The sequence below is a fragment of the Haemorhous mexicanus genome, chromosome 4 (genome assembly GCF_027477595.1).
Source record: "Haemorhous mexicanus isolate bHaeMex1 chromosome 4, bHaeMex1.pri, whole genome shotgun sequence".
Lineage (NCBI taxonomy): Eukaryota > Metazoa > Chordata > Aves > Passeriformes > Fringillidae > Haemorhous > Haemorhous mexicanus.
In genome coordinates, this window is record NC_082344.1 from 74,970,892 (window position 1) to 75,111,473 (window position 140,582).

Genomic DNA, 140,582 nt, shown 5'->3' on the forward strand with positions numbered 1-140,582 from the left:
TTGTCCAAAAAATACTTGAAGGAACAGCATTAGAGGAAATTGCTCAGGCTGCAATCAGTTCCATTCCCCAGCTCCCAGGGAGAGCACAGGCTTGGGGCTGGCAATGAACCTGCTGGGGGCATCCTGGGGGAGCTCTGGGGAGGGATGCTGCTCTGTGGGGTGCTGCTTTAGGGAGGGATGCTGCTTTTTGGGATGCTGCTTTGACTGATGCTGCTCTGGGAGGGGAGACTGGAGGGGACTGATGGGCTTGGGGCTGGGAGGGAGCCCCGGGTGCACAAAAGCACCCCAGACCCCAGGGGCTGGGCTGCAGCACTGGGGTGCAGGGCAGGACTCTGTCCCCAGAGTGATCCATCAGTGCCACCCACGGCTCTCCTGCCTCTTCCCCCTCTTCTCCAAGAAAGCAGAAGGCAGGGAAAGCAGAGGGAGAGGGGAGACCAAAAGAAAAGGCACCTCTGGGGCTGGCACCAGCACCCTCATGTCACCCATGGGCTGTCAGAAACAGGGATTGCTGTGGGTCCAGGCAGAGGAAATTCCTGGCTCTGTGTCACCCACCACCCTGGGGTGCACAGAGGGTCCCTGCTGCCCACAGGGGTCTCAGTGCCCTGGGACCTGGGGGACTCACACCCAGCTGGGGCAGGTGATCCTTCCCTGAGCTCCAAGATGTGGGTGCAGCAGGAAACTCATCCCTGGATCCCCTGGAAGGGGGGACACAGCAGGTGAAATGTGCTGCCAGGGGTCCCAGAGGATTAAGGGGGAGAAACTGCAGGATGAAGGCTCTGAGAACCTGCAGTGGGGTGGAGATGAGCCCTGCTCTGAGCAGGGAGGGCGACCTGATGTCCCAACACCACCCCTTCCCTTCCCTTCCCACCCCTGCAGAACAAAGGGAACCTGGAGGAAATTTGTGATGGAGGCAATTTGGGATGGAGGAATTTGGGATGGAGGCAATTTGGGATGGAGGCAATTTGGGATGGAGGCAATTTGGGATGGAGGAATTTGGGATGGAGGAAATTTGGGATGGAGGAATTTGGGATGGAGAAATTTGGGATGGAGGCAATTTGGGATGGAGGAATTTGGGATGGAGGAAATTTGGGATGGAGGCAATTTGGGATGGAGGAATTTGGGATGGAGGCAATTTGGGATGGAGGCAATTTGGGATGGAGGAATTTGGGATGGAGGAATTTGGGATGGAGGAAATTTGGGATGGAGGCAATTTGGGATGGAGGCAATTTGGGATGGAGGAATTTGGGATGGAGGCAATTTGGGATGGCTCCCCCTGGATCCCAGCCCACCTCAGGACACCACAAGGAACTTTGGGCACTGCAGGAGCTTGTCAGAACCGGTGGCTCTGGAAGCATCCAGGCTTTGCTGGCTGTGGGTGATGGCTCTGGGGATCCAGAGGCAGCCACCCATCCTCCCCTTCCCTGGGGGAGGTGTGAGAGCTGAATCACCCTGGGATGGCTCACTGCAAACACGACACCAGCACTGCCATGGAGTGGATTTACTGCCTCTGAATCGTGGGGTTTTTAGGAATTTTGTGCCTATTTTCCCAGTTTACTATTTTAAGAAGTGTGATTTTCTATTTTTGCAGGGAATGGAGATGGGCTGCAAAGTCCTGCTGAGGCAGGCAGGGTCAGGATCAGTGTGGGGCAGGCACGAAGCTGTGCTCCAGGGCAGGAGCAGCTCCTTCCCCACACCACAACTTTGCTCAGGGCCTCTTGAGAACAACTAAAGGTGTGACCCAGGTGAGCTGAGCCAGCTGGAGGTTCGTTATGGCCCAGAACATCAACTAAGTGGCACCAGCAGGGGGTTGTGGAGGTGACAAACCCTTTGATGTCACCGTATCCCAGCACATCCAGGACAGAACATATCCAAGCTGTTTTTTGCCTGCCTTTTTTCTGAGCAGCTCTTGAAGCCCCCATGGGTCTCTCATCCCTGTGATGCACGAGGCTGCTGCCACAACCCCTCTGAAACCCCCTGGCCTGCAGCTCCTCCGTGCTGGTTTGGCTTTTTCCAGCCTATTTCCTCCTCTGCCAAGAGATTTCACTCCATGACACCATTAAGCCACAGGATGACACCAATTAGGAGCCAGAGAGAGAGACAGAACCTGACTTTAAACATTTTATTAAGGCTTAAATGTCTATCAGCCAGCCAGGAGCTGGGCTGCTCACACGACATAAACCGAGGGTGGGATGGGATGGCTTTTCTACAAGAGTCTGGATGAGCAGGGTGAGATCACTGCCAGCTCCTCCCACCTCAGCCACGGCCTCTCGCTGCCGATTCCAGGATGAGAGACACTCCCAGCAGGGAGGGGAGGGCCAGGTGGGGAAGGGGAGGAGGTCAGAGGGGGGGCTTTGCGTGTGCTGTCACTCACAAGGACTTTTACCTGCTCCACAACCGGCTGGCTGCTGGTCAAACGTGGCGTGAACTCGCAGGGGGGGAAGCTGAGCTGGTCCAAAAGGCACCTGTGCTAAACCTCTGAGCCCCGGGGCAGTGCTGCAGACCAGTCCTGCACAAATACATATTCCTTGATAAAGAAGCTATGGCTTTTGTCATCCTCGGGCTCTAACCCCCCACCCCCCTCTACTCTGTAAGCACAAGACCGAGTCCTCTCTCCACTCTGCGGCTCCCGGGCGGCTCCTGGGCGGCTCCCTGTGGACACGGGGCACAGCAGCAGCTCCTTCTCGTCCTCCCGGGGCTCAGAAGTGAACCCTCCTGACATCGTGAGTGGCTGCTGCCCTCTTGCAGCTCCCGCAGTGGATGGGGGAAGCCGGAGCCCTCTGGCGCTCGGCCAGGCAGGGCCGGCACAGCAGGTGCCCGCAGGGGAGCTGGTACACGGGCTCTGCCTTGAAGTAGCAGGAGAAGGATTTGCCACAGGAAGCACATCCCTGGCTCTGGCTGCTCCTGCCGTGCTCTGCAAATCCAGAATCACAGAATCAGAATCACAGCAGGTTGGAAAATCACAGAATCAGAGCAGGCTGGAAAATCACAGAATCAGAATCAGAGCAGGTTGGAAAAAGCTTCAGAGATTACTGAGTGAACCAAGAGCACTGTGGTCCAGGCTTTCCTGGTGGTTCCAGCCCCTTCCAATGTCTGATCCTGAACCTCCCCTGGAACAGCTTGGACCAAAGGGACAGGAAAAGTGGATGAGGCAGGGAGTGTGAGAAGTCCAGGCTGTGCCCCAGGTGCTGCAGACTCAGGGCACAGCTGTGACTCAGGACTGTGCCACTTCCCTGTCATCACCACAGGGAAAGGGAAAGGTCCAGCTTCCAGGGCAGGGTGTGCTCAGAAAGGGCTGGATCACATCAGCACTGGCATCATCAGGCTTTTAATTGAGGACAGATGACTGTAAAAAAGGGCTTTTCACTTTTACTGAGACTAAATCACTCTCCCTGCAGCTCTTCCACAGCCATTCCCAGGTGGAACAGCTGAGGGGTCACTTTGCATTCCTGTCACACACCAGCCAGCCAGGGCTGCTCAAACAGCAGCATTTCAGAGGGGACAGGAAAAAGCTGAAGAGCTGAATGTCACTGTGAAACAGCAGAAGCTGTTTGGGGAGGGGGAGAGAGGGAAAAGCAGACACAGGCAGGTGGATGGATGGACAGACAGACAGACAGACAGAGCCCTTCCCAGGGTCCCTCTGAAGCCCCTCCTCAGCCATGGGCAGGCAGAGCCTCACCCAGAGGAAGAGAAGCCAGGACATGCGGAGGGACATCTGAAGGCTCAGCGCTTCCCTGCACCCCAAAGGAATCATTTTGGGAATGCAGGCACAGCTGGATGGGTGGCTGGCAGTGGCAGCCTGGATGATGGACACTCAATCCTGATGGGATTCTGGGCACACACAGCTGGCTGGCCTGGGATGCTGCTGCTGCTGTCACCTGCCCCTGCTAAGGGCTGCATGTCACATGGTGTTTCAAAGAATCATGGAATGGTTTGGGTTGGAAGGGATCATAAAGCCCCCATCCCATTCCACCCCCTGCCATGGGCAGGGACACCTCCCACTGTCCCAGGCTGCTCCAAGCCCTGTCCAACCTGGCCTTGGGCACTGCCAGGGATCCAGGGGCAGCCACAGCTGCTCTGGGCACCCTGTGCTGGGCCTGCCCACCCTCACAGGGAACAATTCCTTCCCAATATCCAATTTCACCCTACTCTTTTAGTTTACAAACATTCCCCCTTGTCCAGTCTGTATAAAAAGTGACTCTCCCTCTTTTTTCCAAGGCCCTTTGAAGCACTGGAAGGCTGCAGCATTTGCTGCATTTACAGCTCTCCTGCAGCATCCCCACCCCAGACTCATTCTCCACCCACGTGGCAGCTCCCCAGCTTGCTCCACACAGCTCACAGGCACCACTGAACCTCTCAGCCCAAACTGCAGAGCTCTGAGAACTGAGTCTGAACTGAGCTGGAGCAGGCTGGGCACTGTGTCCATCCCACATCATCCTGGGGCAGCCAAGAACACAGGAAAATCACAGCACTGCTGCCACAGCCTGCTCTGAGCCTGGGCATGGACAACATCCCACACCTTGAGGGGGTCAGCAAGGCCTGACCTGCCTCAGTGGGAGAATAAAGCAGCAAAACTGCTGAGACAGAGGCAAGGATTGTGCAGGGAAGCTTGCTGGGAGACAATGTAATATTTTTATATGGAATATATCATAGTCTGGGGTCTGAGCAACGCTCCCTGTTAACCCAGCCCCAGCTCCCAAAGGTGCTCCAGAGGTGCCTGTTGCTCACCAAGGGCTGTGCCCAGGCTCCAGGAAGTGCTGCAGCCCCCCTCTCCTGGAGCCTGCTGCTGGCTCTTCATCAGCTTGGCTGTGAAGGAGGGCATGGAGCTGAGGGCAGAGGTCAGGGCAGTGTCCAAGCTCTCCGACAGCTTCTGCTCGTGGGAGACCAGGTCTGCAAGGGAAACAGAGAAACCAGGTGTGCAAAGGAACAGAGAAACCAGGTGTGCAAAGGGAAACACAAACACCAGGTGTGCAAGGGAAACAGAGAAACCAGGTGTGCAAGGGAACAGAGAAACCAGGTGTGCAAAGGGAAACACAAACACCAGGTGTGCAAAGGGAACAGAGAAACCAAGTGTGCAAAGGGAAACAGAGAAACCAGGTGTGCAAAGGGAAACAGAGAAACCAAGTGTGCAAAGGGAACACAAACACCAGGTCTGCAAGGGAAACAGAGAAACCAAGTGTGCAAAGGGAACAGAGAAACCAAGTGTGCAAGGGAACAGAGAAACCAGGTGTGCAAAGGGAAACACAAACACCAGGTGTGCAAAGGGAAACAGAGAAACCAGGTGTGCAAAGGGAACAGAGAAACCAGGTGTGCAAAGGGAACAGAGAAACCAGGTCTGCAAGGGAAACAGAGAAACCAAGTGTGCAAGGGAACAGAGAAACCAGGTGTGCAAAGGGAAACAGAGACCAAATCTGCAAAGGGAAACACAAACACCAGGTGTGCAAAGGGAAACAGAGACCAGGTGTGCAAAAAACATCAGGTGTACAAAGGGAACACAGAGACTAAATCTGCAAAGGGAAATGGAGACCAGGTCTGCTAAGGGAAACATAAACACCAGGTGTGCAAAGGGAAATAGAGAAACCAGGTGTGCAAAGGGAAATGGAGACCAGGTGTGCAAAGGGAAACTCAAACATCAGGTGTGTAAAGGGAACACAGAGACCAAATTTGCAGAGGGAAACACACAGACCAGGTCTGCAAAGGGAACACAGAGACCAAATCTGCAAAGGGAAATGGAGACCAGGTCTGCAAAGGGAAACAGAGAGCAAATTTGCAAAGGGAGACAGGGACCAGGTATGCAAAGGGAACACAGAGACCAGGTGTGCAAAGGGAAACAAACACCAGGTCTGGAAAGGGAACAGAGGGACCAAATCTGCAGAGGGAAACACAAGGACCAGGTGTGCAAAGGGAAACACCAGCTCTGCAAAGACAAGGAAAAGATGGAGAAGCAGATGCTGGGAAAAAGAATCTGTGATGCAAACACTGCCTTGCTCTGAACCTTGGAGGATTTTAGGAGCCCTGCCACTTGTTTTGTTGAGAGGTGTCTTTTTCCCACCAAGGGGCTGGGATTTGGGGTGAAGTGCCTTGTCTGCTCTGGGTCCTAGAGGTGGGATGCCCTAAGGATCACTACCATTCATGTGGTGTCCCAGTGCCAACTTATACAGGATTAGAATAATTTAGGTTGGAAAAATCGAGTCCAGCACTGCCAAGGCCACCACTAAATCATGTCCCCAAGTGCCACACCCACGTGGCTTTTAAAAATCTTCAGGGCTGGAGAACCCTTTGCATGAAGGAATTTTCCCTAATGCCACCCTAAACCTCTCCTGGCACACCCTGAAGCCATTTCCTCTTGTTCCCTGGGAACAGAGCCTGACCCCCAGCTGGCTGCACCCTCCTTCCATGGAGCTGCAGAAGCTGCAGGACTGAAAAAGGGCCAAACTCCAAATAACCCAGGGAGTTGTTTTTCCCTGAAATCCCAGGCACTCCCTCAGCTGGCTCCCGAGGATCCCAGCCCAGTGCTCCAGCCTTGCTCCATGCAGCTCACAGAGAACATTGAAGCCATTAATGAAATCTGTGGGACATGTTTTTCCCTCTCTGTCCCAGTTGTGAGCCTCAGGGCCAGGGCTGGACCCTCCCTGCAGGGCTGCCCTGTGCAGCACCGACGGCAGCGCTGATGAAGACGAAGCATTAAGAGAATGTTGTCTGCATCACTAATTCTGTTAAACCCAGCTCCCAGAGGAAGAGCTCACAATTGGTGCTGCACATTTCCTCCACCAATCAAGGCTGATGATCCAGTGAAGCATGGGCTCCATGGGCTGAGCACTGTGCTTTTATTTATGTATGGACACGGCTGCCCCGGGAGCTCCAGGACCCACAGGGCAGCTCCTGTTCCTGTGGGGCTGGGGCACATCCAGCCCACACCTCCACAGCCAAAGTAACCAAAGATTCCTCCTAAAGCAGGGAATGAGCTCTAGGCTGAGGGATCAGAGCAGACATGTGCAGTCTGACTTCTCCCTACTCTTCCTGGTACCACCTGATGTCAATTATTTCCAAGTGAAGAATTTATTTAAAATCAAACAGCCACCTAAGCTTTGTCCTCAAAATGTTTTTGGGCAGATTGAGAGAAGGGTGAAGGCAGTGACAGGTCCCAGCAGCTCTGGGTCACCTTTTGACATGTCACAGACCACACTGGGTTAGAGCAGACCAGGAGACTGGGCTTACCTGCCCAGAGAGCCAGCCATGAAATCCCCCCACACCTGGATTTACCCTTTGTCCCCAGGTGCCACATCCATGGCTTTTAAATCCCTCCAGGGATGGGAACTCCACTGCTGCCCTGGGCAGCTGTGCCAGGGCTGGGCAACCCTTTCTGTGAAAGAATTGTTCCCAATATCCAACCTAACCTTCCCCTGGTGCAATCCTTGTTCCCTCCTGTCCCTGATCCCTGGGAGCAGAGCCCGACCCCCACCTGGCCCCACCCTCCTGTCAGGGAGTTGTTGACAACAACAAGGTCCCACCTGAGCCTCCTTGTCTCCAGATTTGCAGGACATTTGGCATTCCCAGCATCACTGAGAAAAGGATGGATGAAGGGAAAGCAGCCCCTTTTCCCTTCCCCTGCAGCTACAAGTCACATTTCTTGTCCCATTTAGCCTCTACCAGGTTTTCTGCTTTAACCACCCACAAATTCTGTGCAAGTCTCTCCCAGGCTGAGCTGTCCCTCCTCCCTGCAATTCCCTTGCTGTGGTTTGTTCTGTGTCCCATCCCTGCTCTCCTTCCCACCTCCCTCCTCATGATGAGCCAGGACTCCCTGTGCCATCACCCCTGACATTTCTTTTCCTGTTTTTGCAGGACACGATAAATCCGCCTGGATAAAGAAACTTCAAACCAGGACGGTGAGAAAAATATTGTCTCCACATGGAAGGAAGATAAAGGGAATCCAAACTAAAAGGGGAACAGGGTGACCTGAGCAAACAAGGTGAAACACTGAAAAAGGAACATGGGAGGTGGATGAAATGACCCAGCTCCACCAGCCAAACCCAGCCTGGAAACTTTCTAGAGGTGTGATGGGAACTTGCACTGGATTTGTCCTGGTTTGAAACCCCAGCCTGGGGCTGTCCCAACACTCAGGGAACAGAGGTGACCTGGGGAGCCACGATACCTGTGGAACAGTCCATCTGGATCAAGTGGGAGTCACTGTCAGTTTTCATTTTTTTAGCACTGTTCTCTGAGGTAGAAGTGACAAGTAAGTTTGTAGCAGAAAAATAGGGCGGCTGCAGGGAGCCCTGATCCATGCAGTCCATTTTCCTTTTCAGAGAGGACATGGTGATGGAGGAGGGCACCAGGCTCTCCGAGGAGTGAGCCCTCCCCAGCAGGTTGGTGCCAGGGATGCTGTGCTGCAGCAGGAAGTGGTCTATTCTGGCCTTGAGGGTGGGGTGAGGTAGGGGCTGTGAGTGCTGGCTGAAGGCCACGCCTGTGAAGGGATCGCTGGGAACGCGGCCCCAGGACGCCTCGCTCCGGTTGCACTTCTCCAGGGTGCTCTGGTCAATCACCTTCCCAGAGGGCAGGAGCATGGGTAAAGTCATGATCTCCAGAGTGATGGGGTCCAGGAATTCTTCAGGGATGTCTTGGACCACGTCCACCAGCTTGTGCAGGGTCTGCTGCTCGTTGGCACTGAAGGGGACGCAGTCGCTCTCCATCGGCGTCCAGAGCTCTGGCTTGAGGCTGCTGACGTCCTGGGCCAGGAACTGGGAGGCCACCTGGAAGACACCCTCGATGACCTCCTGTGGGCAGGACTTGGCAGGCTGTCCCCACACCTCCAGCCTCTTGATGCTGGGCAGGCCCCCCCCGGCCACGTGGGTGATGCAGATCTTTAGGTGGGACACATTGCTGAGCGAGGCCGGCCCTTTGTTCCAGAGGTCTTGGGACACCGAGCCGGGGTAGGAGAAGACATTTTCCATCTGATGGAAGGGAGGCCTCGGCTTGAAGCCTCTGTGGCCAAAAGTCACTTTGCTCTGATTTTTTAAGACAGCTTTGCCCACCAGGGTGAAGGTGTCCTTGTCCGACACAGGCTGCCCGGCCAGACCTGAGCACTGCCCCTCAGGGCTCTGCCAAGAGGTTTTGTTGCATGAGGTAGAGGTGTAAACTTCCAGGCCAGAGAAGGTCTGGTAGCCCCCAGAGGAGATGTCAATGTTGATCCTGCAGATCTCCACGTTGAAGGGGAAGGAGATGGTGACGTGCACCGGGGGTTTGATGAAGTACTCGCTGCGGAAGCCGCGGTTCCTCCTGGCCAGGTCCTCGGAGATCAGGTTCTCCACCTCGTAGCCATCGGCAGAGATCTGCGTGCCAGACCAAAACTGGGGTCAGGGTGGAGCAAGGAAACACAAGGAAGGCAATTTCACAAGCACTCCCAGAGATTCTCAGGATGACATCAACCAGGAGCCAAGGCTGAGGTTTATGTGCAGCTCAGAGCAGGCAGGACCTTACAGCATCCTTGCTGTAAGGCAGAGCAGAGCCACCACTCCTTCCACTCCCACCCTCCTCCATCCCCTCTTCCTGCACCCTCTGTCACCATGGGCAGGCCTGACTTAACTGCTGGAAGAGTGGAAAATTAGGGATAATCTGTGGTTTTGGCTGGGTCAGTGAGATAAATCAAGGAGGAGAGGCTGGCTGGGAGCAGAGGATGAGCGTGTCTCCTCTTCCAGTCTCCCTTTTCAGGTGGGAGTCTCCTGATTTTCTTTGTGCCTACTTATCCACGTGGAAATGCACTTGGAATCACAGTTACAGGGTCACAGAGGAGCTCTGGATGGTAATCAGCCTCTGGGAGCCACCCCACCCACCCCTGAGGGAGATCCATCAATCCAGGCTGGGTCTGGTTTGGAAGATCCAATCCCACCCTTGCACTGCTCCTGGGCAGCCTGGTTCAATCCATTCCCTTTCCTGGAAGCCCCAGGCCCTGAGAAATCTGCAGCTCTTGCTGAATGGACAAATAAAAATGAAGAAAATCTATTTGTTCCACCTGTTTAATATGGTCTTGATCATGACAATCACACCCAAACTCTGTGGCATGGCTGGGTCTCCCCACAAAAAATTCCAGCAGCACAGTATTTACAAAGCCAAGGCTGTCTTGGATTTTGGGGTGAGTTGGTGTGCAAACTTACAACTAAAAACCAGATTTGAATGAAAACTGAGCTTCTTAAAGAGATTCTGATGTGGTGAGTGAAACCAGAAATACCTGGAAAGTAACTTCACTGAGTTATCATTTCACAATTTCACATTCATTGATAAATTCACATTATCAAGGGCTGTGAGTTCCAATGGGCAGAGGGAAAGCTGGAATATTGCAGGGAAAAAGGGATCTCAAGTCAAAGAACTTACACCTGGAAGCACATCATGCTGCCTGGTTATGAGATCCTGCAAAATTAGGGCTTTTCCCTCCAGTATTCAGTGTGTGCCACATCAGAGCAGTGATGCTGATTATCCCAGAGGAGCAGTGAACCAGCTCCCCCCCAGGATAATTCCACTGAATCCCTCCATCCCTCCCACTCCCCCAAACCCCCTCCTCACTGTTTTACCTTGTTGCAGTGAATTCTTGGCTTGAACTGTGGGAGACAGACGTTTATTACCATCTTGGCAGCTGGACAGAGGTCACTTGCTGAGCATCAGAGTCAGCTTGGGAAAAAAAAAAATGAAAATAAAGGAAGTGAATATCCATGAGCAATGAAAGGATCTCGTATTTTGGGTGAGTTACAGGCTTGGGATTTCCTAAAATGCAGCTCAGATCTGAGTCCAGGGGGTGAAACCAATATAAACCCAAATGAATGTAGTGGAGAGATGAGATTGAGAGAAAAAAAATCCCATTAATATTAATTAGTGAACCTGGGGAGAAAAAGCAAAAAGAAAATGGCTATTTTAACTAAAAGCACCTATGAACAGACCAGCAATTAGATCTGAAGGTTTATCAAAGATGCAGGAGTTCTGTAGGTGTAGAAAAGCACCAGCACAGCACAGAGGCTGTCACAGTGAGTCAAGATTAACCACAAATATTAATAATTGGTGTTAAATAACTCCAAGGCAGCAGAGGGCACGGAATAGCTCTGAGGGAGATGTCAACACCAAATCCTTCTGCCAGCATTCATTAAAGAAACTCAACTGAACACACCTTCTTTCCCATTGAAAAAAAGAGTGACTGGAATTGGCTGTTTCAGATCTCTTTTAAGAATGAAATTATCTGTGAGGTGAGAGCTTTAACCTCATGTTAACCCCAGCTTTAAAATGTCACTGCCCTGGGCAACCTTGCAAATCAGGGACTCGCTGCCTCCTTCAAGAACAAGCAGCTCTTTAATGGTTTTCCACTGATCTGTTGGTTCAGCCCAAATGAAATTGGCCTTCTGGGGGCATGTTGGAAAGGCAGAGTTAATGAGCTCCCTGTGCTGCATCTGCAAGGAGAAAGGTGGAATTCAAAGCAAAAATCCCCAAAAAACCCAACCCAACATGGAACTGACACCTGCAGAGGGCAGAGCTTGGTTACAGTGCCTTGAAAATGAAGCAGGTGTGAACCTTACAAGAGGAACAGGCAGGTGGGCAGCACTTCTATCCCAAAATTTGGTCTGGCAGCCATCAGGAGCAATTCCTGCTCTTCAAGGAGCAGGACAAGCACACACCAACTCTCCTCCAACATTACCTTCCTGGCTTTCTGAGAGGCTGAACTGGGCTGCCAGTGGGGAACTGTTTAAACTGGTCTGACTTTTGGAACTCACATCATGTAGGAGACTGATAGTTCAACTACAGGCTGTGCCTCAAAACTGCTCTTTTTGCCTCATTTTGAACCAAAACTGGAAAATTCACTTGGCCCTCAGCACTGGTGTTATGAAGAGTGGCAAAAAAAACTCTCCCTGCTCCCTTCTTTGGGAAAACTCAGGATTCTCCCCCTGTTCTATCTCTCCTCTCTCTGCTGGGCTGAAGACTTCTCCTGCAACATGAGGAGCTCTGTACAGGTATTTTATAGGATTTGTTCCTGTTTGTGACCCTGAGAGACTTAACTCAGGTTAATTTTTCCAGTCTCAATACTTCAGTAAGAAAATGGATTATTCTGCATTTCCAAGTCACTGCACTCCCTTCTTTTCTGCTGAAAGACTCTGCTACAAATCTCATGGCTAAAGTTGAGTCAATGGGTTGCTTTCACCCATGGCTGGGGTTTTTTTCTCTCTCTCTTCAGTGTGTGCCTTCCTTAAAGTGAACAAAGATCTTTCAAAGCAGTGAAACACAGACCTGAAAAAAATCCTCAGTGGTTTTGAACAAGGAATTTTAAACCAGACTGTCTGGAGTTTGTCACCACAACTCTTCCTGGTGTCCTGTGTGGGACTATGGAGCTGCTGCATGGTGGACACCAAATAAAGTCCTTGGAGCATGAAATGAATGTCCTGAGGTCACAGCATCCCAAGCCTCAGTCCCACTCAGTATCCAATTCCATCCTAAAGGAGAAACCCGGGCTGTGCCCTCAGCCCCAGCTCCATGGGGATGGAAGCATGAGGAAACAGCTCTGTGTGTGCTCCTGGCACCCAGCTCAGCCTCATGACTAAATACCCTGGGTTCCTGTCTCACAGAGGCACCAAACCCAACCTCTCTCGTTTAGGGCGGAGAAAGAAGCAACCACAGAGAAAAATGAATCATCAGGAGCTTTTATTTGTGGTGGAAGCATTTGAGGATCCAGGTACAAAAGGAGAGCACGGGAAGTACAGATGTCACCAGAGCAGAAACGACCACACAGAGCTCAACTGAGCCACCACCCAGAGACCATTTCATCCAGTACCCAGGCATGGAGATGCACTGGAGAGGCTCTTTTCCCCACTAGGCAGCCCTGGTGAGCAGTGCTGGGCAGAACACTTTGTAGTGGAGGTAGCTGAGCTTCTCGGAGCGCGTGCGCTTGAGCAGAGGGAACCACTCCCAGAAGGGAAGCTCCACCACCGCGTAGCCCAGCAGCCGCAGCTGCCGACGCTTCAGGCAGTGCAGCCCCAGCAGCCGCCTGGAGCCGTAGCAGAAGTGGTTCCTGTTGGACACCTGCAGTGCCAGCCTCACTTCCCCAGGCTGCCACAGCCCTGGTTTAGGCTCAGCCTGTGATGTGGCACCTGTAGAAAGAGCTCCACCCAAGCACGGTGTGCCTGTTGTGTCCCCTCTCTCCTGGCTGGGGATCCTGGCTTCATTCCCCACTTCCGTGGGACTCTGGTTATGAGCTCTCCCCTGTATGAGCTGAGACATTAAATCATCTGTCAGATTAACTCCCATGTCTCTCAGCTTCTTGGCTGCCACTGGATCCTTGAAGTTGAAAGGGATGGGGTGTCCATCCGTGGCCAAACGCACCTCCAGGTCGCTGGACCTGGTGTGGGGCAGGATCATGTGGTTCTTCACATACTCAGGGCCTCCCAACATGCTCTCCAAGAGGGATGTGGCTTCCACAATTTCAGGCCTGACGTAGATTTCCTTCTCTGCAAAGCTGGAGACCATCTCAGTGAACTCCTGACAAAGCTGAGGTGTGAGGTGGCTGCCTTGGTAGGTGGGGCACTCGATTTCAACGCTCTTACCAAGGGTGAACAGGTCCTTGTTGAGCTCATATTTGCTACCTCTGGTTTTCTGGACAAACTCCTCCCTCAAAGCAAAGTCTATCAGCTCCTCTGGGAAGCGTTTGACAAAAGCCAGGCCAAGCAGAGCAGTAAGGAGATGCTCTGGAAACTTGCTAAACTCGTGGAGTTTTGCATGCAATTGCTTTATCAGGCTGGAGTAAAACTCCTCCTCGTTGGGAGGTTCATAGTCCAGGCACCCAAACGACCACAGGAATTTGGCAGCATCCTTGCTCCGGCAGTAAGACACCTTGGAAGGCAACGAGGTGGCCACAGCAGCCAGAACATCCTCATCAAAGAAGTGCAGGGATGAGTAGGTGAGAGTGATGTGCATGATGCCCTGGATGTTTGTTGCAGGAATCCGAGCAGGAATCACCCTGCCGAGCTCCCTCATCAGGGGCAGGTGGTCCATGCGGGTGTAGCGCAGCATCTTGAGCACGTTCACCAAGGCGTAGGTGCTCATGTCCTCCATCTGCAGGGACACCCTGTCTGCAATCCTCCTCATGACGTGCTCAGAAATCCCACTGAGGGACTTGAAGAGCCCCAAGCAGATGGCACCCAGCTCCTCCAAGGTGAAGGCGTCCAAGTGCTTCAGGATGGTGCTCTCCACCTTCTGCGCCAAATCCACGGGCGACCTCCGGCCTTCGCCGACGATGTAAAGGAGCTGCACAAACTGGGGCAAGGTGAGGTCCTTCCAGTGCAGGTTGGCATAGCTGAACAGAATGCCCAGGTAGGAGGGCACGCTGCGGTCCAGGCAGCGCCAGCAATCCGCCACCAGCAGCAGCTGCTCCAGGCCCATGTCCCACGCCCGCCGGCAGAACTCGGCCTCGCACGCGTTGAGCAGGGGGTGGGAGGCTGGCACGGCCAAGGGGACACAAGCTTTTAAAATCTGGATGAGATCTGGGGTGCTGAACAGCCTGATGGCCGTGACAGCTCGGTGACACAGGGCACTGAACCTGGCATCAGACCCCAGCGCCGTGCGGCGCTCCGCTGGCAAACGGCTCAGCTGGAGGAAATAATCCCTGAGAACCCCTGGGCTGCCCTCACAGCCAGCCACACTCTGTAAAATCCAGTCCCCTTCCTCTGCAGAGAGGGGCTGTGCTGGCTCAGTGCTGTCACAGGCGAGAGCTCTGTACTCAGGCCTGCCCTTCTGGAACGTGCGGGGGTCCTCCTTGGAGTCGTGCAATTCCCGGTTCTCCTTCTCTGCTTCCTCCTTGTACAGGATGGTCTGCCTCAGGAGTGTGCCGGACTTGGGCTTGGGCAGGGCACTCCTGACAGGTGACAAAGCTTGGGAAGAGGCAGTGGGGAATGTCTGTGGAGCCTGTGCAGGGCCAGGGCTGGTGAACGTGTCACCGAGTGCCTGGCTGCTGTCCCTATCCCCGTGCTGCTGGGAGCCAGCCCTGCCTTTGGCATAGGCAGCTGGATTGTACAGCACTCTGTAGTCCTGTGGCTTCAGCAGCTGGATTGTAGCCCCTGCTTGAGTCCCAGTCTTGGCTGCTCCAGGTTTATCTCTCTTTTCCTTCTTGCTTTTGCTGCTCCCACGCTTGGCTGTGGTGGAAATCGCTGTCACCCTGCTCAGCCTGGGCAATCTTCGGCACATTAGCACTGTAGCCATGGATCTCAACTTAGTGGGGCTCAGAACTGCTTCCAGGTACTGAAAAAAGGGCAGACGGAGAGTCAGTGGCCTCCACTGAAATAGGAGGCTCCTTGAGCCAGGTCTCACAAGCTCTTGGAGATCTACTTCACACCCAAGATAGCTCAGCTACCTTAGAAGGCATAAAATCAGCAGGATGGCTTCTGTGGCATTGTTGGAAACAAAAAGGTTTTAATAAAAGGCAAAATAACAAAACTCTTTACTGAGAAAAACCAATCCAGGTGCAAGAGGCCCTCGTGCCCCTGGTAAACACCTCACAAAAGCCATTAGTTTCCTTGTTCTCTTCTTTTTCTAGTAAATTGCCCAGGCTAGACTTTTTGGCTTCTGTCCCATTGGCTATCCTAAAGTTTGAGGTGAAGTCCCCCAGGTCCTGTAAGATGCCTTTTCCACCTAATTGAGGAGAGACACTTCTGGGCTTTTTTCCTTTTCAAGGAGACAAAAGATAGTTTTGTCACTCCATCAACACAGGGCACAATCCTACACTCCACCTCACAGGCAGCACCGTTTAATCAATCCTTTAGCTACCCAAAGGGAGCTGGCACTGGTGCCTCCCCTGGTCAGGGCAGTTGGGTCCCTCAAAGCCACCATGCAATGTCCCCTCATGCAAAGGCAGCTCAGGGTGAGCACCCAGGTGAGCTGGGCTTGGAGTAGAAGGCAGCCAGGCATGACCTGTTACTCAGCAGACACAAGAAACCTGGCACAGACTAGGAGAGTTAAGAAAAAAAAAATAATTTTTTTTTTCATTTTTAAGAGAGCCAAGCTGCTTTTTCTTCATTCTGAACAGTGAAAATGTGTTTTTGCAGAAGAGCTGCAGCTTCAAGAGGCTTTGTGTGTTCAGACAGAGCATTCTGCTGCTTTGGTCATCATGGTCTGAATCACTGACCACCACCTAAGCTGACCAAACATCCAGGGTGCCACGCTGCCCTTTGCACCTGGAGACAGGATGTGGAGCAAAGCCTCCACAGAAGCAGAGCAGAGAGTGAAAACTGGCCCAGAACCTGCAGGTGGAGGTTGGAGGAATGAAGAAATGTGGGGGAAGAGCAGGGGAGAAATAACACAAATCATTACATGATGCTACATGCCAGGAGCAGAGCTTTAAGCTTCAGATTTGAGAGCATTTCCCAGAGTTTTAGGGTAGAGGAGACTTAAAAATGGCTGATGCCTTCCTAACTCCTGCCTGAAGCAGCTACAGCTCGGAGGGTGAGGATGAGAAATCCGTGGGAGTCCAGCTGGGTGCTGCCAGCCTGCACTGAGCCCTGTTTACCACCCTTCAGATGCTGATAAAAATAAAATAAAATAAAGCACCAAGTGTCAGATTTTTCCCTCAAATCCTTATCCCAGCCAAATATCCATCACACAGGTGTTATCCAGTTCCTAAAAACCCCTCAGACCCACATGGAGCTGGGCAATCAGGAAAGGCAAAGCCTGGCAGAGATGTTGCCACTGCAAAACATTTTGTGCTCCCCACACACAAATGGAGATGAATCCTCAGGGACTGCCCTGGGAGCTCTGCTTGTATCCACAGCTTCCTGACCAGGGATGGAGCAAGATGTGGCATCAGTGCAGGCAAACTCAGTTTTGCAGCAGTAAAAAGGGCACTTTGGGGCACAAGAGGTGGGTTTGGGCTGTATGAGCAGCACAGTGCAGTTCTGGCTGAGCAGAAATTGGATTTTTTTTTTTGGTGTGTAAGGATCCCCACATCCCCCACGATCCAGGGACACCTTCCACCACCCCAGGTTGCTCCAAGCCCTGTTCAACCAGGGATGGAACATCCACTGCTTCTCTGTGCCACTGAAGCAGAAGAGGACATCTTGCATCCTCTGCTCCATGGGCAGAGCTTGGAGGCAGCAAACACCTGCCAAGAGGGAGGAGAAGCTGCTGGAGCAGAAACCACCTCAGCAGAGAGGTGAAAAAACCAACTGGGCTGGAGACCAAGAGGCTCTGGGGGAAGGAAAGGCAAACTGAAATGTGGATTTGTGGGGAGAGCCATGCAAGGAGGAGGCTACAAGAGAGGCCAAGGTGGTTTTAGGATGATCTGTAAATATTGTGAGCTGCTCAACAACCCACTGGGCACCTTATCTGTATCTCCAAACACCCTGAGGCAGCCCCAGGAGCAGATCAGGCTCTGTCCCACAGACCCCAGGCTGTTCCAAGGCTGTGACTGTCCCATCCCAGCATGAGGAGTCAAATCCTGCCAGGCAGGAGAGACTCTGCCCCTTCCTGCCTGTCTGAGGGGCAGGGAATGGAAAAGCCTCCTCAGAAGCTGGACAGAAAAACACAAACCAAGAGCTGGATTTCAAAACTCTCCTGCTCAGCTCAAGGAATGTCTGATAAAATGATCCTTCCTGGCTCTCCTGGCTGTGGGGTCCAGTCTGAATTGGCCTCAGGTGACAGATGCTGGAGACAGGGGACAAAGCTCAGACTGCACCTGGGGGAAGGAGAAATCCCTTCCAACATCTCCTCCAGCACCTCACACAGCTTGGAGCTTTAGAAGGGCTGGATCAAGCTCCCAAAATCATCTTGAACAAGAGGAGGTTGATCCAGGCGAGCCTTTCCCAGAGATTTCCTTGTCTGACTCAACTTTTGAGTGTCTTTTTCCATTTTTCTGCTAACAAAACCCAGGTTATTGATATAAACCAATTCCTCCCTGCTGGGAAAGGTGATCTCCCCAGGAAATCCAGCCCTGCTGCTCCCAGAGCCCCTCCCAGCAACAAGAGCCCCAATTCAAAGTCAGGGAATCAAAGGCCTGGGGAAGGCTCTGAATGTGCTGCTAAGAATATCCTCCAGGGACTGACTGTGGAGCTGTGACACATTTGGGAATCCAGGCAGTGCAGAGGCTGCTTCTCCCCTCCTTTGCTCCAAATCCAGCCAAAAAGAAAAGACCACACACAGCTGAGCAAGGCTGGCATGGGACAAGACAGTTCCAAGCACCCTCAAGGGCAACAGGGCTGCTCCAAGTGGTTTTTCCATGATTTTTCCTACCCCTGGGAAAATCTTTGTGACCTTTCCAGTTTCCAGCCCATTTCTCCTCCAGCTCCCCCACCTTCCCTGATTTTGCCTCTTTTCACCTTGAGCAATCCTTCCCTTCCCTTCCCTTCCCTTCCCTTCCCTTCCCTTCCCTTCCCTTCCCTTCCCTTCCCTTCCCTTCCCTTCCCTTCCCTTCCCTTCCCTTCCCTTCCCTTCCCTTCCCTTCCCGAAACCTTCCCGAAACCTTCCCTTCCCGAAACCTTCCCTTCCCGAAACCTTCCCTTCCCTCCCCCTCCCCCTCCTTCTTTCCTTTCCTCTCCTTCCTTCCTTCCTTCCCTCCCCTTCCTATTTTTTATAGGTTGTTAATTTTTTTTTTTGTGAGAGTGTAGTTGGTTTTGGATTTTTTGTAGCTTTGACTTTAAAATTTTAGTGGTTGGTTTTGAGTCTCCCTAGGTCTTTGTTGTTATAGGCTTTAGGATCAACTATGGTTTTTGGTTGTTTTTTATATTTGGTTTTGTTTTGGGTTCAGGGTCATTGCATGAGTGATTTTTTGTTTGATTTGGGTAAAGGTTTGTTGTTGTTCAGGGTTTTAGTGGAAAGTGTTTTTTATGGGTGATTAGGTTTACAGTTTGGTTGTATTTAGGAATGTGTATTCCTTCCTTTCCTTCCTCCTCCCACCTCCCATCCCAACACATCCCAACAACTCCTCCCCAGCTCTGGGCAGGTCTCTGCAGAATTTTCCCTTCCAGCAGCCCCAAGGAGCCCAGGGAATTTTGGAGCTGGGCCCAGCAGGCTGGGAATGCCCCTGGAGGAGCTGCTCAGGCATGGAAATGGCCCTGTTGAAGTGTCACAGCTGGAAAAAAACATTCCCAGGCGAATGCCACCCAGCCCAGGGGCTCAGCCCTGTGGAAGAGGAGGTTGGTGCATCCCAAAAATGCTGTCAGGGCTTCTGGAACACTCTGAGGGGTTTTTGGGAATCCCTCACCCTGTGCTGCCAGCAAAGGGCAGAGGGAGCTCCTTGGGATGTTTGAGGAGTGAACAGGGGATGAATGCTGGGGATAACACAGCTCCTTTTGGCCAAGAGCCTGAGTGAACTCCTGGGCTGGGCTGGAGAGGGCAGCAACACAAAAGGGATTTGATTTCCCCAACAGGTTGTGATGTCAAGGCACAAAATTGTCATTTTTTGGGTTGTTTGTGCTTTTTTCTTCTCTTTTGAAATCACAGAATGGTTTGGGTGGGAAGGGATTTAAAGATGATTTCATTCTACCCCCTGCCATGGGCAGGGACACCTCCCACTGTCCCATCCAATCTGGCCTTGGACACTTCCAGGGATCCAGGGGCAGCCACAGCTGCTCTGGGCACCCTGTGCCAGGGCTCCCCACCCTCACAGGGAACAATTCCTGCCCAATATCCTAATCAAATCTCCCCTTTTTCAATCTGAAGCCATTCCCTGTGTCCTGTCCCTCCATCCCTTGTCCCCAGTCCCTCTCCAGCTCTCCTGGAGCCCCTTTAGGCCCTGGAAGTGGCTCTGATGTCCCCCTGGAGCCCTTTCCTCCCCAGGTGAGCACCCCCAGCTCTCCCAGCCTGGCCCCAGAGCAGAGGGGCTCCAGCCCTGGAGCATTTCCATGCAATCCCCTTCTCCCAGGGCAGGGCTGGGAGCTCCAATGCTGCTGCTCACCCCTATGGCTGCAGCTACAGACACATTACACACAAACACAAACACACACACACACACAGATATATGCACATATCACAGAATTATGAGGTTGGAAGAGACCTCTAAGGCCATGGAGTCCAACCTGTGCCCTCACACCCCAACCAGACCATAGCACCAAGAGCCATGGCCAGTCTTTTTTAAACACATCCAGAGATGGTGATTCCACCACCTCCCTGGGAAGAGCATTCCAGTACTGTATGATTCTTTTGGTGAAAAATTTCTTCCTGATATCCAACCTGTCCCTTCCCTGCTGTAGCTGGAGACTGTGTCCTCTGGTTCTGTCAGTGCTGCCCGGTGGGAGAGACCGACCCCACCTGTCTGCAGCCTCCCTCAGGAAGGTGTAGAGAGCAATAAGGGCACCTCTGAGCCTCCTCTTCTCCAGGCTTAACAGCCCCAGCTCCTTCAAACGTTCCTCTAAAACAAATGCCTACAGCACCCGGTATTCCCAGGCGGTCTCCCATCCAAGTACTGACCGGGCCCGACCCTGCTCAGCTTCCGAGATCAGACGAGATCGGGCGTTCTCAGGGCGGTATGGCCATAGGCAATACACCTATTTAAATATACACCTACAGGTATATGGGGCGATGCAGCCCAGGGCAGGGCGCGGGCGGCCCCGCCGGCTGAGGGGGTGGCTCGGGGAGAAGGGAAGGGGCCGAGGAACCGGGATGGGAAAGGACCAGGCACGGGCAGGGGCCGGGACTCACCGGGGCCGCTCCGGCGCCGCCGCCACCTCCTCCTGCTGCCCCTTTCGCCTCCTCCCGCCGCTTCCGGTCGCGCGGAGGTGACGCCACTTCCGGCTCCCGGCGCGCGACCGGCGGGTGGCGCCAGCGGCGCGCGGTGCGGCCCCTTCGTGACCACGCGACGCAAAAATATCACGTGATATCTCCGAGTCACGTGGAGCACTGTGGGCGCCGCCATGACAGGCCCGGGGTCCCGGAGGTGCCCCTGAGGCGCCGTGGCCGCCCCGAGCCCCCGAGCCCTGGGACCGGCCCGAGAAGCTGTGGCTGCCCCTGGAGCCCTGGCAGTGCCCAAGGCCAGGCTGGACCGGGCTTGGAGCAGCCTGGGACAGGGGAAGGTGTCCCTGCCATGGCCGCGGGTGGGACTCGATTGTCTTTGAGGGCCCTTCCCACCCAGAGCGTTCCGTGGCTTGTGGCAGTCACATTTTCTGGAAAAGTCCCTTCGCCCAGGATTTTTCTCCTGGGCAGCTGAGAAGCCTCAGAGAAAAGGAAAACAATTCTTATCTCATTTGCTTCTCCTGTGCTGTGCTCATGTGGAATGTGTTTGGAGATTGTTCACCCACAGGTGATTGTTCCATTGCATTCTGCTGGGAGTTGTTTTCACTCTTTGGCCAGTCAGGGCCAAGCTGTGTCAGGACTCTGGAGAGAGTCAGGAGTTTTCATTATTATCTTTTTAGCATTCTGTCAGTATCCTTTCTGTATTCTTTAGTATAGTTTAGTATAGCATTCTTTAATATAATATAGTATCATGAAATAATAAATTAGCCTTCTGAGAACATGGAGTCAGATTCATCATTCCTGCCTTCGTCTGGGGGCAACACAAATGCAATAGTGGCTCTGTGAGGCTGTGGTTACAAAACACAGAAACCTGCTGGGTACCTGCACCCCCAGGGATGTCCTTTCTGTGTCCCCAGTGTGAAAAATGTGTATTTTATGATTGGCTTTTAGCAAATACGAAAATGAATATTATATGTGTTAGAAAGTTATGCTGTGTTAATTCTCTTAAGTAGTGTGTTAAATATAGTTTTAGGTTACAACATAATGTTAAAAAAGAAACTATGCTATGTGAGATTACTTTTTTAAAGAGAGTAATGAGGTACTTGCACTGAGATAGCAGCCACAGGACACCGAAATCTTTCAGAGAAAGGGAATTAATTGCTCCATTTTCAGGAGAAACGAACTTCTTCCTGCCTCACTCAGCCCTGAAGAGCTGTCAGGATTCAGAGGAAGAAGCTGACACTACCCAGACAGAATCCTGTGTTTGAATGGAATTTATGCACCATGTATGAGGTGTATGAACATGCAACAGGCTGTTGCTTTTAAGGGTTAATCCTCTGTTAATGTGGGTCCTTTTTCAGGCTTATTTTGCCCACAAAGAGGTACCTGGACTGTCTGTAACCCTTTGGTTTTATTGTCTCATATTGTCCTAATCCAGATTGTCCAAATTTTTATTACTCTACTTGTATTGCTATTTTTATAACCATTTTTTATAACCATTTTATTACTATTAAACTTTTACAATTTTAAAAACGAGTGGTTGGTGTTTTTCCCACCAGGGAGGCACCAGCCCCGTGCTGGTGTGGGCTGGGGCTGTGAGTTGGGTGTGTGGGAGGCTCTGTGTGAGCTGACACCCGTCACTGCTGCTGTCCCGAGAGAACAGGGCGATTCTGGAGCTGTGGAGCTCTGTCCTGAGCTGCTGCTCCAGCAGGGCCACCCTCAGCCCCTTGGCCAGGGCTGTGTCCTCGCAGATTTTGAGTATTTTCAGTGATCACAGCTCCACTGTTGCCAGAAATCTTTCTCCTGACCACTACAGGCTTTCAGCACTGGCAAGTTATTTAAATATTGCCTTGAGCCTTGCTTAGCACTTGTGTCCTTTCCTGATATTTCCACCAGCTTTGCTTCCTGTCCACCTCTTCCTTCAGATGAGCCTTTGTCCCCTGGCAAGGGAGGAAATGCCATTTTCAGGAGGAAATGCCATTTTCAGGAGGAAATGCCGTTTTCAGGAGCCCCAGGGCTCTGGAGGAGAGCCACGCTGGCTGGTGGCACCTCCGGCTCTAAACCTGAGGCACCTCCTGGAATCCCTGCCTCACCTCTGTCACCAGAGGGCAGGAGACCTCTCTGATAAAGCTGCTGCCTTCGGGAAAAGTGCTGGGATTGCTGGGGTTTTAAAGAAAAACGTTATTCTCTTTTAGTGATGCTGACAGGGTTGGGTGGGATTGATGTGAGTAAAAACCTGCAGGTGGTTTTTGGATGTGATGTTTCCTCCCTGCTTGAGGGAAGGGGGATGGACCTTGGCCTGGGGGCTGCATCCAAATTCTCACCCCCAAAATCTGGGATCCAACGCAGATTTGATGCATTCTGAGTGTGTTCCACTCCTTCAGCCACGTCCTGGGGAAATCAGGGAACCCCCAGAAATGCTCCAGTGGGGGATGTGGCTTTTCCAGGGGAGGGAAGGGAAATTGCCATCCCACCACTGCAGCTGGATTGGAATGTGCTGGCTCACCCAGGGTGAAGCTTTCCCCTCCACAACTCCCCATCCCAGCTCTGGATCCATCCCCAAAATCCCCCTTCTTCTCCCAGCTGTGGATCCATCCCAAAACTTCCCTGGTTCTCCCTCCTTCTCCCAGCTGTGGATCCATCCCAAATCCCCCTGGTTCTCCCTCCTTCTCCCAGCTGTGGATCCATCCCCAAATCCCCCTGGTTCTCCCCAGTTCTCCCAGCTGTGGATCCATCCCCACATCTCCCTGCTTCTCTCCCCTCCTCCCAGCTGTGGATCCATCCCAAAACCTCCCTGGTTCTCCCTCCTTCTCCCAGCTGTGGATCCATCCCAAATTCTCCCTGGTTCTCCCCATTGTGGATCCATCCCAGATTCTCCCTGGTTCTCCGCGTTGTGGATCCATCCCAAATTCTCCCTGGTTCTCCCAGCTGTGAATCCATCCCAGATTCTCCCTGGTTCTTCCTTCTTCTCCCAGCTGTGGATCCATCCCCAGAATCTCCCTGTTTTTTCTCCCCAGTTCTCCCAGCTGTGACACAAACAAACCACACAGTCCCGTTTTTAAAACGGGGCCTTTCTCCATTTTATTTTGCCCAATAAAAATCCTTCACAGTCAGGTGGAGAGAGGAGAGCAGGAGATACGTATACATATAGATCTGCATGTCTATTTATATATATACATACCTCTGTACAGATATATTTATATATTTATTCACTGTAGAAAATGGCAAAGGCAGGAGCTCTTCACATCTGGATAACCCAATGGGAACAGACAACAGGCCAGCAGGGAATTGGGAATTGTGGTGGAGTTTTGACAAGAACCTCTGAAACAGATACACCTTTGCTGTACAAAAATACCAGAATGGTGAGTGTTACCTCTGTTTTCTATTTTTTTAATTTAATTTTTTTTTTTTTTTGTTCAACCTCTTTAAACACACTTAACCAGAGGCAAAGTCAAGACAACAGTGTTTGGAAGTGACCAAGTGGACAGGAGAGACACCTGACTTTATGGAGTTCTTTTTTTAAATATTTTTATTTTTTTCCCAAGTATATATATATATATATTTATATATATATAATTTTTAAATATTTTTTTTTAGATTTTTTAAAGAATTTTTTTAGATTTTTAAATTTTTTTTAGATTTTTTTCAGACTTTTTTAAAAGAACTTTTTAAAGATTTTTTTCAGTTTTTTTTTTTTTTTTAGATTTTTTTAAAGATTTTTTCAGGTTTTTTTAAGATTTTTTTTTTAAATTTTTTTTTTTTACTCTTTCAGATTTTTTTTGTTTTAGATTTTTTTTTTAGTTTTTTTTTTTTTTTTTTTTTTTTTTTTTTTTTTTGCAAAGTCTCATTTAAACGCAGTTCAGAGAACCAGCAACAGTCGACGCAGAGACAAAACAGTAACAGAGTCGAGTTCAGAACACTTCTGGTTTGAATTCACAGTCAGAGAGAGAGGAAAAAAAGACAGAGAGAGCCACCGAGGCATCAGGAAACGAGAGGGAAGAAAAGCACGAGGCTGGGGCTGGAGTGACACTGGGGGAGTGCGGGATGTGTCCCGCAGGAGGTGCTGCGGTGGGACACGGCCAGCAGAGCTCCTGTTATTGCTGGTGAGGTCGGACACCCCCGGGGCAGCCGGGCTTTGGGGGGACAGCTCTGCATCTGCTGGGGAACTGCACTCAGCCAGGTGTAAAATGGGTTTGGGGTGAGGGAAACCTGCCCGGGGTGGTGCCCAGAGCAGCTCCTCTGGGCTCACAGCGATTTCCAGGTCCTGGAGAGTGCAAACGAAGACACCTTGGAGGAGCCCTGGGCTGGGCTCTGCCTGGGAAGGGACTGCATAGACACATCAGCCGGGGGTGCAGCATTGGGTGGTGCTGGGATGCTCCTGCCAGCTCTGCCAGCCCCTGTTCTGCTCCTTTCAGTCAAAGGCTGAAGGGGTCTTCTCCTCCCAGCCTGGCTCTCAGGAATGGCAGAGCCACAGTGACCCACTGGTTGTCACCGAGTGTGGCTCGGTGAGCTCAGACACCCCGGTGGCTCCCACGTGGAGAAGATCTGCTGCAGGGACCCAGTGACAGGATGGGTCACACCTGCTGGATGTGGGAAGCTTTGGCCTCTCCAGATAAAGAGGGCCACCAAGCTCAGGCCACTGAGCTTATTTAGAGCCAGACTGGACCTTGCATCCCTTTCCAGAGGAGTTGAGGCCAGAGCTGGAGGTCTGAAGGTATTCACAGGAATGTTGGCTCGCCTGCAGGTGTCACAGTTGGGAAGAGTCCCTTTGAAATCTCCCTGGAAAAACCTATTGCTTTGGGACAGAAAGCAGAGACTTCCTGCCAGAAAAAACAGATTTGTGAAAGAGCTGTGGGGACACAGCCTGGTCCAGGCTCCAGACCTGACACAATTCCCATCATTGGGAGAACCAGGGAGGAGGATTACCCTGAACATAGAGGAGCTTGCTGCTGCCAGCAAGGAACATCCCCTTGGGAAGCCAACATCTGCAAACAGCTGGATGTGATCCCAACCCCTTGGTACACTGCAGGGTCCTGCATGCCCCTAAGGACCTCAGAGACCCCTCAGACCCCTGTTTTTTCCAGAGGGTGGAAGGACCAGGGAGCTCCAGAGCTGGTGGTGATGGTGTGAATCCCCGTGCAATGATCCCACAGGATTGCAGGCCATGGGAATGTCCTTCAGCAGGAAGCCAGATTGTCCTTGGAGGTAAAGCAGGGCTGATGGAACTGCCATGGGGATGGCAGAGAGGAGAGGATCAGTGTTCTGGAAAGCTCCTGAGAGCAGGGTTGGGATAACCCATTCCCAATGGGAGCTGTAGCTCCAGCTTGTCCAGATGTACCTGGGAGAGCACTGGGAGGGGACCTGACTGCTCCAGTGGGAAGGGGATGACCTAAAAGGAGGCAGGAGAGCCTGGAGAGCTGGGGCAGAGGAGCAGCAGGCAGCACATGAACAGATCTCTAGCAAGGGGTCTTGGTGAAGAGTAAATATAAAGAAGTTTCAAGGCTTAAACTGAAGGTCTGGGTTAAATTAACAGCGAGTTGGGCTCTCTTCCATCCCAGGGATGGCGTGGAGAAGGCTGAGAATGGCTGGGGAGCAGAGGCACAGTTGAGAGGCATCTGCCCAAGGCCCAGGCCCACCTGAACACCCACCTGCAGGAGCACAGATCTCCCACTGGCCTCCTGCCAGGTCCAGGAGCCTTCCTGGAGCAAAGGTGGGTGCAGATGCCTTCAACACACCAAGCAGGAGAAGTGAAGAACACTCTGCCTTCACCTTGTAATTTGGTTCCTTGGTAAGGAAGGTGCTGAGGATGCCCTGGGGTGAGCTGTGGAGAGGACACCAAGGGGGCAGCCAGCAGGACCACCAGCTCTCAGGATGCTCATTTTCCTGGACAGTTCCCACTGAGCCAGAACAACTGACTGGACCCTGTAGTGCTGTCTGCTGCTAACCTATTGCTCTGAAGATGAGGCATGAAGTTGCCTGAAGACAAGAGGGTGCATAACTTGGTGTACATCCTCTCTTCTCCTCAAGAAAGGGAATGGCATCCATCCCAGCTCCTAGGGACAGCCCCTGGTCCATATTCTCCACGGGAAATGTGTGGAGCTAACTGGTATGGCCGTGGAGGATACTGGTGTCACCAGCTGGGGACGATCACCTCACCCAGGAACTCCTTTCTGTCCTGTCCTATCTCTCACAGGGAAGGCCCTCATGGACCTGCAGACATTCCCAGGTGGGAGCCAGGGAAATCATGTCCCCTGCCAACTCTCATTCCCCTTTTCCAGCCCCCACCAGCCTCACATCTCTGCAGGAAAGCCAGGACACAGCTCCAAGCATGGAGCCCAGTGCTCTCCGGAGATCTTTGGTCATGTTGCTCGTGAGCTCACTGCCTTGAGCGAGCTATAAAGTGCCTCTGCAAGGGGCAGGGGGGGAGCAGGATGGTCCTTGGCCATGGGCAGAGCTCAGGGGGACACTCTGGGAACCACAGTCTGCGTGGAGTCTGGGTGTGACACCAGATGGGCAGAGGGGACTTCACCCTTAACCAGGGGGCCGTTGCACACCTGGCTCAGGGTGACAGCAAGCATCAAAGCAGGACAGAGGGACACCAGGCTGAGCTAATCCCAAGTGGATAGCTTTCCTGGGAAGTGCTGGAGCCCAGATTGCCAGTGCAGCTAGGCCCAGGTCGGGGTGCTGAGCACCCTGTGTGCCGTGCTCAGCGCTCGGCCCCGCTCGCCAACAGAGAAGCCACAGAGCCTTCTTGTCTCCTTTTAATCATCAACATACAGAGCTGGGCTCTTATTTACATCCAAATACACTTCTCTCTGTACAACAGTGTAAAAGCAACAATTCCATTCCTCCCTGGAGCGTGGAAACCTGGAGGTGAGTGACCACCACCAGTGACAGCAGGACTGGGGCCACCAGCTGCCAGCAGACAGTGGCAGGAGGTGACTGGGGCTGTGTGAGGCACAACAACGTGCCCTGGTTGTGGTGTTCACCCTGGGGGTGAGAGGGGAGTGCTGGAATCAGCCCAGCTGGGTTGCTGGGACAGTGGCAGCAGCCAGCCTTGGAATGGTGGTGGAGCAAAGCAACCCTGCTCACAGCAGAGTGAGACCTTCCCTGGCACCAGGACAGCCTGCTTAGCCCACATCCTCATGGGTGGAAGCCTCTGGAGCTGATCAGTGTCCCCTTCTTGCTGTGTGGATGTGCCTGGAGCATGACAGGGCTCTGTACATGGGGGTTGTGCGACACCAGAGCTGCTCCAGGACTGCCACCACTGGCCTGGCTCTCCCAAAAATCTCGGATCATGCATGTGTTGGGTATCCCAGATACCATTGTGGACCCCATGTGTGGGCAACTGAGCTGAGACCCTCATGGCCACAGCTTGTGGTGGTGGCCAGTGGCAAGTTAGAGAGGATTTTGGGGGCTGGACTTGGAAAATGACACGAGAGCCAGGATGTCATGCTGAATTCCAGTACCTCCAAGGTGGAGGAGACAGCTGGGGGATGGTCAAGCCCAAACTCTGGGTGGAATTCCATGGGGCAGAAACAATTCATCAGCCCTGCCTGAGCCTCCAAGAGACACACTGCAAACCTCCTTGGCCATTCCCAGGATATGTCACCCAAACACCAGCCTGGCACCCCTTGGCTGTCCTAATCCAGGGCTAAGACCCCAGAGCCTCAATGAAGCTTTTGATGGGAGATTTCATCAACTTGTGAAAGTGTAAAAGATCTGGAAGGAGCCAGGTGAGCTCCACCTGGGCACAGACAAGAGGAATCCAGGTGTCTCACCATCATTTTGCTCCATCTCTGCTGAGCAAAGGGCTGGCACAGGGGAGAGGACTTGACGGGGAGCAGCACATCCAGTTGTGGGGAGGAATCCTGAAGCACAGGAATCCTTTGTGGCAGTTTGGCTCCCAAAACCATCTGTGTTTTCTGTCACCATAGCAGGGGTGGAGTGGTTTCTGCAGGACACTTGGGGGTGCTGCTTGGGAGATCCTGGGAGAATCCCAAGAGAGGGAAAACCAGCAGCAGAGTGTCTTAAGGTGTCTGCAAGGCTCTGTCATCCAGGGAATGTCCACAGTCGAGGTCTCAGATCTGGATTGAAGCTCTGGATCGATGTGTTGCAGTGAGGAGGGTGGAGGGAGGGGGCCTTTCCTCTCCTCCAAGGTGAGCAATCTTCACAAGAGCAGACACCAAACACCTGCTTTGGGAGGGAGGACAACGTGGCCTTGTCCGATGTGAACAGAAAGCTGAGATGGTGTAAGACACCAGATCTCCAGCCCTGACACTGTGGGATGTTTGACTCTGTCTGGAAGGCCTGGAGTATGACATGGAGGAAGCTCTAGGATGTGCCTGGCCAGGTGCACGTGGATGTCTCCCTGGGCATGGCAAAGTCTGCAGCTGTGTGGCACTGGCAGGCAGCTGCACTCCTTCCTTGCTGGGCTGATGTCCAAGAGTGCTGGAGCATCTTCAGGATTTGCAGTAGGACTCTTCCCCACACCCATCAGTGGTCAGACCTGACCTAACCTCCCTTTTATGGCTGGTCCAGGGAAAGGGGCTTAGTCTGAGCTGCCCTGGTGTTTTCCATGAGTTGTTTTCCTCCAGCTCCAAAGACATGGGCAGAACTGGTGGGAAAAGACAGGAGCTGTCAACTGGGGTCTTGAAATGCCCTGGTCTTGGCACTTTTCTATTTTCAGTGGCTCCAGGGGTCTCTGGCAGCCACCACCAGCTCCTGGCTGGTAGCGCTGTCCCATGACTTGGGCTGGTGGGACTAACTGCAGTCTCCACTCTGCTCAGTGTGGAGCTCCTCACAGCAGTGTTTGTTCTCAGATTGATGGTCACACCTGGTTGTGAACAGGAGAGCTTTAGGGAGACAGAACATAGAAAATGTGCAGCTTCAGGGCTTTTGTTTGAAAGGTCTTCAGCCCCTCAATGCCTCCAGGTTCTTCCTTGGTGCGCACATGAAATTTAATCTGGCCAAATTTGCCCTGGAGTCACCTCACAGACATTTCAAGACATTCCAGTGCTAATCCTAACTTTTCTCTTTTAGCTGCTCCCCAGGGCAAAGAGCCAAAATCCCCACTCCTACTGATCCTTTGGCCAGTGCAAACTCCACTTTGCAACATTTTTCTTCTCTTTATTGTGACTCGTGGTAAAAACCTGTCCATGACAGGAAGAACCGAGCTCACCTTGCCCACCTTTTCAAGCAGAATGCCAGGTTTTGCTGCCTTAGTGACTGGGCACGTAGGATTTGGTTTATTATTCTGCCAGGGCATAAGCACTTGTGTGATCTTAAGCATTTCCCCCTCTTATCACTTCTTTCATGCTCAGAGTTAGTAGCTGAGTGTTTTCTTGAGCCAGGCCTGCGAGTTGTTCTCTCCATCCCTGGGGTGTGGGGTGCCCCGTGGGATGGCTGTGGGTGCTGTTTGGAATGGCAGAACTGAAGGCTGACCACTGCAATCCAGCTGTGATGCTGCTGTGCCCCCCCTGCAACTCCTGAGTGAGGCTCGAGTGCTGTTTTTAAGCAGACCCTGGCCCAAGAGAGTGCACCAAGGTGTCACTCATTTGGGGACAGGGTGGCACAATTGCCCACTTCTGGGGCAGATTGCTAAAGCTTCAGTTTGCATAAACATCCCACAGGTTTGGAGGCTTCCCCAAACCTCGATTCCATTGACTTTGGGAAGTAAGGGGGCTGTTGGGAAGGGAAACTAGCTCAGATTTCCAAGCTTTTTTCTTGCTGTAGCCAGCTTGGGTATAGAGTCAGGGGGCCGAGGCAGAGGTGGGAGGGTATTTCTGCTCCCGGGTTGGTCACAACCTGGGAGAGGAGTGGAACTGCAGGAGGAAACCACAAGGAAGTGAAAACGCAGCATGTGTTAAGCTCTGCTGAGCCTCCAGAGAGGCTCCTGCTGGGACATCATTCCTTGTTTCAGCCTTCTGTTACCAGGACAGGCTCATCCTGCTCCTCAAGGATGTCCTAACCTCTTGCAGCCAGGGCAAGATGGAGTTGTCTGGTAGAGATATGTCTGGTTTCACTGAAATCAGTGGCCAAGCTCACACTGACTTCACTAAGACCACCGTCTAGACAGGATACTTGATGCAGAACACTTTTGTTTGCTCATGATCCCGAGAGCTTTGCTCCATTAGCCAATGTGGCTAAAAACGTCCTGGAAAAAAAAAATCCCAAAAAAACAACAAACCTGCCACTTTGAACTGTTTTGCTGCGCGTAAATGCTTGGAAAACCAAAGAAACCGAATACAACCCTCCAAAACAACCAACCAAAGAAGGGTGAATTGTAGGAGAGGGGGTGGCAGCCTCTAGTGAAGTAACAGTCAGGGCAGATTACAAAAGAGCCAATTGACCCTCACCAGCTGTACTAGGAAAAACCCCAGCCAAGATGTGGCATTATCGATAGAAAACCAACGCACATCCACAGTTATTGTACCTACAGAGCACAGAAGTGGAGAGTAAGGGTGATGGAGCCTGGTGGGAGCATGCTCACACCGCTCCGACGGGAGCGCGTTATCCTTCGGAAGATCTCTGGCTTGAGTAGGTAGTACATGCACAGCCATAAAAAATTCTGTTGTGTCACCTCAGTCCCCCCTCAGATCTCGGTGGACTCTATCCTCTCGAGCCTGGAGGGAGTCCATGTCTTCTTCTCCTCGGTGTGTGGGGGGCTGGTGGCCTTGGTGTTCATCTCGTTGACCTTGTGCTCCAGGAGCTGGTTCTTCTGGTACATCTCCACGTAGTTCAGCTGCAGCTGCTTCTGGTACTTGATGACTTTCTCCTTCTCCTCCTGCCACGTGCGCCGCTCCTCCTCGAAGTCCATCACCTGCTGCTCCCGCTGCTGCCGCTCCAGCTTCAGCTCCGTCTGCAGCCTCTCCACCTCCCTTCTCAGGCTGTTCACGCTGTCCTCGCTCTGCCGCTGCATCTTGGCCTCGTCGCTCTCGCAGGCCAGCGGGTCCCGCAGCTTCTCCCCGAGGTCCCCGCCAAAAGACCCCGCGGGTCCCATGCTGGCAAGTGTCCGCTTCAGGCCGGAGACCTCCAGCTCACAGTGGTTCAGTTTTTCCCTCAGCACCTGGACCTCGCTCATCTTCCTCTGCAGCTCGCCCTCGCAGATCTCCAGGTTGACGCTCTTGGAGCTGTAGGAGTCCTTCAGGGTGAGGATCTGCTCCTCTTTCTCCCGTAGGAAGTTCTTACCTTCCTTGAGCTGCGACCGCAGGCCCACGATCTCGTTGAGCTTCTGGGAGACGTCGGCTTGGGAGTCCTTCAGCTGCTGCTTGAGCAGGGAGATCTCACCTGCCTTCTGGCACACCTATGGGGAGAGCACTCGTGAGGCTGGTGGGTGGCAGTGAGGAGCTGCTTGTCCTCTGAGCTGCTCATGAAACGACCCTGCTCAAGGACCCAGCCTTCACCATGCCACAGACCTAGAGGTTGTCCCCACCTGTGTGTTTTCCCTCAGGGATCTGGTGCTGTTCCCACCTGGAGCTGCCCAAACAGCCAAGCCTAGTGCTGTGGTCCCACCAGCGATGCTTCGCTCCTGCCTTCATCTCACTCTCCCACCCACAAACCCGCGGGGCTCCATCCCAAACCTTCTGCTGAACATCTGCAAATGGCACATTTCAGAGCCTAATTAATCCCAGCTTCATTGACTTTCCATCAGGATTAGCAGAATAAGGTTGTCTGGATTCTAGAGCTGTGTTTTGCCTCCGCACTCTTAATAAATTCAAAGTTTCTAGTCTGTGCATGGAAGGATTAAAATTCTTCACATGATCAAGCTGAAAAAATGGTATGTTAGCACTGGCTATACAAACAGACCTTGATAAAATGTTCTAAAAATAGTAACAGTAGGAAAAAGTTATGTAGGACTCAACAGGAGAACTAGAAAGAGGAATGTGTGTTTCAGCCTTTTAAGAGAAATCAACTTATTAACAACCAAAAAAAGTGTGTTACAATGGAAAACATGAGGTAAACATGGCTATCAATGTCATTCTTAGCTCAGTTGCTTTTATATCTTCAATTTAAAAAAAAAATCAAATACCTGAAAACCGGTTTCAAGGTTTGCCCAAATGCAAATGGTAAAAGAATTTAATTAAAATAGACTTAAGCCCATTTTTGGCAGGCACAAGTACCTGTGTGGAAAGACCTGTATTCCGTGAAACTGGATTTGAATGTCACGACTTGGAGTGACCAGACTGTGAAGTCAAATTATTAACCAGCACAGGAGGGTGTGCACAAAAAGTTGTGCTTATTTTAACTTTATTGAAATCAGCAGGCCTGGGACTCAGACAAGTGAGGTGACAAGTGTCACCTGTTACCTGGAGGCCACCAGCCCATGGCTGTTATCTGTGGGCTCCACTTAGGGCATGTGGGAGGTACCTGGGGTCACCAGATCCCACAATGGAAACCTCATTTACAGCCTGTTACAACAACGCTCTTACCTCCCACTTGGTCTCTTCAATCTTCGGGAGAAACTCAGCCTGCTCCTTCTTGAAAGCCACAAATTTCTTCTCCAGCTCCTCTCGTTGCTGGAGGAGTTGTCCCATGTCATCCTGGAGTTTTTTTTTCTCCTGCTGGAGCTTGAAGATTTGGAGCTGCAGAGCCTGCTGAGCCCGCTGCGCCTTTTTGGAGACCTGCTGCAACTTATTGGCATAGTTCTGCCTCAGGTCCTCCATTTCCCTCTCCCAGATCTTCTGCTTCTCCTCGAACACCTGGAAGATGGCCGCCTCGCTCTTGTCCAGGTTCCTCCTCATCTGGAGCACCTCCTGCTCCTTCTCCCACAGCCGGTCCTCCAGGTCCTGGATGATGTCGTCGGTCGAGGGTGAGTGGAAAGGCATGGTTTCGTTGAGATGGTTCAGTCTGTTGAAGGACGAGGTGCTCTTGCTCGAGGACCGCCCGCTGTCTGAGGTAGATATCCCGTTGTACCCCACGATGTTCTTCTCCACGTAGGTGGTCCCGATGCGGTTGATGTGGCTGGTGGAGGCGCTCATGGGGCCCACGTGCTGGCTGTAGCCCGTCCCGTAGGTGGGCAGGCTGGTGAGGGAGTTACGGCCCGAATCCGAGAGCCCCCCGCCTTGGTTTGTAGTCCTGTTAAGGCTGCTCTTGTCCAGCCCGCCCTTGGGCGCGGACGGGCTGTTGCTGTTGGCGTGGTTCAAGCTCTTTCTGTTCTCTGCCATCCCGTTGCTCTGCGGCGGGCAGAGGTTCTGCATGGAATGGAAGTTTTTAGGAACTACTGGTTTAAAGGCTGAGGGTCTAACTAAGGGCTCATTGCTCTGCAAAAAGGAAAAAGGAGCAGGCATCAAACACGGCAGGAGGCTCGGTAGCAACACACAAAAGAGACACATTGGCACGGGGTGGGGCTTATCCAGCTTGGGCTGGCTCCTTATCCCACCTTGTTACACATTTGGGGTTGCACATGAGGGACCTGTGGTCACTCAAAGGGCAACATTGCCTTCCCTTCCCCCAGCTGAAAAGAAACCATCATAACTCATCCCAAACTTGCATGATTTTTCTCTAGAATACTCCTTGGGTTCTCTTAGTGCTTGTCACAAGGAGGGCTGCCCCTTGCTTACCAGACCTGACCAAAAATAACTCTAATTTTTGCTGTTTATATTTCTAGCCTTGAGGTTGCATTGCCCTTTTGCTGAAAGCTGAATTGAACCTTTGGATTAGCAGCCCTTTGGCCTCAGGAGTGTCACATCTCCCTCCTGCCAGCAGTGACCTGTGCCTGTGGGGACAAAATGTCCTGCTTGTCCTCAGACAGGAGCAGGTAGGGGCTGTGACAGCAGTGACACCAGGCAAGGAACATGCTGGAGCTGCTCTTCATTTGAAATTTGTGTTTTCTGTGCAATAAGCAATGCTAGGGGACAACAGATCACAGCTGTAAGGGATTTAGAAAGGATTTTAAAGCCTTGCACATTCCTTACCCCATCAATGCACTATTAGAAACAAAATTTTCCTCAAAATGGGATTGTGTCTCCCCTGTGGCAGATTGGATTTTAAGTGAAAATTAAACTGGAGGAAGCAAAGGTACTTTGAAAATGCCTTTCAGGAGAAACAGAAAACAGAACGGGTTGGAGCCTGGAGACCAAGTGTGAGACTGAGATGGACTGCAGGGGCTGTTGGATTAACAACCCAGGAGAAAAGGCCACCAAATGCTGCAGAAATAATACTGGACACAAATTATGGAAGTCACTGGAGCAGAGCAGCAGGCTAGATAAAACACTGCTGGCTCTGGGGCTCTGCTCCTCCAGGCCTGGGAGATTTTGCTCCCTGAAGCCAATATGAGCCAGGAGGATGGGCTGGGCTGGGAGATAATATTTACAGGGATGGTTCCCAAGCCTTTTTCCTCACAAGGGGCACTGGGTTTGGGAACAGATGCTCGTGGCAGCTTTCAAACGACAGCTGTAGGTGTCTGTGGGTGGTTGGAGACTGCCTATAAAAGGCACAATCCACACAAAACCAGAGTGGGACTCAGATGCTGGACCTACAAACAGGGGCCAACTCCAGCTCCCTCCCCATCCTTCAGGGAGGTAAGCACAACATCTCAGGGAAGCTGGAACAGCCAGTGACTTAAATGAGCTGTGTGTGGAAGACCTGTGGTCATGCTCTTGGGTTCCTCAAGTACTAACACCGCCCCTGAAAGTCATAAGAATTACATCATCTCTACATCAAAACCTACAAAACAGAAACAAGACCATCAAGATTGCCCCGTCGCCCAAGGCCTCCTGGCCTGTGCTCCCAGAGAAGTGCCACGGCCACCCAGCTGCTCCAGGAGGTCCTCACCTGGTCCAGTTTGCCGGAGATCGGCAAAATCTTTGGTGGGTTCCCGGGCTCTCGGTACTGGGGCGGCGGCGGCGGCAGGTTCTTCTCGTTGTTGGCGGTCACGTTCCCGCAGATGTCCACCTTCACCTTCTCGCTCTTGCGCGCCTCGCCGTTGATGTAGAGGGAGTTGGAGACTTTCTCCGACTTGTAGGTCTTCTCCTCGCCCGAGTAGCGGTGGGAGATGTCCCGCCCGGAGTAGCCGTTGCGGGGCCCCTCCGCGGGCCGGCCGCCGCTCTGCGTGCGCGTGCCCACGCTCTTCATGGCGAACTCCTGGTCGTTGGCCACCCCGCTGCCCACGCTCCCCATGGCGCTCCTGGGGATGGTCTGGGAGTAGCGTGGGGCGAAGCCGTGGAAGCTCTGCGGGCTGGGGTAGGCCGGGTCACTGAGGACGGGCAGCGTCTCTAGCGTGGCCATGGCAGCGTAGGGGTGAGGTGGAGGCGCAGCTCAGTGGCACTGGGACAAGGAGGGGGGAAAAAGGGGTGTTAAAGAGGTGACTTTTGTCTGCTGTGCCCTTTTGCAGATCGAAATCATGATCTGGTGATTGTCACTGTTTTCTGAAAAAAAAGTGCCGTGCCCTTTGCAGATCAAAATTATGTCCTGGTGATAGTCACTGTCATATTTTCTGAAAAATCCGTCTGCCCAGGATTTTCTCCTGGGAAGCTGAGAAGCCTCAGAGGAGAAGGAAAAACAATATTATCTCATTTTTTCCCTCCTGTGTTTTGCTGCTTTGGAATGTGGTCGGAGATGGTTTATCCAACAGGTGAATTGTTTTTACTTAATGACCAACCACAGCCAGCTGTGTCAGGACTCTGGAAGCAGTCATGACTTTTTAATTAGTATCTTGTTAAGCCTTCTGTAAGATCCTTTCTCTACTCTTTAGTATAGTTTTAGTATAATATAATAAATATAATATAATATAATAAATATAATATAATATAATATAATAAATATAATATAATATAATAAATATAATATAATATAATATAATATAATATAATATAATATAATATAATATAATATAATATAATATAATATAATATAATATAATATAATATTAGCCCTCTGAGAACATGGAGTCAGATTCTCAATTCCTCCTTCATCCTGGGGACCCAGCAAATACTACAGGTGATGGGGTTCTCTTCTTCTGTGGGAATCCCAGATCCCTTGGAGGAGCAGCATTCCCCAAACCCCACCCACTGTTATTTTACCCCAATCTTCTCAATCCAAGGATTGTGGTTCCCAGGGGAGTGAGTTGCATGGATTTTAGTAGGCACAGCTCTGTGGCACTGGTGAGACACAACCATTTGCTGTCCCCAAGCTTGAATAATTTCTGTCACTTTTCCCAGGTTTGAGTAAGTTTGTGTTCCCATGGGGATGGAAGGTCTCCATCCCTGGTCCTGGTTCATACAAGTGCTCCCTCCAGCACATCCCTTAGGATGACACCACAGGGTTTAAACAACACAGTTTCCATCTCTTTCTTGGGATTGTTGCTCGCCTGAAATTGAACTTTTAAAAAGATGCTTTTGTGCAGGTGTCATCCTAAATTTTCTTTTAAATCTTTCTTCCCTTTCTCCATTTGATTCTTACTTAGGCTGTGCCTTGGGTTGGCCAAAACTAGGCCATGGGACATGGATAACAGGCAAATAATGGTTTCAAAAGTTGTCTGTCACTAGGGTTGTCCTGGGACCAGTTATCCTTGGGACCAATTCTCAGCTGTCTAGATGTTCTTCATCAGCTTTAACACAAAGGTGTAAAATTTTATTTAAGGAAATAAAAGACCCACAACAACCTTTTTATTGTTGCCTCATTGAATAATGGAGAATTTGAACCTGTACCAGCCAAGGATCTCATTACCTGAAGGAAGGGAGAAGGTGCATTGCAAATTTTGAGTGATTGAACCAAACCTGGAGGAGAAAGGTCAGCGGCTCATGGACAGCTGTGGCCACTCAGCTGACCATTGTCCACCTGCCCTACTGAGTTCACTGACTCGGTCCCCATGGGCCAGAATTGATGCTTTTCTTTTGTCTCAGGCACCCTCAGTTCCAGGATTTCCAGGATAATCCATCCTGACAGCATGGAGACTAAAGCAAGACTTAAGGGCAGCAGAAGCTGCAGGTTTCCCTGTGGATGGGATAAAAATAGTGATGCCCTTTGGAGAAAGGCTCAGGGATGGCAGCAGTCAGGCAGGACCAGCAGGAAGGGGAGATGGAGAAAATCCCTATTTCAGTGGGGTTCTCCCTCTCCTTGGGGTAGGGATGTTCATTCAGCCCTCCCTGAGTGAAGCAGAACTGAGTTTATTTCCCTGGAGAGCAAGCTGAGGTCTGGAGCTCAGCTCCCACGTGGTGTCTCACAGGGCCTTGCTATTTGCACTAATAATGGAATGGAAAAAGAATTAAAAAGGTTAAAGCAAGGTCTGTGCTGCTCAACTTTGCTTTTATTAAACTGCATTTCTGGAGGCTTCTCCTCCCCCTTTACCAGCACCCTGCCCTGACCAAAGTACAGCCTGAGTGGCAGATGTGGCAACTGCTGTGCCAGAGGGAGAGGACACAGAGCTGTTGAGATGGGATTTAAGGTCCCTTCCAACCCAACCCAGCCCATTCTGGGATTTTATGATCATTTGTGATCCCATTTCTGGGATTTTATGATCAACAAGCATTAAGTGAGCACTTTGTGGTCCCTCTGAGGACACCCTGCAGTTTGCACCTCTGTCCCCAGCAGATGATCTCATGTCATTCCCTGATGAAAGTCTAAAGACCAGGCAGTAAAGGAAGATCACATGAGCACGTGGGGGGATCCCTCACAGCCAAAACACAAGTGTTTATTGGTCATAAGTGACAAAACCTCTGCCAGCAGCAAGGAGTGGCAGGGTCTGGTCACATATGAGGCGTGTGACATTTGGACACGTGCTCTGAGCAGCACTCAGAGGCTCCTGATCCTGTCACACCCCAAAGACACTTCCCAAAGAACATCAGCACTGACAGCTCATGAGTGCACCATGCCCAGGGGTCAATCCAGGGGCTTGCTGAGCACCTGGAGACTTGGCTGGGCTGTGGGGTGATGAGGAAGGATGGAGAACACCCACCTGAAGCCACGCTCAGCCAACGGTGCCTTTGGATTTTATGAGTCAAGGGAAGACTTTTTGTCCTCCTAATTTAGGAATAACCTGCTTTTCAGTGACTTTGGGAATCTTTATAGGCTGTGACTTGTTTTTATGGGACACCAGGCACCATGGGAGGGATGAGCTGGAAGGTCTCAGCTCCAGACAAGGATGTGGCATTGTCTCCTTGCAGTGCTCCCCAGCCAGCCAGGGAGAAATCCAGGTTACTTTTCCCTCACTGGGTAAATTTCATGGTGACATTTGCACATTTACATTGACTCTCTGAGGGCAGGGATGAGGTCACTGGAAAGTTTGATCCTTCCAAAAGGGAAAAAAAAAAAAAAAAAAAAAAAGGCCAACACAACAAGAAGCATTTTCTTTTAACTGGGGATCATCCAATAAAATATTCTGAAAAAAAACCCTGTTCTTTGCTTGTGTTTACTGCAAACCCAGGGTCTGATAAACAGAGCATACAGACAAGTGTTACAAATATGTTATTAAGGAGATTCCAGAAGTGCCAAGAGCTCCCTGACAGTACAGCTTTGTTTGCCAAAAAGGGCCATTTTTTCCCGAGAACAACAACAACCCTTGAGTTTGTACCTTCTGGCCAGCTCCAATTCCCAGTCAGGTTTTACATTGGTTGTTCCTCAGCTGAACTGTGAAATCAAATTTTGAGTACAGGAATAACTTTGCCATGCTCCAGCACAGAGCAGGAGAGTCTTTTTTTTTTTCTTTCTCCTTCCAGGTTTTGGGGGAATGTGTGACTAAAAACTTCCCCAGGACATTTCTTCTCCTTAAATCTCACCGTCTCTGGGGCAAGAGGACAAGAGGGAACCCTTCAGACTGACAGGGCAGGGTTATGTGGGATATTGGGAAGAAATTCTTGACTGAGGGTGGGGAGGCCCTGGCATGGGATGCCCAGAGAAGCTGTGGCTGCCCCTGGATCCCTGGATGTGTCCAAGGCCAGGATGGATGGGGCCTGGAGCAACGTGGGACACTGGAAGGTGTCCCTGCAATGGGAGGAGATTGGAACTGGATAATCTTTAAGGTCCCTTCCAACCCAAACTATTCCATGATTCCATGATAACTGCCTCCTTCCCATGGGAGCATGACCTGACAGTTCCTGTTTGAACTTCTCACAAACTTTGTTTGTGATTCCCGAGGGTGCTGAGCCTGTCCATGAGCACAGGGAGGCTGGGGGAAGCCAAGTGTTTGCCTTTACCAGCATTTCATTCCCAAGTCCATCCTTTAGGAGGAAAGCAGAGTCACCCTCGAGCACGGCTGGGTGACCTTCTCTGAGCAGGGACACTGGGAATCCTCACACTCTACATTCCACCTCCCCATCCCATCCAGTGGCCTCTTGGCCTTTCCTGCAGCAGCCTCGCCACAGAGACAGCAACATTCTGATGCCTGATGCAGAAGATCTGGGGTGAAATGTCTTTTTTCCCAGCTGTGCCAGGCAAACTCTGCCTGTCCAACTCATACCAAGGTTTCCAGCCCTGCCTGCAGCTCCGGGACATTCCTACATGTTATTGTAAGTACAGAAATTTGTAAAATAACAACTTCATCTTTGCGCTTGCTCTGCCCAAGGCATTCAGTGAATGCCTTCCAGTTAAGAAAGAAGAAAAATTGCTCTGAGATAAGCAGCTGAATGGTTAACTAAGACTAAATGATGGAGGCCTGGCTCTGTTGCTGCCTGGGGAGGTTAATTGTTAACACTGTCCTAACAAAAGCCCTGGGGAGACAGACACACAGACACACAGACACACAGACACACCTCGGCATCGTGCCAGGGGAGAGGGGAATCAGAGAGGGGAGTCAGAGAGGGGAGTCAGAGAGGGGAGTCAGTCATGGCTCTTGGGCACCAGCAAAGAGCCCCAGAGCAAGGCAGGGCTTGGCACCCGTGCCCATCCCAGGCATGTGGTGCTGGCAGCACGGGCAACAAAGGCACCTGAAAGTCAAAAATTCTCCCTCTTGCCAACTGTGGTAACAGGTGTGCCCCTGACCTTCATCACTCAGGGTTGTTTGCTTAACGAGCGAGCAATTAGTGACACCATAAACTCTGCTCTGCTGTTTTTGTAGGGGTAGGGCCCGCACCTGCCCTGTGTTTACAGCTCAGGTTGGCTCTGCCAGTTTGCTGGCAGTGCTGCCAAGGGGTTGGGTTGGTTGGAGGAGGAAAAAGTCAGCGTGTCCTGGGGTGGTGGAGCAGGTTGGAAAGGGTGGGAAAAAATGGTTGTGATAATTTCAGCTTCATCCAGGAAGAGATGTGGAGTGGGAAGGGAGGGACAGGGATGGGTTAGCAGTGAAGACAGACAGGGAGAAAAGCCACCTGTGTCCAGTGAGGTGTTAACAAGCCCTGGGGCAAAACCACCACTGAAACCCAAGACTTGCACTTGTAGAATCATAGAATCATGGAAGTATTCAGGTTAGAAAAACCCTCTAACGCTCTGGGGTTTAACTGTTCCCCCAGCACTGGCAAGGCCACCACTGACCATGTCCCCAAATGCCACATCCACATGGCTTTTAAATCCCTCCAGGGATGGGACTCCACCACTGCCCTGGGCAGCTGTGCCACAGCTGGACACCCTTTTCATGAAGAAATTTTCCATGGAGAAATTTTCCCTATTATCCAGTCTAAACCTCCCCTGTTTAGAGGCTGTTCCCTCTTGTCCCTCTTAGTTTCAGTCACATCCCTCTTCCCCTCCCTCACCTTTTCTTGTACATCACGTCCTCCAAAAAGCCCACTCAGCTACTGCTCTGCCTCCTGTGTGTCACAGGCCATCACTTGCCACCTCCTTATGGCCATGCTGGTCCCAAACCTGGCTGAGAGCTCCTCCACTGGGATTGATTCAGGAGGCAGGGCCACCACAGCTCCCCTCCCAGCTGGCTCCAGAGCCCCAGCACCTCCTGTTCTCCTACACCCTTCTCAAGCTGCTCAGGCTGAAGAGGAGAACAGAATGAGCTTTTCTTGCCTCTCACAGGCATTTTTTCCAGCCCTCAAGTAACTCTTGTGGTGCTTTTCTGCACCTCCTCCTACTCCTTTCCCCCCCATCCTTTCTTGGTGGCTTCCAGGTTTTCCTCTGCCACTGGAATACAGCAGGAGCACACTTGAACCTGTCTGCAAAAACATGCAGATCTCCAGCTTTTCAACCACAAGCTTTTTCCACTCCCAAAAGCCAAATGAACTCAGAAGAACAACTCCTGCTCCTTCCCCAGGTCACAGACCTCTCTTTTCCCATTTATCCCTGCACTGCAGATCCTTTTCTTCCCATTCAGAGCTAAAAATCAAACTCAGGAAGGCAGGTTGGAGGGTCAAGTAGTGGCAGATTCTTGCAGCCACCCTCAGACACCTCTTGGGCTGTGGGGCTGCTGTGTATCTGCACATTTTCCATCCTTCTGTGCAAAGGATTTATGATTGGATTTACTTTTGGACACAATCCTGAGTAACGTGCCCTAGGGCACCCTGCTGGAGCAGGGAGGTTGGACTTGGGCTGCCCAGCATGGCAGTCCTGCCTAGGAACATCCAGTTTGGGAATGTGGGGACCACCCTATCCCTCTGTGACCCCCCCCCCCCCCCCCCCCCCACTTCCAGCTCCCCCTGTCCCAGCACCTGAGAGCACTGAGGGGTCTGCACAGGGCCCTGCAGCATCCTCTGGATAACTGGAAAGTTCTGGGTTCAAAGCCCTCAGCCCTGCCAGTACAAACCCATCTCTGAGACAGGAGGATCACACTTTGCTTTTTTCTCCTGAAGAGAGGGGGTGGCAGGATTAGGGGCAGGCAGGTCCTGGTTTTAGGGGCTTTTGGGGGCTTTTGGGGGCTGAGCTTCCTCAGGCTGCATTGGGAAATAAAAGTGAGCCGGCTTAGAAACATTTCCTTTTCATTTCCTCCTGCTAATGAGATAATTACAGCCTTTTGTATTCTGGGAAACGACTTTCTCATTATGGGGGCCGCATCAGCTATTTACATAATAAGGCTGAAACAAAAGAGATGAGATGAAAAGACCCAGGCAGCTCCTTTGGGGAGCCCAGCAGGATGACAGATTCCTGCATCCCCAGAGCTCCTCTGGTCTGGAGTGGGTGGCAGCCCTTGATTCAGGATGTCCCCAGCATGGGCTGCTCCTCACTCTCAGCTGTGAGGGTCCCCAGGACCCTCAGAACCAGCTGGCTCTTAAACCACTCACTGCAATTCCTGATGCCAGAGGGTTGGGGAGGGTGGCCACGAACCCACACCCACATCAAGGAGAGTCCTGGCAGCATTTCTGGGGCTCACAGAGGCACCTGGTGACAAGTCCCACCACCAGAGGATGTCTGGTACAAACTGGCCTGTCCCTTGTCCCATCTGCCATGTCCCAGTTTCCTCCAGTTGTGGTCAAGGGACATTCTGGGTACCAACCTATCCCATATCCCATACCCCATACCCCATACCCCATATCCCACATCCCATAACCCTTTTACTTATTTCACTTGCTGACCAAAGGACATGATGGGTACCAGACTGTCCCATATCCCATTTCCCTGTCCCCCCAGTTGGCCAAGGGATGCATTGGATACAAATCTGTCCCATCCTATTTCCCATTTCAATTTCCCATTTCCTATTTCCATTTCCCATTATTTCCCATTTCCCCATCCCCCCAGCTGTACCAACCTGTCCCACCCCATGTCCCAGTTCCCTGCCCCCATAGCTGCCTTGGGGGACACTGGCCACCAAACTGCCCCATCCCACATGCCAGTGCCCTGTCCCCGAGCTGGCCAAGGAACTCTGAGTACCAAACTGTCCCTGCCAGCCTCACCACCTCTCTTCCCCAATAAAGGCCCCATTGTTCCCTACAAAGCCTGAACAGAGCAGCCTGCTCCACCTTCCCTGGCCAGTCCTCCCACTCTGCTATCAGTTTTCCTCCCTCAGTTGCTCGCTGTGTTTAAGGGACACAGTCCACTGCCACCCTGTCCCCATCCCCCAGGATGTGGCAGGAGGGGGAATCGTGGCAAAGCACAGCCACAATCTGCACTGTGGCCTTGGCTCTGTGCCCTCCTGCTTGTCCCTCCTTCCCTCTCAGCTCCCTGAGGCTGTTCCTGGAATGGACACCCTGCCACAGCTTCCTGGAAACCTCTTTCTGACAGTAAAACAATCAGTAAATCAATCTGGGCATGGCTATTGCTGCTCCCCTGTCCCAATCCCATCTCCTCATCTCTGGGGGTTTTATCCCAGTTTTAACTCACAGGATTTTCTGGATCTGAAAAAGCAGGCAGAGTGGAATTAAAAGCCAAGCACCTGGCAGGCCATGCCAGTCTTGAGCTGTTCCAGCAAGGGAAGAAATCAAAATTATTCTGGAGGCTGCAGCAAGGTGGGCAAAGCCCCAGAGAATCCTCAGCAGGTGATGTGGAGGTGTGACAAGGCACATTTGTATAGTCCCAGGGAGGCTTTTTTGTCTCATCCTTGGAGGTTTTCAAGGTGTGAATGGACCAGGCAGGGCCCACCTGCAGCAGGATGGCCTGGAGAGCTCCTGGGGTCCTTTCCACCAGGAATTATCCTGCCGTGGAGTTTTTCACGAGCCACACTGGATATCCAGCAGCATTCCCCTGGCCAAAGTCCTCATCCTCAGGGGGATTCTCCCCCTTTTCCCCATCTGCTCTCAGAGCCCTGGGTTTGGATCCAGGCTGGCATCCTCCAGGATGTACCTGAGGGCAGACAGGAAGGATTTTCCATGACCTGCCTTATCTGTGCCCATCATCCCAAGGGGCAGCAGGATGGGATGGTTTCAAGCTCATCCTAAAGTGCCTTCCCAAATCCTGTGTGTCCATCAGGAAGGGTTCATCCATGGCCTCATCTGTGACCCTTGTGACTGCCCCCAGAAGATCCTCAGGGCCAGCTGTGTCATTGTCCTCAGTGAGGTCCTGATGGCAACCTCTGCCCAGAAAAGCACCAGCTTTGGTGGCACAGGGAAAGCTCCCTGGATTCCCTCAGAACAGGACAAGGGGTTTGATGGAGCAGCCTCAGTGCTGGCAGCAGCCCTGAGGGTCTGGGATAACTCATACCATGGGCAGGACTGCTTGGGGTCATCCCAGCCCTGTGTGCCTCAGTTTCCCCTTGTTAAGGGGTTGCCAGTGGGATCCAGGGTGAGATTTCCCCACCCTGAACAATCCATCTCCGTGCACCCCATCTCTGCTCTGACCCCCTGGTGCAAACAGCAGGTACATCCCATCCCTAAAAAACAACTGGAAGGGGGGCCACCAGCTCAGCCCTGCACTAATCCACTGAAGATCCTTTGGAAAGGTGGCTGGAGATGGGATGATGCCAGCTGAGCCCGTGGGACTCCCCAGCACAGGGGATATGGGGTGACCACTGAAAGTGTCCCAGCACGGAGCTACATCCCTTGCCCAGCTCCCCAGCACCTTCCTGAGCATCCTCACACATCCCCGCAGCCCAAATCTCAGGGATCCCGGTGTGATCCCCAGCTCCGTGGCCCCAAATGCCAGGGGGACCCCTCTCTTTGTCACCAGCCCCTCCTGCAGACGAGATGCTGCCGGGGGGGGGGGACCCAATCCTGCCCTTTGGGATGAGCCATCACCCCCAGAGCGGTTCCACGGAGCACTGCCTGGCTCTGCCATCCCCAAACTTCACCCACAGGAAGGACAAAGTGGGGACCCGCCACCGGCTGCCACCCACGCCACCAGCCCGTGATTTATCATTAACTCGGCCCGAGGAATTTCTTGGGCGCGGAGCCAGCCCGGGAAGCGCTCGCTCCTCCCCGGACACCGCGCTTGGAGCGAACCCCCCCGGTGGGTGCCTTGTCCCCAGCGCTGAATTAGCGCTGCTAAACCGGAGCCGTGCCCTAAAATCCGCCGAGCTGCAAGGTCTCGGTGCTGGGGGGGTCCCAGCTGGATCCAAGGGGGTTTAGAGAAGGGAAAATCGCAGTTTTTCCCACCCAGCTCCGCGCACCCCATCCCTGATCCCCGCGGCGAGCGCAGCCCGGTTATCGGAATGTGGGTTTTGTGGACGGAGTAACAAAACTATTTTTTGTCTCTTTAAAAAGGAAAGAAGCTTGGAAGTTTTTCTCTTCGATTAGGTGGAAAAGGCGTCTCATAGGCCTGAGAAATTTCACCTCAAACTTAAGGATAACTACTTGGACAGGAGCTGGGCAACTTACTAGAAGAAGAAGTGAACAAAGAAACAAATCGCTTTTGCGAGGAGTTTTACCAAGAGCAAGAATTTTGTCTTTTATTAAACCTTTTTGTTCCTAACTCTGCCACAGAAGCTATCTTGCTGATTTTATGCCTCCAAAGCTAGCTGAACTATCTTAAGTGTGAAATATATCTCCAAGAGCTTATGAGACCTGGCTCAAAGAGGCTCCTATCTATATCACCCGCTGTGCCCCCCAAAAAAATCACCTGCAAAGCGTCCCGCCAGCTCAGCCCTGCGCTAATCCACCGCAAACCCTTCCCTCCCTGCCCGGCCCCAAACAAAGACACCCAGCCAGAGGGGGAAGGAGAGGAAAGGAAAGATCCCACAAAAATCCGGCACCCCCCGGGATTTACCTGGGCAGCCCAGGGGTGAATCCTGCAGCTCCCCATCCTCCTCCGACCGCGAAATTCATTGTTTCCCTGCGTGGTATCCGGGGAAAAAGTCCAAAATAATACCTGAGGAGAACAACCTGCTGCTGGGCTGGGGCCAAGGGCTGCCCTTGGCTCGGTGGGATTGGCCACGGCGCCCGCAGGAGCTTTAATTAACTCTTTGTGCCCTCCTGCGGCTGGGCTTTGGGGAAGGGATGGCTCCCTCCTCCTCCAAGGCCAATTTGGGGCTGGTGGTTTGTTTCAGCAGAAATGGGGACTTTGGATTTTCCAAAATAAAGATTTGGAGTTTGCCTTTTTCTGTTTTCAGATGAGATTTTGGGGTCTGATGGCTTGTTTCTGCACAAATAGGGATTTGTGGATTTGGGGAGGTTTTGGGGTTTGCTCAAATAAAGATTTGTGGATTTGGAGGTTTTGGGGTTTGCTCAAATACGGATTTGTGGATTTTGAAGGTTTTGGGGTTTCCTCAACCCCTGCCCACCTCTGGCAGGGCTTTGGGGAAGGGATGGCTCCCTCCTCCTCCAAGGCCAATTTGGGGCTGGTGGTTTGTTTCAGCAGAAATGGGGACTTTGGGTTTTGCAAAATAGGGATTTGGAGTTTGCCTTTTTCTGTTTTCTGATGGGGATTTTGGGGTCTGATGGCTTGTTTCTGCACAAATAGGGATTTGTGGGTTTGGGAGGTTTTGGGGTTTGCTCAAATAAAGATTTGTGGATTTGGAAAGTTTTGGGGTTTCCTCAACCCCTGCCCACCTCTGGCAGGGCTTTGGGGAAGGGATGGCTCCCTCCTCCTCCAAGGCCAATTTGGGGCTGGTGGTTTGTTTTAGCAGAAATGGGGACTTTGGGTTTTGCAAAAGAAGGATTTGGAGTTTGCCTTTTTCTGTTTTCAGATGGGGATTTTGGGGTCTGATGGCTTGGTTTTGATCAAATCAGGACTTTGGGATCAGGTAACTTATTTTGGCTAAAGAGGGATTTTGGGGTCTGGCAGCTGGGTTTTCCTCAAATAGGGATCTGGAGTTTGCCTTTTTCTGTTTTCAGATGGGGATTTTGGGGTCTGATGGCTTGTTTCTGCATAAATAGGAATTTATGGATTTGGGAGGTTTTGGGGTTTGCTCAAATAGGGATGTGTGGATTTGGGGTTTGCTCAAATAGAAATATGTGGATTTGGAAAGTTTTGGGGTTTTCCTCAACCCCTGCCCACCTCTGGAAGGGCTTTGGGGAAGGGATGGCTCCCTCCTCCTCCAAGGCCAATTTGGGGCTGGTGGTTTGTTTCAGCAGAAATGGGGACTTTGGGTTTTGCAAAATAGGGATTTGGAGTTTGCCTTTTTCTGTTTTCAGATGGGATTTTGGGGTCTGATGGCTTGTTTATGTACAAATAGGGGCTTGTGGATTTGGGAGGTTTTGGGGTTTGCTCAAATTGAGATTTGTTGATTTGGGGTTTTCTCAAATTGGGATTTGTGGATTTGGGAGGTTTTGGGATTTGCTCAAATTGGGATTTGTTGATTTGGTGTTTGCTCAAATTGGGATTTGTGGATTTTGGAGGTTTTGGGGTTTCCTCAAATAGGGGTTTATGGATTTGGGGTTTGCTCAGATAGGGATGTGTGGATTTGGGGTTAGCTCAAATAGGGATTTATTGATTTGGGAGGTTTTGGGGTTTGCTCAAATAGGGATGTGTGGATTTGAGGTTTCCAAAATAGGGATTTGTGGATTTGGAATGTTTTGGGATTTGCTCAAATAAAGAGATGTGGTTTTGGAAGGTTTTAAGCTTTGCTCAAATAGGGATGTGTGGATTTGGGAGGTTTTGGGGTTTCTTCAAACAGGGATTTGTTTATTTGGCAGGTTTTGGGGTTTGCTCAAATAGGGATTTGGGGTTCAGAGGCTTGTTTTGTCTCAATCAGGGAATTTGGGGTCAGACCATGGGGTTTTCTTCAAATGGGAATTTTGAGGTCTGACAGCTTGGTTTTGCACAGAGAGAGTTTTGAGGGTCTGACAGCTTGTTTTGCTTAACTGGAATTTTTGGATCTAACTGTTGGGTTTTTTGTTTTTATATTTTTTTCTCAAATAGGGAATTTCAGGCTCTCAGAACTTGTTTTTTCTCAAATGAGGAGTTTGAGATTCAGTTTGCTCAAACAGGGATTTTAGGATCAGACAGCTGGGTTTGGGTTATTTTACAAATATAGGGAATTTGGGGGTCTGATGGCTTTGATCAAATCAAGATTTTGGGATCAAGTAACTTATTTTGGCTAAAGGGGGATTTTGGGGTCTGGCAGCTGGGTTTTCCTCAAATAAGGATTTGGGGTCTGACTGCCTGGTTTGGTTGTTTTTTTTTGTTTTGTTTTTTTTTTTCAAAAGGGGGTTTTAGGGTCTGGGGGGCTTGTTTGGGTACAAATAGAGATTTGTGGCTCTAACAGCTGGGCTTTTTTCAAATGGAATTTTGGGGCCTGACAAATTGGTTTTTTTTTCAAGTGGGGATTGCTCAAAACAGCTAGTTTTCACTCAAATACTAATTATAGGATCTTTCTATCAGGGTACCCTCCTCAACTTTCCCATCCTTCTGGGGATGCTTCCCAGCTGTGTGGCTGAAATGAAAGGCTGTGAAGAGCTCTGAAAGAAGGGCAGAGAATTGGACAGATGGGATGAATGGGATGATGCATCCACAGAATGGTTTGGTTTGGAAGGGACCTTAAACCCCCTCTCATTCCAACCCCTGCCATGGGCAGGGACACCTCCCACTCTCCCAGGTTGCCCCAAGCTCCATCCAGCTGGCCAAAAGCTGGATGTGGATGCTGCCCTCTTTCCATTCCAGCATTCAGAGCAGAGCTCTGGTGGCACAGGATGGCCCAGAGCTCCTTTTCCCACTTTCCCAGTGGCAGGAGAGCAATCAGCCTTCCCATGGGGGGCCATCCAGCCTCAGCACTTACTCTGCATTATTTGCAGTCGTGGAGGGAGGGAAATAAAAGCCACACAAAGCAAACCACTTATTGAAACACATTTGCTGAGGTGAATTTTCTGTTGGCAGGATGTCTGGGGATCAAAGGAGTCGCCAGTCACGGGGCCAGTGTTGGTGGGCAAACAACAGTGAGAGCAGTAACACAGCAATAATGCCAAAATAATCACATTTGGGTTAGTGTGCATTTAAACCAGGGCAAAACACACTGCTGGGGTGCAGGGGGAAGGTGTAAATTATACCAAAATGCATTCCTGTGGAGATTCAAGCTCGCAATTTTGCCCTTAAGCTCCAGAAGCAGAGAGTTCTGACAAAGAGGTTGGTTTGGGGATGTGTGTGCAGCTTGGAAGCAGCCACACAGACAGAGAGCCCTTTCCATCCCTGCTCTGGCAATGACCAGAGGTGGCTGAGGGGCTCTGCTGGGACAGGGACCCTTCCCAGCAGTGGGATTTGGGGAAGCTGCCCCAGCACAGGAGCCTGTGGCTGCCCTGCAGGGAACTGCAGCAGTGCCAGGTCTCACAGGAGACAGGCAGTTTCCTGACACTGCAGCTGCAGGAGGCTGTGCTCATTCTCCCTTTGGAGCTGAGTTATGTCTTAGCACTCCCTACAGATGAATAAATCATGAGAGGAGAGGTTTTGGAGAAGGCTGGGAGATGCAGGATAACCTGAGCTCCTGGTGCTCTGAGGTGGGGTGTAAACTTTTGAACCCCCAACTCTCATTTCTAACCCAGGGTGGCTGAGCCTCTCTGCCCACCTCCAGAAGAGCCCCTCCATCACCTCTGGGAGCCAACAGAGACCCCCAGTTCTCACCCAGCACCCCTTTGTGTCAGGGCTCCTGCACAGCCAGCAGCACCCAGGTCACTGTGTTTCCCTGTCCCCATGGGACACAGCCACCAGGACTTGGTCTCAGCCCTTTGTGGGGTTATCCTTCTCTGCTCTGCCCTTTTTGGGTGGCCATGGTCAAACTGTGTCACCCAGACCCAACCACTTGAGGTGACCTCCAGCCTGGGACTCCAGGGTTGGGTTTACAACCTAAAAAACCTTCCCCACCCAGCCACCATGGCCTTGCTCTGTCTTGGGCTCAGGCTTTGAACATCCACCCAAAGCCTTCTTCCTCTCGAAGAAAGGAAAAATTTACTCTTCCAAAATCCAAACTCCTTGTTCCCATGTCCTTCTGTTTTCTTTTCCCTTTTCCTTGCAGCCCCTGGCTGGGTGATTTCCATTCCCTTGGAGCTGCTCCATTTCAAGATCCCCAAGCTCTCTGAGGTCCTTGGAGTGGTTCAGTGTTCTTTGCACTGATCAGAGAAGGAGGAAAACATCCGCTGCACTGAGGTCTGAAGGAGCATCCATGGGCTGGGACATTCCCCAGGGAAGAGGGGTGGAAAGCCTTGATGTGGGGGTGGAGATGGGAATGGGAGCAGAGACAGAGGCTCCCTGCACTGAGATTTCATCCTGGAAACCTCTGAGGATCTCCCTGCACTGGGATTTCATCCTGGAAACCTCTGGGGAGCTGCTTTTCCATACAAGACATCCCAATGTGAGCAAGAGCCTCCCTCCTCTCTTCACCCAGACCCCTTTATTTAGAGGGAAGATCATTTTCAAATTGAGGAGCAGAAAAAACCCCTAAATAAGGGTACCCTGGCTGTTGAACACACTTTGAGGCCATGAATGAAGTGGCATCTCCATCCCAGCGTGTCTGAGTGCCTTGGCTGGGCAGTGTCAAGGTCTGGTGATGAAGACAGTTCTGAATTTGTGCTGGAGGCCTCCAGAGCTTCCCAACCAGCACCACAACTTAAACCCAGCTCAGACCTCAGCTGTGAGCTGGCTGTGCCTGTGCTTGACACCCATCAGGCTGGGCACTGAAACCAGAATTCCTGCAGTACCTCCTCGCCAGGCTCTGCCTGAAGCTCTTCCCCCCTCTCTGTTGTTAAAGCAGAGATTTCCAGCCCTGTTTTCAGAGGAAATACCCAGTTTTCTCTGATAATCAATAGCTGTGGAACATCCAAGGGCTTCCCTGTGTTTGTGGAGAGATTCTGCCTGGCCTGGTTTGTTGTGAGTGATCTCAGGGACCACAGCCAAATGTGCAGGATGGGGCTGGTAGGGGAGCATGACTACACCATGCCAGGAAATCCAACCTTTCTGCTGGGAATGCTGATAAAATCCCCAGCAGCCTGCACAGCCTGAGCAGGCTCTGTGGCTGAGCTCCCAGAAGAAAGGGCAGGATGGCACCCAGAGTTTGTTTCTCAGTTTACCAGAATAAACTGGCTATGTGATCAAACAAACCTTCTGTGCACCTGGGGGGTCACCAGCACAGGGACATCCCTCTGCTCTGCAAGTTAAAAGGCTGGGAGAGGCTTTTCCTGCTCATTAAGTGGAATAATTTGAGTCTCTATGAGACCTCCTCATCCCCACACAGAGCTGGGCATGGGAGAGCACCTTCTCCAAGCTGCCACAGGGGGTCCTGAGGCTGGGTAGATCCCAAAAAAGCTGGGTTGATGCCAGCTGCTGCAGTGGGGGACACTTTCCATCTCCAATCCATGACATCTGCCTGCTCAGCTTGAGCCAGCATGAGCAAGCCAAAAGACTCTGGTTTATGTCATCCAGAGGGATGGTTTCCTATTCTGGAAAAAACATCCCTGCTGCTATAAGCTGTCTCCTCCTGTACCAGCACAGAGCAGACAAAGCCTCTCAGTGCTGGCAAGCCACAGCCTGGTGCATGGGCCAGCCCTTCCCATAAATCAGGAGAGGCTCCTGCATCTCCACCTGTGGGTGCTGAAAGCCCAGAGTGGGTGCTGGGTGTCCTGGCCATGGGATTTGGGTCAGGTCTGAGCTGCTGCAGGGAGGATGTGAATTCTCAGGTTTCCCAAATAATGTCTAGGCCAGAGAATTGTGGATTCTTGTGGAATGGTTTGGATTGAAAGAGACCTTAAAGATCATTCAGCTCCAACCCTCTGCCATGGGCAGGGACACCTTCCACCATCCCAGGTTGCTCCAAACCCCCTCCAGCCTGGCCTTGAACATTTCCAGGGATCCAGGGGCAGCCACAGCTTCTCTGGGCACCCTGTGCCAGGGCCTCCCCACCCTCACAGGGAAGAATTAATTCCTAATATTTAGGCTAAATCTCTCATCATTTTGTTAAAAACCATTCCTTATGCATCAGGTTGGATATTAGGAAGAAGTTTTTCACAGAAAGGGTGATAAAGTTCTGGAATGGCTGGCTGGGCAGGTGGTGGAGTCCCCATCCCTGGGTGTGTTTAACAAAGCCTGGATGTGGCACTGGGTGCCAGGTATTGGGGCTGGGTTGGACTGGATGATCTTGAAGGTCTCTTCCAACCTGGTCATTCATCCTGTGTGTCATTCATTCATTCATTCATTCATTCATTCATTCATTCATTCATTCATCCATTCATTCATTCATTCATCCATTCATTCATCCATTCATCCATCCATCCATCCATCCATCCATCCATCCATCCATCCATCCATCCATCCATCCATCCTTGGGTGATTATCCAGAAGGAAGGAAGCAAATTTCCCATTCACAGTCCCAAAGCATCAGGCCAGCCTTGCAGAAATAGATTGGAGCAAAGCAGCCTGCAGCCAGGAGGGCCAGATTAACACTGAAATCACCAAGATCCTGCTTGGAAGTGCCCTTCTGTCCATATCAGGAATTAGGGATTTGTCATAGCCCCCTTGGCTCAGCCTGGGAGGGGTTTTTTCAGGGAGGAACATCAGGCTCAGGACTAAGTTGTGTGTGCTCATGTTGTCCCATCCATCAGCTCCATCTCCATTTCCAATCTCCATCTCTATCTCCATCTCCATCTATCTCCATCTCCATCTCCACCTCCAATCTCCTATGTCCATTTCCATCTCCAATCTCCATCTCCATCTATCTCCATCTCCATCTCCAATCTCCATCTCCATCTCCAATCTACATCTCCATCTCCAATCTCTATCTCCATCTCCATCTATCTCCATCTCCAATCTCCATCTCTATCTCCAATCTCCATTTCCATCTCCAGTCTCCATTTCCATCTCCAATCTCCATTTCTATCTCCATCTATCTCCAATCTCCATCTCCAATCTCCATCTCCATCTCCAATCTCCATTTCTATCTCCAATTCCATCTCCATCTCTATCTCCATCTCCAATCTCCATTTCCATTTCCATCTCCAATTCCATCTCCATCTCCATCTCCATCTCCATCTCCATCTATCTCCATCTCCCATCTCCAGTCTCCAATCTCCATCATGGCCAGCCTCTGCTCTGGGGAGGAATCGGTGGATGAGTGGCCTCAGCAGAAGCAGAAGGATGAGAATCCTCAAGTTTTAGGGAAGGTCTCCTGGAGGGGCAATGGAACATGGAGCAGGAATCCTGGAGCACTCCTGTGGTGGCTCCCAGGCTTCTCTGGGAAGGACAAAGGTTGACACAGTCCCTTTCCAGCTGACACAGCCCATGGAGCACAGGGAGGGATTGGGCTGAAATGCCCCCTGAATCCATGACCACCTGATGGCCCTGGACTCCTGGGAATTTGGAATTTGCAGTTAATGAATGACCTGAGTGCCACAAACACATCCCCCAGGTCCTGCCTCCCAGGCTCTTTGTCCTCAGAGGAATGTGGCATTCCCAGCCCTGAGGACACATTCCTTGGCAGGCACTGGCACTGACCCATGACTGGAAACCAGTTTCCCCAGTGGGTGAACCATGATTTTGCCTCCAGTTCTTCTCCAGCCACCATCTCCCTGGCTTCCTTTCCTTTAGGCTGTGTGGCCAATTCCCCCATTTCCCAACTCTCCAAACTTCCCAGACACTGAGGGATTCAGCCTTGTTCATCTCCAGGCTCATCCTCCTCAATCCATGCCCTGCCTCGGATGCCATGCAGAGAAAAAAAGAAGGAAAAGTCTTCACAACCCAGATTTGCAACCTTGGTGGCATCAGGATGGCCCAGAACTCAGAATACCCCTCTGGATCACATATTAATCCTTAAAAACAGCAAGGAAGGATCCAGTTTGGCCAGGAAGAGGGATGGAAGAGGGTGGGAGCACAGAGCCAAAATATGTGATGCCTGTACAGGGTGATGCCTCCAGGCTGCTTACCAACCCTTTTTCCTGAGTATTTGTGGCCAAGGCAGGGTTTTACTGGTCATGCCAGGGGACTGTGTCCCCCCTGAGCAGCACTGGTGGTGGGGGACACCTCTGTCCTGGAGACACCCATGGCTTGGACCTTAGTGGGCTGTGGGACAGAGAGACTTGGAAGTGACAAAATGGAAAAGCTCAGAAAGGATTCACAGGCAGAATGGAAAATCTTGGTAAGGATCCACAGGCAGAATGGAAAACATCAGAAAGGTTCTACAGGCAAAATGGAAAATCTTGGTAAGGATCCATAGGCAAAAAGGGAAACCTCAGGAAGGATCCACAGGTAAAATGGAGAATCTTGGTAAGGATCCACAGGCAAAAATAGAAAACCTCAGAAAGGATCCACAGGTAAAATGGAAAATCTTGGTAAGGATCCACAGGCAAAAAGGGAAACCTCAGAAAGGATTCAGAGGCAAAAATCCCTTTTGTGTTGGAAGCATTTTTGGCTGTGATTTTGCCCTGTCAGGGATGACTTTGTGGATCACCTGGGAGATCCTCCTGCATTCTGGAGCAGCCTTTGGAGCACCTCAAGCGTTGGTGACCCACCAAGCCTTCACCCTACAGGGACAAACCAGCTTTCCTCTGCCGTTTTCTTGCATCCTCAGCACCCCCAGCCCATTTTTGGGAGGGTGCTCCTCCACAGCAGGAGAATGGAGCAGTTGGCTCCTGGTCCAAGCCACAGGAGATGCCAGGGATGGGGGAAACCTGGCTCCAAGGGTTCCTTCTCCCAGCCCTGCCAATGCACAGCCATCAACTCCTTCTGCTCCTTCACGGAGGGATGATGGATGGGGAAACCCAGGAATGGCATTTCTCTGGAGGTGGTGGAGTCACAGCTGCCCTGTGGCCCTCACCCCTCACCTTCTGAAGGAACCATAGAGAATTTAGGGTGAGGAACAAAAAGAAGGAGTTGAGGGGATGGGTCAGGGAGGGAAAATTTCCATAGCTGCATAATAAAGGTGATTACATAAGGGCATCCTGAGTCATCTGCGGCTGGCATCTCCGGAGAAGTAATTACATCTGCACCACACATCTAAAGAAAATATTATCACATTGGCTTCCAAATTCTATAATTAGCTCCTGCAAGATGTGTGCCAGGGGCTTGATCATTCCGTGTACGTTGGCTTCAGAGCCAGGCACAGACACACAGAGGGGTTTTTTTTTCATTTGCCAGCTAGGAAAATATTTGGAGTTTAGTGTGGCAGCTGACCTGAGTCCCCCTGGAAAGGGCAGCTCTGAGGGTTTGAAGTGGTGTGTTAAGAGTGAAATATTTTCCTGGTCTCCCTCGGTGCCTGCCAGGCCGTGGGGATCCAGCAGGAGGGCAGGAATGGCAAAGCCAGAGCTTGGCTTTCCCTCCTCCTTCAAATACTCTTTGATTTCTGCCCTGATGCTCTGAACCTTTTTTTCCCTCACTAAATAAATGACCTGATTTGCAGGGAGGTGTTGCCCTCACAGGTTCCTGGGCTCTCTGCTCTGTCATATAAAACAAACCCCAGCTTTGGACTTCAGAACCAACTTTGGGCTTTGAACACTTCTCCCTTCCCTCCAGATCCTCAGCAAAAGGAAAAAAAGAGGCTTTGAAATGGAAGCAGAGGCTGCAAAGCTCTTGGTTTGATGGAGGGCTTTTCATGTGGAGCTGGAGATGGCCACGGGACAAGCTGGCAGCACGAGGGACACAGCAAGGGCAGGGATTGATGGGAGGATGAATTTGGTTTCCTTCTGTTTCCCATTTGCTCATAACCAGCCTGGAAACCCTGGAAAGCACCAGCAGCTCTGCTGCAAACAAAACAGTCAGGAGATTTCTCCACATCTCCTCCAGCAACGACTTCAGCTGGGAAGTGGGGCTGTGCACGACCAGGAGAGTGGGAGGGAGTGCCAAAATCCCAAGGGCTGGGTGAGAAAACGGTTGTGTTGTGTGTGAGAGAGCCTGTGAGTGTGAGAGCGTGTGTGCAGCTTGGATAAACCATCCTCAAGTGGGGAAACATCCTCTCTGTGCTGGCCTCCTGGAGTGGGGTGCTGGCAACTCCTCCCTGTTTCTCAGTTTGGTGTTGTTTCCACTCAGAAGATGCAGAGAGCTGGAGGATGGGGAGAGAGGAGGGCTCCAGAGCTCAGCTGAGCCCTCGTTAGGACCAGACCTAATGGAGCCTGTGAGCTGCCCTGTGAGGAATGAACAGCCCAGGGGACACGAGGTGAGACCTGCCCAAAGGACCATTTTGCTCCTGTTCATGACCAATCTCAGGAGCTGCTGGATGTGTCAGGGATCAAAAATGGTCTTCCCAGGAGAGGAAAACCCAGAGTTAGAAAGCAAGCGTGGAAAAAATAAATCCATGATGTCTCTACTGAGATATCTGCAGCCCCTCTTGTGCTTCTCTCCCAACACCCTGTGATTGATATAAAACCTTTTTCCATTGCCCCAGTCAGCCTGAGGATCATCATCACAACTGAGTCACAGACTGGTTTGGGTTGGAAGGGACCTTAAAACTCATCCACTCCCACCCCTGACATGGGCAGGAACATCTTCCACCAGCCCAGACTGCTCCAAGCCCAGTCCAGCCTGGCCTTGGGCACTTCCAGAGTTGTGACAGCCACAGCTTCTCTGGGCACCCTGTGCCAGGGCCTCCCCAGCCTGACAGGGAAGAATTTATTCCCAGTGTCCTATCCATCCCTGCCCTCTGGCAGTTTGCACCCATTTCCCCACATCCAAAGCCCCTCTGCAGCTCTTTTTTAGCCCCTTTAGGTACAGGTTTTGTGACTTTCAGTGCTCACCTGAGCTTTGCACAGCTCCCATCATGGACTGATGGGGTGGGGGAGTGTGGCTGCACCTTTGGTGACATAAAACTGCTGGCCTTGCCCTTCTGCCCTCACCCTGCTCATGTCTGGTTTTCACTGCTTCCCTCCCAGTGAAAGCTCCTTAAAAAAACAAAAAAAAACACCCCACCAACCTCTTCTTTGGGAATGTTCCCTCTTCAGCAGCAGTGTCCTGGGGAGAAGGTGGGGATGATCCCCCAGGGACACAGCCCTGGGAAGGAGAGGGGTGGAGAAGGGTGGTGTGGGAGCAGGGAGAAAGGGAAAACAGCTTTGTCAGTGATTTGCAGGAGAGAAAACGAGCTCCTGTGTGGTTTGGGTGGTTTCATGGTGAACATGGGGGTGCTGGAGAGGGGCTGGGAACACAAACCCTGTGAGGAACCCCTGAGGGAGCTGGGGGTGCTCAGCCTGGAGAAGAGGAGACTCAGGGGTGCCCTCATCACTCTGCAGCTCCTGAAAGGTGCCTGTGCTCAGCTGGGGCTGGGCTCTTTCTCCAGCAGCACTGACACAACCAGAGCTCACAGCCTCAAGCTGCACCAAGGGAAATACAGGCTGGATATCAGGAAAAAGGTTTTTATGGAGAGAGTGATAAAGTTCTGGAATGTTCTGCCCTGGGAGGTGGGGGAGTCCCCATCTCTGGGTGTGTTTAACAAAGCCTGGATGTGGCACTGGGTGCCAGGGTTGAGTTGGGGTGTTGGGGTTGGGTTGGACTGGATGACCTTGAAGGTCTCTTCCACCCTGGTCATTCTGTGATTCTCTCATTCTGTGATTCTGTGAATCTGTGAATCCTGTGAATTCTGTGAATCCTGTGAATCCTGTGAATTCTGTGATTCTGTGAATCCTGTGAACTCTGTGCTGGGTTAATGCTTGGATGTGATGACCTTTAGAGGTTCTTTCCAAGCTCCACCACTCTGTGACTTGATGCTTCCAAAGGAATGCAGCAGCAATTCCTAGTTGGGGCTGTCCACCCATGCTGAGCCAGCCCAGAATCTGTGGCCCAAACCCAGGCAAAGATTCCTGGTGCTTTGATCAAGGATTTGCCAGGGGAGGAGGCTGCAGCACCACCTGCTCTCTCCACTCTCAGCTTTCCTCTCATCCCTACCTTGAGCAGGGGGAAGCAGAATTCCTCAGGCGTGCATGGAAAATGGGCAGCACTTGTGAAACAAGCTCCAGAGGAGCTTGGCACATGTTCCAAGCTTGCACTTCATCTGTTTGGGACAGAACTCAGCCTGGCACAGCATCCTCATTAATGTCTCTGAGCTGGGAGCAATCCCACACCGTTCATCTCACCTGTGCTGCTGACAGGGGCTGCCCTGGGATCTGCCTGGGCACACACCAGGAGGATTCCCAGCCTTTTTCCTCCATAGTTTTGGGGTTTTTTGAAATGAATCAGTGCTGACAAATTGCTCAGACATTCCCAGGGGGCTCTGCAGGAGCATCAGTGGCTTTGGGGCAGCGTTTCAGACAGGACCAAATGACACACAGATGTGGAGATGTGTCCTTTTTTCAGATTTTTAGCAAAAAAAAAAAAAAAAACATATCAGGAAGAAGATGAAGGTAAAAATAAGGGAGAAAAGGAAGAACCCCTTCCTCAGGCAGTACTTGGTGGCCTGGAGAGCTCCCTGCTGTGGGATGCTGTTGATGTTCAGTGTTTGAGGGGAAGCTTGGCAAGTTCATGGACCAGAAATCCATCAGGATCTGCTGGAAATTGCACAGGAGGCAGGTTTGGGAGTGTATTGAGGGAATATAAAGCAGGCTGGCAGAGTGACCCTTTTCCACCTATCCATGCCCAATGCTGATAGAATTGTTAAGATTGGGAAAGACCTCTGAGCTCAGCCAGCCCAAAAATTCACATTGATTCTCATCCCTAGAACATTAAGTGCCCTCAGTGTGTCCCAGGAATGCAACAGCCTGTGCAGAAAGAGCTGTGAAAATTCAAATTGTTGTGATCTGGAGGTGCTTGTGTTCATGATTCCACAAAAAAAACCCCAAAACCCAGCAAAAACCCACAAACCCTCAAAAACCCAAACAAACAAAAAAAAAAACCCAAACCAAACCAAACCAAACCAAACAACAACAACAAAAAAACCCCACAAAAAATCACAAAAAACACCCCTAAATAAACAACAAAAAACCAAAAAACCAAGCCCCCCAACAGAGCAAACCACACAAACCACCAAACACCTTCATATTCTGCTAAACTAAACAAAACCAGGGAGGTTTCCAGGCTGAGGATGGATTAGCTGTCATGAAAGCAGCAAAATCTGCACGGTAGGATGAGAAGTTCCTCTCCAGCAGGAAGGTGGGATGGTGGGGAAGGGGAGATGGGGATGATTTTTTGGGCAGGCCGTGGGAAGGAAGAGGCTGCTCATCCCATGAGGAGGTGCTGAAGGCCCCAATTCCCTGGGAAGGACAGGAGCAACAGCCTGGTGGATCCCAGGCCACCCTAAATGTGATTTCCCTGGACACAAGGAGAAGAAAGGCTGTCCCAGGCTCAGCTGGAAGCTGGAGAAGTGCCATGATGTCACTTTTGCAGCTGGAGAGGACATGGCCATCGTGCTGGGCCCTTAAGGCCAGGAGGAAAGAAAACTCTGGAAAAGCTCTCCATGACTTGGTGAGGAGCTTTAAAACTTGATCCATGTGCATTTAGAGAAGGGGGATCACCCTGGGGCACAGAGACCTCAGGGTGCTCAGAGAAGGAACAGGCAGAGTTTGGGGAAAAACATCTGGGGGGGCTGGAGAGAGCCCAGGGAAGGGAATGGAGCTGGGGAAGGGTCTGGAGCCCCAGGAGAGGCTGAAGGAGCTGGGAAGGGGCTCAGCCTGGAGCAAAGGAGGCTCAGGGGGGACCTTGTGGCTCTGCACAGCTCCTGCCAGGAGGGGACAGCCGGGGAACAAGGACAGGAGGAGAGGGAACAGCCTCAAGTGTGCCAGAGAAGGTTAAAATTGGATATTTTGGGAAAGTTTCCACCTCAAAAGGGTGTCCAGCATTGGCACAGCTGCCCAGGGCAGTGCTGGAGTCCCCATCCCTGGAGGGATTTAAAAGCCCTGTGGATGTGGCACTTGGGGACATGGTCAGTGCTGGCCTTGGCAGTGCTGGTTAATGGCTGGACTGGATTATTCTGGAAGGATTTTCCAAGCTAAACCCTTCTGGGATTCTCTCTGTGCATGGCTTCTTGCTCTGTCTCTGTGGCTCTTGGCAGCCTCGTGCTGGTCCCCGTGACCCTGCTTCCCTCATCTCCTCATCCCAGGAAGCACCACCCCGTGAGGCTGGCACCTGTCTGCCTTGGGAAAGGTCTTTTGTTCCTTCTTCAAGCAAGGCACTGCTGAGATGCCTCTGGGGGAGGAAGGAGAGGGGTTAAACCCCCCCAAATGTCCTAAAAATAGCCAGGTTCTCCCGCTCCCATTGACTCACCCATCACAGGCCACAAACCCCTGAGTCACAGCAGGGGCTGTGGGGGGAATCATCCTTCCCTGCTCTGCTCCAAACAGAGCCTGTTTGTGTCCTGAGTGACCCAGGGACAGCCCTGCCCTCCTGCAGGGCTGGGGGGTGGGAGGTGGCACTGGGGTGTGTCAGCCTGGCAGCAGGGAGGGACGGGCAGCTGAGCATCCTCAGCCTCTTCTGCTGCTCCTGGGATCTCCTGGGGTGGTCTGGGGGCTCAGCCCTGCCACTGGGGGGTTCTGTGCCTGCAGGGGCCTCCCCCTCTGGAATTGGGGTCCACAGGAAGTGGGACCTTGTGTGTGTCCATTCCCACCCCACAGGATTTGGGGTGGCTCTGGTTTGACTCCCACTCCCTCCTGCAGCTCTCAGTCCTGTCCCATCCCTTCCTGGGTGCCAGAGCTTTAACCCCACATGGGAACAACTCCAAACACCTCTCAAAAATCCTCACTCAGAGCTCCCAGCTAAAGAACAGGAATGAAGGGGAAAAACCCAAATTATTCTGGAGGTGTGGGGACTTGGGGTCTGTCCAGCTGCCTCTGGGACCACAGCCAGGAGCAACACAACCTCTGAAAGCCACCAGGAACCCTCACAGCCACCAGGGAAGTGGTGACCACAGGAAATGGGGCAGAGGAGAGGGTCCATGGTCCTTTGGTGCCAGCCAATCCCCTTTGCCCTGCAGGAGACTTCCCACCAAGAGCTGTCCCCTGTCCAGCACCCAGATCCTCGTGATCCTCCCCCAACATTCCCAAAACTCTGCACCTCTCCCACCAAGAGGGAGGTGCAGAAGGATCTGCTCACACCTGCCCTGCTCAGTCCCACCAGAGCACAGACCCCCATCCCACAGCTGGGCTCAAAGGAAAGGTTCTCACTGATATTTTGGGAGCTGTTTCCTTCCCCTGCCCTCCTCCAGAATAGCTTTTTGTCTTGGGGTTTATTTTCTTTGTTGCCTCATAAAGGTTTGACCCTGGTTTTGAATGGACCAGGAGGGAGCATTGAATTCCTCCTGGGATGTGGCTGCCTCGGGCAGGGGAGGGAGGAGGGAATTTCATTGTGTCCGACCTCGCAGACCTTCGGGGGAGGGGGGAAAGCAGCGAATTCTCCTTCTCCTTCTCCTTCTCCTTCTCCTTCTCCTTCTCCTTCTCCTTCTCCTTCTCCTTCTCCTTCTCCTTCTCCTTCTCCTTCTCCTTCTCCTTCTCCTTCTCCTTCTCCTTCTCCTTCTCCTTCTCCTTCTCCTTCTCCTTCTCCTTCTCCTTCTCCTTCTCCTTCTCCTTCTCCTTCTCCTTCTCCTTCTCCTTCTCCTTCTCCTTCTCCTTCTCCTTCTCCTTCTCCTTCTCTCCTTCTCCTTCTCCTTCTCTCCTTCTCCTTCTCCTTCTCCTTCTCCTTCTCCTTCTCCTTCTCCTTCTCCTTCTCCTTCTCCTTCTCCTTCTCCTTCTCCTTCTCCTTCTCCTTCTCCTTCTCCTTCTCCTTCTCCTTCTCCTTCTCCTTCTCCTTCTCCTTCTCTCCTTCTCCTTCTCCTTCTCTCCTTCTCCTTCTCCTTCTCCTTCTCCTTCTCCTTCTCCTTCTCCTTCTCCTTCTCCTTCTCCTTCTCCTTCTCCTTCTCCTGCTGAGGTTTCTGCCGTGTCCCCTGCCAGCTCGTCCCTTGGCTCAGCCCCTCCAGCCACCCCCACTCGTGTCACTTGTCCCTCGCAGAGCTGCTGGGTGACAGCTCCACCTGTGCAGTGGGGAATTGGGGTCTCCATGCCCTGGCCAGGTCTGACCCAGCCTCTTCACCCCTCTGCTGCAGCTGAGCAAAGTCACCCCAAAATCCCCGCGGACCCCGCAGATGGAGCCAGCTGCTTCTTGTGTGTTTGCAAGGTCTTAAAATAAAACATAAAATAAAATAAAAAATAAAATAAAAGCTCTGGTTGATCACAGAATTCACAGAATGACCAGGTTGGAAGAGACCTCCAAGATCATGGAGTCCAACCCAGCCCCAACACCTCAACTCAACCCTGGCACCCAGTGCCACATCCAGGCTTTGTTAAACACACCCAGGGATGGGGACTCCACCACCTCCACAGATAGAGCATTCCAGAACTTTATCACTGTTTCCATGAAAAACCTTTTCCTAATATCCAACCTGATGTGGCCTCCTGACCCACCAAAGGGTCTTGGAGAGCTCAGTTTTCATTTAGGCTCTCTCTTTTCCACCCAAAATATTTAAGCACCAACACTGGCAACCAAGACTAAACTTATTGGCATTCTGGCTCAACAAAGCTGTGGAATTTACTCCACAATTCAGTTTGCAGTTGGCCATATCAGGTCTCTCCTGGATGCAAGACAAAGTGACTTTTAATTTGATTTTACAAAATTAGGAGCAGCAAAATAACAGCAGCAGCAGCATTGCCTGTCCTCAAGCTGGGGATCAGAAAATCGCTGATAACAATGAAGGGGGAAAAAAAAGAATAATTTCTGTTCTGGCTTTGGAAAAAGCAGGCTGATGTTCTCATATTGCACAGGGACAAGGAAGTGCTTTCTAGTCCATTAGTAACCCAGGAAGACACTAAATGGCATGGCCTGAGGAGAAACATTTTTAAACAGCAGGTTCAGATTAATTTGCTCCCAAGAGCCCCATGGAAGCAGGACCAGGAGAGGTCTGGGCTGTGCTCATCCTCTCTAAGAAGTCCTGGGATTTCTCTCAGATCCCAAAAGAGTGGAAAGATGATAATTACAGGGCAATATTAAAAAAAAAAAAAAAAAAAAGGGTGGGGAAGGAAGAATTGGAGTGATGCAGCTTAGCCTGGGAGAAAGGGATGCAGGATTAGGGGGATGGAGCGTGGGAAGCTGTCAATATAAATAGATGGCTCATAAAAAATCAGCATTTCACAGACTCCTCCAGCCTCACCAGGGGCAGGTCTGGATCAGGGGACCCCAGCAGCAGCACAGATGGAAATGTGCCCATGTGAGGAGCTTTGGTTTGGGGTGTTGTGTAAAAAATGAGTTATTCCAGAAGCATGGAATGGTTTGGGTGGGAAGGGACCTTAAGGCTCATCCCATTCCACCCCCTGCCATGGGTAGGGACACCTCCCACTGTCCCAGGGTGCTCAGAGCCCCCATCTAGCCTGGCCTTGGGCACTCCCAGGGATCCAGGGGTAGCCACAGCTGCTCTGGGCACCCTGTGCCAGGGCCTCCCCACCCTCCCAGGGAACAATTCCTTCCCAATATTTAGGTAAATCTGCCCTCTGGCAATTTACAGCCATTCCCTTTGTCCTGTCACTCCCTACCTTGCCCTTGCTGTCCCTCTCCTTTTGTCCCTGAATTTCACAACGGGCAGTGTTGGATCCTGACTGGATCCCAGGGACTGGGACAGGGATGATCCTCCCTTCTCCCTCCTCCCTGTGCAGCTGCTGCTTGGAGGAAAAGGGGCTGTGAAAGTGAGAATCCCACTGATCCCATCCCAGAGTTTCTCAGGGGTGCCTCCCACCCAAAGTTGTCTTTGGATCCCCCCAGAGGTTTGCTGCCATCAGAGGACACTGTCCCTGATACTGCCTGCTCCCTCCTCACTCACTCAAATGCTGTTTCATCCTCCATGAATTTATGGCAGGGAATTTCCAGAAGGGAATTATGACCTCTGAGAAAAGCTGCTTCACTCGGTTTGTCTTTAACCCAGGGTTTGAGTCATCTCCAGTTGCATTTTGAGGCAGAGTGTCACATCCTCATCCCTTCACCCCAGGAACAGGGACTTTAACCCATTTTAGCCTCTGTAATAGCTACTCTGGACATTTTGGTGGCTCTGAGACACTCCAGGAGTTAAAAACCTCTGCACCAGGCTGTGGTTCCCCTCTGAAAATTCCTCTGCAGCTCCAGGAATCCCCCGGATCCCTGCAAAAGGTGCCCCTGGAGCAGGAATCACCTCCCTGCTGCCATTCCCACCTCCTACGTGGGACACGCTGGCCACTGGCCACCCCCAGGGAGGCAGAATCCCCCAAGGTAATTCATGCCAATTACTGCAATCAGCTAATTAGCAAACAAGATCGATTCAAATGAAGTTGCGGTGTCAACAGCTATTATGCGAGCTGGTGCTTGCCGGAGGAAAGGCATCCTGAGAGTCCCGACGGTCAAAAAGCCCTCGGGGGTGGGAGCCGAGGAGAGGTAAAAGGGATGTGGGGACAGCAGGGAAATTAAGGGGGAAAACCCCCAGCGCTGAGACAAATTAAGGAGGAAAAGTGTTGAGAATGGAAAGTGAGGCAGTAATTGCTTGTGAACACAAAAGGGTGATGGAGAGGGATGATTCCCGCCAGGCAGGCTGGGATGAGAGGGACAAGTCAGATCTTCACTGGGGAATGACCCCGGCTCCTCTGTAGGGATCCCCCAAAGGTGGGAAGCAGGGGAGCTTCTCCCTCCTGGAAAATTCCAGGGTGAAACACCCTGGGAAGAGCTCTGTGCCACAGGACACCCAGCAGAACCAGCCCTCCGGTGATTTTGGGAGCCAGTGGCCAGCCTGGCCTTGCCTGGGATGCAGCGATCTCCCGAGGGCAATTCCAGCCAGGCTGGCTCCATCATTTCTCCTCCGGGAAGCGCACGCCTGAAGCTGGATGGGGCCGAGGGTGGGACACCCTGGTGTAAAGCCTGCAGAGACATCTGCTAATCCTCCCCTAAGCCCCTGCGATGGATTTAAAAGGTGTTTTTGTCGCTCGCCCCCGGGATCAAGATCCTTAGAGGATAAGCGTCCGAAGGAAATGAAGGGATTCTTGTCCCCGCAGCGGGGCATGAAAGGGAATCGCTGCTCCGGCTGGGATGTCCCCGGGGAGGGGCGGGTGTCACCTCCCCCGTGCTGTCCCTCGGATGCTGCACCAAGGGAAATACAGGTTGGATATCAAGAAAAAGTTTTTTACAGAAAGAATGATAAAGTTCTGGAATTTTCTGCCGGGGAGATGGTGGAGTCCCCATCCCTGGGGGTGTTTAACAAAGCCTGGATGTGGCACTGGGTGCCAGGGTTGAGTTGGGGTGTTGGGGCTGGGCTGGACTGGATGATCTTGGAGGTCTCTTCCAACCTGGTCATTCCATGAATTCTGTGATCCTGTGGATTCTGTGATCCTGTGATTTTGATTTCTGTGATTCTGTGATCCTGTGATCCTGTGATTTCTGTGAATTCTGTGAATTCTGTGAATTCCATGGTTCTGTAATTCTGTGAATTCTGTGACTCCGATTCTGTGGATTCTGTGATCCTGTGATCCTGTGATTTCTGTGAATTCTGTGAATTCTGTGATTCTGTGCATTCTATGATCCTCTCATCCTGTAGATTATGTGATTCTGAGAATTCTGTGATTCTGTGGATTCTGTTATTCTGTGAATCCTGTGAATCCTGCAATCCTGTGAATTCTGTGATTCTGTGCATTCTATGATCCTGTAGATTATGTGATTCTGAGAATTCTGTGATTCTGTGATCCTGTTATTCTGTGATTTCTGTGAATCCTGTGAATCCTGTGCTCCTGTGATTCCAAGGCCCTGCTGGAATTCAGGCAGGAGCTGGGCTGCCCCCCTCGGGAGCTGCCAGATGCCCTGGTTTTATCCCAGCAGCTGGCCCAGAGAAACATTATCCAGCAGCCCAAATCTCTGCCTGCCTTCCAAACCCTGGAGGGGTGCAAAATTGCTTTGCACTCCAAAGGCAAGGGTGGAGAGCTGGAGGAAAGGGTTTTCCCTGCTTTTTATCCTGGTCAAAGCTGGGGCTGGGGCTGTAACACCATGTCCTCAACTTCTCTTCTGAGGATGAAAGGGAAAGACGACAACAGATCGATGGGAAACTTCATTAAAGAAGGGAAAATCAAGTTTTCCAGCTGTGAGGAATAACCTCTGAGTGGTGGATGCATCCACACAAAAGCTGGGATGGCTGTGCCAGGAACGTGGGCACCCAGGGATGGCTGGGGTGATTCGCAGGGCTTGTTTTTAAAACAAACAGGTCCCTTTTATCGCCTGAAATGCCTCACCTCCGCCAGGAGGAAACGTGTGGAACAAAGGAACGCCACCATTAATCAGCTGCGGAGCTCGGGCTTGGCTCAGGGAGCTCTTCCCAAAGCCACGTCCCCACCTCCCACGGTGCTGGGCACAGCCCAGCCCTGCCTGGAGCCGGGCAGGCTGCTCCTGCTCCCCCCAGCATGGCACAGAGAGGGAAAGAATGGAATAAAGGCTCCTTTCTTTTCCAGCTATCAGGAATGCACCACACCTGGTGCCCCTCGGGGAGTGTTTGCTGTCCCGGCGGGCGCCAAGGCCGGATTGTTTGCACGGGGATTTATTTATTTAAATTTTTTTTTTCCTAATGAAATATTATTATTAAAAGCTAATTTGGGCCCCTGAGAACGTGGAGGGGAAGGCAAAGCTCTTGGCTGGCACTGAGGAATGTCAGCAGGCCGGGTTTGGCTGGTCCCAAAGCCCTCCTGAGCTGCAGGAGATGAGCTGGTCTGGGCTCTGCTGGAAAACAGACAGGGGGATTGCCCACCCCAAACACCTGCAGGTGGCACATCCACCACCTAAGCCACAAAATCGGGTTTGGAAATACCTCATCCTAGTCCCCAGATTAGCTCTCAGTCCATACAATCCCTTGGGAGGCTGCAGAGGGAAACTGAGGTTGAGGAAATCACCAAGGACGGCACTGAGTGCCAGCAGCAGGGAAGAAAACAGATTAAAAACTTTCCACTTGGGCCTCAACAGCACTGAAACCACTCCTGCATGTTGGGGACACCCTGATCCCCAAAGAAATCAAACCCTGGGGTTTGGAAAAGCACTGGGAGGGAGGAAGAGTGGGGCAGGCAGGAGGAAGAGCAGATTGGAGGAAGGAGAGGAACAAAGTCCTGCTGTGCAGGGGCTGGCTGGGCACCAGCTGGGCAGCAGTGATTTATTATTTACATTGCTGGAGGAGCTGGGAGAGCACCAGGGTCTCCCTGAGCCTGGCACTGTGCTCAGCCTGCTCCTGGAGATGGGTGTTTGTGTCCTTGCTGAGCTGCACAGGGTGGAGATGTGGGTTTTCCCAGCAGAGACCTTTTGGGAATTGTGTTTGTTGGAGGAGGGAGAAATTTGAGCCAAGAACAGATCCTGGTCTTTCCAGAGCCCCCCTCCCCTGGGCAGGGACCACCAGGGACCCCTCCCCTGGGCAGGAGATCCTTGGGGTGCAGGGGCCTGTGGGGATGCAGCTCTGCCCATCTCATCCCAGCATCCCTGATGATTTTGGGGCATGTTTCCATCCTCTCCTTTCTGCCCTGGTGTCTCTGAGCTGCCTTGAAGAGCCAATCCCCATAACAGGGACAGTCTTTCCTGTCTTCCCATCCCACACTTTGGTGCACAGCCTGGCCCAAACAAACACCAGCATGTCCCCTGTCCCTGTCCCCTTGTCCTCTGTCCCCTTGCCACTCCTGGCAGTGCTGGAGGCAGGGACTGCACTGCAGGGGAACGTCTGAGGTGAGGCAGCCACTCCTGCCATGCCAACATCTCCTCTGGGATGGCTTGGCTGCTCCTCCAAGAGCTTGCCAAGGGCAGAGCCAGGGATGTAATGAAGGCAGCAGCCCATGGGGAGGGAAGGAGCCTGTGCTAGATCAGCTGATCTAATTAGAAAGCAGGGACAAGGAGATGAGCTCCTGTGCCCAAAAGATGGGCTAAGAAAAGCTCTGACCTCCCCCTGTGCCTGGGGACAATGCCATGGCTGGGGACACAGGGAGGGGCTCCCACATCCCAGCTTTTCCAGGGATGAGGCATCTACAGCTGCTCTGGGTGACACCCACCACCATCACCTCAGCCAGTCAGGGTCATCTCACCCCCTCAGCTGGGCCCACCAGGACTGGGCAGTGTCTGCCCCCCCAAAATCACTCTCCAGGTTGACTTTGCCAACCAGCTCCATGTCCAGGTTGTGTCTCCTCGTGTTCTGGTTCAGGCAAGATCCCCCAAATGGGCCCAAAATGATCCCAAATGGGCCCAGAATGACCCCAAATGGGCCCAAAATGACAACTTGCTTGCAAAACCCCCAGGCCAAGGCCTGTGGTGGTGGTGGATTTGTAAGGGAACATCTCCACCAAATGAGGTGACAGACTGGGAGAGCTGGGGCTGTTCAGCTTGGAGAAGAGAAAACTCTGGGGAGATCTTCCAGCACCTTCCTGTGCTTAAAGGGCCTCCAACAGAGCTGGAGAGGGACTCAGATGGGATATTAGGGGGAAATTCATCCCTGTGAGGGTGGGGGGGACCTGGCACAGGGTGCCCAGAGAAGCCCCTGGATCCCTGGAAGTGCCCAAGGCCAGGTGGGCAGGGCTTGGGGCACCCTGGGACAGTGGAAGGTGTCCCTGTCCATGGAAGGGGGATGGGATGAGCTTTAAGGTCCAGTCCATGAAATCCCAATGCCACAAGCCATGGAAGAGTTTCCCCATGGAAGAAGGAACTGGATGAGAGATCTCCATCCATCTGCAAACCCCCCTGGAGTCCTCTGGCAGCACTGACCCCCCCAAACCACCCCCAAAATCTCCAAACTGACCTCACAGCAAGGATTTAATAGGATTTAGCACCGGGGGAACCCAGCCTGGCTATTTGGGCAGTGCAGAGCCATGTCAGCCGGGTTTGGCTGGTCCCAAAGCCCTCCTGAGCTGCAGGAGATGAGTTGGGCTGGGCTCTGCTGGAAAACAGACAGGGGGATTGCCCACCCCAATATTCCTGTAGGATTTCTGGGACATACCCAGCTGGTTAGGAGAGGAAGGGATGGACTCTTCTCAGGGCTGGAGGGAACAGAGAGGGAGACAGGAGAACCAGAGAGAGCCACAGGCTCTGCAACAACGAGGCTGTAGGAACAACCTTGTACCACAAGAAATCCAGAGAAGATCAGTGCTCTGGGTGTTCAGGAGAGGCACAGGGTGCAGGAGGAGACCCAGCCTGGTACTCTGGGCTCATTCTCACCTCCCCTCCTAAATAAACCCCCCATCCCATCCTGCTCCCAACTTTTGGTATCACTCCCCAGACCTTCCCAGGAATTCCCTCCAGTGCTGGACAGACAGACAGCCAGTCACTGCTTATCCCAGGTTTTCATTCCTGCTTTGGATCATTATTATTACTGCTGGTGCTGGGCTTGCAGAGGAAAGCAGATCTTTGGGCCACACACCAAGGGATTTGGTTAATTCCTCACCCACAGAAGCACAGATATTTATTTAAAAGCTCCTCTTGTTATGTTACTTGGCAACTTGTGAGCCCGTGTGTTTCTCCAGCTGATAAATATTTGTGAGGTTGGTTGTGTGAAGAGCAGCATGTGTTAATGATCTGATTGCCTTTTTCCTGGGCTCCTGCAAAGGGAAGGGGCTCTGCTGCCCGTTGGTGGCACAGGAGCTGGAGGTGCCGGGCACCAGGGGCTGGACACGAGCCCAGGTGTGCTCAGGTGGGCAGGAGACCAATGGCACCTGGATTTTTTCAGGATTGGGGTGGCAGCAGGGTCAGGGCAGTGCCTGTCCCATGAGCTGGCACTGCTGGGACACCCCCAGTGCTGGGGACACTTCTGGGCCTCTCACAACGAGAAAGACCTGGAGGGGCTGGAGAGAGCCCAGGAAAGGAACAGAGCTGGGAAGGGTCTGGAGCCCCAGGAGGGGCTGAGGGAGCTGGGAAGGGGCTCAGCCTGGAGCAAAGGAGGCTCAGGGGGGACCTTGTGGCTCTGCACAGCTCCTGCCAGGAGGGGACAGCCGGGGGGGTCGGGCTCTGCTCCCAGGGAACAGGGACAGGAGCAGAAGGCACAGCCTCAGGCTGGGCCAGGGGAGGGTCAGGGTGGACATCAGGAAGAATTTCTTCATGGAAAGGGTTGCTGAGCATTGGAAAGAACTTTCCAGGAAGGTGGTGGAGTCCAAGTCCCTGGAATTACCCAAGGAATGAGTGGATGAGGCACTCAGAGCTCTGGTTTAGCTGGGGTGGTGGGTGGTGGTGTTTGGTCAGAGGTTGGTACTCAGTGATCCCAGAGGTGTTTTCCAGCCTGAGTGAGTCTGGGATTCTGGGATTACACCTGCCTAACCCTGGAGCAACCTGCTGGCTCTGGAGCTTCTCACCAGCCTGTGATGAGGATTTGGCTCTGCAGGAAAGAGAGGCTCATAATGAGCTCAGACAAAACTCATCCTTCTGCCTCAGGAAGCAGAAAAAGCCAACAGGACCCACATCTTCATGGCAAACCCCCCAGTTTTGTGAGATGGAAACTCAGCCACAATCCCTGAGAACCTGATCCCCAGCCATGCAGCCCTGCAGGAACTCCTGCAGCTCCTGCATGGCTCAAGGGGACTTTGAGCTACCTCTGCCAGGACAGCTCTTGGCTCCAGCCAAGATCACAAGGCACGAGCCATCCCAATCTCCTGAGAGCTGCCTTACAGCTTTCCTTGCTCTTCAGAGAGCTCCTTGGACCTTCCTCCCACCCATGGTGGGCTCAGCCTGGTCCTTTCCCCCATGGAGGAGCCTGAGAGCTGAGTGTTGGGTGCTTTGGGGGAGCCCCTGGATTATTGCAGGATCTCAAGGTGCTTGGTCCACCACCACCTCCAGGATGGAGCATCCCAGCCTACCTATGGCTCCTGGTGCCACCTTGTCCTGCTGGAACCGTGGAATCCTGGAGTGATTTGGGATGGGAGGGACCAGGGATGCCACTCCCTAGACCTCGGAAAGGGCTCCCACAACCAGAGGATGAATCCAGGGGCTTTACCCAGCATGGCTTTAGCCATGGAGCAGAGGTAGGGGAGAGCCAGAGGGGCTGGGGGGGTCCCTGCCTGCTCCCCAGTCCCAGGGACAGGGATGTCTGGGCTCCTGGCCTCGTGCCTCCATCTCACTTTCAGATCCCTCAAATAATAACCGTGTTTGCCAGCTCCTGTGACGGGAATGACTAATGGGAAAGATCCTCTGTGAAGGGAAACAAGAAATCTCCTGGTTTCACCCTTTGTTTGCTGGATTTCTCTGACAGCCGCGGGCATGGCTCAGTTCCTCTCCGGCAGAAAGCAGATTTTAAACCCTTCAACAGCTCCAGCAACACCCTCTTAACTCTTAACCTTCCCTGCCGGGATATAACTCCCTTCAGAAACTTTTTTGCAGCCAGTTTATCCACATTCCTGCTCCATCCACATGGAGCTCCGACAGCTGATGCAACGTGGTTTTCACAGTGCATGTGGAAAACACCCTCCCCATCTGCCTGGTTTTTTGCAAGTCAGAGGACCTGTCTTTCTGCCTCTTTTCCCGTTTTTCCCCGGGATGGGTGATCAAAGGTGCTTTTTTCATGGCGATGGAAGCAGCAGGGGATGCTCGGGGCTCATGCTGCAGCCCCCAGGGACGGGGGGCTCTCCCAGTCCCCCCTCTTGTAGGACAAGCTGCTGCTCTCTCCCAGATACCCACAGCCAGCTGTGGGACTTTCAGATGCTTCTCTCCCTGCTCCTTTTACATCTGAGGGGGCTGGGAGTTGATCCCTGGGGACGCCAGCAAGGAAGAGTTGGAGGAGGAGGAGGAGGAGGAGGAGGAGGAGGAGGAGAAGGAGGAGGAGGAGGGGATCCCTTCCCTGCATGGAGAACTGAAGCCACACAGGCACCGCGCCGCTTTTTAAATGCCCACCCGTGCCCCGGCGAGCCAGCAGGGCCAATTTCAGCCCTTCCACCATCCCTCCTCTGCCCTGTTGCCATCACAAAGGCGACACCGGGGACAAGGTGCCCGCTGCCCTTGCGTGAGCCCGGCCGCCGCAGCCAGGGCATCGCACGGCTCCGGCATTTCCACGCCTGTTCGCAGCCCGTTCGCCTCGCAGCCTTTGCAGAAAATAAATTCCCCAGCCAGGCTGAACTCGGATGACAGCATCGCTGCTATATTTAGCCACGCCAGATCGCCGCTCCAACCAGGGCCACACATAAACAAACCCCCGGCGCACCGAGCCCGCCCGGAGAGGGCACGGCCGGGGGATGGAGCGGCCTCCCGCTCCTGCCTGCCCCAAATTTGGGGTGCCCTGCGTTCCCCCTTCATGCCAGCACCTCCCTGCAGGGCTCAGCGCTGGCACAATCCGCTGCCCGAGCAGCTTGGAGGATGAAGGATGTGCCGGAGGGCGTTAGGAGCGGAGGGAGTTGCCAAAGGTTATCCCGCAGGGCAAGCGGCATCCCCCGGCTGCCACGGCACCCCTGGCTCCCGGCTGGAATTCAGGGAGCTGTCGGCATCCCCCCATCCCGTGGATTGTGCTGTGGGGCAGGAAATGCCAAAAAATGCCCCGCTGGAGCCGTGCCCGCCCTTCCTACCTCCACTGCACATCTCCCTGCCTGCTCCTCTCCCGTCCGAGGCTCTGCCGTGGCGCACGGAGCTGCCCGGGCATCCTCGGAGCTGCCCGGGGATCCACGGGGCGTGGAGCAGAGGGAAGAGGTTGTGGATGGGCAGCAGTGCCTGGCTCACTGGGAGGCCTTGTCCTCTCTCCACAGCTCCCCACGGGGGGGAAGAGGATGGGGATGCTCTGGGGGTGCTCAGGGAATGCCCAGGGGGTGCTCAGGGGGTGCTCGGGGGGGGATGTTCAGGGGGATGTTCAGGGGGTGCTCAGGGAGTGCTCAGGGAATGCCCAGGGGATGTTCAGGGGGTGCTCAGGGAATGCCCAGGGGGGTGCCCAGGGGGTGCTCAGGGGATGTCCAAGGGGATGCTTAGGGGGGAATGCTCAGGGGGTGTTCAGGGAATGCCCAGTGGATGCTCGGGGGGTACTCAGGGGATGCCCAGGGGAATGCCCAGGAGGCTGTGGAGCATCCAGCAGCCCAACACCCTCCTCTGGAGCGGAGGGATGGTCTGGCCTGGGGGGCCGCTAGCAGCTACAGGTCCCCAGGCTCTCGCCTCGGCTCCGAGGAGGGGACGGGGTGGCAAGGAGGGTCCCTGCTCCCCTCGGGCACACCCAGGGGCGCGGATGGGGCTCTGTGCTGCACTGCAGCAGCTCCAACCCCGCTCTTTGCCGGGGAGGTGGCAGAGGGGATGCCCACCTTCACCTCCGCCTGCTCCGAGCCCGTCTGCCGGGCCAGCGAGCGGGATGAGCCATCGGCAGCGGCCACAACGCGCTCCTCTGCTGCCGGGGATGGAGCCCGGGACCCCCAGGAGCAGCGGGGTGGGCGTGCACCCATGGCCTGGGGGCCGCTGCTCGATCCCTGCAAAGCCTCCTCGGCTGATGTCCCAAGCGGGGATGGGGAGGAACGCTGGGGACCCACGTCCCCGCCAAGCCGGCGAGGCATCGGCGCCTCCCGGGGTGAAGCCTCAGGCGGGGAGCCCCTGCCATGACGTCCCCCCACGTCCTCCCTCCCTCCCCACCGCCGCTGCTGGGCGAGGGCCACCCAGCACCGAGGCAATGACATAATTCCCAGCAACTGCACGTTAATCACTCGGCCGCCAGCAAGCTCCGTGCCGCCGATCCAGCCCCCAGCCCCAGGCACCGCTCCCCTCCCTGACATCACTGCCAAAGAAATAAAGAAATAAATAAGAGAAGGCGAGGGAAAGGTGGCGAGGGGGAATAACCCGGCCCTGGCAGTGGCACACGAGTCTGCCCCCCCGCCGCTCCTCCCAGCCTCGCACTCTATTTTTGGGTGCTGTCACATCCCGATGGCCCCGCGGGGCCAAATCCAGGCAGCTGCGACTTTAGGCACAAACACGGCTCCCTCCCCTCCATCACACCCGAAATCGGCGCTGGCAGCCCATCCTCCACCCCACCCCCTCCCCAAAATCCTCCCCTCCCCCCCCCCCCCCCCCCCCCCCCAAATTACATCTGGGTGGGTGGTTCGGGCGCGCCAAGCTCCAGCATCAGGTCCCCCACCTCTCTCGCCGTGCACCCCACCTCTCCCCACCCCCGGGAGACCCCCCCCCCTCCTCGTCACCCCCCCACGCCATGCCGCCTCCCCCCTCTCCCAGCACCGCTTCCCAGTTCCTCCCAGTCGCTTCCCAGCGCCGAGCCTTACTCTTGGCGGGGATGCCGGGCAGCGATGGCAGCGCTGGCAGCGATCGGGCCGGGCTCAGGGATGGCAGCCGGGCGGCCGCTCCCGTCCGAGGGGTCTCATCTCATTTTGTCCTGTGTCACCAACACACACACACACTCACACACATTCGCAGCCACGTTTCCCCCCCCTTCTTGCGGCAAACGGCGGCCAGCCCCGACCCCACCCCCTGTCACAGCAGCAGCCTAACAGCGAGGACGGGAGGATGGAGGAGGATCTGCTCGCCTTCCCTTTAACTCTTCCCTCGCCACCCCCCAGGACAGGGCTCTGTCCCCGCGGACCTGGCTGGGGATGCTGGGATGCTGCTCGCGCCTCCCTCGCCTTGTCGGGGTCCCCCACCGGGCTCCGGGATGTTTGCGGTCTGCCGGGGTCCTGCCTCTGTCCCCCGCAGCCTTGTCGTGCCGCGTGGCCCTCGTGCCCCCCAAAAAAGAGCCCCCGAACAGAGCTGAGCCCCGGCGGTGGGGCAGGGGGAGTCTGGGGGGCACGGCTGGGGTTTGAGGGGCACGGGCACCCCCTGGGTGACAGAGGAGGCTGAGGGGTGGGAGCCAAGTCTGCCTGCCTGGATCCACCATGAAAATCCCATTTTGGTCCCTGTTTCCCCCCATTTCCAGGAGCAGAGCCCTTTGGGGTGGGGGTGGGGGGCACAGCCTGAACCCCCGGGGTCTCTGGTGGGGATGGGATGGGGATGTAAGGTCAGTGTGGGAGAGGAAACAACTTCTCCCATCCCACGGAGAATCCAAGGACCTGAGCTCGTAGGGGGTGGGGACAAACTCCCAAATTCCCTCTTACAAGAAAGGGACATCCAAATGGCCAAAGGTTGAAGGCAAGGCTGCTCCTGACGGTGACACTGCACTCAGTTGTCTTCTCCAGGGAGAAATGAGAGGTGCCAGGAGGAAAAGGGAAAGGGAAAACTCATGGTGCTGCCCATGGAGAGGTTGGTGGCACAATGCTCCCAGTTCAGGTCCTGTAACACGCTCTGCTTCTCCCCTCAGCCTTCCCATGGATTTATGGAGGTTACACCCCTCCTGCTCATCTGTCAGGAGTCCCAGGAGGGAGGAAAGAGGCAGGAATTGCTGCCACTGAACTCTGCAGCTTTCCGGTGAAACGCCAGGGCAGGTAATTAATTATTCCTGCTAATAGTGCTGGCCAGGCCCTTGGCTGCTCCCCCAGAACCTCAGGCTGTACCTCCCTGCCCAGGTTGTTGCTGACAGAGCTCCATGGGCTGTGTGTGATCCTGCTTGGATGGAAAGGGCAGCTGAGGCTCCCTGATTTACTTACAGCCTTTGAGGACCCAGATTAGAGCAGCTGGGCAAAGCCACCTCTGCTGTGGGTGGGATTCTGCTGCTTCCCACCAGCACTGCCAACAATGGAGCAGTTTAAATCCTGCATGGAAAACTGGGGGGGGGGGGGGGGGGGTCTGTCCTGTCCTTCCTGGGCAGCCTGGTCTGCTCTGAGCCTGGCAGTGCAGCCTCTTTTGGGGATCATGCAAGGGTTGGAGGTGTCCTACAGGAAGCTCGTGGAGATTTTCGTGCTGCTCAGCTGATGGGAGATGAGCTCCAGCTGCCCTCTGGAAGGGACACTGGAGTGCTCCTGGTGTCCCCCTACCCAAAATGGGTCATGCCTTGTCTGGGGCAGGTCCAGTTTTGTAGCTGAGAATCAGAATCACAGAATCATTTAGGTTAGAAAAGACCCCTAAGATGACTGAGTTAACCCAGCCCTGCTAAGAGGAGATACTCTGATGGTGTTACAGTTCCACCAGGCCAGCTCAGCATCCTGTCCAAGGCTGCAGCTGTCCATGGACACCCAAGAAAGACCAAAACAGGTCACTATTTCCCTTTGGCATTCTCCAGCACCTCCAAGGGAGATGTTTTTGCCAGGTCCAGACACCCCAGGGAGCTGAGAACCCTCAGTGTGCTGTGAGCCCATCCCCACTGCAAGGTGCTGCCTCCTTGGGTGGGTTGAAGCCCAGAGCCTGTAGGACACCCCCATTCCCTCCCATTCCAATCACTGAGCCTTTTGATAAGGGTTATCCTGGGACCAGCACTGCCCTGCAGGATTTTCACTCTCCCCCTCTACACCAATCCCTCTCCAAGATGCAGATTCCCTGTGGCAGGCTGGGATGAGCTCTCTCCCCAGGGGACAGCACTCTGCCCCCCCTCCTCATCTTCATCCTCACCCTCACCCTCATCCTCATCCTCATCCTCATCCTCATCCTCATCCTCATCCTCATCCTCATCCTCATCCACATCCTAGCCCAGCTAAAACCCCGAGTGGACTTTGTTTTCCCTTATTTGCTGAGTGTTTTGTGTGCAGGATTTTTACTCTCCTCCTTTGCACCAATCCCTCCAAGTACTTGCAGATTCCCTGTGGCAAGCTGGGATAAGCTCTCTCCCCAGAGGACAGCACTCTGCCCCCTCTTCTCATCCTCATCCTCATCCTAGCCCAGCTAAAATCATGAGTGGATTTTGTTTTCCCTTATTTGCTGAGTGTTTTGTGTGCAGGATTTTCACTCTCCCCCTCTCCACCAATCCCTCCCCAAGTGCTTGCAGATGCAGATTCCCTTTGGCAGGCTGGGATGAGCTCTCTCCCCAGAGGACAGCACTCTGCCCTCACTCCTCATCCTCATCCTGGCCCTGCTAAAATCCCGAGTGGACTTTGTTTTCCCTTATTTGCTGAGTGTTTTGTGTGCCTTGCTGTGGTGATCATGCTCCAGCCGTCAGCTTGCAGCGAGTCCCCGGGAGAAGGTGCCAACTTTAACATATGCCTGAACAGTTCTTTTCAGACATATACAAACTGGAACAATGCCTCGCTGGGAATATGCTTGTTGGTGCAATTTGCCAACTGTGGCTTCAGATCTGCTCTTTTCAGCATGCACCAACTATTTGTAGACGGTGCAAAAGCCGGGATCGCCACGCACGGATGGATGGGGGCTCTGGAAGGCTCTCTCCAGGCATGCAGGAACCAGCAGGGAAGAGAATCAAGGGCTGGGAAAAGACCTCTGAGTATCACAAATAATAATCAGATCAAACATTTGGCTGCTGAGAGCCTCAGTCCTTTTTCCCCCTGCTTTAGCAAAGGCAGCACTGATTTCTCCACTCCCCGAACCGTGAGCACGTTCTCACCTTGTGCGAGCAGGACTTTGCTCAGAGCTCACCCCATTTCCTGGGTTCACACATCTCCCAGTGCTTCCTCCATCACTGGTGTTCACCTTCCAGGTAGGACATCATCAGGATGTGACTCTGGTGCCACTCAGGGTGTCACTACTCTGTCACACCCTTGGAGAAAAGGGCTGCCCAACCTCGGCTGGGCATTCCCTAAGTTCTTCCCATGGGTTTGTAGACACCACGGCAATGTTTGAAGGAAATCTGGGAAGATGATAACAAAGTGGGGCTGGGGTTGTGTCCAGGGAGATGGCCAGGCTTTCCAAGTGGGCAGTGAAGGCCCAGTGGTGATGAGGAGGAGGAAGAATTTTCTCCCTAGCGCCAACGAGGATGCAGCTCTGCTCTTGCCCACGTGCCAACCTTCATCTTGCAAATTCCCAGGGCAGGGATCACTGTGTCCTGTTCCTTGCCCATGGCACAATGGATGTGGAGGTGCCCACGAGCCAGCCCAGGGGTGGGAGGGTCAGTGCTGAACTGCCTGTTCCCCAGGGAGCACTGCCAAAGACAGAAGTGTTGGAGACAGCAAATCATCAAGGGACCATTGTTCCTAGCAGCCTTGGTGGAAATATTTGTGTGTGTGTGTGTGTGTGTGTGTGTGTGTGTGTGTGTGTGTGTGCTGGCATCCAATTTGGCAATGGTTACTCAGCACAAGTGGGCGGCCTGTCCCTTTCTCTCAGCTGGAGCCTCCTCCTCCTCACAGGGACCCAGAAGAGGGATGAAAGGAGAGCAGATGGTTTGGGGGTGCTCAGAAATACCAGTGCCAAGGGCTGTCTCATCATGGCAGGCTGAACATGCTCAGGACCAAGGAGGTCTCTCCAAGTATTGGGGAGATGCAGGAGCTCTGTGGGCCATTCTTGGGGATATTGATGGTTTTGCTGGAGTTTGAGGAGAAGGACCAGAAATTGAGATCTTTGGGGTGTCGTGCAAAGAAGAAGAGATCTTTGGGGTATGGGGTTCAGTAAAGTTCTCTTTAATTCTTCTTCTCCAAAGAAATTTGAAGAACTGATGCTGGAGGTGGACTTTGGGCAAGGGCCTGGAGTGACAGAACAAGGGGAATGACTCCCCACTGCCAGAGGGCAGGGGTGGATGGGATATTGGGAAGGAATTGTTCCCTGTGAGGGTGGTGAGCCCTGGCACAGGGTGCCCAGAGAAGCTGAGGCTGCCCCTGGATCCCTGGAAGTGCCCAAGGCAGGTTGGACATTGGGGCTTGGAGCACCCTGGGCTGGTGGAAGGTGTCCCTGCCCATGGCAGCAGTGGGATTAAATGACCTTTAAAAGACTTTTGCAGCCCAAACCAATCTGTGATTTTATGCTGAAGGGACACTGCTGGCTTTGCTGGGAAGAAGCCTCAGGGTTTCCTCCAAGAAAGGATCAAGGGCTATGAGCCTTGTGAGCGGGCCAAGGCAGGCAGGCTCCAGGTTATCTCCTTTTTCAGCACCACACCAGATCTGTCCCGCTCCTTTCATGGAAAAAATCCCATTGAAAGCTTCACTGCTGCTCTCTCATCCCTGCAAAAGTGAATGGAGAGATTTGTCCTGACCTCCATCCCCCTCCACAGCTCCTGGCATTTCGCTTTTCTCCAAAGCAACACTCTGCTGCTAGAATCAGCTGAGATGAAACCGAGCTGGCTCCTACACACCTTGGAGCTCAGGCAGGGCTGCTTCCCACACAGTGTCTTTCACCCAAATTAAACAGCTCCCAGCTGAGCCCTGCCATCCATCACACCAGGCTGCAGGCACAGCTCGGGTTTGGCAGATTTTACACCTCTGTGGGTTCATGTTTAGTGGGGAAAGAGCAGGGACCTTTTCTTTGGGAGTGGGCTCCAAGGGGTGTGCAGCCCTGGAGGCTGCAGGGCATCCTTGGGATCACGCTGGAGTCAGTGGGAGCTGATTGTTGTTAACAATAGCAGAGAGCTGGGCACTGAGGGCTGCTCTATTGGGAAAAAAATCATTCCCTGTGAGGGTGCTGAGCCCTGGCACAGGGTGCCTAGTGAAGCTGTGGCTGCCCCTGGATCCCTGGAAGTGCCCAAGGCCAGGCTGGACAGGGCTTGGGGCAACCTGGGACAGTGGAAGGTGGAAAACCCCAGGCTGGAACTAGATGGTCTTTAAGGTCCCTTCTAGTTCTGACTCTATGATTCCCTGATGTCCCAGATTGCCAAGCAATGTGTGTATTCTATCCCCATCTGTCAGAGGTGGGGCAGTTATCCTCTGTTCTTTGGGCAGTTTTCTTTATCTCTCCCACAACCAATCCTCCCTCCAGGAGATCTCTGCTCTTCATGGGCCATTAATCATTAATTATCTTCTGTCCATGGCCAGTGAGTGTCCCTGCATGGCTGATCAAATTCCACCATCCCACTGGGAGATGCTCCGCCCAGGGGAGGAGCCAAGCATTCCTACCTGGATACAATCTGAGGTTTGGAACAGCACAGCAGCCTTTGCCCACTGCATTCCCAGAGGAGCAGCTTTCTCCTGCCCTGCATTCCCAGAGGGAGAGCAGGCCCATCTCCAGCAGCCCTGGAGCTCCAGAGGAAAACTCCCCCCTTGTGCAGGATCCCTGCTCCAGCAGAACCACAGCTGGCACTGCAGGAGGGCTGAGCCCCCCTGGGATGGGACTGTGCCACCACCCTGAGCCCCCCTGGGATGGGACTGTGCCACCACCCTGAGCCCCCCTGGGATGGGACTGTGCCACCACCCTGAGCCCCCCTGGGATGGGACTGTGCCACCACCCTGAGCCCCCCTGGGATGGGACTGTGCCACCACCCTGAGCCCCCCTGGGATGGGACTGTGCCACCACCCTGAGCCCCCCTGGGATGGGACTGTGCCACCACCCTGACACACAGGGGGCCAGGGCCTGCTCTGACTCTGGCAGTGCTGTTTTGTATCACTGCATTTTTATTTTATTTTCTTCCCTAGTAAAGAACTGTTATTCCTGCTCCCATATCTTTGCCTGAGAGCCCCTTAATTTCAAATTTATACCAATTCAGAGGCAGGGGGTTACATTTTCCATTTCAAGGGAGGCTCCTGCCTTCCTTAGCAGACACCTGCCTGATCAAACCAAGACACCTGATTCTCAGACTGCGGTGCTGGACATTCTGGGTGCAGACTGCCCACTCCTCAAGGACACCCTGCTGACCACACCTTGGTGTCCACACCAGTGCCAGGTGAGCAGCAATCCCAGCTCCCTGTCTGTGCTGGTCTGAGCTCGGTTCAGTTTTCCAAGGGGTGTCCAAGGGCTCTGTAGGTGTCCCAGAATATCTGAGGCACCTACAAGGAGGAGGCAGACACGGAATGGGGTCTCCATGGGCATCACCTGTGGTGGAGATCCTGGCTGGAGATAACACTGCCTGTTTTGAGGCTGTGGTCAAAACCTCACTGAGTCGAGGTTTTTGTGGGATATTAGGAAAAATCTCCTCACTGAAAGAGTGGTTAACCATTGGAACAAGCTCCTCAGGAAGTGGTGGAGTTGCCATCCCTGGAAGTGTTCAAAAAATGAGATGTGGGGCCATGTCTTAGTGGCAGTGGTGGCAGTCAGTCAAAGGCTGGGCTTGGTCTGGGAGGTCTTTTCCAACCTGAACGATTCTGTGAGTCTAGGACAAGTCTAGGACAAGTGTTTCCATCTGTTTGAGGTGGGAGATGGAGTTTGGGCTGCTTCAGCTCCCTGTGCCCGTGTCCACACTCATGCCAGGCAGCCACAACCAGTTTTCCTGCCCACCCCCCTGCAGAAAGAGCTAATTTCTGGGGTCAGTTTACCACCTCTCCCCACACATCTGAGTGGCTGAAGAACATCTTCCAGTTCCTCTTAGAGTAGGCTCTGGGCTCTCCAGATCAGCCACTTCAGCAAGGTGGAAATCTCTGCCTCTTTGCCACAGAAAGGCTCCAGGGCCTTTGGTCCAAAACCTCATCTTTACCCTGTTTCTCTGCAACATCTGCGTGTCAGTTGCAGAGATATTCTCTCATCTCTACTAACATTGCTCACTTTCAGATTTTATAAAGTTCTGGGTTTTAATTTCTTCCAATTTTTAGGTAAGCTCTGATAAATCCAAACTGATTTCAAGTTACAAAGACGATTCAAAATTCGAAAGTACTTTAAAATGCACTGCAACAAATAATTCCAGCATCGTTATCCTAATTTCTACCTTTCCTTGGGAATCTGCTTCCTTGGCTGGCAGATCCTCCAGCCCCTCACAGTCTGCTTGCTGGAGAGCAGCCTGGGGGAATGACCTTGGCCTCAAATTCCACCAGGAAAGGTCCTTGTGGAACAAGGCTGTTCTCAGAGTCACAGTTTACAGGCATCCTAGGCAACCGCCTTGGGCTTCTTCCAGTCCTCCAGGGAGAAGCACAGTCCCAGAAATCAATGACTGAGTTCTTTTGAAAGTCAGCAGGGCTCTGGAGTGATCCAATCCACTCTCTCCAGTGCTTTCTCTCTGCTGAAGGCAAAGAAGGGGTCCCTGAGTGAGAGCCCTGGGCTCGAGCAGCCTGAAGGGGAGCAGCCCTTGCCCCCTGTCCCATCCCCAGGGGCTGGTTTGCTCAGTGCCCACTGTGTCCCATCCTTCTGGGCACTGACTGCCCAGCTCCCCCCAGGATGGAGCCAGGCAAGGGGAGCCAAATAGGCTTTGAGGGAAAAAACCTTCATTTTTTAGTGGAAACAGCACCCCAAGGCTCTGCTGAAGCAGGGAGAGCCAATCCCTCCTCCCTGTGAGCTCCCAAACTCATTTCATCTTCAGATATTCTCCCTCACTCTCTTTAAAATTGGGGGTTCTTTCCTGCCTCCAACTGCTCCTTATTGAACATGAAATAACCACCCAGGTTAAAAACTGTGATTTCCCCTCCCCAAATTACCCACAACTTGCTTTATATTAATTTTATATTAATTCCTCTCCCAGCAGTGCTTTCTCCACATACCTGGACTACAAGGCTTCAATTGCTGACTTAGAAAGTCTTGTTCTCCTGCCTCATTCCCTTCCTGCATCTCCCTAAAAAAACCACCAGGAAACAGCAGCTGAGGACATCCCTTGGTGCAAAGGCACCTCCTGATGCTGGGACACCACAAAGTCAGAGCTTGGGCTGACACACTCTCCTGCCCAAGGACAGGAGCCGGGCTTGGAGCCCAGAGAAGATGTTTCCCTCCCATTAATGGGATGAATTCATGCAGAATTATGTGGAATGCACCTCGTGAATGAAGGCAACCAAGAGGCTGAGGGATGCACCAGCACAAGAGCTCCACATCCCACCTAAGGTCACTCCTGCATCCCCCTCCCGTGCCTGTGCTTCCAAGGGAACAAAGAAAAACTGGGAGAAGCTCAGGGAAATGCCACATTTTTAATGAAAGAGAGAAACCTGACTCGTGGCCAGAGAGGCAGAGAGGTCAGGGGGATTTGTGCAATAGGGGGGAAGGGGTGAGTGGCTCAAGGACTGACCCCATTTGTGCTGTGAGGACCTTTTGGGGGGGCTCGTGGCTTTGCCATGAAAAGGCACAGGGAGAGGCAAGGATGGGAAGATGGAGCTGCCTGAATTCCCAAGTTCACCCATTTTTTTAGCAGTGAGGGTGTTTTACCAGCTGGACAACTTACAATTGGATCCTCTCCCAGTCTTTAAACTGAGCCCATCTGTGTTTTTAAATACTAAGTTTAACCCCAGAAATGATGATACAGACAGAAAAAAATCAGCCTATTAGCCACTTTCTGGAAAGGTCTGGATTGCTGGCACTTTGTGACCCCTTGGAAAACAGAAGGAACCTCTGCACCTCTCAGAAACAAACCCCAGGATGTTTGAAAATCTGTTTGTGCTGCGTCCAGAGCTGGGTAGCAACAGCTGAAGGTCACAAGCAGTGTATAAATAGAAAGGAGGTTTTGTTGTGACATGTCCATCCGGAGCCATTGCTCCTGGGGATGCCATCTGGGATGGGAGCAGGAGCCTGTGCATCCCCACTGCAGGAAAGAGGAAAGGATTCTGTCCTTGCAAGGATGATACCATGGAAAGGGGGGTGAGAACTACAAGGTTGTAACTTGGTTCCTAATTTTACTGATTTTGGGGAACATCAGGGGTGCGATGGAGCCTTGGAATGCAAATTCCTCCTCTGGGGTTTCAATCATGCACCCAAGCAGGGAGAAGGAAGTTTTCACTCATGGAGAGCATTTTCTGTCTGGGAGTGGTTTGCAGGGACTGTTCTCTCATTTGGGGACCTCAGGGTCCCCATCAGAAGGGGTGAGAGGGGCTCTCTGGTGGCTTTTAGCATGTGCTGGTAGGATTTTATTCCAAGCTCTAACCACGTGATAAGATCTTTTCTGGCCAAAACCCTGCTTGATTCCATTTCCCTGTTCCATCCATCAGGTCCCTGATGCATTTGGGTGATAAATCCTTCACAGTCTGGAGCTTGGTGCAGAACAACACCACCAGGAGGTTGCCTGAAACCACAGCTCATGATGGCTCCAGCAACACCTGTGGATGTCAGGAAAGAAGGGCAGAAAGCCATGGGGGACAAACCTCTGGAATCTTGGTAAAACCACTGGGAATGAGGCACTGAGATGGAAGAGCTTGAGCCAAGGAATGTGGCTGGGCAGGTGAAGGTGTTTGCTGATGCCATTTCTGGAGAGGAGAGGAGAGGAGAGGAGAGGAGAGGAGAGGAGAGGAGAGGAGAGGAGAGGAGAGGAGAGGAGAGGAGAGGAGAGGAGAGGAGAGGAGAGGAGAGGAGAGGAGAGGAGAGGAGAGGAGAGGAGAGGAGAGGAGAGGAGAGGAGAGGAGAGGAGAGGAGAGGAGAGGAGAGGAGAGGAGAGGAGAGGAGAGGAGAGGAGAGGAGAGGAGAGGAGAGGAGAGGAGAGGAGAGGAGAGGAGAGGAGAGGAGAGGAGAGGAGAGGAGAGGAGAGGAGAGGAGAGGAGAGGAGAGGAGAGGAGAGGAGAGGAGAGGAGAGGAGAGGAGAGGAGAGGAGAGGAGAGGAGAGGAGAGGAGAGATCTTGGCTTTCAGCACTCAGAGATAACTCCTGGTGTTTCAGGAAAGCACTTGGAGAGGGACACAGCCTGTAAACTCCAGACATCATGGCTGGGTGGTGGACAGAGAGTGCCTCAGCTCTGGCTGCCTCAGGCTCATCTCAGCAGGGAATCTGCTTTCCCAATGGAAGGAGCAGTGTCCTGTCCTGGCCCAGCACAGGTGAACCCCAGTGAGACCCAGGCTGGGGACCAGAGAGCTGTCAGTGCTCGGTGAGGGCCCTTTTTTGGGGAACTTGACCCTCTCTTGGGAGCAGATCCTCTGACAGCTGCTCAATGCTGCCTCCTCCTGCTCCATGATCCCACCCTTGGGAGGTCTCTTTTAGCTTCAAATACAGACCAGGAGCAGCACCCTGCCTCCAGGACTCCCCTTTCCCAAGATCCAGGTTGTCTACACCTCTCTGAGCATGAAAAATGAGGATAACTCCCCAAATTACCATCTCCTGCTGCTGCTGGCTGGAAGGAATTTGCTGATCCAAGGAAGAGCTGGAGGTCAGGAATGCCAGAGCCAGGGCAGGGTAAATCCAGGGCTTTGGCAGCACAGATGTGTTCCAGCTTCTCCCACTTCAACACAGCCTTGCTGGATCCATTGTTATCTTCCCACAGGATCATTTTTACCAGGTGATAAGGATGGGATCTGGAAGTCTATTGAAGCCCCTAAATGTGGCTTGTTGGAAACCCATGGGAATAAAAGGAGGAGAATCCCAGCTTTCCTCCTTATCTTGGAGGGAATGGCTGCTTCTCCCCCTCCTTGAAGGACAGCTGGGTGTGTGGCATTGTGACCAGAGAGGAAAATCTTTTCTGTCCTGCTCTCAGTGCTGCTCTGGTATTGGATTGTGTGATGGGTCACACCTATTGATCACAGCAGGCTAAAAAAGACACAACCCAGAAATAACTCCTGACGTCCCCAGCTGGGCCAGAAATCCTGAGCAGAGGGCTCTTGGGAGAGCTGTTGTTGGTATTTCTCTGTCCTTCTCCTCTGGGAAATGCTGGGGACAGGTTTGGGTTGAGCCAAAATGGGCTCAGAGCATGTTTTTGCAGGAGTTTTCTTAGCAGGGTGTCTTGGTTTGGAAAGCCAGGTGTGTGCTAAGGAAGGCAGGAGCCTCCCCTGAAATGGGAAATGCAAACCCCCTCCCTCTGAATTGCTATAAATTTTAAATTAAGGGGCTCTCAGGCATAAAATGTGGGAGCAGGAATAACAGCTCTTTATTAGGGAAGAAAATAAAAGGATAAAATAAACAATGAAGTACATTAGAACAGTACTGACAGAGTCAGAACACAACCTGACACCCTGTGGGTCAGGCTGTTGGCAGCAGTTCAATTGGAGTTGTGGCTCAGCCCTCCTGCAGTGTCAGGGGTGGTTCTGCTGGAGCAGGGATCCTGTAGAAAGGTGTAGTCTTCCTCTTGTGAGAAACAACTGCTCACTTTGAAAATTTAAAGAGGTTTATTAAACCTTAACAAAAATACAACAAAGGACTACATAAGGAAAAAGCTGCTGCACTGGGAGCTGCCCTTGTGGTTACCTCATGGCCAGTTCATCTTCAAGATGGATGCTCAGGCTTTTATACCCCTGGAGGCTGCATCAGCCAGCCCTGGCCCTCCCAAAGTCTGTCAGGCAGCTCTTCTGTGCCATTTATCACTGGAAACTGCTTTCTTGTCACTGCATTGGAGGTCAGGTGTTGCCATGCCTCACCCCCTGAGCACCCCCTGAGCTTCTCCATCCCCACCTGCCCCAGGCAAGGGACACCTGTGCAGCTTCCTTGTACCTGTCCTGGACAGCCCAGGCTGTCTGATGGCAGCAGTACAGGGGGGAAAGGGAACTGTGGGGAGAACAGAGGACATCTAAACTGCAACAACATAACCATGCATCACTAAAGCTTCTCTTAACATTCACACAATAGTCATCCCTTAATTGAGAGAGCCAATCAGCTCATTGTCCATCTATAACACTCTGAAGATCCAGTGGAAGAGGCAGCTGCTGTTCCTCTGGGAAATCCAGTGGAGAAGCTGTGCTGGTGTTCCAGAATCTCCAGATTATATCCAGGTAGGAATGCTTGGCTCCTCCCCCTGGGCTCACATCTCCCAATGGGATGCTGTAGCTCTTATCAGCCATGCAGTGACATCAATAGCCTGCTATCAGCAGGTGTCTCCCCGGAGGGAGGAGTGGGTGTGAAAGAGATAAGGACACCTGCCCACTGAACAGAAGACAGCTGCCATCCAGATGGCAAGCAGAACACAATTTGCTTGGCAAATCCAGGACACAGGGGCTGGGTTATCTCAGTCCTCGACCCAGCCCTGCCTGGCAGAGCCTCAGCAGCCAGGCTGGAATGGGGCACTGCTGCTGCCAGCCCTGTGCTGCTCCCATGCCAGCCCTGGGTTAACACAGGGAGGCAAAGGTGGCTCTGGGCTGCTCTCCCTGTCCAAAGTGAGTCATTCCCTGTGCTCAGCCTGCCCTCTGAGCCCATGGAATGCACCATTTTGGCACAAGGAACTGTAAGAAACACACAGCAGGGAGGTCAGAGTGGGGGGATCAGACTGTGCCTCCTCAAGGAAACAGCCCAAGATGGTTCCTGGGTGGAGGAGCAAACCTGGTCCCTGCATGGCCCCAGGGACCCACCCAAAATCCAGGCCAGCTGCTGGCCAGGGCCAGGGGGACAGCAGCAACCCCCTCCTTAAAGCTCTTCCTGATGCTCCACCAGGTCCCACGTGCTCTGTGTGGCCTGAGCACGGTGAGGGACACGTGAGGAGGGGAGATGGCACAGCCTGGCACCGTCCCTCTCCCTCCTCCCCCCCGTTCCCTTGTTTTGACACAGCTGAAAAACAAAAAAAGCATTCCCCACGTCATGAGGATTCGGCCAGCAGGTCAAGCCAAGCATGACAGATCTCATTCTGGAGCTGGGGTCAGGCAGCAAATTGCCTCAGTGCTGCTGGCACTGAGGGGCCAGCAGGGTCCCCCAGCATCCTCTGGCTGCTCACACCCTCCATGCCCTGGGTTTTTGTGGGGCTGGGGTGGGGGGGGTCCAGCCACTGCAAAAGAGACTTTGGGAGCAGCCCCATGCTGGTAACTCCCAGCCTTGGGGCATTTCCCACTTTATCAGAGCCCATGGCAACATTTCTGCCTGATCCAAGAGTTTCTCAGCTTCCAGCATTTTGCAGGGCACGCTGTGTGCTGCATTTCCCTGGCAGTGGGGAGGAGGAGGAGGCAGGAAAAGACTCTGCTGGAGCAGGAGAGCTCCAGGGGCAGCCAGGAGCTGCAGGTGCCTTGCAGGGAGCCAGGCTGGGGCTGAGAAAGCTCCAGAGGCCTGATCCGAGCCCAGGGAATAAAATCCATCCCGTTGCAGGGAGATGGAGAGTCAGTCAGAGAGGGGAAGGTTTATTTAGAGAAAGAACCGTGGGCTGGCAGCCCACAGCAGGCTTTGAGCTGCTGATCTGCACGTGCCATGCTCGGGGGCGGCTGGGGGAAGGAGTCCACTATTAAAAGCCTGGCAGAAGCTCTGCTGAATCCTGCTGGAGCTCAAGGAGGGCCTGATCCAGCAGGATCCCACCTCCAGTGTCACCTCATCTGACCCTGGGACCAAAGCAGAGACAAGGCCAAGGCAGCTCGCCCTCTTTGCTTCCAGGGGTGCACCCAGCACTGGTGTGGAACACCAGCAATTCCTGAGTTCTTTAAAGGATTATCTGAGATTTCAAATGTGCCCAGAGATCCACATAAGCCCCGAGCATCTCCTGGGAAAGGCTGTGCTGAAGGGAGGGACGCTCTGCAGAGGATGGAGCCATGCAGATTCCCACCCTCCTGAGCCAGGTGCAGCCTGGAACACCAATGATCCTTGGCATTAATGGTGATCCGGGCTCCGAGCCCAACCCTTTTGCACTCCTCATCCCTCCAGACACCTCCCAGCGCAGGATGTGAGCAGCACAGGGTAATCCATCTCCTTCCCTCTCCATTCCTGCCTCTGTTAACCAAGCCCTGCTCGGGGAGGGCTCTGCCCGCAGTCATTAAGGTGGAGATTCCTCCTGCAGCCAAGGGCTCTTCCCGGCTCATTAACACCCGGCAGGAGGGAGGGAGAACACGGGAAAAGCAGTGCTGGCTGTACCTGGGGGTGCCGTGGATGGGGACACAGAGCTCAGAGATTTGGGATCTCAGGATTCGTGTTTTGGGGTGAACCACATCTGTTTGCATTGGAACAGGGGGGAATCAGCTCAGAATAATGGATTGGTGACCCTAAAGGACTTCTGGTTCCACCTCCTGCCATGGGCAGGGGACATTCCCTGATGCCTTGGGAAGGCTGACCTAGAACAGAGACTAGACAGAGCTAAAGAATAAAGCAGGGATTTATCAGAGGGCCTCAATGGATCCACCTTGGGCAGCACAAGAGCCCAGCCAGGGCTACACCCAAAATAAACCCAAAATGGTCACAAAATGAACCCAAGATGAACCAAAATGGTCCCAAAATGCACAACCAGTCACAGGGTCTCTCACTTTGATCAGTTCTGCTCCATTTGCACCTTGCAGTTCATTGTCCCATCCCAGCTTTAGCCCAGGCAGTCCCACCCTGCTTGTTTTTCTCTCTCCAGCCCACGGGGTTTGTGCTCCTGGGCTGAGATTTGGATCATTTGTCCTTGGTGCCCAGCTGGAGCAGGAATTGTTTTGTCTCCCTGCTCTGTGCACAGAGCTCACCATGCCCTGATATGAAGCCCAGACCCACACACTAAAGCAGCACAGAATCTGAAAAACAGAAAAGCTCAAACCTGAGGCATCACCCTTATCACAGGTTGCTCCAAGCCCTGTCCAACCTGGCCTTGGGAAGGGAGATGAGATGTGGGGAAGGAATTAACACCATCAGGAATGAGCACATGCCCAGCAGAGCCAGATGGGCTGCAGCAGGACCAGAGCAGGAGCCCACCTGAGCACATCAACCTCCCCTGGACAAGTAAATTCTGACACAGCTCAGAAGAAAGTGGCCACTTCTTGCCCAGGCACTCACCTGGCACCTGCAAAACCCATGCCAGTGGTGCAGAGGCAGGGAGTGCTGCTGTCAGAGGGATCAGGCAGGTTCAGGGCTGAGTTTTGTGTCTCTGGGAGCTGCTCCTCCTTCCTCACAGCTCAGGTGTCATATTTGCTAGGTGCCCCAGGCAGGAAGGAATGATGAATCTGACTCCATGTTCTCAAAAGGCTAATTTATTATTTTATGATACTATATTCTATTAAAGAATACTCAACTAAACTGTAGTAAAGAATACAGAAAGGATACTGACAGAAGGCTAAAAAGATAATAATGAAAACTCCTGACTCTCTCCAGAGCCCTGACACAGCTTGGCCCTGATTGGCCAAAGAGTGAAAACAACTCCCAGCAGAATGCAATGGAACAATCACCTGTGGGTGAACAATCTCCAAACACATTCCACATAGGCACAACACAGGAGAAGCAAATGAGATAAGAATTGTTTTCCTTTTTCTCTGAGGCTTCTCAGTTTCCCAGGAGAAGAATCCTGGGCAAAGGGATTTTTCCAGAAAATGTGAATGTGGCACTCAGGAGCTGGGGGGAGGATGCTGAAGGACCTGCCAGCCTCCCCCCACCAGGTTCTCTGAATCCAGCAAGAAATCCTTGGAAATACATTAAAGGGACAGTTTGCCACAACCTTTCCTTCTCAATAAGGGTACAGGTGCTTTTCCTACTCCAAGTTTACCTGCAGGAGGTGACAAAAAGGGGAAAACCCCCAAATTTGTGGTGTTTTCCCTGAAAACACAAGCTCTGGTGCAAACCCCACATTCTGGATGGTCATTCCTACATTCACTGCCTGGCCCCAGGGACCACCAAAGAACAAAGCTGGTCCTCCAGCAGGGACTCAACCCCAGAATCACTGACTTGTCTGGCTTGGAAGGGACCTTAAAGACCACGCAGTGCCACAGGCAGGGACCATCCCTCTCCTCCTGCCTCTCTGACAAGGATGTGCTGTGCCTTAACCTCCCAGCAGCCACCTGGGATGGAGGAGGGGAATCCAGGGTCATTAGTGCAAAGAGGAATGAGGCCAGGAGGGCTTTCATGCCTCAGCATCTTAATTGAAATGGGTTTCCCATCCTCCTCCCCCTGCTCCCAAGCCCAGCACATCCAGGCTCCTTCAAGGGCATCTCCTGGCTTGGTGCTGTGCACTCTGCATCCCCCATGAACCACTCACATCTCTTTAATTAAATGTCAAGATATTCAGGTTCGGGTTTTTTTTTTTTTTTTTTTTACCTTTTAAGTGCCCTCTGCTTGGAAAGATTCATGGAGAGCTCAGTTAATGTGTGGGTGGGAAAACTGTGGGGAAACTGTGATCACAGCAAGGCAGGATCCCCTGAAATCCTTTGGAGTGGTTGTTTGAAAGGCTGGGTATCAGGGAAATGTTCTTCCCCCAGGGAATGGGCACAGCCCCGAGGCTGCCAGAGCTCCAGGAGGGTTTGACAATGCTCCCAGGGACAGGGTGGGATTGGTGGGGTGTCTGTGCAGGGCCAGGAGCTGGCCTGGGTGATCCTGTGGGTCCCTTCCAGCTAAAGAGGCTCCATGGTTCTGTGATCTACCAAACACAGCTTGAGGTGCAGCTCCTCCACCTCCAAAGCCAGGGCTGATCCTGGGGATCACCCCTGGGGGAAGCCAGTCCAGTGTGGGACATCCTGATGGACCAAAACTGCTTCCCTGCAGCAAAGGGCAGCCTGGCATGACCCTCCAGGGGTCTGGGGACATCATGGATTCCCAGAATCCCCAAATCCCTAAATCCCAGACTAGTTTGGGGTGGAAACAACCCTGAAGCTCATCTCATTTTCCCCCACTGCCATGGGCAGGGACAACTTCCACCATCCCAGGTTACTCCAAGCTCTGTCCAGCCTGGCCTTGGACACTTCCAGGGATGGGAATTGCACAGCTGAGACACTTCCAGCCTTTTCTGAGTCTCCACACTGAGTCTCCTGTGTGCTCCCCCATTCAGATCTCCCTGGGAAAGGCGCAGTGTCCGACATGGAGAGCTGCCAGGTGCTCTTTCTGCAGCTGATGGAGGGCTGGATGCCGAGTGCTGGCACTCCCAGAGGATGTTTCTGTACAGTTTGTCCTCCCAAGGAGACCTGGAGATGAAGCAGGAGAGGAGGGAGCAGGGCAGGAAGCTGCAGGCAGGACACATTCATCACCTCCATCCTCCTTGTCCAAAAACCCACACTGATCCTGTGCCAGGCCACCCATCCTGACCCACCCTGGACCAGCTCCCTCTGCTCCAGGTCCCTGCCCCAGCCTCTGACCTGGCCAGGGTCAGTGTTTCACCTGGGAAAAGCCTTTTTAAATCTTGATAAAGTTTTAAATCTCAGTGTAAATCCTGCAGAGGTGACAGTGGAATTTGGGATGAGATGTGGTTTTTGTCACCTTCTGGGGAGCCCACAGTGGGAACCAGCTTCAAGTCAGAGAAATTTAGTGCTCCAAACCAACCACAATTTCTCCTGGAAAGCACTCAGGGAGGCTTCTCTGGTGGTGATTGAGGAGGGCAATGAGGCTGGAGAGGGGCTGGGAACACAAACCCTGTGAGGAGCCCCTGAGGGAGCTGGGTGTGCTCAGCCTGGAGAAAAGGAGACTCAGAGGTGACCTTATCACTCTCTGCAGCTCCTGAAAGGTGCCTGTGCTCAGCTGGGGCTGGGCTCTTTCTCCAGGCAGCACTGACAGAACCAGAGCACACAGCCTCAAGCTGCACCAAGGGAAATATGGGTTGGATATCAGGGAAAAGTTTTTCACAGAAAGGGTGATAAAGTTCTGGAATGTTCTGCCTGGGGAGGTGGTGGAGTCCCTATCCCTGGGTGTGTTTAACAAAGCCTGGATGTGGCACTGGGTGCCAGGGTTCAGTTGGGGTGTTGGGGCTGGGTTGGACTTGATGATCTTGAAGGTCTCTTCCAACTTGGTCCTTCTGGGAATTCTGTGATTATGAGCAGGCTGCTGACTCCAGCCTGGACCCCCATCCATATCCATAGGCTGCAGTGGGAGCTGACACATTCCATGTGCACAAACACCAGAATTCAGGTGAGGAGAGACCAAAATAAGGAGCAGAAATGGTGCCTGTGTCTGGGTGGGAGGCCCATGGCCCAGGGAGAAGGAGCCTGGAGGGGAACCCATCCCATCTTTGGTGAAACCCTTCAAAATGTCCAATTGCTTGAAGATAAAAAATTCAGATTTTAGGAACTGCTTAGGTGGGCTGCCAGAAGGACGTGGGCAGTGTCTGAACTCTCAACACTGGCGTGTTGGTGCCACCCCAGTGGGAACCACCAGCTCCCCTGGGATGCTCAGCCTTGGTGGGGCTGCTCCTTCTCCCCAGTACAGTCTGGGGACTGGCTTGTCTGGGAGGCATCACAGTTCCTCTGGTGGTGGGATCTCATTATGTGATGAGATGAACATCTGGATTAAAATAGATCAAATAGTCACTAAATCCTAAATAAGCCTGGGAGCTCAGCAGCAGCCATATGCTTCCTACTGACAAGCTCAAAAAAAAAAACCCTCTCCTTGCCATTACCTCACACTGCAGCAGTGTTTTATCCTCCTCCAAGCCAGCTCAGGGACAAACCTCCCTGCTCTGGCCATCCTCTGGGCCAGCAGCCTGAGGCTCTTTTAGGAAGTGATGCCTGGAAATGGGAGGTTACCCCACTGTGCAAAAGGTCTGGTGATGGGAATGAAAGGAATAATATTCAAAGAAAGATGAAAAAAAAGGAAGAAAACCAGAGGTTTGTTGTTTAGCATTCAAAGGATGCTAAATCCTCCCTTGATGCTTGGGGTTTTAGGAAAATCCTGTAGGAACACAGTGAATTTTGATGTTTTGTTGTCTGCATCCTTCTGGGGCCAAGAGGAAAGTGGAGGTCAAGTGAATGATCTCCACTTTCCTCTTGGAAAGCCTCTTGGAGGCTCTTGTAAGTGGCCACCAAGAGCTGGATGGAGAGCATGGAGGGTGGGATGGACCCAGGGGTGCAGGAGGATGCAGGACTCATGGAATGGTTTGTGTCGGAAGGGATCTTAAAGCCAAGCCCATCCCATCCCATCCCATCCCATCCCATCCCATCCCATCCCATCCCATCCCATCCCATCCCATCCCATCCCATCCCATCCCATCCCATCCCATCCCACCCCCTGCCATGGCAGGGACACCTTCCACTGTCCCAGGGTGCCCCCAGCCCCAATGTCCAACCTGGCCTTGGGCACTGCCAGGGATCCAGGGGCAGCCACAGCAAATCTGGGCAACCCAGGGCCTCCCCACCCTCACAGGGAAGAAATTATTCCCATTTACTCCCATCTAAATCTCCCCTTTTCAGGGCAGACTGGAGGCAGGACTCAGGGATAACACAGCACAGCACTGCCTTCACCCCCTGGGAGCACAAAAATAAAGGGTGGCCACTGCCTTGAGGTCATGCTCCTTATCCAGCTAAGCAAGACAAGGGCTAAGGTCCTGGCAGGCCTTGGCAGGCTTGTCCTGGAGCTTTTTTTAGCCCTTTTTAGCTGATTTCAGCTGAAACAGCACATTGCCCAATGGTCAGATGAGCATTGCTGTGGCATTCACATTCCCTGAACAAATTTCCTTCACCCAGGGTTTTTCTCCTGGGAAGCTGAAAGGCAGCAAGAGAGGCATCAGAGAAAAGGAAAACAATTCTTATCTCATTTGCTTCTCCTGTGCTGTGCTCATGTGGAATGTGTGTGGAGATTGTTCACCCACAGGTGATTGTTCCAGTGCATTCTGCTGGGAGTTGTTTTCACTCTTTGGCCAATCAGGGCCAGGCTGTGTCAGGACTCTGGAGAGAGTCAGGAGTTTTCATTATTATCTTTTTAGCATTCTGTCAGTATCCTTTCTGTATTCTTTAGTATAGTTTAGTATAACATTCTTTAATATAATATAGTACCATAAAATAATAAATTAGCCTTCTGAGCACATGGAGTCAGATTCATCATTCCTTCCTTCATTCCTGCACTTACAATACATTGCTGGTGTGGCAACCAGCCAGGCCACCAGATTTCACCAAACCTTTTGCAACTGCCTGGTTTTACCCTAAAAACATCCCACCAGCCAGTGAGGGCCTGACTAAAACCAGGGCTGGTTCTCTGACCCAGCAGTGCTTCTGCAGGTTGTTGTGTGAGGTGAGAGCAGCACCAACCAGGCCACTCTGCCACTCTCAAACCCTGCAGCAAAAGTTCTGTGCTGCTGGTTGTGCAAACTCAGGGCACTGGGAATATTTCTCTGTCTGCTCTGGGGTGTCCTGACCCCCAGGGGAGCACTGACTTTGACCCTCATTCATGGAGAAAGCTTCCCAGTCTTCAAGATAGACTGGCATCCACAAAAGTGTGAAATAGATTATAGAGGGCAGTGTAGGTGTGTCACTGGGTGAGAAATTGAAGGTTTGGGGTTTTTAGTGTGTTGTGGATGGAAGCAAGATGGAGGGCACAGGGTGTCATCCTGGGTTTCTTCTTCATGCTTCTTCCTTCTTCTCCATGGGTTTGGGTGGCATTTTGTAATTGGGCAGAAAAGTCTGCACTGGGGGCTCTGTGGGATCAGTTATTGGGTTAAAAGGGAAAATAATCCAGGTGTCAGTTCTTAATTGGATAGTTCAGTCTTAAAAGCCCTTGGAACAAGAGATTGTTGGCCATTTTGTGCCTTCTAATGAAAAGCTGCTGAACTCAGGTTGTGAGACCATGGGGGTTTTCTTGGGTTTTTTTTTTTTTTTTTTTTTTTTTTTTTTTTTTTTTTTTTTTTGTGGTAGGGGCTGGCTGTTTCACTGATAAGAAATAATAAACACCCGAGTCCAAACATGAACTCCCCTCTCAAGTGCCTTCATTGCAGACCCAGAGAAACCCACCACTGGGACCACCACAGCTGCTCGCTCGCCGTGGTGACTCCGAGGAGGGGCCAGCACAGGAGATGCTCAGAGGCCTGTGTGCACCCACATAATTGCATTATTGATGGGAATTAGCAGTAATTGGATAATTTGGGAGCTGAGTGTTGGATTTGTTACAACAGACGTGACAGAAGCGTCGCGGCTGGTCGTGGTTTGCTGCTTAATGAGACCAAGCTCAAACTCCCTGCCCTGTGCACCAGGGCTTTGCTGCCTTTTTGCCTTCTAAATTGTAACACTTCAAAGATAATCATCTGGAAATGGCAGGGGAAAATCAGGGCAGGCCGTGACCTGAGTTAGCTGGAGAATTCTCCTCCTTTCTCTGGTTTGAGGGAGAGGAGGATGGTGGTGGCTGAGCTGGATCAACCTTTGATTATTGATTAATAATGAGATGAAATGGGAGCACAGAGGTGTCCCTGGTGTCCCCTTCTCTCCATCACCCACTGGGTGACTGAGGCAGCCCAGGGGCAATGATTCACAGAGGGCAAATCCTGCTGGGAAGGACCAGAGGGAAGGACCAGGCTTTCACCTCTGGGATGCACAGCCTGAAGGAACCAGCTCTCCATTTGCAGACATATCTCCCCAGCTTCCTGGTTTTCCTCTGAAAAGTGTTGGGTTTTTTTTTTTTTGTTTGTTTTGGTTTTATAGTGGTTTTTTTTGTTTGACTTTTTGGAGGGGGGATTTGGGGTTTTGGGGTTTTTTGGGTTTTTTGGGGTTTTTTTCGTTTGTTTTGTGGGGTTTTTGGTGGTTTTTGGGGGGGTTTCTTTTTGTAGGTTCTTTTGGTTTTGTTTTTGTTTTTGTCAGGTGGGGTTTTTTTTGCTTTTCTTGTTTTTGTTTGTTTGTTTTGGGGTTTTCTTGCGGAAGGGGCTGTCTGTGCCATGGCAATGTGTGATCCACACCCTCCTTTTCCCTCGTCGCCAACACCTCGTGATTTAGCACCTGATATCTCCCATTTCTTCCAGAAGGGAAACGAGTGGGCAGGAGAAGAACTCACACCCCCAGGAGGAAAACTGCGCACCAAACAACCCCCTCCGGCTTTATCCCAGCTGTGACACACCTCCCTCCCCATTCCCCTGCCTCCTTTCCTCCCCGCATCCCGGGCAAGGCCGGAATTTGGGGCTGGGGGAAGGGATGCTCCTCCCGCATCCCTGCCCGCCCGCGGCCGATCCGTGCCGTGCCGGGTGACGGTGATGCGCAGCGACACTCGGCCGTGCGAGCGGGGACACGGCAGCCCCCGCTGCCCCTCCCGCAGCCGCAGCCCCCGGCAGCTGCTCCAGCAGCACCCCGGTCCCCCCATCCAGCCCCCCAGCTTGGGGCAGGGCAGGCTGGGGTGTGCTGGAGGGAGTGGTAAATGGGCTGGGGAAAAGGCTCCAGGGATTTGCTGGGGGACAATTCCCCCTTGGATGGGGCTGTGTCAGGAGCAGGAGCATTTTTGGGGGCAGGGATTCAGCTGCCTTGTGGATTGGGGTGATGGGCTGGGGGAAACACAGCCGGTGGTTGGGGCTGTTCAGTCCTTCTGCAGCTCCTCGTGGTTCAAATGCAAGCAAGGCCATCCCTTCTCCACCCCTAGACCCCCCTTCTCCATCCCCATCCTCCCTTTCTTCACCTCCAGCCTCCTTTATTTACCCCCAGCCTCCCCTTCTCCATCCCCATCATCCCTTTCCCCATTCCCATCTTCCTTTATCCACTCCCATCCTCTTTTTCTCTATACCCAGCCTCTATTTCTTCATCTCCATCCTCCCTTTCCCCATTCCCATCCTTTCCCATCCTCTTTTCTTCCATACCCAGCCTCTATTTCTTCACCTCCAGCCTCCTGTATTCACCCCCAGCCTCCCCGTCTCCATCCCCATCCTCCCTTTCCCCATTCCCATCTTCCTTTATCCATTCCCATCCTCATTTTCTCCATCCCCAGCATCTATTTCTCCATCCCCATCCTCCCTTTCCCCATTCCCATCCTTTCCCATCCTCATTTTCTCCATCCCCATCCTCCCTTTCTTCACCTCCAGCCTCCTTTATCCATCCTCATCCTCCCCCTCTCCATGCCCATCCTTTCTTTCTCCATTCCCAGCCTCTCCTGCTCTCTTCCAACCTTCCCTTCTCCATCCCCCAGCATTTCTTTATTCATCCTCATCCTCCCAGCTCCTGCTCACCCTGAGCTTGCCCTGGGATGGACCTGGCCCCACAAATCCCTGCCCTAAAAACCCCAGCCCTGTGCTGAGCTCAGGAGCATCCCTCTGCCTCAAAGCCTGGAGCCAGGAGCAGGACGAGGGGAACCAAGTCCAACCCTTTCTTTCTCCATTCCCTCCTTCTCCTTCTCTCTTCCCAACCTCCCCTTCTCCATCCCCAGCCTCTCTTTATCCATCCTCTTCCTCCCAGCTCCTTCTGCTCACCCTGAGCTTGCCCCATAAATCCCAGCCCTGTGCCGAGCTCAGGAGCATCCCTCTGCCTCAAAGCCTGGAGCAGGACGAGGGGAGCCAAGTGCAGGGCACAGGGAAGCTAAAAGCAGCGTGAGAACACAGCCCTGATTTCTCACCCCGGCTCAGGAAGACACAGGGACATGACCCAGTTATTTGATGGCAGCGTTTAACATTTCCCCTGCAAGGCAAAGCCAGCCCGGCTTCCTCTCCCTCCCTCCCTCTTCCAGCCAGGCAGCCCGGCCTGGATCGCTGCTTTCCCGGGGCTTAAGAGCTCAGTCGGGCTGGGATGGAGGGAAAATGTGACAGTGCAGCCTCAGCAGGAGCCCAGATGTGCTGCTGATTCATCCCAGAATTGCGTAAGCCCCGGCAGCGCTGCTCCAGCCGGGAAGCAACTGCTTCCCCCAGGCTGTGCCCTGGAAAGGGGGTGTGGGGGGACCCCCCAGAGTGCGCAGGGTGGGGTGCAGCACCCCAAAAACTCCGCAGAGAGGTGAAGGAGCTGGGAGAGACAGCACTGTCACGGTGGGAAGCAGGTGAGCAGGTCCGGGAGTGGTGAAAAAAGGCAGCCCAAGGTGGCCGATTCAGCCCTCCCATCTCTCTGTTCAGTGTTCAGAGGGTTGAGAGAGCCAGTGGCCCTCCTGAAGGGACAAAGGACAAGTCCCTCCGGGATGCTCTCCATGTAATCGTGTGGATATAATTTGATTATCCCTTCCTTGATGTTTAGCATCACAAAGGGAAAAGCTGCCTCGGGCTGAGCCCTTGGAGCCACCACGCTGGGGCTGGTCTGGGGGAGGAAGGGTCTGAAACTGGGCTGGAGGAGCTGCAGCATTTGGGAATTTCAAAAACGTCCTGCCCCAGTCCCAGCTCCTGGCTGTGCCTGTGTTCAAGAGGCATTTGGAGAATTCTCTCAGGCATGTGGTTTGATTTTTGGGATTGTCCTATGCAGGGCCAGGAGTTGGGCTGATGATCCTCGTGGGTCCCTTCCAGCTCAGGAGATTCCATGATTCTCCCAGCAGGAAGCTGGTCGGGCTCCTCTGGAAAAGATACAAAGCTTTTGTTCCAGGGCCCACAAAAATTCATTTGCTTTCCAAAAAAGACACAGACATTGACAAGAAAGATCTGGATAGACCAGGGCTTCTACAAAGTCACCCTGCAGAGCAAAGGGGTTTCAGTGAGGCCCCAAAACTCCTGATCTGCCTTAGCAAGGGGGGTTTAGCAGGTGGGATTTCACAGAAAACGTGTGTGTGTGGATCTGCTGAGTGTGTTTGGACACAAATAACACAACAGAGGTTTTAGAGGATAATGTTGCACAAAGCAAGAGCAGGACGTGTTGTGTTTTATGAAAAATCCCCTGGCAAGATGAGACTAAGTCAGAAAAACATCCAGGGCCTTGTGCAGGACATCTGTGCCTCCTGCACACCCATCCACACACCCTGCCTGTGCTGCCGTGGGCCTCTGCAAGTTTGGGATTTATTTTTGGGGGGAGATTTGGCAGGCTGGTGTTTCTGAGGATGACCAAGACCTTGGCCAACCCTTTGAAGAGGCCACCTGAGCATCTCATGGGGAGCAGGTCCCAAATCAGAGCCACCACACAGGGGAGAAACCACGAAAATCCTGAATCTGGTAAAACAAGAGGGGAAAGAAACCTTTCAGTGCCAGAGGTGGTGGGTGAGCACATGGAGAAGGGGGTGGCAGAGCCAGTCTCATCCTTTTGGGATGCTGGGAGGAGGGAGGGAGGCTTTTTCTTGCAAGGAAAGTGCTCAGTGAGTCACCAGGAGCAGACCAGTGTCTGGCTAAGCCGGGTTTAGCGCCGTCCTAAGCGGCTTTAGGAGCCGCAAGCGCGGGAGGAGCCGCACGAAATAAAAGTGGGGAAAGAAAAACAAACAGTGCCAGTGGTTATGTAAGGGATCAGAGGCTGCCCACGTGCTCCCTGGGGTCCTCCAACCTCCCTGGGAATGCTCTGAGGGGTTTCAGTTCATCCTGATCACTCCTGGTTAGGAATTTTTGGGGAGGGTTTGTGGAGTGTTGTATTTGTGGGGATCCCCCTGGCAGGGAGCAAGGATGAATCTGGCTCCATGTGCTCAGAAGGCCAATGTATTACTTTATGATACTGTATTATCTTAAAGAATTCTAAATTAAACTATACTAAAGAATACAGAAAGGATACAGACAGAAGGCTAAAAAGATAATAATGAAAACTCCTGACTCTCTCCAGAGCCCCGACACAGCTTGGCCCTGACTGGCCAAAGAGTGAAAACAACTCCCAGCAGAATGCACTGGAACAATCACCTGTGGGTGAACAATCTCCAAACACATTCCACATGAGCACAGCACAGGAGATGCAAATGAGATAAGAATTGTTTTCCTTTTCTCTGAGGCTTCTCAGCTTCCCAGGAGAAGAATCCTGGGTGAAGGGATTTTTCAGAGAATGTGAATGCCGCAAGCTTCTTCCCATCCACTACTAGAAAAAAATGGGATGATGACATCATAAAAACCACTGCTGATCCACTTTTGGTGAAGTATGAGCTCCATCCCATTGGGAAAGGGTGGATCCCTGTCCCAGGTGTCCCTGGACTTCCAGATTTGTCTCATTTACAAGCCAGCAGCTGCTTTGGAGTGTCCTGTGAGATCTGGTCTCATCCCTCATTCCCTTTTGCTGCTGCAGAAGGGATCCCATTTTCACCTTCTCCCAAATTCTGGATGCTCCCACCTGTGCCTGGCCCCAGTGCCAAGTGGGAATGTGCTGGAACCTTGGATGCTGAGAATTCCAGACTTTCTGTGCTGCCAGGCTCTGATCCCCAGGAGAACACTGAATTTAACCTGAGGCTGTGGAGAAGCTTCCAAAATGGAATGACAGAACTGGGATTGTGGGTGTGGAGTTGAATAAAAATGTGTAATATCACAGGGTGGAAAACTCAGAGTTTAAGGGTTTAGAATACAGTAATAGATATAGAGTAAGATGGAGGTTTTAGGGTGGAGGCAGGTCCTTCTTCTTCACCTTCTTCTCCACGGGTTTGGGTGGTTTTGTGTAATTGGATTAAAAAAGTCCACGTTGTGGGCCATGGGTGGTTGGTTATTGGATTAAAAATAAAAATAATTTAAATATAATTTCTTAATTAGACAGTCTATCCTAAAAAGGCCTTATGGAAAGAGAGATACATCTGCATTTTTAACTTGTTAGAGTCTCACAGCTTGTGAGACTGTAATATAAATAAAAAACTAATAAACATCCAAGACCAAACAAAAACCACCATCTCACACATTTAATTCCAACCTAAACAAAAAGAAACCAAAGAATCCATTAGGAATGAGGCAAATTCTGGGAATTCTGTGAAATTCCTCCTGCCTTTTTTTTTCCAGGAGGGAGGATGGAGCAGGAGTGGGATTGAGTCCTGTTTGGGATATTCCCAGTTTTGGGTGGGGTACAGATGCAGCCCCCCCAAAAAGGGGCTTGAGAGCAGTCAGGTGGTGGCACCCAGCTCCTGGGCAGTGAGAGGAGATGGGGAGAGAGCCCAGGCAGGCAGGTGGATCCCATGGCTGCTTTCATCCTTCCCAGAGCCTTTGAGGAGGGATTTTAGGAATGCCAAGAGCAGTTTGGCTGCGTGAGAGCAGAGCTGGCACCCGTCCCCCAACACCTGGCCTGGGATGAAATCATCCCCCTGGGTGGGGGCACTTTGTCACCAGAACTAATTAGACACAGCAGGGTCCTTGATTAGTGCCTGTGTTTGGGACAAAACATCTCAGAGGCTCCACAGAGGGGGGTGGGGGCAGAGGAAAGGCCCCATCCCTCTTTGCCAGAGGGGCCAAATCCAGCCCACATGGGGGTGGCTGATTCTGGGGAGCACCAGGTGGGGACTGTCACCTGTTGGGACATCTGGCTCTTTTCCTGGCCTTGCTTCCATTACTTTCAACATCACCCTTCCCTTCCCTTCCCTTCCCTTCCCTTCCCTTCCCTTCCCTTCCCTTCCCTTCCCTTCCCTTCCCTTCCCTTCCCTTCCCTTCCCTTCCCTTCCCTTCCCTTCCCTTCCCTTCCCTTCCCTTCCCTTCCCTTCCCTTCCCTTCCCTTCCCTTCCCTTCCCTTCCCTTCCCTTCCCTTCCCTTCCCTTCCCTTCCCTTCCCTTCCCTTCCCTTCCCTTCCCTTCCCTTCCCTTCCCTTCCCTTCCCTTCCCTTCCCTTCCCTTCCCTTCCCTTCCCTTCCCTTCCCTTCCCTTCCCTTCCCTTCCCTTCCCTTCCCTTCCCTTCCCTTCCCTTCCCTTCCCTTCCCTTCCCTTCCCTTCCCTTCCCTTCCCTTCCCTTCCCTTCCCTTCCCTTCCCTTCCCTTCCCTTCCCTTCCCTTCCCTTCCCTTCCCTTCCCTTCCCTTCCCTTCCCTTCCCTTCCCTTCCCTTCCCTTCCCTTCCCTTCCCTTCCCTTCCCTTCCCTTCCCTTCCCTTCCCTTCCCTTCCCTTCCCTTCCCTTCCCTTCCCTTCCCTTCCCTTCCCTTCCCTTCCCTTCCCTTCCCTTCCCTTCCCTTCCCTTCCCTTCCCTTCCCTTCCCTTCCCTTCCCTTCCCTTCCCTTCCCTTCCCTTCCCTTCCCTTCCCTTCCCTTCCCTTCCCTTCCCTTCCCTTCCCTTCCCTTCCCTTCCCTTCCCTTCCCTTCCCTTCCCTTCCCTTCCCTTCCCTTCCCTTCCCTTCCCTTCCCTTCCCTTCCCTTCCCTTCCCTTCCCGTTTTTCATGCCCTAGGTGTTGTTGGACCCTGGTTGCTCACCTCGAAGCAGAGTGATGTTTTTAGGGTGTTCAGCTGGCTGAGGGCAGACACTGTTTAGGTTTTGTTCATTTTTACCCCATTTCCAAAGGAAACCAGGTGTTGGAGTCCATGGAATTGCTGGGTGCCCTGAGCACAGCCCTTCCCTGGGGTCTTGCCTGGGGATAAGGGATAAAAGCTGAGTGATTGGAAATTGTCTTCCCACAGGCCTGGGCCTCTTCTGTCCAGACTTTCCAGGGTGAGGGTTCCCAGAACAACAATTCAGAATGAAATCCCAAACTGTTGTCATAAAGGAAGTGTGGGATGATGGAATGGCTTCAGTCTGGCAGGGCTGGATGGGATATTGGGCAGGAATTGTTCCCTCTGAGGGTGGGCAGGCCCTGGCACAGGGTGCCCAGAGAAGCTGTGGCTGCCCCTGGATCCCTGGAAGTGCCCAAGGTCAGGCTGGACAGGGCTTGGAGCAACGTGGGACAGTGGAAAATGTCCCTGCCCATGGCAGGGGTGGGATTGGATGAGCTTTAAGGTTCTTTTGAATCAAAACCATCCCATGGTTCTGTGGGATTTTGTTCAACAGCATCAACCCCACCCTGAAACTGATCAGAGTCAACACCCTCTGCAGCTGGATTAAAAACATCCCTAAATACTCTGACGTTGGGGATGGATACATGGGGTGGATCCTGGTGGGTTTAGGGTTTTTTGTTTTCCCAGTGAGAGGCTTCCTGGCAATATTTGTCTGGCTCTGCTCACTCATATCCCCACCAGCACCCAGGACATGCAGATGTGAACAGTCCTGGATTTGGGAGAGCCTGGAATCGCTGCCTCCAGCTCGGCCAACAGCACCTGGAGCTGGGAAATACTCCTGGGGTGCAGTGCGACCCCAGGCTGCCCTCACTTCCCACCAGTTCCAGCAGCATCACCAGCTGGAGCCCATTCCCAGCCAGAGGGGCTGCTCCACTGCCAGGAGAGCAGGGAAACAGGGAAACCTCTGCTCAGGGCACAAATACCCAGGGCTGGAGGGAGCAGAGCACGGCAGGACACGGGGGACACCTCGGGTTTCCATGACAACCAGTCCAGGTGTCACCGCTGGAGGGATGCAGGGGGGGATGCTGCAGTGCCAGGGATCTGCATTCCCCAGGGAATGGCAGCTCTGGGGCTGGGAATCTCCTCTGGCAAATGTCAGCAGAGCTGGGGATGGCCTCGTGGGGCGATAGGACACGAAATGAGCGACACTCACACGCTGAGATGTCCAAGGCTGTGGTGTTTGCTGGGTCCCCAGACAAAGGAGGAAATGATGACTCTGACTCCATGTTCTCAGAAGGCTGATTTATTATTTTATGTTCTATATTATATTAAAGAATGCTACACTAAAACTATACCAAAGGATAGAGAAAGGATACAGACAGAAGGTTACAAAGAATGATCATGAAAACTTGTGACTCCTTCCAGAGCTCCAACACAACTTGGCCATGATTGGTCATTAAGTCAAAACAATTCACATGAAACCAGTGAAACATGCACCTGTTGGATAAACAATCTCCAACCACATTCCAAAGCAGCAAGACACAGGAGAAGCAAACGAGATAATGATTGTTCTCATTTTTCCCTGAGGCTTCTCAGCTTCTCAGGAGAAGAAATCCTGGCAAAGGGATTTTTCAGAAAATATGACGGTGACACAAGGCAAAAAAGGCACATTTATTTCCAGACTTTGAATTTATAGAATTCCAAAAGTGACCATGGATTGGAGGATGGAATTGCCACCTCTCCAACCACACTGGTCAAACCAACAGTCCATCAGTTCTCTCTCTCCTCCTGCAGAGAGGAAGGCAGAACAATCATTATTTACATGAAAAGTGGGTGAGAAGCTCCATTACAGAAATGTAAATAACTGAAGAACTTCAGAAGAGCAGGGTGTCACCTCATGCAGCCTCTTGTGCTTGGCTCAGGTCTCTGCAGAGCCCAGGACAAGCTGTGACAGCAGCAGGGTGGGCACAGGGGCTGTGCTGCTGCTGCCCTTCACACTGGGGACCCCCAATTCCCTGCTGGAACCTGCTGGGCCCTTGGTGTCCTTCCTTCTCCATCCCCAGGGCTGGCTCCACCTTGTTTTTCTTAATAGGATCTTTAGAAGATGCCAAAATGTTTTCCCAGCTGCTGGCACACCCAGAAACTTCTGAGGAAGGTGGAGAGGAGCAGTGAAGCAGGGACATTTCAGCCTCCAGCACAGCCTGAATGCACCTGAAGCCTTCCTGTGCCCCCCTGGATCTGCCCTGTCCCTCTCCTGGCATGATCTGCTCCCAGAAATGTTGAAGAATCCCCCTCTACCCAAGGGACCTCTTGGATTCTGTGGTGGCACAGGTGACTCCCATCCTGATTATGTTATTTTTATGTTAAAAATTACATTTTTATTTAAAGCTGTTGGCAGGGGAAAAGCCATGGGAGCCCAGCTGCAACCACTCCACTCAGTGGAGGATTTTTTCTCACAGAAGGTGTCTGGACATCTTAAGAACATGCCAACTTCAATATCCAGAGGTGGAGAGGAGGGATGTGGCTTCTGACAGCCTGATTTAAGTCTTGCAGAGGAAGAAAAACTCCTTTTTCTCCTTTTTTTTCCTGGCCTTGGCTCAGAACAGGCTCCATCAAACTCCAGATGTGATGTTCCCAGATGTGGAGCTCTGGTGGCTGGGAGAACACCAGGACTCCTGGCACGAGGCAAACCCTCTGGAGAGGAGCCTTGTGCCACACTTCTGTCCAAGATTATTGTCTGGGGCAGACACAGGGCTTGGGAGGAAGGGTGGAGAAGCAGAGGCTGTGCTGAAGCCCATTCCCTGTAGCCTGTGAGGGAGGGAGCCCCTGGTCCTTGCTTCAGATGATCCCAGGGTATGTGAGATGTGGGGTGACCCCATTTCCTCCCTGCAGAGCTCCATGAGATCTTCATGGGGGTGGTTTTGGGTAGGAATTTTTCCTTTTCTGCTCTTGCCCACGGAGAGGAGCCCCACAGGCTGAGGGGATGTGCCAGGTCACTTCCAGGAGCCACAGCTCCCTCAGCTCCAGAGCGTGGGCTTGGTCCTTGGGTGGGCTTTAGGAACAGGACAAACAGCTGGGCTGCCCTGGCTGTTTGTGAAGGATTTATTGTACTGGCAGGGATGATGAATCTGACTCCATGTTCTCAGAAGGCTAATTTATTACGTTATGATACTATATTATATTAAAGAATGCTATACTAAACTATACTAAAGAACACAGAAAGGATACAGACAGAAGGCTAAAAAGATAATAATGAAAACTCCTGACTCTCTCCAGAGCCCTGACACAGCTTGGCCCTGATTGGCCAAAGAGTGAAAACAACTCCCAGCAGAATGCAATGGAACAATCACCTGTGGGTGAACAATCTCCAAACACATTCCACATGAGCACAGCACAGGAGAAGCCAATGAGATAAGAATTGTTTTCCTTTTCTCTGAGGCTTCTCAGCTTCCCAGGAGAAAAATCCTGAGTGAAGGGATTTTTCCAGAGAATGTGAATGGCACAGTGAAGCTCCTCAGGGATTAAAAGTGAAGCTCAGGCTGCTGTGGGCAGCAGGCTGGATGATTTTCCTGGCATAATCAACCTTCAGCAGAGAATACCAAGGTCCTTTGCAAACATCCCTGGTGCTTTGTGCTGTCTGCACAAGCAGTTTGCTTTGCATTCTGGCTTTATTCTATTCCATTTCAATTTACCCAAAATATCTTGGCATGCTGGAGAGTGGCAGCTCTCTGGGATGAGTGTGCATGTGAATGTACTTCTGCTAAGTCAGTGTGAATCCTTCCTGCCAGTCAGGCAAATAATGACAGCAGGGAAAATTAGCAAGGGGAAAAAGAAGACAGAGACATGCAGCATCTCTGGAGAATGACCCAGCAGCCCAGGAGAGCTGACCTGTGCCTTTCCCACTCTCCCTGAGTGGGTCCTGTGGAGCTGGGCAGCACAGCTGAGCTCCCTGTCCTGCCCCTGTGCCCTCCTCCTGCACTCCTGGCTCTCCAGACCTTGGGGACATGGCTTGGGACAGTGCAGCTCCACCCAGAGCTGAGCTGATAAAAGCTGCAGCCCTTCAGAGCTGGTCAAATTTGGAAATGAAATGAGCCAGGATCTGTCCAAGGAAACCCAGGAAAAACTGGTGGAATCCTTCTAGGAAAGAAATCTGAAACTGGGTAAGAGTTTTTTAGGAGGCAGATTCCTAAAGATCCCAAAGGCCTGATGATAATGATGATGATGATGGTGATGATGATGGTGATGATGATGTGTGTTTTTCTGTGTGTTATCTGCTGTGTCAGTCCCTCTCTGGGACTGGAAACCACAGCAGCTGGTCAGCAGGGCTGGAACAGCAGCAGGGCAGTGTCTGCTTGTGCTGTGTCAGGGCCCAGCAGGGTGACACCAGCACTGTCAGCACCTCTGGCTGGAGCTGAATGCCAGAGGGAAAGATGGAGCAGCTGGAGAGCAGCCCCAGGACGGGGTCTGTGCTGTTCCTGCTCTCTGCTGGGGGATGAACCGGCCCCAGGGCTCAGCTTGAGACAACAGGAGAACAAATCAGGGGGGCTGGGTGATCCCCCAGTGCTTGGGTGGGGTTGGAGCAGATCTTAAATCCCTTTTCATTCCAGGGACACCTTCCACTACCCCAGATTGCTCCAACCTGGCCTTGGACACTTCCAGGGATGAAAGCATCAGACTGAGCAGACAAATGGAATTTATTGACTCAACAGAGCAGCCTTGAGAACTTGATACAACCCCTTCCAAACCCTGCCCTTGCCCTCTTTGAGCAGCACTTGGAGCTGTGCCCTGACTCCAGGGAAGGATGGTGAAAGTGGGAATGGCTCCCACTGCCAGAGGACAGGGATGGATGGGATATTGGGCAGGAATTGCTCCCTGGGAGGGTGGGCAGGCCCTGGCACAGGGTGCCCAGAGCAGCTGTGGCTGCCCCTGGATCCCTGGAAGTGCCCAAGGCCAGGCTGGACAGGGCTGGGAGCCACCTGGGACAGTGGAAGGTGTCCCTGCCCATGGCAGAGGATAGAATGAGATGATCTTCAAGGTTCTACCCACCCAAATTCTGTAATTCTATGGGAAATCCCTCCCCTGGAGCTCTCCAGCACAGCTCTGAGCTGCATCCCAGAGCTTCCCACCTGCCCAGGATTCCAGAGCTCATCACCTGCCCCGCTGGGAGTGGCATTAGCCACAGGTGGAGGGACAGGTCCCCGGGGACAGCTCAGTGTAACGTGACACCCGATTGCCAAAAGCTCTCGGGCAGACCCGCGGGATGCTCTCGGCTCTCAGGCTCATTAACAAATGCTAATGAGCTCCCAGCATCACACCCTGTGCTCAGCAGCTTCCCCAGGCTGGGAGATTGGGAACGGCCCTTCCCAAACCCTCCAGAGCCTCTGCCCAGCAGCAGAAGCATCATCTAAACCTGTCACTGTCATTTTTTCTGGAAAATCCCTTTGCCCAGGATTTCTCTCCAGGGAAGCTGAGAAGCCTCAGAGAAAAAGGAAAACAATTCTTATCTCATTTGCTTCTCCTGTGTTTTGCTCCTTTGGAATGTGGTTGGAGATTGTTTATCCAGCAGGTGGTTGTTCCATTGGTTTCATGTGAATTGTTTTTACTTTTTGGCCAACTGGGGCCAAGCTGTGTCGGACTCTGGAGAGAGTCACGAGTTTAATTTAGTATTCTTTATATAATGTAGTATCTTAAAATAATAAATTAGTCTTCTGAGAACATGGAGTCAGATTCATCATTCCTTTTTTGTCTGGGAACCCTGCAAACACAAGATAAACCCTCAAAGTATTCCCTGCTCCTGGCCTGCTCTGATGCTGCTGCACAGCTTTTGGGGCAATCCTGCCCTTTTCAGGGAGTCCAGGAGCAGTGTCATTCCTCCCGTGGCTTTTCCATCCTGCTAAAAGAGGTAAAACTTGGCAGTTTTGGTTAATTTGACCCCAATATCCCAGTTGTCACCTCAATGTCGCAATGCTGGGAGAGGAGCAGAGTCCCCAGCCCTGCTGAGCCCTGGGGAGCCAGGACAGGGGCTGAGATGTGAGGGGAAGGGTGAAAGTTTGACAAGAAAGTCTCACAGTTATATGTGCTTAGCAGAAAGATTTTTGAATGTAGAGTATAGAATGTATAAAATAGAGATGGAAGCAAATTTTTATGTAGAAGAGAAGAATTGCTGAGCCAGTCTGACTGGATAACCAAGGAGGCAAAGGGTGTGTTAGTTAGAAGGGGTTTTATGGCTTAGAGCAAAGGATAAACCCACCCCAAACAAGAAGATGTTTTTACCAAGCAGAAAGAGAGCACAGGCAAACAAGGCAGCAAATGCTGCAAGTAGAAAAAAGGGCTCAGAATTTTCCACTGCAAGAAAACTGAAAAACAACTTCCAGTTTAAACTGCAATGTACTGACTGTCAGTGATTGGAGAATGGTAACACGAATATGGTAATTATAGCAGTGATGATGGGCTGTAGGTAACAGTTAAGGGATAGATTGGTTCTGCTGTGTGAAGATGCTCAGCAAAGAAAAGTCTAGAATGCATTGTAACCTACACTAAGGGTCTGCAGGCCTGCCTGCAGCTGGAGCTGACAGCTGTGGGCACAGCTCTGTCACCCACCACCCTGGACTGCTGTGACACCTTGGATGGAATAAACTGCATTTTGGAGAGCCCCTGGAGTCCTGCATCCTTCATTCAGCTCTTACGGAGATGGATGTCCCGAGCTTTGTGGTTGCCCCTCCAAGCTCTGGGGATGCTCTGGGGGATGCTTGGCTCCCGTTGCCATGGAAACGCGGCGCGGGAGGGGGATGCGAGAGCTGCTGCTGCCATCTCCTGGAGCAGCCGGGATGGCGAGGGGCAGTAGGAGGAGCACGGGTGAGTCGGAGATGTCCCGGGCAGAGCTCAGCACACACTCGGCAGGGACATTGGTACCGAGGGGTCGGTCCGGGCACAGCAGAGCCCAGCGGGGCCACCAGAGGCTGGCAGAATGTCACCCTGAATGTGCGGGGTGCCCCAAAATTGCATTAACAACTCCAACGGCCGTGACTCCAAGTCATAAAGTCATTGAAGTTGGAAAAGCCCTCTGAGATCATCCAGTCTAATCATTAATCCAGCACTGCCAAGGCCACCACTGACCATGTCCCCAAGTGTCACATCCACACAGCTTTTAAATCCTTCAAGGGATGGGGACTCCAACACTGCACTGGGTGGAGTCCCTTCACCCCTTTTGGTGAAGAATTTTTCCCAAATATCCACCCTGACCCTCCCCTGGCCCAGCCTGAGGCTGTTCCCTCTCCTCCTGTTCCTGTTCCCTGGGGGCACAGCCCGACCCCCCCGGCTGTCCCCTCCTGGCAGGAGCTGTGCAGAGCCACAAGGTCCCCCCTGAGCCTCCTTTGCTCCAAGCCGAGCCCCTTCCCAGCTCCCTCAGCCCCTCCTGGGGCTCCAGACCCTTCCCCAGTCCCTCTGGAGCCCCAGAACCATCCCCAGGACTGGAGGTGCCCCAGCAGTGCCCTGGCCCTGCTGCCACCCCAATGCTGGGACAAACCAGAAGTGCCCACGTTGTTTTGGGAGCTTTGGGCACATCCTGTGCTGGACTGGCCTCCCTGGCAAGACCCTGAAGATCTGCTGAGGTCAGCCCCAGCATGGAGAGTGGCTCAGAGGTGGCTGCTCCAGAAAGAGCACTCTGACGGAGTTAATGCCACCCTCAGTGCCCTGATGGAAGCAGCAGCAGGGGAAGGAACAGATGGGAGGGGATGAGGGGATGGCTGGGAGCCTCCTCTGCCTGTGTGGAGGCACCACAGGGAGCGTGGGACGTGCTGGAGCTGCAGCTCAGCCTCGTTTCTCAGGGTTACAACCAAGAGCTGCAGCTTTGTATCCATCCCATGGCATCCCATGGCATCCCATCCTGTGGATCCCATCCCATGGATCCCATCCCATGGATCCCATCCCATGGATCCCATCCCATCCATGGCATCCCATCCCATCCTGTGGATCCCATCCCATGGATCCCATCCCATGGCATCCCATCCCATCCATGGATCCCATCCCATGGATCCCATCCCATCCCATCCCATCCCATCCCATCCCATCCCATCCCATCCCATCCCAACCCATGGATCCCATCCCATCCCATCCCATCCCATCCCATCCCATCCCATCCCATCCCATCCCATCCCATCCCATCCCATCCCAACCCATGGATCCCATCCCATCTCATGGATCCCATCCTATCCCATGGATCCCATCCCATCTCATGGATCCCATCCTATCCCATGGATCCCATCCCATCTCATGGATCCCATCCTATCCCATGGATCCCATCCCATCCCACCCCATCCCATCCCATCCCATGGATCCCATCCCATCCCATCCCATCCCATCCCATCCCATCCCATCCCATCCCATCCCATCCCATCCCATCCCATCCCATCCCATCCCATCCCATCCCATCCCATCCCATCCCATCCCATCCCCAGCATGGAAACCTCAGCTCCTGCTCATGGAGGTGACACAGGACACGTGCCAGGCCGGCAGGGACACACTGTGGGGCAGGAGATGGGACACACTGAGTGGATTCCTGGGATTGGCCATTTTAGGGACAGTGACAGGAGCTGGAACATGGGATTGCTTGTGCTAAAGGCAGAAACACTGGGGTATTAAATGGCTTTAAATGGGGTGGCCTCAACCTGTGCTTGGTCACCATCAACCAGGGGAGAATGTCCTCAGGGGCTGCCAGGCTCCTGTGGGATGTCCTTGTCCCACCCTGGTTTTTATGTTTTTTTTTTTTGTTTTTGTTTTTTTTCCCTGTTAGGTTTTTTTGTTTTGTTTGTTGGGGTTTTAAAAATTATTTTAATTTTTTTTTATTTTGTTGGGTGTTTTTTTCCCTGTTTTTGTGGTTTTGGTAGTTTTTTTGTTTGTTTGTTTATTTTTTCTTGGTTGCTTTTTGTTTTGTTTTTTTTTTTTTTTTTTTGTTTTTTTTTGTTTGTTTGTTTCTTCCTCCAATGCTCCTGGAGCAGATGAGAGAAATTCAGATTATTGGTGCTGCCTGCTCAGCTCCAGCAGGGGTTGTCCCATCCCAGCCTTCTCCTTGCTTGGAAACTCTGGCCCTGTGATCTCACTGATCCCCTCGGACACCTGAGCCCTGCCCTCACCAGAGAGATCCTGCAAGGGGGAGAAATTCACACAGAGCATTCCAGAGGAGCCTTTTCCTGGCAGGAGGATGGGGAAAAGCCACAGCAGTGTCCCCCAGGTTTTCTGGCTGTGGGAGATGGCCCAAAGGTGCCATCAGAAGCAGGAGAGATCCATGTCCTGCTCCTGTGGCACCCACACTCCTGACCCCAGAGTCCCCTGCCAGCCCCAGTCCTGCTCTGTGCCCTGCTCCTCATTCAGGGCTGGCAGGAATTTGCCCCTGACACAAACCAGGAATCTCTGTCCCCTGTGGGGACCTGGATCCACCTGGCCAGGAGGGGCTTTAGGAGGTGCCCACCCTGGGGCATTCACATTCTCTGGAAAAATCCCTTCGCCCAGGATTCTTCTCCTGGGAAGCTGAGAAGCCTCAGAGAAAAGGAAAACAATTCTTATCTCATTTGCTTCTCCTGTGCTGTGCTCATGTGGAATGTGTTTGGAGATTGTTCACCCACAGGGGATTGTTCCATTGCATTCTGCTGGGAGTTGTTTTCACTCTTTGGCCAATCAGGGCCAAGCTGTGTTGGGACTCTGGAGAGAGTCAGGAGTTTTCATTATTAACCTTTTAGCATTCTGTCTGTATCCTTTCTGTGCTCTTCAGTATAGTTTAGTTCAGTATTCTTTAATAGAATATAGTACCATAAAATAATAAATTAGCCTTCTGAGCACATGGAGTCAGATTCATCATTCCTTCATCAGGGCTTCCCTGCAAATACAAACCCCTCCCTCTGTCACCATCATATTTTGTGAAAAATCCCTTCACCCAGGACTTCTTCTCCTGGGAAGCTGAGAATTCTCAGAGAAAAATGAAAACAAGATTGTCTCATTTTGCTTCTCCTGTGTTTTGCTGCTTTGGAATGTGTTTGGAGATTGTTTATCCAACAGGATAAACAATGTTTGATTGGTTTCATGTGAATTGTTTTGACTTAATGACCAATCACAGCCAGCAGTGTTGAGACTCTGAAAAGATTAATGAGTTTTCATTATTATCTTTTTAGCATTCAGTAAGAATCCTTTCTGTGTTCTTTAGTATAGCATAATGTAGTATTCTTTAATATATGATAGTATTATAAAGTAATAAATTAGCCTCCTGAGAACATGGAGTCAGATTCCTCATTCCTGCCTTTGTCAGGGCTTCCCTGAAAATCCAAAACCACCCCTCCTCCAGCTCACATCTGAGCACACAGCAAGATCCCCTCTGCAACCATTTCAACCCTGCTTTTAAATCATCTTTAATAAATTTCAGGCTTCTAAGAGGTCTGAAAAAGAGACAGCAAGGGGCATTGTGTCTCTCTGGTGCTGGACTGCATCCACGGTGCAGCTCTGCACAGGACCTGGGGGTTTAGCTCAGCTGGTTCACTTCAGAAAGGGAAGGGCAGGTCCTTGACTCAAGAGAGAAATGAACTGGACAGTGAATAAGTCTGGAGTTGTTCCTCTAATCTCATCCTACAGCCAGCTCATCCCACTATCAGAAGCCTTTTGAAGAACTCTCCCAGATTGCAAGGCCAGATGTATTCTATCACCATCTGGATGGCAGTTGTCTTTTGTCAAGTGGGCAGTTTGCCTCATCTCTTTTACACCCACTCCTCCCTCAGGAGGGGACACCTGCTGATAACAGGCCATTGAGTGTCACTGCATGGCTGATAAGAACTGCAGCATCCCACTGGGAGATGTGAGCCCAGGGGGAGGAGCCAAGCATTCCTACCTGGATATAATCTGAAGATTCTGGAACACCAGCACAGCTTCTCAACTGGATTTCCCAGAGTAACAGCAGCTGCCTCTTCCACTGGATCTTCAGAGAAGACTCCACCCTTCTACAGGATCCCTGCTCCAGCAGAACCACCCCTGGCACTCCAGGAGGGCTGCAGCCACATTTCCAATGGGACTGCTGCCAACACCCTGACCCACAGGGTGTCAGGTTGTGTTCTGACTCTGTCAATGTTGTTTTAGGTTACTGCTTTGTTTTTTCTATCCTTTTGTTTTCTTCCCTATTAAAGAACTGTTATTCCTGCTCCCATATTTGTTGCCTGAGAGCCCCTCAATTTAAAATTTATAGCAATTTTTGGGGGGGGGTTACATTTCCCATTTCAGGGGAGGCTCCTGCCTTCCTTAGCACACACCTGGCTTCCCAAACCAAGACAAGAACCATTTTGGTTTGTGTTGGAGGGGCCCATCTCACCCAGGGACACCTTCCACTGTCCCAAACTGCTCCAGGCCCTGTCCAGCCTGGCCTGGAGCACCAGGATGGGTGAGGGATGCAAAATTAACCCTGGACCAGGTGGGCTGGGAAGGGCTGGGCCACTCCAGGTGTGGGGTTTTATCCCAGTTCCTCCAAACCCAGGCCCAAGCAGCAGCTGATGCCACTCTTTGTTCCACCTGGTCCCCAGGGATAGAAAATGTCATGTTTGATGGATGCAGAGAGATCATAAATGTTCTTCATAAAAAGTTCTTCTGTCTCCAGGGCAGGAAGGAGACATTTCCCCCCTCCTTTGTTTTTCTTTTGTATCAAAGAAGTTGAAAAGAATTAAAGTCCCATCCCTGCAGTGCTGCAGGCACAAGACTTCCCTGGATATCAGGTTTTATGGTTTTGTTTTTTTTTTTTTTTGCAGGGATCCCTGCAGCCACAGATTGGTATTAATGATCTGGATTTGCTTTTGGGGTTAAAAAGAAAGAAATCTGTGAATGCAGAACGTGGCTGTTCCTGTGCAAAGGGGAATATTGCAGCTTTGTAATTCATTGCCATCTTGTGATATTTAACGTTTTCCTAAAATGATGAACATGCAACATGAATTAGAACAGAACCCCAAACAAGAAAAAAAACCCCAAATCTGTTCCTAGTATCCATAGTTACAGAGAAAACTCAGACCCTGAGGGTGATGGGTAGAAAAACTCCTATCACAAAGACACAAAATGAAAAGTTGTGACATTTTGTTGCTTTGAAGTTTATTTTTTAACCTGTAAACACTTTGAATAAACTCCATTCTTCCATCAGACAAGAACCTGGAGTTTTCCTTGATGAGATCTCACCTTGTGTGCTCTGGAGACAAGGTTTTCAATCTCTTTTAAAATTTTCTTTTTGCCCTTTGCCTTTGGGTGGAATGGCAAAATTAGGACAAGTTTGCTCCAATGAGATAATAGTAATAATAACAATAATATATTATTTATATTGTATACTGTATATATTATTATATAATGTATATTAAATATTTAATAATAAATTAATAGATAATAAATATATAATACGATATTATATTAAATATGAGTTCTATTTATTTATATTATACATTTATATAATATTACATATAATATAATATAATATATTATTATTATTATTACTACTACTACTACTATTATTATTATTTATCCCTCCTTCCTTGTACAGCCAGAGTACCTGGGAGTCCTGTGCTACTTCAGAGGGAAAACATGGGGAAAAATGCTGCATAAAGCATGGCAAAGTTTAACAGAAATTAGGGAGTTTTTGGAAAGTCAGGTAATAGGGGGAAGTTCAACCTTTTTAAAAGTGATGAAAGCAGATTGGAAAAAGCAGCAAAAAGCAAAATATCACCCCCATGCAGTCTCCTTCAGAGAAGGGCAGTGGGAGGAGCTGCCCTTGCCCATGGCTCATTTTGATGAGTGATTTCCACATGGATCACCCCAAAGTGAGGAGCCCAAAATCCAGTGCCCAGTTTTGCTGTATTTACCATTTTCCCGGTGTTTTGCTGCCCTGTATTTGGTGCTGACTGTGCCAGGCTGTCAGGGCTTGGCCCCAGCTGAGCCCCACAGAAGCACAGGCTCATCCCAGGGAATGGAATAAAGGAGGGAATGGGGGGAAAATGAGAAAAGTCATGGCTTGAGACCACAGAATGTTTGGGAAGGGACTTTAAATCCCATCCAGTGCCATCCCCTGCTATGGCAGGGACACCTCCCACTGTCCCAGGCTGCTCCAAGCCCTGTCCAGCTTGGCCTTGGGCACTTCCAGGGATCCAGGGGCAGCCACAGCTGCTCTGGGCACCCTGTGCCAGGACTCAGCACCCTCACAGGGAGGAATTCCTTCCCAAAATCCCTAACTCTGGCAGTTTAAATCCATTCCCCCTTGTCCTGTCCCTCCACTCCTTGTCCCCAGTCCCTCTGCAGCTCTCCTGGAGCTCCTTCAGGCCCTGGAAGGCTGGAGGGAGATGAAGCTGAGCACCCAAACACTGGGGTTTATTAGGAGAGGAGAGCACTCCAGTGCCCCCAGATTGTTCCACCTCTCCCCCAGCACCCTCAGCCACCAATCCTCACCCAGGACATTGGGGACAACTCCCAGGTGAGCCAGGACAGCCAGGGGTGTCCCTCTTCCAGGGCCAGCAGGGGGGGAACAACTCTCTCCCCATTTGGTGTCTCTTTGGGATACACTGAACTTGTGCTTTGAATTCAGCCAGTGAGGTCATTCTGGGGGCACAGCCCTGAATTTGTTTTCCCTCCACTTCCACAGACAGAGATTGAAAGAGCAGCTGAGGTTTGAACTGCCTCATTTATCACCCATCCAAACAAACAGCCTGAAGCAATTGTGGTCCAGACTTTCAGCTGCCTCCTGGGACTCTGGATGTGAATTCCTAGAAAATACCAAAACATTCCTTTAATAGAAAACAGAGCTGCAGTTTTTAGTGGTGGCTGTTCCCCAGGGTCAGAGCACCAACACCCACCTGTCCTCACCTCCTGCAGCCACTCAGGAAACTCAGAGAGGTGCAACAATTCCTTCAAGGCACAGCAGAAGTTGTTCCACAGGAGTTTTCAGCAGAGACAGAAGCCCCACTCATGCTTTTTGTTACCTGCATTATTTTCTCCTGGCTCATGTAAATCCTCACAATTCACATGCAGCAGAGCACCCCCAAAATGAGAGAAAAATGAGTTTTCCTGAGTGCTGAGAGGATGCAGCTGGGTGAAAAGAACAGGAATGGAAATGGTGGGAGAGGATGAGGAGGGCAGAGCAGCTGCTGGCAGAGCTCACAGTCATGTCCTGCCCATTTCTAACACAAACCTCTGCAATTCTTTCAATATTGGTGATTTTATTACAAGAATAGTTTAGGACAGAACAAAAAACAGTGGCAAACCCAAATATTTTTAAAAAATTTAATATGCAATCCTGAAGTAAGAGACTTTACAAATGTTAAATAACCTCTCTGCTGGCTGTGGTTGCACAGCACTCAGGATGTGCTGATCTTTCACACCAACAACTCCACTCTCCTGCACTCTGACATCCAGCAGCAGTGCAGAGATGAAAAGGAAATGTTTCCTTCCATTGTTTTATTGCTGTCTCATCCCACTGATAAGGTGGATTTTAGTCTGCTCAAGTTACCTCTAAGTTTGGCAGGGACAAAACCTCTTGTCCTCCCCAGTTACTGTTTATCCACATAAATTCTGCTGATTTCAGAAAGGAGAGTGAATGAACGATTGAAAAAATAAATATTCTAATGCAGGAAATACACTGACCCATACAATTAATAATCATTAACTTGGAACATTAATTGCATGACTCAGAGTGTCTGAAGTTTCTATTTAAAAACCCCCAGACCTGCAGAACACAGAGGCCACGGGGTGGGGGTGTCTGAGGCCTTCAGACACTCTGAGCTGGCTCTGACTTCAAAGGATGAATCACCAGGATCTGGTTGGTATCAGCAGGACTGGCCTGCACAAGGAATAAAGAAATGAGCCCACTCAGCCCTTCCCTGGAGGGGTTTCTGTCTCTTGGCTCCAGGGAAATGATGCAGCTTGTCTGCAAGCAAACTTTTTTATGTTACATAAACCAAAGAAAACATGTTTATATAGCAAAGGTTCCTGAAATAGCCCCTGGAATTTTGAACAGAGCAACCATTCTTCCCAGAGTTTCAGGATATATTTCAGCAAGAACAAAGACACACTTAGAGTATTTCCTTTTTACTCTTTCCATCCAATCTGGGTACAGCAGCCAATGCTGTGCCCATCACAAAGTTCAACAGTTCCATAGAGCAGAGCAAGCCTGGAGAATCCTGAATGCAAACAACCCCAAATTATTTGATACAGACATCAGAATCTGCAAACAATAAAAAGCTGGTTTATAGCAACATCAGACTGGCTGCCAGGGGATAAAATACTGATCCTCCTGGGCTACAAGTGCAGCAGCGTTTGAGCTCCTGGCCAGCCTCTTGTACAATCAAGTTTCACTATTTAAAAGCAGTTCTAAAAGAAGGAAAAGCAAAACTTCTGAGTTTGCCACTGGTGCTTCCAAAGAGCATCACTCTACCTTCAGGCACCACCAACGGCCCCGGGAGCTTCTCGTTTGCTTTTAATTAAGTGCTTTATTCATTAAGAGGTTCAACTCCTCAGTGTGTGTCTCAGGCCAGGGTGGGAGCCACAGCTCTGCTGTCAGGCTGGAGGTTGATGAGGGAGTTGCTGGCCTGGGCCAGCTCTGCAATGGACACTCGGCCTCGCTGCTTGATGTACTGGGCCACGGCTGCCATCTCCTCTGCAGTGATGTAGATGAACTTTCCCCTGTCATCAATCACACCTGCAGGGCAAAGAGAGCAGTGAGAGGCTCCCCTCACCTCCCCCAAGCATCACTCACTGCTTTGGGAGGGGATGTTCCAGCTGCTGAGGCAGCCCTCCATACCTAGGCCAGGCAGGATTTTCTCTCCTGGCCACTGCTGGGTGCTGGAGCAGCAGCCCAGGGCCCTGGGAATGCTCCTTTGGCTCAAAGGAACACCTTCTGGCACTGGGAACAGCTGGCTGGGAGCTCCACAGCAGCTGCTGCAGGGATCCCAGAATGTCCTGAGCTGGAAGGGACCCACCAGGATCACTGACCCAGCTCCTGGTCCTGCACAGACACCCCAACAATCCCACCCTGTCTCTGGGAGCGTGGTCCAGACTCTCCTGGAGCTTTGGCACATTTGGGGCAGTGCCCAGCACCCTGTGGGGGAAGAACCTTTCCCTGATCTCCATAAATCTCCCTGACCAGCCCCAGCCATTCCCTGGCTCCTGTCCCTGTCCCTGTCAGAGATCAGAGTGGCCCCTGGGGAGGAAGCTGCAGAATTGGATGAATCTCCCCTCAGCCTCCTCTTCTCCAGGCTGAACAAGCCAAGTGCCCTCAGCTGTTCCTCACAAGGATTCCTCTCCAGACCCTTCCCCTTCCTAGCCCTGCTGTTTTGGTGCTGATGTTTCCAGCTGAGGCAGCTGGGCAGAGCAGGAGGGTCCAGGAGGGCACTGAGAGCCCTTGTGGGGCCCAGCTCAGCCTTTCCAGCTTCCCCTCTGAAGGGAATGCAGCTCACTTCCCATACTCCTGTGGCTCCAGCCAGACTGAGAACAGAACTCTGGTTTTATGTATTCCACTGAGGCAGAGCCTCCCTGGCTGTGGGCACAGCCAGCCAGGACAGCACACATCCTTCTCCCTGCATCCCAAGCACTTGTGGGGCATTTGAAAGGGTTTCCACATTGCTGAGACATTTCTGGGGCATTTGAAAGGGTTCCCACATTGCTGAGACAGTTGTAGAGCATTTGAAAGGGTTCCCACATTGCTGAGACAGTTGTAGGGCATTTGAAAGGGTTCCCACATTGCTGAGACACTTGTAGGGCATTTGAAAGGGTTCCCACATTGCTGAGACAGTTGTGGGGCATTTGAAAGGGTTTCTACATTGCTCAGACACTTGTAGGGCATTTGAAAGGGTTTCCACATTGCTCAGACACTTGTGGGGCATTTGAAAGGGTTCCCACATTGCTGAGACAGTTGTTCTCCAGCTACCAGCACAAGATCAGGTCAAGAAACGTTTGTGCTGGTATCTTCCCCTACTTCACCCTTGGAAAGAAAAGACTGCCCAGCTCTAAACCAGCCTTGTTCCTGCTAAGTCTCTGCTGCAATTCCAGCTTGGACAGGGCTGGGAACAAGCACTTCACTGGCTCCAGCATCCTGCAGTGCTCTGGGATGTCTGCCTCTCCCACGTGCCATACCCCAGTCCTGGCTTTAACCACCAGGCTTGGAAACCACCCCAAATCATCCCAGGGATCCTCTCAAATTCAGATTTCAGAAGGCCCCATTTGCAGCTGGCTGCTCAGCAACCCCAAAAGGCCTTCAGCAGATGGGTAAAGAAATAAAATATAAAATATAAATCTAGCTATCAGGTCCTACTAGATCCTTAGAACTAGATCCTTATAAACAGATTAAACTAGATAGATTAAATTTATAGATTACAATTATTAAATTTAAATTATTAAAATTAAAAATATATCAATTAAAATTATAAAGAGATTAAACTAGATAGATTTAACTAGATTAAACTTATAAAACTAGATCTTACTAGATCCTTATAAATAAAATATAAAATATAAAAACCCATTTGCAGCTGGCTGCTCAGCAACCCCAAAAGGCCTTCAGCAGATGGGTAAAGAAATCAAATATAAATATCTAGCTATCAAGTCCTACTAGATCCTTAGAACAGGAATGACACTGGAATTCTCTCTCTGCCACAGGGAAAGCATTTTCTGCACCAGCAGCATCAGCAAGATCCCCTTGGTGCTTTGGCTGTCACCTGTCAGGGTGCCATCTGCCATCAGGTCCTGGATTCTGTTAATTGCATCCTGTGCAAAGAGAAAAAGGAGTAACAGACTGATCAAAAGGGAAACAAAAACCATTTCACATGTTCAGATCAGCTCCAGAGGTTTACCTTGGAATCCCTCAGGGTTAAGGAAGTCAGTACTCTCACACAGAGAGATGGAATCAGCCCTTTGGTCTTAGAGGGATGATTTTTTTGTTGTATTTTGGGATGTTCCAATTAAATTCCCTACCCCTTAAAAGAGATTTTTATTGCCATTACTTGGCTGTTTCAAGGAGCAGGGGGTTATAGGAATCTTCCCATGGAAAGGCTGTGCAGTGCCATGAAGTTCCATGAAGCACAGAGGTCCTTGCTCAAAAATTCCATGTTTTTTCTATCTTTTCCTGCTCCTTTTAGGAGCAAACCTCTCCTACCAACCCAAAGCAGCAACCTGCTGAATTTATGGCTGGGTTTACTCTACAGTTACTCCAAGCAGGCAGTTCCACTGCACCTTAACTGTTGGTTTCTACAGCTCTATCTCCCTTTTTCTTGTTGTCATATGACTGCAGAAGGAAATTATAATTTAGATTTTAACCAGATAAATTCCTGCAATAACCCACTGCACATTAGTACTTCCACCCCAAAAGTCAGTTGTTTTTTTTTTTTTTTACCTGTGTCCTTAAACCCAGATGTGAAGCCAAGTCCTCCAGCTGGATAACCTTGGTTTTCTGTGGGGACAAACAAGAGTTAAGCTGATGAATGAGACAGTTGTGATTTTTTATTTTTTTCCATTCCAATAAAAAATCCATTAACCAGACAAGGCAGAACCTGTTCCTTTAAGTAACTTTTCCTTTCCTGTGATGAAAAACTCTGAGGTTACCTAAAGCAGGGAGCTCTGTGGAAAGACTGAGTGCTCTGACCCACTTAGGGCAAGACTAGCCTTGATCCTGGACCTTTCCTTACCCTGGGATGAGCACAGGGAACAGCCATGACTCTGCTCCCCCACCTCCTGAGTTTCTCAGCTGCTACCTTGAATTTCCAGAGTGTTTTATCAAGATGCCTTTCATCTTTCAGGGATGTTTCAAAGCACCTTTTAAAACCATCACTGGTGTGGATCAGCACTTACATAAAACCCAGGCAAGACTGGCAGCATTAAGGGCTTTAGTTCTGTTTTACTGATGTCATGTGTATTAAGGCCACAATAATCTTCCTAAGCAAGCCAACACCTTATTAAGATTGTCAGTGCTGGAACTGCACATTGTCATTTTGCTTTTTGACAGATTCTTCCTGCAGCTTTTCTCAGTCAAGGCACAGCCACCACTGCTCCCATCTGGTTTTGTGCTTCTCTGGAGCTCCAGAGAAAACACCTGCAGGGTTTGTCTGGAGCTACTTGGTTCCTGTTTTCTTCTCTGCCAAAGTTTTAGGAACTCATCTGTTTAGCTGCAGTGTTTGTAAGGAGCTTGGAAAAGACCAAAGTGTTGGAAAGCCCAGTTAATATTCAGGTTTACATTCCTAAAATCCATGTATGCACAGCCACAGGAGCTGCATCTCCATGAACAAATTAAACACTTCAAACAATCAAATCCTTTGTTTCTGGTCTTGAGAGCATACTGGGAGGCCACTGAAGAAATCAAGAGAGGCTGAAATAGATGAATCTTTTTCATTAATAAAACCAGACCCAAAAGAAAGGCACACACAGATTTAGCAGCTGTGAAGTTTGATGCAGCCAAGCTAGAGAACTGAATACCATGGACTGAACACATGGAACTGGAACCAGTCCATGGAATTCAGTTCTCAGAGCTGGGAACTGCCAACATTCGTCACATCTTCTTCTAAAGGGACTGGGGGGGCTGGTGCAAAGCCACATGAACAGGAAAAACAGGACTTAAACCTTCACTTCAAGATATTCCCCCCTCAATGACCAAGTTTAGAGGAAGCTTTCCAAGACAGATCCTGCTGGGAATGAGAGCCCAAGGGGGTGGGGTGGGATGGGGGTGCACCCCCCACACTCTGGAATACAACAACATGAGGTCCCAAGGGAATAAAACACTTCTCCACATGCATCATGTTCTAGAGACAGGCTTAACTTCCCTTCAGCAACAAAAACACATCCACATTTTCCTGAATAATTTCATTTTAGGGGTGATGCTGCTGCTGAAGTCAGCAAGAGGCTGCATTTTGCTCCCAACACCCTTAAGAACGAAGTACAGGGTGAGCTATCTCCAGTCAATGATACCAGCATAAGAAATTATTCAACAGAAGAGCTAAATCCAATTTTATTTTTTTTTTAAATGCCAATTACTCTTAATTTATACATTTTTTCCTGACAGCTACGAGCAGCTCAGCACCGCTTCCTGTCAATGGTTTCTGTGAACAGAACAGAAGATGAGGGCAATACATAATCTATACATTAAGCACACTTTCAAGATTAAAGAAAAATACTTCAAACTTGTGAAAGAAAGCAATGCCCCAGTTCTGCAGAGGAAATCAGGTGTCAAATATTCAGACTTCGGTTTCCAGCCCAAGTTTAATTTCTCTGACGTCAAGATGAAGTGACTGATACAGAATTTTGTGCTGAAACACTCAACTGGGAGTTTGTGACTAATCTGGTCCATCCACCACAACCCCAGGGGCAATGGGCAGAGCCTGCCCTGGCTGTGTCATCCCCTGGAAAGCTCCCAATGCTTGTATGGGACACTGGGATCTCCTTTTTTTACCTACAGAGGTAAAAGGGAGGCAGAGAGGAGCCCAGCAGAGCTCTGCTCTGAGCTCCTGTCCAGAACTGCCTGGCAATCACTCCAAAGGACTCCCCAAGGAGAGTCAGCCACGAGGAGGAGGAGTCATCTCTAAATCTGCTGTAAATTCAGGGTTTTGCTGGGATAATGGACGTGCAAAACGTGAGATTTTGGGATAGAAAATGATCAGCAGCTCACTGAGCATCAAGTGATACCAGCAGCAAGGGATTTGCTTGCTGGAGAAGCCTTTCACATAGGCCACACATCCTGAGAGTTCAGATTCCAGTGAAGGAAGAAAGGGATTCATTAGGAAAAAAGATTTGCATGGCAGCGTTGGAGTGAGAGGAGAAAAATGCATCTGACCTTGGACACAGCAATTTGCCCTCCCAGATCAAAAGCACAAATGAGCCCAGGCCAGACTTTAAATGCCCAGCCACACAATGGGATGGAAAGGAGACTGACACACCCTGGTTAAAACAAGGCAGCTGCTTCTTAATCTGCCCTCCTGAATGTAAAGAACCACTGGAAGCTGCATGGATAGAAAAAAGTGAAGGAATCACAGGAAAAGTTGGGATTGAGCTTTCCAGTGGAAGTGTTGGAGGCTCAAAACCACCCTCCAGGTACAGCAGCTCCCCTTCCTGCTGAGCTCATGTGGAGAGACTGTTTCTAAATCAGTGGCTGATGCTCACAAACAAAAAAGCCTGAATGCCCCAAATCCCAATCCACAGCACACATTGCTTCCATGGACTCTGAGGGAGATTCACCAGGCCATATCCTGCCCAAAGCCAGAACCCAGCTGGAATGAAATTATTTTAGATAATTGTGTTTGTGCTGGTTCAGCAAATAACACTTATGGAAGGGATCACTTTGGTTACTGGTGAATATTTAAATAAATGAAAGAGGAAGTAAAGATGTCCCTCTTTGACCAAAGGTGTTTCACACCATCTAAGGAGAAAAACCAAAGGCACCTTACCTTGACATATTCCAGGAATTCCATGAGAAAGCTGCGAGACTGGAGACAGCAAGGAAAACAATTATTATTTTGAATTCATGAGCATTAAATGCATCAAAAACTTGCTGAGGATAAATACTATTAAAGTGCTCAGATTGCATAATTCTTTAATTTTAACTACACACACTGAGATATTGCACTAGGAAGAAAAATAATCTAGATTTAATCTTCATTTATGACAGGTATTTTTGAGACAGAACATGGCTCAGGTACAATTTAAGTATTTCCCAAAAGGTTACCATACAATTTTTAATTCTTCACATCACAAATACCCTGAAACAACCACATCTGGGTGAGTTTGAGCATCATTTAGTCACACCCCCAGGACGTTGTGTGCAGAGGAAAACCCAGAGTGACTCAGGAGCTGCAGCTGGCCACGTGCAGCACAGCTGCACAGCACCTGTGGAGGCTCAAGCATTTCAGAGCCATGCACCTGAAAGCCAGGGAGCAGCTCCACTGCAGAGGCAATGCAAACACTGTGCACTGAAGCTAAAAGGAGATCAGGTTCCTCTGGAAGCCCAGGAATCAATCAGCCTTAATTAACTGGTGAGCTCTGGAGTCAGGAGCTTGATTTTCAGCACAAGGCAGGGTCAGCTTTGCTAACAGGACACTGAAAGGCTTCAGTACTTCAGCCACCACGAGGCCAGGGTGACTACTTCCTTTCCTTCTCATTTCTGCTGCCTCCAAATAACTCTGTACCTGTTATTATTTCTGAATGTGACTTTTAAATCACCTGCAATTCAAGTTCCAGCTCCCCTAACATCCCTACCAAAGTGATCTCAGGTTGAGATGCAGGCATCTCAAACTCTTTTAGGTGAGGAACCTAAAACCTTCTCTCTTCTGACCTGGAGGGAGATGAATTTCTCCTTGACATGGCCAATCACCACATTCCAGCTTTAAAGGGTGTTTGAAGTGGAACACAGCAATATTTAGGGATAATCTCATCTCCTAACAGGACAGGGACAGATTTTTGAAGGAATTGTCAATAAAAGTGTGTATTTTTTGCTGTTCACTGCAATTCCCTATCAGCAGACAGAACTTCTCTTGCTGTTAATCCTGGTGTGATGGAGGAATTTTTCTTGATGGGAAGGGGTCCACAGTGAGAAGCTGTAATGAGTCAATGATGCTTGACACTGGGCACAAAGCCACTCTCAGTCACACTAAAGCAAATCCATTTAATTCCAGAGTCTCTTCAGCACAGCAGCAAATGCAGACATGGCTCTGAAATAAATCCTTCCCAAGAAATGCACTGGACAGCTCAAATTGGCAGCTACAACCCAAGAGCAATTCCAGGATGTGATAGCAAATAAATTGTGTCTAACAGGTTTTCAGCAGACAAAACAAGAGCAAAACTTTTTCAGGTTTGCTGTGATTTTATATCAAATATCACAACATTTTAACCACCATCCCCAGCAGCTCTGCAGGCAGCCACAGGAGCAGCAGTGAGGATTCCCTTATCAGAAGCCTTTAGTGACAAGAGCTTGGTTTTTAATTTCATTTCACAGCAGCTCTTTTGGTGTAGAAAATAAAGCCAAACCCAAATAATTGCCCCCAAAGTCTGTGGGCACTTTTAAACTCCCAATTCAGCTTTACTGGCTCAGTTTCTGTGGGTAAGGCAGAGTGCTGACAGTGAGAGATTACCTGAATTCCAGAATGAGTTTTATTTCAGTTCTTACACACAGGGAGGACAGAACTCATTTCCAGCAAGTTCTCTCAGAACTCTGAAACATCCTGTAGGAGTCTGGTATGAGGAACAGCAGCATTCCCCAGGAAATATTCCAGGGTTAACCTGTGCCACAGACACAATTCAGCTTTCACAAGCAAAAACCTTTGGCTGACTCCTACTTTTAATTTCATTTTACACAAGACAGAATGCAGCAAGTCTAACAGGAGAAGGGGAACTGCAGAACCAGCCTCACATACCTGCTCCTCTGTCATTGATTCTTCAACCCCTTCCTCTTCAACCACAAAACTCTCCTTCAGCTTCAGGTACTCTTCATATTCTCTCTTCTCCTCTTCTTCCTTTGCCTTCCTTTTTTCCTCTTCCTGGACAGAAAAGATGACAAGTGGTCAGTTTGCCCTTTCCCAAATCAGGTTTGAAGTGAAGCAGCATCTTCCTTCTCTGCAGCCAGCACATAAAAAGTTTTTAAGCTGAGTCTAAGTTATTAAACTGAGTCTAAGCTGTCCCTTGATGGCACAATGAGTTTCAGAAGCCACCCTGGAGGCAGTGACCATCTCACAGCCAGGGCTGGCTCTTAGCAGAGCTGACAGAAACCCTCTTAAATAGCAACCTGCCTGCTTCATTTGCATCAATCTGCTGCTCCTCACAGGAAGTCCCTGCCCCTCCCTGCACTCTGATGCAACACTGACATTTTTGGTGACTGGCCCCAGGTCTGCTCTGCCACTGCAGGACACTGGAGTGCTCACAAGGATTGCACTGCTGGAGAGAAGCTGTGAAAGTTTCAGGTAAAATCAAGTTTTCGAGGAAAATCTTATGAAAAATTTCTTCCTACATGGATAATATATAAAATTAAATAATATCTAAATTATTATATAAATTGTTTTAGGCACACAGACAAGGCATGACTGTATTAACAAAGTTTTTACTTTTACTTTGTGTTTGTTAAACAAAAGCCTTAGGCTTTTTGTTATCTGCAATAAAAAAAAACTTCATACCTATATTGAAATAAATATCAAAGCTTTAAAGGCCACAATAAAGGTGCCCCTCCCTGGACTTTGATGCAACAGTGACATTTTTGGTGACTGGCCCCAGGTCTGCTCTGCCACTGCAGGACACTGGAGTGCTCACAAGGATTGCACTGCTGGAGAGAAGCTGTAAAAGTCTCAAGTAAAATCAAATTTTCAAGGAAAATCTCTTTCTTATGAAAACTTTCTTCCAGCAAACTGTGCCCACATGGGTAATATATAAAATTAAAAAAATATCTAAATAATTACATAAAGTGTTTTAGGCACAGGAGGCAAGGCATGATTGTATTAACAAAAGGAGTTTTTTACACGTTGTTTGTGAAACAAAAGCTTCAGGCTTTTAAAAAACCTTCATGGGCTACCCTGAAATAAATATTAAAGTTTTAAAGGCCACAATAAAGGTGCCCCTCCCTGCACTTTGATGCAACATTCACATTTTTGGTTCCTGGCCCCAGGTCTGCTCTGCCACTGCAGGACACTGGGAGTAAAAGTTTCAGGTAAAATCAAGTTTTCAAGGAAAATCTCTTTCTTATGAAAACTTTCTTTCAGCAAACTGTGCCCACATGGGTAATATATAAAATTAAATAATATCTAAATTATTACATGAAGTGTTTTAGGCACACAGATGAGACATGATTGTATTAACAAAAGGAATTGTTTCCATGTTGTTTGTGAAACAAAAGCTTCAGGCTTTTAAAAAACCTTCATGGGCTACCCTGAAATAAATATTAAAGTTTTAAAGGCCACAATAAAGGTGCCCCTCCCTGCACTTTGATGCAACATTCACATTTTTGGTGACTGGCCCCAGGTCTGCTCTGCCACTGCAGGACACTGGGAGTAAAAGTTTCAGGTAAAATCAAGTTTTCAAGGAAAATCTCTTTCTTATGAAAATTTTCCTCCAGCAAACTGTGCCCACATGGGTAATATATAAAATTAAAAAATATCTAAATTATTACATGAAGTGTTTTAGGCACACAGACAAGACATGATTGTATTAACAAAAGGAATTGTTTCCATGTTGTTTGTGAAACAAAAGCTTCAGGTTTTCAGGCAATAAAAAACCCTCATGGCCTACCCTGAAATAAATATGAAAGTCTTAAAAACCACAATAAAGCTGGCCCAGGAAAGTCCAAGGCCAGCATCAGTGACCTGGTGATGCCTGGGTCTGTGCAATTCACACCTTCACCAAACAAAATTGTGATTTAATGTTTGGGAAAGTGACAGACTGCTTAGAAAAGGTTTCAAATAAGAACTGCTTTTTACAGAGAACTCCTAAATTTGCAAGTTTCCATTATTTTCATTTCAAAGTTGTTATGTTTTTCTCCAAGAGAAAAAAACAAAGAGTATTTGGTCCTGTTTTTATTTAAATATAAAAAAAATTGTATTAAATAAATAGAATTAATATATAAAACAGTTTTATTTTTATATAAATATATAAATCCATATATAGATATAAAAATACATAGAAATAGAAATAAATAAATTTTCTAAAGCTGTATCTTGGACATTGATGTGGTAATTGCTGCCTTAAGGAGATGGAATGTAAATATTTGTTCCATTAAAACAGGGAGAAACATGAACAGGTCATTCAGTATATAGAAAATTGATCTAATTAAAACAATGTATTTTGGTAAAAACAAAGAGTATTGGGTCCTGCTTTTATTTAAATATAGAAAAAAATTATTATATTATGTAAATATAATTAATAGATGAAACCATTTTATTTTTATATAAATATATCAAATATATAGATATGAAAATAGAATTAATATATAACATATAGTTTCATTTTTATATAAATATCTAAAAATATAGAAAAATATAAATATAAATATAAAAATTATAAAAATATATAAAATGTATATAAATAGAATATATCAAACATATAAAATAGTTTATTTTTATAAAAATATACAAAATATGCAAAAATATATAGATATAAAATATATAAAATATAATTAACATATAAAACATAAAAGTTTATTTTAAAAATATATAAAATATATGGATATAATATATATAAAATAAAATTTTTATATATAAAAGTTTTATTATATATAAATATATAAAAGTATAGATAAAAAAATAGAATTAATATATAAAACATAAAATAGTTTTATTTTTATATAAATATATAAAAATATGTAAAAATATAAAGATATAAAAATATATAGAAAAAGACAATATATAAAACATATAAAATAGGTTTATTTTATATAAATATATAAAAATAGATAAAAATGTTTATAAAAATAGATATAAATATAAATATAAATATAAATATACAAACAATTATCTCAAATTCCCAGAAAGTCAGGGGAAAGAATCCTGCCAACATCCAAGAATGAGAAAAACAGGACTGAAAGGACCTTTGTGTATCTGCAAAGCCAAATCCAGTTTTTAAAACTGCTATCTCATTAAAAATCCACAGATCTGAGGAAGCACTAGAGACAGAACAAGATCATTTTTGGGTCATTCATCACCACAAGAATTAATCCAACAGTTTTTTTCCCTTCCATGCACTCCAGATGCCAAGAACAACAGAACCATATTTCATCTGGAAGCACCAGCAATTGTTCTTTTCTTGTAAGTGCATTAAATTTAATGTTGATCCTGGAAGGACAAGAATTCCCCATGTCTATTAGAGAGGTTGTACCTCAGCAGGATTTGAAAGGAGGAAAAAGAAAAAAAAAAAAAAACCAATCACAAAACCTCAAAATTGCTTGGGTAAAAAATTTCTAGATAGTTCTGCAAAAAAAAAGAGAAAAGATCAGAAGACACTGTCCCATTGTAACTGAGAGCAACAACAACTAAAACACATTTTCCTGCTTCTGGAAGGTCTAAAAAAGGAGCAAGGCTCCTTCCTGTGCTCCTTCCCCAGCTGAAAACCAGCACCTTGCAGTTCTGGAAGTATCCCAGCAGGTTCCTACCAGCACTTCCATTCCCAACAAGGCAGAAGAGCAGAACACTCAGCCACCAGCCCCTCTCGTGCCAAGAGGATTTTGTTTTCCAGATGCTGAATTTTGCTCAGCAGAGCATTTCCAGGGGCTCTGAGGCACTGCTTTGGCAGCCCTCAAAGCTTCCTGCTGGTTGTAGCTTTCTCCAGAACACTAAATATTTCCAGCTGCTTTTTTTCCCCCCATCTAAAAATTAAAAATTCATGAAGATCCTCAAATGCTTTACAACCTAAATTCACCTATGATTCAATCTGTAGGGGAAAAAAAAAAGGATTTATCCAAACTGCAGCTTGGTTCAGAGCAAGAGGAGAGATGGCTTTGCACAAGTGCCCAGGGAGAAGCAAGGTGGAGGCTGAGCAGGGGAACCCTGGCACTGTCAGGATGGCTGACAATATTTATTTATATTTATTTAAAATATTTCTATTTACTTAGAATGTTTCTATTTATTCAGAATATTTTTTTGTTTGACCATGTCTCTAACCCTCTCCTCTCACGTGCTCATGAAGCAGCTGTGTGGGAGCTGCAGGGTCAAACTTAGGCAGCAGAATTCCCACAAAATTCAAGTGGGTCCATACAAATAACCCAGAAACACCCCCAGCCCCTCAGGGTCTCCTCACACTGAGCTCAGAATTTCCTGCCAGGCACAGAGAGGGCACTGAGCTCCAACCCACCTTTCAAACCCCACATCTGGGCACTCAGGTTCCTTCTGAGCTCAAACCCCTCATTTTTGGCACTCAGGTCCCCTCTGAGCTCCAACCCACCTTTCAAACCCCTCATTTGGGCACTCAGGTTCCTTCTGAGCTCCAACCCACCTTTCAAACCCCACATTGGGGCACTCAGGTTCCTTCTGAGCTCAAACCCCACATTTTTTGCACTCAGGTCCCCTCTGAGCTCCAACCCACCTTTCAAACCCCACATTTTTGGCTCTCAGGTCCCCTCTGAGCTCCAACCCACCTTTCAAACCCCACATTTTTGGCTCTCAGGTCCCCTCTGAGCTCCAACCCACCTTTCAAACCCCACATTTTTGGCTCTCAGGTCCCTTCTGAGCTCGTGGCTCAGAGCAGAGTGGCTGGGCCACCCCCCAGCCATGGGTGGGGTGCTGGGGAAATCCCAGCAGATGGAAATGTGGTAACTGCAGATGCTCATCTTCAGCTGCCTGCTTTTATTTCTTTTTTTAGTTTTTATTTCTTTTTTTTTTTGAAGCAGGCTTGTCTCTCTCCTCACCCATCTCAATGTTACCCAGACTGGGGGCTTGAACAGGGTAAAGATTTTCTTTTTGATTAGTTTATTCCACTGCATGTGAAGAACAAACTATCCCACTTTGAGACCACATCTTTATTGAACAAATAAGTAAATAAATGAGTCACTCAAACCTTTGCTTTCTGTTCTTTTTCTCACCCTGCCCACCAAAGACCTGGATGTGCTGTGAGGCTCCTTTCACCCTCTGTTTGCCCCTTAATAATCCCAGGGATGATTTCCAGCACACCTTTTACCAGGTGAAACCCACAGCATCCCAAAATCTCTCTGAGGCTCCCAGCTGGAAGCACACACTGATTTTTGGGATCACAGATTGCTCAGGATGCTGCTTGGGTGGAGAAAACCTCCCTGGTAGTGAGGAAGGCAGAGCAAACACTGGACACTCTTCAAGCACCACCTGCTCCCTGTCTATGCTTTATTTGTGGCTCTTCCCTGAATTTTTAGGATGAGGGAAAACATCCTGAGTGTTTGGAGGGCTATGGATCAAAGAATCCTTCCTTGTACAGAATTCAGGTTTTGTATTGTCAGGGCAGGTTCTGCAGAAATAATCCCAGGGATTATTTCCAGAAAGATGAAAACCACAGCATCCCAAAATCTCTCTGAGGCTCCCAGCTGGAAGTACACACTGATTTTTGGGATCACAGATTGCTCAGGAGTCCTGGGATGCTGCTTGGGTGGAGAAAACCTCCCTGGTAGTGAGGAAGGCAGAGCAAACACTGGACACTCTTCAAGCACCACCTGCCCTCTGACATTTCTTTATTTGTGGCTGTTTCCTGAATTTTTAGGATGAGGAAAAGCATCCTGAATGTTTGGAGGGCTATGGACCAAAGAATCCCTCCTGGTACAGCATCCAGGTTTTGTATTGTCAGGGCAGGTTCTGCAGGAAGCCAAAGTGATTTTGCAGAGAATAATTTGGCACAGAGCAGATGAATCTGTGTAAGATTCCTGCCCTCCTCACTGCTTAGACAGAAAGTCTCCTAAACCCCTCAAAATCTGAGGAGAATGAGGTTTTTCTGCAAGGTTTTCAACTTGAAATTAATTTTGAGGGAAGTATACACACTTGAAAACTGATGCTGAAATTGCAATTATGGAGTAGTTCTCCATCAGCCTCCAGAAATGCACTGGTAATGCAGGAAAAATGGATATAAATACCAGATAATGAATGAAGAGCTCTGCTGAGACACACACAAATCCTGCTGCTCACAAAAGAAAACAACTAAAATTTGGTGCTTCTTCTTCCATGATTAAATATCAAAGAGTCAAAACTTTAGGGTCAAACCTTCCAGAGGATCCTTGTGATCCTGGTTGACCCCCATTTCTACAGCTCTGAAGATCCAAACCATTTTTATACAGGCACTTAAATGGAAATTTTACCAAAAATCTAAGTGCATTTAGGCACTCAAATGCAAATTTACCAAAATCTAAGTTTATTTAGGCACTTAATTTCAAATTTACCAAAATCTCTGTGCACAGGCAAAGGAAAAAGAGCTTTTTTTTTTGGGGTGAGCAATCTGCCAGTTTTTGTCTGAAGATTCTGTTTTGCAACATCAGAGGAAATTCACTCTCATTGATAAGATGTCAGCTGGTAAACCAGCTCACCACCAAAAAACTCCAAGAGTGAAAGGGAAATCCCCAGGGTAAAGCAGAGCTGAAGCAAATGCCAATTATAAAGGAGCCTCCTGAGTCCTGCAGCCAATCAGCTCAGCAGAACACTGGAAAGGAAACTTGAATTTAAAAATACATGATCTGGTTTGCAACACTCAAGCCAAGGGGCAACCACATTTTATTTAGAAGTGCATACAAATCTATTGAAATAGAAGCAGAGGGTATTTTTCTCCAGGCTAGGAAAGATTTTAGCCCCCATAACTCCCTCAAGGTACAGTTCCCACCTGTCAGCATAATTTTAGTAGCAGTTCTTAGGAAAGAGACTGAAAAAAAAAGCTTGAAGTGGAATTTAGGTAGCAAAGCTGGCTGTGCTCTTTTGGGGATTTGCCTCTGACAGTGAACTGCAGAAATGCTCAGGGAGAGGAAGGGGAAAAGGAGGTCCCTGACAACTGCAACATTTCTCAGGCAAGATTCAGTGATAAACTGAATTTTTTGTGCCTTGTGGGATTGTATAAACTACAGCAATGTCAGGGACCAAAATGTCTCCACAAAACCAGCTCCACCCTGGCTTTTATCTCCTGTCAGTCACTGCTTGAGCTGTCTCTCAGAATTTTGCCTTTCAGATGAGGGAATGGAATCATCACATGTGCAGTCCACAAGGCCTTCCTGGGGACAAGCCATCACTTGAAAAACTCCTCCTCTAGAGGAAAATAAATGACATTTTATCCTGTGTATTCCATAAACCCAATGATCCTCTCAGAGGCTGTGCCTTTTCCATCACACATCAGCCTGTAACAAGATTGGAAAGATGAGATGTTCTGAGCCTAAGGACAGGCTCTCTTCAATTGTTCTGTTTCCTGTTACAGGCTCCATGAAGATAAATTTGAAATTACCAGAAAACAGCTGAGCAGGGACATTAAATATTGTCAGACACATTTACTTTGATCCATGCTGCAAATGACCAGCTGTTACTGGATTATCAACTTAGACACAAGCAGAAAAATTAAATATTAAAAGCACTTTCCTCTGAGAGGCAGAATATTGCTCCTGATGCAGCCTGGTGGCTGGGCTTGCTGTTCTGATAAAATACTGGGAAAACAAATAATTAAACCAAACTAAAATAGTTTAAAATTACAGGATTTAAGTAGGAAGATACTGGCCAAAGTGACCAAGCTGGATTTGAGCAATTTTCAGGCATTTGAGCAAATTTCCAAGTTCTAGGAAGTACTCTGTGGATTGTTGTGCACAACATTTAAAAATAAACAAACACACAAATAGATAAAATCAGAGATTTAGTTTGTATTTCTCTTTTTCCCAGAGCCATGTGAAATAGAGGTGCTGCAGTGCAGTCTTTACTAGGAATACTGCAAACTGAACCAGAAACAAAAACAAGAGTTTCCTCATTCAACCAAAAATAAATGACACAGCCCTCCACTGAACAGAAACCAAAGTAAAAGAAGGTAAATAAATATTTCTGTGTGAAGCTGAAATTTCATCTTAATTTTCTACTGAACTTTTGAACTGTGCCTGAGTTAACCCAGCTAAATTGCTAAAGCCCAGGTGAGATCCCAGCAGAACAGCTCAGTCCTGTGCCACAGCTTCCTTGGAGGAGCAGGATGGCCCAGCTCAGGTGGAATTTGCTTAAAAATTCACCTGCTGTGCTGTGCTGTGCTGGCTGCCACCCTGCAAGGGACTGGAAGTTCCAGTGTCACTTAATGTCACTGTCCAGCCAGTGTGTCACAACTCCCCCAAAGCACTGCAGTCACCTCAGCTCCTTATTCAGGGTTTCAAGGACATGAAGTTCTCAGAACTTTAGGAAAATATTGAAAAAAAAATAATTTGTACATCTCTCTTGCAAGGGAAGCTGTGGAATTATTGGTCCTCTGGAAGTTTGGTCAAGCTGCTTTATAAAATCTCAGATTTTTCTACATCTCCTGATGTTGCAGTGCTGACATTCTCCCCCTCCAATTCCTGAAATTCAAGATTTCTGCCGATGGAAAGGAACTGAGAATTCAGAAGGAAAAGGGTTTGTGGGGAATAAATGGAAATTCACATGAAGATCTCATGGATACAATCTGTATGTGTAATGTATGAGTTATTTTTTAAAATTGCTTTATCCTGCCTTCATGCCCTCAACAGAGGAAAGGAAAAAATTGTCTTTTCCTTTTAAAAATATTATCAGTAACACACCCCACTTACACAACCTGCTCTTGGAGCAAATTAAAATAAATCTCCATGAAGCAGAGACACAAATTTCCAAAAAAACACAAAAAAATTCACAGTGAGAGCCGAGGGCTGCAATTTTTCAGCTCAGAACTGTGCAGAACACCTCTGTCCTTTCCACCACACAACCTGCAGCAGCAGCAGCAGCCCCAGAGCATGAAGTTCTCAGCCAGCACTGATGGCCTGAGCACAAAAAGCAGCTCTGAAGTCCAAGTTTTCCTCCCTCACTAATGAGAAGTGTTCAGAAGCATTTCAGCTGAGCAGTACCTGTTTTTCTGGGTCACTCCTGCTAACATATGCACAGCTCAGAAATCTTTAATTGGGAAGCACATGCAAATACATAAAATTAGAATGAAATCATACAAATTCATACAACACTTGCAAAATCAGTTGCTGCTGCTGCTGCTGCCTTTCCCTTTCTGCCCTGCTGGTTCCAGCTGGCAGCTCCCAGGGAACAGGGGAAGCTGTGGATCTCCATCCTTGGGAGACACTCAGAGCTGGGCTGGGCAAAGTGCTGAGCTCCAAATCCTGGGGGTGGCTGGAGCAGGACAGACCCTGCAGGGCACAGAACTCCCCCAGAAACAATCCCCAAAGCAAAGCTGGCTCAGGATTTCCATAAATAAACACAATTATTCCCACCTGTCTCTCCTCCTCCAGACGGATCCTCTCCTCTTCTTTCCTCCTCTCCTCCTCTCTTTTTGACTCGAGTTTTCTCCTTTCTTCTCTCTCTGCTTCTTCAGCCTGAAATAAACATGATTCAAGCCAAACCTTCTTCTTTTTGAATCTACATTTTAACATTTCATATGATGATACCATGAGGGGGTTTTCTTACCACCTTTTAGACGCAGAAAGAAAGATCAAAAAGAATAAAAATAATAACAAAAAGCCACTATCATTTCACTTCCCCTCCCCTCCAGCACACTCAAGATTGTGGTGAATTTAGAAATTACCCTCCTCACTTATCTCATGAATTTCTGAATGTGCTCATGAGCTAATTACAACAATGATGTTAAGCAATGTTGTGTCATGGAATTTCAGTTCTCCTCACTTGAGGTTTTGAAAGGACCATAAAGAAGGAATAAAAAAAAGGATTTGGAACACACCCTGTAAAAAAAGTGCATTCAAATGTATCATTAACCTGGGCAGAATCTCTAACAGAAAAAGCTGCAATGGTCTCTTAAAATAATTTTATTTTTGTTGTTAAGACAAAGAGGTTGCTGTAAAATGAGGGAAAATAAAAATGGTCATGTCTTGCTGTGTTTACCTTTTTTAAAGATTTTTTTTTTTCAGGCTCTTCAGGATACTTAAATATGAAAATATATTTAAGAGGACAAGCAGAAAATATTCCAGGGGAGGATTTGGCTTTGAGTGTTTCAGAGAAAAAGCCCCATCCAAGGAATTTATCTGTCTACATGGGAAAGTAAAAATAAAAATGAAGCAGAAGATTCCTTGCTCCACCAGCTGATGCTTATCCAACTTCACTCAACTTTGCTCACAATTTCCACAAAAAAAAAAAAGAAAAAAAAAGGGAAAAATTAAATTTAATGAGTATGGAAAGTAACAAAATGATGAAAGCACTGAGTGAGACAAGGTTCATAATGGAAGAATATATATAACCAGTAATTAAGGTTATTACCAACTGCTCCATCTACTAGACTGGATTTAAACCTCAGGTGACACTAAAATTCCCAACTTGGGATTTCACAAGCTTTAAAAATGTTCATACAGAACAATACAGAATCTGCCAAAAAAAAAAAAAAAATAGAACAATTCCAAGGAAAATGCACTAACTACTGCCTTCAGAAGGCTGAAATGCCTCTTGCTTCCCTGGAATTAACACCAAAAAGCTTTTTACCTCCCCCAGCCTGTAAAAACAATAAATACAGCTAAACACAGCTAAAACCAAACCACATTTCTGCCCTCTGAGAGCACCTGAAGTGCTCCTCACACCTGCCCAGGGTGTTACACCAGCACCATGGGGACTGAAATGTATTTTTAAGGGGAGCCAGTGCTGGCATTAAGCTGGAAAGCAGTGGGAACATCTAAAAAAGAGCACTGAAGAGTTTAACTCCTCTCCTCCCCAGGAGTCTGAATGGAAAGAAAATGAGACAGTTTTCCACGGCCCTCTTGGGTCAGCAAAAGCTGAATTGGCATTTTAAAGATAAAATAACCCTTTAGTGATGACACTGCTTTGGCTGTTTCATTCCCAGCTCTCTGCTGAGCTGTTCAGGCTCTGCTCAAGACGTGGCAGGAAATCCTCACCTCTCTCTGTGCTCTCCTGGCTTGTTTCTCTTCTAATTTCCTCTGCTTCTTTGCTCCAATTTTCCCAGACACCTGAAATTCTGGCACCTCCTCAGCATCCTCTTCCTCTGCAACGTTGCATAAATGACAAATTTTACATCATCTGTCAAAAGTCTCTCAGAGAAACTTCAGGGCTGCCTAGGAAAGCAGCAGCAGATGAAAAGGAGACACACACACACTTCAGACAAGACCTTTTAGATGGAAAAAAGGGAAAAAAAAAAAATCACAGGAGACTGCCAAAGCCACAGAGCTGAAGTAACAAGGCAAACACACACTCAAGTGAAGGCAGGAAGAAAAATTTCCTTGATCCTTTGAAGGGAGGCTTTTCATAAATATTTCTTGCTTTCCACAATTAAAAGAGAGAATTTTCTCTGATACAGAAATTGTGCTAATGGTTGTCATTATTTATCTGCTCAACACTGGCCTGCAGAGACTTTCTTCCCAGTTACCCTCAGGCTTTGCACAGCACAAAAAGTGGGATTCAGAGGCACCCCACTCATCCACTGGTTCTGAGAGAAAAAACCTTTCAGGGATGAGGGGAAAAAAAATTCCTTGAAATGCAAATCTTGGATCTGCCTGCAAGAAAATGACAAGTAAATATTTGCCTGTTGTATGACAAATGGCTGTTTACAGAGGTGATTCCTGCAGTGGTGAAATATGAAAGGGTTTCATGCTCAAAGGGTGTGCAAATGAGGATTTCTGCTAACTCAAGGGCTGAGGAAGAAGAGCTTTTAAATGCAGCCATTTCCTCCCTGCCCAAAGCTCAGGAACATTTGGCCACTTTTATTTGCTGGTGTAAATCAGTGCTGGGGACTGAGCTCAACACTCCCAGAGAAATCCTCAGCTCACTGCACAAACACCACACAACAAATTCACATGGCAGGCTCAAAATGAAAGCTCTCACACATATTCTTCTTTTTGGATAAAATAATTGGTGCTTTGAGCATCCCCAGTGCTGCTCTGATCTGATCCAAAACTGGAAGAGATTTGTGCCAGGATGTTTTCTGGAGGGAGCTCTCTCCAGAGCACCTGGTCCCCTTTTTTGGGAACCCAAAAAGCTGCTGAGAAAGGAGCACGTGGATGAATGACACTCCCACTTCTTTTTGATGAAGAATTAGGTTGGAAACATTCTTGTTTTACTAATTCCAAGACACAGAATGGGACTATGGTTAAACTACCAAGACATCATGAGAAATAAATGTATCTGAGAGCTGTGTAGGTGGCTCTCAAATAGCAGCAGTGTTCAGGAGATGGAATTAATATGAGCCTGGTTGCTGAGCTGGGCTTCAGAGAATTACTGGAGTCTGGTTATTGAGATGATCAAAAGGGTTCCCCTTCCTGCACCAGGGATCCTCAGACCTGACACAGCTGCTGCTATAATTTCAATGATGCTTAAAATAACTTTATTTATATTTTAAATACAGCACTGAGAGGAGCTCCAAACACAATGGGTAAGCACACCCAGCACTAGTTATTACTCCAAAATTAACAGCTCAGTTCTGCTATTACTGTTTAGAAAATTCTTTCTTGCAAACACCACAAATATAAAACACCATCTATGACACTGTTCCACCTGAGGGCTGCTCAGATTTCATCTATATTAAGATTACCTGAGTCAGAAACCTGAGCAAGGCTTGTTTGAAAGCCTTTTTTCCCCAGTCTGGGATCAAACACCCTTTTGTTGCTCAGGAGCATTTCTTTCCTCCTGTTTGCAGCATCTGATGTGACCCCTTAGGCACCAGTTCCTCCAAGCTTCCTGCAGAGTGTGGAGTTCCACCCATCAAAAGGGGCTGCAGACACAGCCCATGATTCAGCAGAGCTGCAAAGGTCACCAGGGCACTCAACCTGGCTGCAATTAAAATTTACTGAATAGATCTGAACATGCTGACAGCACTATAATAAACACACAGTCAGAGCTGAATTCATCTGCTGTCACAGCTCCACCAAAAGCAGGGAGGGTGCTGCACACAGCCAGCAATTCTTTATTTCATGTTAATCAAGCAGTGATTGTTTCAGCAGCTTTTAACAGCCACTTTTCACACCCTTGTGGCTGTGACAGCACTGGGAGACTCCGTGGGGAGTGAGTCCACAGGAACTTGGCCTCCATGTGTCCCTGAGCTTGGCAGGGATGCAGGAGGGTCAGCTCATGAGGAGCAGTTCAGCATCCCCATGAGCCAGGCTTGGGCAGCCAGTGGGAAACCTCACTCTGACAGCATTAGAACTGAAAGCAAGCAGGTTTAGATGGGATAGTGGGAATGAATTTTTCCCCTGTGAGGGTGGGGAGGCCCTGGAATGGATTTCCCAGAGAAGCTGTGGCTGCCCCTGGATCCCTGGAAGTGTCCAAGGCCAGGCTGGACAGGCTTGGAGCCACCTGGGACAGTGGAAGGTGTCCCTGCCATGGCAGGGGTGGCACTGGAAGAGCTTGAACAATCATTCCAACCCAAACCTTTCTGTGATTCCAGCAGTCCCAGCAGTTCCCATCCAGAGGCAGAAAGCACAGGCAGTGTGACAAACTCTGCCTTACACAAACCTGGGGTTCTCTGCTGCCCAGCTGAGAGGTGGCTTCAGGGAACTTTTGTTTTTCATTGATATTTTGAACATACTGAGAGGCAGCACAACAGGGAAGTTATCAGCCACAGAGGTGTCTGAATTGCTGCAAATTTTACAGACTTCTTTTTAAAAATGCTTCCTAGCACCTTTAGAAAATGTGCTGGAGTGCTGATGTTCTCTACCAGGACAGAAACTTAGCAGAATTCTGTAGTGTGTACAGAACAGATAAGAACTTCCAAAATAAACAATCAGCATTGTGTATTTTAGTTACCCCAGAATGGTTTGGATTGGAAAGGACCTTAAGGATCATCTTGTTCCAAAACCCCCTGCCACTCCCACCTTCCACCAGACCAGGTCTCTCCAAGCCCCATCCAACCTGGTCTAGCTGTCCTTGTCTTGGACAGAACCCAAGCAAATGAATTCCCATCCCTGAAAAAGAATGAGAGCTGCACAGGTACTCCCAGAAAGTCCTTTGGGCACAGCCAGCTGCCTTATTTACTATTATTATATACTTATTTACTATTTATGCAGCTCCTAACAAAAGGAGAAAGAGAAAGGAGAGGGGGAAAGATGCCAGGCAAAAGCAGAAAATGTAATTAACAGCAGGTAATTAATACCCAGCAGATGTGTGACACCAACCACTGGAAAGGTGTGGCCATCCCCCAGGAACACAACCCTGTGGTGGGATTAATTATAGTCTAATAACCAGCCTTAATTTTTTGTGGTTTTTTTTAATTTTTAATTTAGAAACTGAACAAGAAACTGGTTTATTAATCTGAAGCCACACAAGCAGGCAACACTTAGGGTAGAAAAGTGCAGCAGACATGAAGAGCAGAGCTTTAAAGCAGAATGTGAAGTTTATTCTCAGCTAAAAGCATTTGGCAGAAGTGAGAAAGCACAGACCCCCCCCCTGCCCA

The 140,582-nt window shown here is 50.6% G+C and overlaps 4 protein-coding genes and 1 non-coding gene across 7 annotated transcripts in view; all 5 read right to left on the reverse strand.

The window, feature by feature from the left end:
* Window positions 1-2,105: 2,105 nt before the first annotated feature.
* UBOX5 (U-box domain containing 5) lies at window positions 2,106-20,755 on the reverse strand. The gene is made up of 5 exons (XM_059845456.1): window positions 20,647-20,755; window positions 10,563-10,659; window positions 8,150-9,326; window positions 4,726-4,887; window positions 2,106-2,911 (listed from the first exon to the last, which is right to left on the reverse strand). The coding sequence occupies exons 2-5, from the start codon at window positions 10,614-10,616 to the stop codon at window positions 2,697-2,699; spliced, it is 1,608 nt and encodes a 535-aa protein (XP_059701439.1). The 5' UTR covers window positions 10,617-10,659; window positions 20,647-20,755; the 3' UTR covers window positions 2,106-2,696.
* Window positions 12,653-20,725, reverse strand: FASTKD5 (FAST kinase domains 5). Its single transcript, XM_059845455.1, has 2 exons — window positions 20,647-20,725; window positions 12,653-15,258 (listed from the first exon to the last, which is right to left on the reverse strand). Exon 2 carries the CDS (start codon window positions 15,217-15,219, stop codon window positions 12,838-12,840), a length of 2,382 nt encoding a protein of 793 aa, XP_059701438.1. The 5' UTR covers window positions 15,220-15,258; window positions 20,647-20,725; the 3' UTR covers window positions 12,653-12,837.
* Window positions 20,367-20,485, reverse strand: LOC132327017 (5S ribosomal RNA). The gene has a single exon (XR_009486416.1). It is a non-coding gene; the product is annotated as a 5S ribosomal RNA (ribosomal RNA).
* A 6,669-nt stretch (window positions 20,756-27,424) lies between the features above and the next one.
* LZTS3 (leucine zipper tumor suppressor family member 3) lies at window positions 27,425-74,556 on the reverse strand. Of its 3 annotated transcripts, none has more exons than XM_059845458.1 (4): window positions 74,382-74,556; window positions 35,452-35,943; window positions 33,108-33,938; window positions 27,425-31,981 (listed from the first exon to the last, which is right to left on the reverse strand). In XM_059845458.1, exons 2-4 carry the CDS (start codon window positions 35,902-35,904, stop codon window positions 31,271-31,273), a joined length of 1,995 nt encoding a protein of 664 aa, XP_059701441.1. In that variant the 5' UTR covers window positions 35,905-35,943; window positions 74,382-74,556; the 3' UTR covers window positions 27,425-31,270. The 3 variants fall into 3 exon arrangements, with proteins under 3 accessions (XP_059701441.1, XP_059701442.1, XP_059701440.1); XM_059845459.1 differs by lacking the exon at window positions 74,382-74,556 and adding an exon at window positions 46,120-46,281 and having other exon boundaries at window positions 33,108-33,869; XM_059845457.1 differs by lacking the exon at window positions 74,382-74,556 and adding an exon at window positions 46,120-46,281.
* A 42,251-nt stretch (window positions 74,557-116,807) lies between these two features.
* DDRGK1 (DDRGK domain containing 1) overlaps window positions 116,808-140,582 on the reverse strand; it is a 38,866-nt gene continuing 15,091 nt past the window's right edge. The window contains exons 3-9 of the mRNA XM_059845460.1: window positions 137,077-137,183; window positions 135,454-135,555; window positions 125,990-126,112; window positions 124,028-124,066; window positions 120,991-121,047; window positions 120,317-120,365; window positions 116,808-118,305 (exon numbers count right to left, since the gene is read on the reverse strand). Of these exons, the coding sequence (XP_059701443.1) occupies window positions 118,133-118,305; window positions 120,317-120,365; window positions 120,991-121,047; window positions 124,028-124,066; window positions 125,990-126,112; window positions 135,454-135,555; window positions 137,077-137,183 (650 nt within the window). The 3' untranslated portion in view covers window positions 116,808-118,132. The remainder of the gene's footprint in view (window positions 118,306-120,316; window positions 120,366-120,990; window positions 121,048-124,027; window positions 124,067-125,989; window positions 126,113-135,453; window positions 135,556-137,076; window positions 137,184-140,582) is intronic.

Excerpts from the sequence above, each read along its gene's own strand:
- FASTKD5 (XM_059845455.1), bottom strand. The coding sequence starts at position 15,219 with ATGGCTACAGTGCTAATGTGCCGAAGATTGCCCAGGCTGAGCAGGGTG.
- UBOX5 (XM_059845456.1), bottom strand. The coding sequence starts at position 10,616 with ATGGTAATAAACGTCTGTCTCCCACAGTTCAAGCCAAGAATTCACTGC. Across the intron at positions 4,888-8,149 it reads CCAGATGGACTGTTCCACAG|ACCTGGTCTCCCACGAGCAG; the intron begins GTATCGTGGCTC and ends TTTCCCTTGCAG. Across the intron at positions 2,912-4,725 it reads GAGCCTGGGCACAGCCCTTG|AGCACGGCAGGAGCAGCCAG; the intron begins GTGAGCAACAGG and ends CTGGATTTGCAG.
- LZTS3 (XM_059845458.1), bottom strand. The coding sequence starts at position 35,904 with ATGGCCACGCTAGAGACGCTGCCCGTCCTCAGTGACCCGGCCTACCCC. Across the intron at positions 33,939-35,451 it reads TCTCCGGCAAACTGGACCAG|AGCAATGAGCCCTTAGTTAG; the intron begins GTGAGGACCTCC and ends TCCTTTTTGCAG. Across the intron at positions 31,982-33,107 it reads TTGAAGAGACCAAGTGGGAG|GTGTGCCAGAAGGCAGGTGA; the intron begins GTAAGAGCGTTG and ends CTCTCCCCATAG.